The sequence below is a fragment of the Crocodylus siamensis genome, chromosome 3 (genome assembly GCF_052110815.1).
Source record: "Crocodylus siamensis isolate JL-2025a chromosome 3, ASM5211081v1, whole genome shotgun sequence".
In the NCBI taxonomy this organism is placed as follows: domain Eukaryota; kingdom Metazoa; phylum Chordata; order Crocodylia; family Crocodylidae; genus Crocodylus; species Crocodylus siamensis.
The window spans coordinates 224,504,810-224,647,437 of NC_143397.1; the positions used below are offsets into that span (position 1 = coordinate 224,504,810).

General features: G+C 46.2%; 4 protein-coding genes across 6 annotated transcripts in view; 3 read left to right on the forward strand and 1 right to left on the reverse strand.

Annotated features, from left to right (window-relative positions):
- The first annotated feature begins 8,901 nt into the window (after positions 1-8,901).
- Positions 8,902-92,199, forward strand: FZD6 (frizzled class receptor 6). Of its 3 annotated transcripts, XR_016441488.1 has the most exons (7): positions 8,999-9,269; positions 77,600-77,796; positions 78,163-79,180; positions 83,175-83,323; positions 84,276-84,734; positions 85,814-88,593; positions 89,448-92,199. XR_016441488.1 is itself a non-coding variant. In XM_090040473.1 (6 exons), exons 2-6 carry the CDS (start codon positions 77,750-77,752, stop codon positions 85,980-85,982), a joined length of 1,842 nt encoding a protein of 613 aa, XP_089896599.1. In that variant the 5' UTR covers positions 8,902-8,985; positions 77,600-77,749; the 3' UTR covers positions 85,983-92,199. The 3 variants fall into 3 exon arrangements, 2 of the variants coding, with proteins under 2 accessions (XP_089896599.1, XP_089896598.1); XM_090040473.1 differs by lacking the exon at positions 8,999-9,269 and adding an exon at positions 8,902-8,985 and having other exon boundaries at positions 85,814-92,199; XM_090040472.1 differs by having other exon boundaries at positions 85,814-92,199.
- Positions 92,200-110,728: 18,529 nt separating this feature from the next.
- CTHRC1 (collagen triple helix repeat containing 1) lies at positions 110,729-122,524 on the forward strand. Its single transcript, XM_090040477.1, has 4 exons — positions 110,729-111,091; positions 116,201-116,422; positions 117,744-117,960; positions 122,079-122,524. The coding sequence occupies exons 1-4, from the start codon at positions 110,957-110,959 to the stop codon at positions 122,219-122,221; spliced, it is 717 nt and encodes a 238-aa protein (XP_089896603.1). The 5' UTR covers positions 110,729-110,956; the 3' UTR covers positions 122,222-122,524.
- On the reverse strand, positions 122,512-136,105 carry SLC25A32 (solute carrier family 25 member 32). The gene is made up of 7 exons (XM_090040475.1): positions 135,853-136,105; positions 133,957-134,107; positions 132,799-132,884; positions 131,403-131,563; positions 127,692-127,805; positions 126,958-127,103; positions 122,512-126,013 (listed from the first exon to the last, which is right to left on the reverse strand). The coding sequence occupies exons 1-7, from the start codon at positions 136,031-136,033 to the stop codon at positions 125,878-125,880; spliced, it is 975 nt and encodes a 324-aa protein (XP_089896601.1). The 5' UTR covers positions 136,034-136,105; the 3' UTR covers positions 122,512-125,877.
- A 4-nt stretch (positions 136,106-136,109) lies between these two features.
- Positions 136,110-142,628, forward strand: part of DCAF13 (DDB1 and CUL4 associated factor 13) — a 42,992-nt gene continuing 36,473 nt past the window's right edge. Inside the window, exons 1-4 of the mRNA XM_090040474.1 lie at positions 136,110-136,266; positions 136,730-136,929; positions 138,228-138,335; positions 140,396-140,485. Coding sequence (XP_089896600.1) covers positions 136,197-136,266; positions 136,730-136,929; positions 138,228-138,335; positions 140,396-140,485 — 468 coding nt within the window. The 5' untranslated portion in view covers positions 136,110-136,196. The remainder of the gene's footprint in view (positions 136,267-136,729; positions 136,930-138,227; positions 138,336-140,395; positions 140,486-142,628) is intronic.

Below are 142,628 nucleotides of genomic sequence, written 5' to 3' on the forward strand. Positions count from 1 at the left end.
ACCCCAGCCTCGGATCAACTCCAAGAGGCTCCAAGATCTGCTGGTGGATCGAGATCCACTGGTTGGTGACCACCGGCCTAGGACAGCAGGAGACAGGGCTAGGGGCCTGGAGAAGGCAACAGACCTGGGGCCTGGAGAGTGAAGGAAAGGGGAGGGCTGGGGCTGCAAAAGCTAGGTCCAAACACGTGGGCCAGGGCAACAAGCCTGTAGCCAGAATAAAGTGTGTGGGGAGGTGGGGAAGGCAGGGGCGGGAACTAGGCCAAGGCCAGGATGACTAAGATGACCACAGCAAGATGGAGGCCATAGCAGGGGTAAGCCAGGAGGGCCTTGCCAGGGCCAGGGGTGTGGCAGGCTGACTGGTTGACAGGCAGGCCAGAGGGCCCAGTGGATACCTCCTGGATGTTACTTTGAAGTTATTGGTGTGACTGGATAGGGGAAGGCAGAGGCCACAAATTCAGCCCTTGAGGCAATTAGGGCCAGGTGGGGTTGGAGCCCCAGGGTGAGAGAAATTGTGTGCAGTGGGGTCAAAATCCCAAGTCATGCACGCCACATTGAGCCCAAGGAGGAGTGGAGAACCAGAAGGAGCACCCACCAGAGCTTATCAGCCTCTGAGGGCTGCCTCCCCCTGCTGTTACCTTTAACATCCAGGTGTGGCAGGAGCAGAAGCAGGGTGAAATCCTGAGAGGCTGAAGTGGGTGATCTGGGCGGGATTAAGGCTGGCACCAGGGAGTGTCTGGGCTGCCTTTGGGGTGCATTCTGCTACACAGCCCCATCTGGCTCCTGCCTTAACTCTATTTCTTACTTTTCTAGTCCCAGGTATTGTTTTACAGTCTCCACGCATGTTTACTGCACATTTAAATTCAGTATCATATTAAATTATTAATCATTTGCTAGCAATAGAGGTTTATGCCCTTTTATGGAGCTTCAGTAAAAACATACTAGTAAAATTGAGCCAGGTCTAACAGTAGCATGCAAAGCAATCACTGGACACCTTCCTAGCTAAGTGGATTGTAATTTTTTTTATCCTTTTGTTCACTGTCCTTCAGGCAGTTTGCAATTTCAGTGACATTGCTCATCTCAAAGCCAGTTTGCATAATGTAATGAGTAACATTTCTGAAGACATTCAATCAAATGGCTTACTAAATACAGATTAGCACACCTGCCAGGTAGCTGGGCTTGGTCCCAGCAAACTAGACCTCCAGGCTTTTTTAAAGCTTCCCTTGATCAGTGCAGGCTCTGGCAGTTTCTTTTCTTGGCCTTCCTGGCACAACTCCCTGGGCACAATCTCTCTGTCTGCTAAGCCTTCATGGAAATAGGACCCTGTAGCCCAGCAGGCCTGAGACCAATGTTGGCACCTCTACCCCTGGGCTCCCAGTAGCTTACACAATTTTTCCCAGAGCTCTGAACTTGTGGGCTCTGAGTTTACAGTTTGCATATTTAAACACATGCAGTAGTGGCAGGAAACAGACCCCTACACTACACTTTTAAATGTAGAATCACTTTTGTTTGCTTTAGGTGAAAAAAGAAATATACAGATCTAGACAAAGCAATAAAGGCTTACAAGCAGTTCTCTGTCTCCGTTTTTTCTTCACTTTGGAGCATTCTTTGGGCTTACATTGTAGTCCTCTAGTCTAAGGATCCCTGATAGCACAACTCTATAGCTGCTCAGAAGAATCACACAAACTTAAACTTCTTGATTGTTATATTAAACATGCTAATAGAACACAAAATATTGAAACTACTTTTAAAACCATGTGACTATGTTGATTTTTGCAGCTTGATTAAAGTAATGAAGTTTCAACTCATTATCAGACCTGGTAGAAAAAATGTTGTTTTCTGTTACTGAAATGCTTTCTTCCATGACTATTTTAATATCTTAATTAACCCACAATATTTTGTCCAGGTCTTCCATTTTTTAAAAAGTATTTGAGGAAAAATATAAGGATTACTAGTTTTATGTCGTACCGCAGGATTTACTGGTACCATCTCCTGGCTAATCTACACCACCTGCTTTTTTAACAAAATTATGACTGGTGTCTATTAATAACCACAAGAACAGGAACATTATGAGCCTTAAGACTTAGTTAGTGAACTTCAAATTGTTATAGGTAAATCTATAATATATAAATTAAATTCTCCAAGAGTTTAGTGCAGTACTGCAGTACAAAGATAATTATTCAGTTTTTTACTTGTGCTAAGTGAAGAAATTCAAGCCCAGGATTAAATTGATCTTGTTCAGGAGACCAACATAAGACCTGTGTATCACTTAAACTTCACCTAAGCTCCATTTTGAGAATTTAAATTTGAGTTTACATTAGTGGACTTTGAACAGGTCCCTCAAAGAGAATGATCTTTTTTTATCCACTCTACTCCGTGCATCAAATGCATGTCAGGTGCTACATTACTTAAGCTCTATATGGTATAGATTTAGTGTCATTGTGTGAAGTACTGCCAGGGCTAAATTAAAAAAAAATACCATTACCTTGGGCCCCAGTTCAGCAAAGAACTTAAGTTCTTGTGGTTAAAAGGTTAGCCTAAAACTTAAGTGCTTCGCAGAATAGGGATGGAAATAGTCACACATTTAACTTTGCATAATAGAGCCTTCAGAACCCAAATCATTTAAATCATAGCTCTGAGGCTCTCCATGCTTTGGATTCTTTGGATAGTTTGCTTAGGAATTAGACTGTGATGAAAACAAAATGTTCAGGGTGGTAATGCCAATATTCCTTTCCCTTATGTAACACATTTAACATTTTTTACCCCAGCTGTATTCAAATGCTTATTAACACTTTGATTTTTCAGTGGCAACCTCTAAGAATTCTGCAGTGTCTGGTTAGGATAGTTACAGCACAGCAATACATAAACTACAGTAAGTTACTGAATAACTTACTGAATATCAGTATTCAATACTGAATAACTAATTCACTGAATATCAATATATTTATACTAAAATTAGAGCATGCACTTTATATACAGTTTTGATTATCTGTAATGTTTATTATCACCCTAGGAGTCAACAGGTCTGTACAAACAAAGCTAAAGCCTCTCTAGCTACACTGGAGACTCTGAACAAGTGTAATGAATTTCAATATCAAAGCTGAAGTCTGAGGCCCTTCACTAGCCTGTTGAGAAGATGAGAGATGTTAAACACAATTGACCATTTAATAGTGGAAGCAACTATAAACAAATTCAAATGAAAATAATGACAACATCAGCACAAAAATAAAAGACAGCACCATGTTGAAGGATATAGGGTTTTATCAACTTTAATTCTAAACTAAGCAACAGCATTAGGACTTCAGAACAAACAACATATTATAAATGTCAGTCTGAGCCTTTATAAAAACTATAAAGACCTTTCAAGCCAATGGATTTTTGATTCATAATATAAAGAATACACTTCCTAACACATAGGAAGATGTCATTTTTAATATAATGTATATTACAGAAAGCAATGGTAGTTTATTGCTTCATACTTTTTGTTTATGACCTGTGTACAGTTGCTTATAAATTTACCAAACTTTTACTTTCCATGCCTCGGGCTGATTTTTTTTGTTTGTTTTAGTAAAAATCCCTCCCCAAAAGTTCAGCTGTTTCAGAGATGAATGTGAAGGAAAATATGCTATTTTGATCAAATTAAAAACCCATAATGACTGTTTTATTGAGGTTCTCTAACATCTCCATACTCTGTCACTCCAACCTGTACCACAGGTACCACAAGGGGTGATAAGCAACAGACTGGGAAGGAGACAGACAACCCGGTGACAGATAGGACAGGGAGCAGAAAGTAGATCATCAGGCAGGGACCACAGAGCAGTAAGCAGAGCAGTAGTTTGGTTGTGGGACACAGGGCAGGGACCCAAAAGCTGAGCTGAAGACTGAGCAAGGGAAAGGAATCTGAGTGGTATTCATGAAGGTGCAGGACTACTCTGTGGCACACCTGCCAAAAATGTTCATCTAAGATTTAATGTGCACTGAGAATGATTGACTTCCCATGCACCCCAGGTCATATATGCTGAACAGGAATGCAAAGGAGTGAGGATCTTTGACGTGCATGTTTAAAGACTGGGACAGAAGTCAGTTAGATGAAGACATGGGATAGAGACAGGTTGGTAACAGAGGTAGAGTCTCTGAAACCTACCTCTCCAGGTCACATCCTCTAGAATTTGGAATTGAACTACATTCCACTCCTGAGAGGGAAGAAGAATGGCTCAGTGGCATCCGGGAGACTCAAGTTCAAGCCCCATACAGTCTAACCTTGAACACATTGCTTAGTCTCCCTCTGTGAAACCCTTAGAGGAAATATGTTCATTGTGAGGTCCATGAGATTTCTTGTGATTTGTGATTCTTCTAACACTGTTGATATCAGCATCAGACTGATATGACAGACATGAAATGGATTCTGCCCCTGTCACTAGTGAAACCCACTAGCAAAATGAGTTTCCTCCTCATGTAATGGTTAGTCCACACTGAAGATGACATTGGGCAATGTACTTACTGCTGCATGTTACATCATCACACATAACTCATACGGGGAATCAGTATAGATACACACAAGGGAATTTTGGATTTTTGGCTTTTTTTAAAATCTTGGAAATTGTAATTTTAAAAAAGTTACAGTAAGAGGTCATTAAGGTTCCGAAGTCAAACACTCCTTAGAAATACTGGAACTAAGGTCTCGCTAAAGGGCTTCTTTGAAAAGTATCTGACAACCATCTAGCAATCCCTTATGTGTGTGAGTACCTTTTGTATCCTTGAAATAAGTCATTTTATGGGAATACTTGCTTACGTGTGTGGAGTTACCCACGTGCAAGTGTTTGCATGATTGAACTAATCCACAGTTAGGATCTAGTCAGAGAATTTCTGGAGGGACTGGACACATTTAAGTCAGCTGGTCCTGACGATCTCCACCCCAGCGTGCTGAGGAAATTAGCTGAGGTCATTGCGGGACCCCTGGCACGGCTTTATGAGCACTCGTGGTGCTCTGGTGTGGTGCCAGAGGACTGGAAGAGGGCCAGCGTGGTTCCCATCTTCAAAAAAGAGAGGAAGGAGGACCCAGGAAACTATAGGCCAGGTAGTCTTACCTCGATCCTGGGTAAGCTTTTGAGAGAATTATCCTGGCGCATGTCCACAAGAGGCCAGCTGGGGACATTATGCTTAGGGGCAACCAACACGGGTTCATGAGAGGCAGGTCCTGTCAAACCAGCCCGGTGGCCTTCTATGACCAGGTCACAAAATCCTTAGACACAGGGATAGCAGTGGACGTAGTCTTTCTGGACTTTAGGAAGGCCTTCGACACTCTCTCTCACCCCATTCTCATTATAAAACTAGGAGACTGTGGTGTCGACACCTACACAGTCAAATGGGTCACTAACTGGCTGGAGGGCCACATGCAGAGAGTGGTGGTGGACGGGTCATTTTCGACCCGGAGGGATGTGGGCAGTGGGGTTCCCCAGGGCTGTCCTTGGGACCGCACTGTTCAACATCTTCATCAGTGACTTGGACAAGGGGGTAAAAAGCACCCTGTTCCAATTTGCTGATGACACTAAGATGTGGGGGGATGTGGGCACCCTAGAAGGGAGGAATAGGCTGCAATCGGACCTAGACAGGTTACAGGGGTGGGCAGATGAGAACACGATGGGTTTCAACACTGACAAGTACAAGGTATTGCACCTGGGGAGCAGCACCATACCTACAGACTGGGGAACTCCCTTCTCGTCAGGGCAGAGGCAGAAGAAGATCTTGGAGTCATTATTGATGCCAAAATGAACATGGGCCAGCAGTGTGGGGATGCAGTCAGGAAGACCAACCATCTCAAGCAGGTCCAAGGAGGTGACACTCCCCCTGTACGTGGTACTGGTCAGGCCGCAGTTGGAGTAGCGTGTCCAGTTCTGGGCGCCACACTTCAGGAGGGATGTGGACAACATGGAGAGGGTCCAGAGGAGGGCCACTTGCATGATCAGGGGGCAGTGGGGCAGGCCCTATGAGGAGAGGCCACGAACCTGTTCAGCCTCCACAAGAGAAGGCTGAGGAGGGACCTAGTGGCCTGTTACAAACTAGTCAGGGGGGATGAGCAGACATTGTGCGAGTCCCTGTTCCCCCGAGCACTACCAGGAGTGACTAGAAATAACAGTCACAAGCTGGCAGAGGGTAGATTCAGATATGACACCAGGAGGCACTACTTCACGGTCAGGGAGGCTAGGATCTGGAACCAACTTCCAAGAGAATTGGTGCTGGCTCCTACCCTGGGGGTCTTCAAGAGCAGGCTAGACGAACACCTTGCTGGGGTCGTTTGACCCCAGTACTTTTTCCTGCCATGTCAGGGGGTCGGACTTGATGATCTGCTCAGGTCCCTTCTGACCCTACCAACTATGAAACTTCTAACTGGCTACTAAAATGCTGTGGTTCAGTGGTCCAAAAATACAGACTGCACCGCAAGTAGAAGATACTAAGCCATATGTACATCAGTCACACCAGTTCCCAGTACACCAACCAAATTCCCTTGCCTATTTACATCCACATAGCCTCTAATGGTTACCTTCTTCCCTATCCTGCCTGTGTCACTTTGTGCATGACAGTCATCTGTTTATTTTGTATTAATCTAAAATAAACAGTTGGTTAGGAAGAAACTCTCTGATAGTTAAGGCAATTACAATGCTTTCAGTAATAATATAGATTGAATAAATCTGTTCTCATGACATGGTAGACAGGGATGCTCCAGTTTTGCCTTCTGGAAACTGCTGAGGGAGCAGCTTTGCTCATGGTAGCAGCATGGGTCACTGGCAGAGCTGGAACCTAGGGCTAAAAGCAGACTACTTGTTTAATGTGACCCTGATAAGGCCAGGACATGGGTAGATCAGGGGTTTTGAAAAAGAGCTGCACGTGCTGTTGTTCATTATCATCATCTAAAAACAATACACATTTTCTCCAGCTAAAAAGAAACTAGCTTTACTAATACGCTAAGGGCCTAGGGTTGTATTATTCAGTTTAAAATTGAAGCAAACATAAATAGAGCTTTATTGGAATGTGCATTTCATAGATTTCATAGACATTAGGGCTGGAAGGGACCTCGGGAGATCATCGAGTCCAGCCCCCTGCCCAAAGGGCAGGAAGTCAGCTGGGGTCATAGGATCCCAGCAAGATAAGCATCCAATTTACTCTTGAAGGTGTTCAGTGTAGGTGCTTGAACCACCTCCCCTGGCAGACTGTTCCAGACCTTGGGGGCTTGGACAGTAAAGAAATTCTTCCTTGTGTCCAGCCTGAAACGGTCTTGAAGGAGTTTGTGACCGTTCGACCTCATCATCCCTTGGGGCGCTCTGGTGAACAGACGTTCCCCCAGATCCTGGTGGTCACCCCTGATAAACTTATAGATGGCCATCAGATCACCCCTGAGCCTGTGCTTTTCCAGGCTAAAGAGTCCCATGGCTCTCAGCCTGTCATCGTAAGATCTGTTTTCCTGACCTCTGATCATGCGCGTGGCTCTCCTCTGGACTCTCTCAAGCTTCTCCACATCCTTTTTGAATTGTGGAGCCCAAAACTGGACGCAGTACTCCAGCTGCGGCCTCACCAAGGCTGAGTCCAAGGGGAGAATGACGTCCCGGGATTTGCTCGAGAAGCATCTATGGATGCACGCCAGCATTTTGGTCACTTTACTAGCCGCAGCATCGCATTGCAGGCTCATGTTCATCTTGTGGTCAATGATGACCCCCAAGTCTCTTTCTTCTGTAGTGCTAACCAACGTAGCACTGCCGAGCCTATAAGGGTGCTGCAGGTTTTTCCTCCCAAGGTGGAAAACCTTGCATTTTTCGGTGTTAAACACCATGAGGTTCTCTGCCCATTTGCTGAGCTTGTCCAGGTCAGCCTGGATCACCCGCCTATCTTCTGGCGTGGATGCTTTGCCCCAAAGTTTGGTGTCATCAGCAAACTTGGCCAGTCCACTCCTAACTCCAATGTCCACATCGTTAATGAAGATGTTGAACAGTATGGGTCCCAGGACAGAGCCTTGAGGGACCCCACTGGTTACAGGGCACCATGATGAGTGACTGCCATCAATCACAACCCTCTGGGTCCGACCATGAAGACAATTTCCCAGCCAGCGGATAGTGGTGGAGCCAAGGCCGCAACCGGCCAGTTTGGCCAAGAGGTGATCCCTACAACATATATTATGTATCATTCCCTACAACATATATTATGTATTATTCAAAGGGAAATAGGCAAAAAAATACTCCATCGCTCCTTTACATTGCGGTCATTACAATTAGACATACATTTCATCAGGATTCATAAAACATGATTCTCTTGAGCGTCTTCATAACACTTCACAAACAGTTAATTTACACCTGAGGTAATGTCTGTAGCTACAGTTAAAAACAGTCTGCAGGGCTGCACAAAAGGAACTGCATGGCTAATGGACAGCAGACTTGCAAAAGAAAGGCAGCTTAATTAGTCAAACATTAAAACTATTTTTCAAAAGGCGAAAGAGTCGTTAATGTATGTGAAGAGTTTAAAAAGAAATCCGGCGGATGATAGCGAGCTGTGAAGTCCAGGAACTCACTGGGGCTGCCCGACTAGACGCACACACTGCTGGTTTGACGCTGGCTGGGGCGGGAACGCAGCACTGCCCCCCACTCCGCTCCGAGCACGAGGCTCAGCCCTTTGCACGCCGAATTTAAACGGCCACGAGCTCAAACGAAGCGAGGCTGTTTCAAGGCAAACCGTTAATTCGAATCGGCCGTCCGCCCACGCAGGCCGGGGTCTGTCGCAGACACCGCACCACGGACCACCTCCTAGCCCCTGGTTCCACGCCCCAGCCCAGCCGCTCCCTAGTCCCGCTCCCTCCCACCTGCTTTCAACTATCGCGAGATTCCTCGCGACTTTTCTCTTCACTCCCCCTCGCGCCCACCCGCCCTGACACCACTTCCGGTGCGGAGCTGTGCTGCGGATGGGTGGCGGAACGATCCCTCCCCCCCTTCCTGCGTCACGCAGGTGAGGAATAACGGCCACGCCCTTAAAGGGTCCGCCCAGCCCTGACGAGGAGCCTCGGTGTCATGCGCGCGGGGCAGCGGCAGCGGCGCTGAGGCGGCGGCGGGATGGGCGCGCTGGCGGCGGTGCTGGCCTGCGGCTGCATGTGGGCGCTGGCGCACGGCCATAGCCTCTTCACCTGCGAGCCTGTCACGGCGCCGCGGTGTATGGCCATGCCGTACAACATGACGTTCTTCCCCAACCTCCTGGACCACTATGACCAGGACACGGCCGCCGTCCGCATGGAGGTGAGCGCGGGTCAGCCCGGCTGTACGGCGCGGGGTGCGGGGCCGGGGCTGTGGTTAGGCCCCGCCTGCCCCCTGGCTCCGTACTCCCGCGTGGCGGCAGGCCAGGACAGGCTTCTCGTGCTGCTTCAACGGGGATAAGCTGCAGTTAACCTCGAGTCGGCTTCGACTCCGAGCCAAGCAAGGCATTAACTTTGCAGGGAAGAGCTGCAGGGCATCTGCCACAGGTCCTGCTTTTTCCCACTGCTGGCTACTGCTGTTCATGGTGAGCATGCCCCACTCTGCATCTTCCCCTTCCCTCCCAGCAGCCCTACACCTATGGGACATGGCATGTGTGCCAGGTCCTGCCCATGCACTGGAGGCAGCCCCAGGTGGGTACTGGCATCTGCTGTGGATGTAGCCAGCAGAAGGATGGGCTGGAGGCTGAACCTGTGTCAACGTCCACTGCAGTTCTGTCCCTCCCCAGCTCCCTGCCTTGCTCTGTCCCACACAGGGAGGTTTAGTGACCTGTTGCCAGTGGTGAGAGGCGCTGATGCGGCGTATGAAAGCTTCCCAAAACTTCGTATGTGGCCCATGGGCTCAAATAAGTGCCCACCCCTGAATCCTGAAAGGGATTCAAATGCAGTTCCTAGAAAAGGGCTGTAGTTACTTTCACATAGAATAGTTTAGCTGGGTGTACTCTTCATCCCTCTTGTTGAAGGCCTGGGCACTGTAGGGAGGAATAAAAGTCATGGGGCCAGAAGGAATAAAAGAGAGAGCCCACTGATGAGGCACTTCCCTGGAAGGCAGAGTCTTGGGTTTCAGTCTTAAGAACATAAGAGCTGTGGTATACTAGGTCAGGCCATAAGTCCATCTAGACCAGCGGTCTGTTATGTAGTGGCAGAGAGTGGATACCGAAAGGGAGAGTGAACTGAGTCTGGCTGCATTTTTTTTTTTTCCCCCCCCCCACTCCTGTTCTTCTCGCAGCCTCCAGCATTTCAGATTTAGGAAGTTCTGATTCAGAGGCTGTATTTAACTCTTGTGTTCAATAGCAACTGGTGACCTTTTCCTTTTGGCATAAACACCATTGCTCTCTGTAGGCTGCAGAGCTGCTCATAGATGGCCAGGGCAGCATTCTTGCTGTTAAAGGCTTTATAGGCAAAGTCATGGGGTCAGGTAAGACTCTGACCAGCCCACAAGTCAGGGGGTGGAAAAATTGACCAAGTCTGCCTTTAGCTTTTTCTCCTCTCTTCCCACACTAGTCTGTGTGCAGTACCTGTAGGTGCAGGGACCCACAATCTTGCCTTTCTTTCCATTCATTATTCTTTATCTGCCTAAACTATTTTCTTCAGGAAAAATTAGATTTGCCTCTTGGTTGCATGAAAGTTCACACAACAGAAGGACTGCTAAATGTTTTCAATATGCTCAGCTTGTCCTTTCTGGTGCTTGCTTTCTTCTTGAAAAGTACTGTTAATTATGATAGTTGCTGTGAGCGTTCTGGGTAAGAGGCTTGTAAAACAAGTTTCAAACCTGTTTTGAGTAATGATTTAACAGTTGGAGGGAGGAAACCCTCCTTATACAGGTCTAATATGGACACATTCAACATTGTAGCTAGAGGCTGATGCAGAAAGATGGAGATTGAAGGCAGATGCAAAAACATCCCCCAAATATATTTAAATAAGAACTCAAAATCTGCTGGAAACAATATCCTAGGTGCCTGCACTTATCCGAAAACATCCTTTGTCACTATCGCTGGTTTGTAGGCAGTAGGATTTCCTTCAAGCCCCAATATTCATATATATTTTTTTTTAAAAGGCTTTACTTATTTTTACATGGTGCAATTTTGAAGAGTGGGTAGGGCCTTGTGCTGAAGGTAGTGGGCTGGAACTTATGAAGCTTATGATTTGGCCTTTAATGTCTTGTGGGACCTTGGGCAAGTTCCTTGATTGCTCTATTACAAGTTATAGCTAAAAGAGATTCTTCACATGAATTTTACCACCTTGTCCATAGTGGCATGTTTGAAGTGGTTTCTTTACTCCTGCTGGAGAGGAAGGTGGGATCTGTGGTAACTTGGTTCACAACCAGTAAATTATGTTAATACTTTCCTGGGTAATACTTTTCTGCCAAGGCATATAGTTGACAATCCAGAGGTTGCAAGTTCAACAGTAGAACCGCTCACCATGTGGCCCTGTCAGATTCCAGTGAATCTGTGATTTCTCCTAAATACTTTGTCAGAAGGACATAAAAAAGGTTTGTAGGCGAGTTGAGGCAAAGTTTGCTAATGCATGCAAGAGGACTGTTTGGTCTAAGTGGCGTTGTGTGGCTAGATGGGGTGGGGTGTGGACTGCATATGCACCATACCACAGACTATGCAAGGAGCCCCTATCTCTACTCCCATCCTTGGCTGGCTCCTGGGACCTAGCTCAAGGGCAGTCCCCCTGTCCCCTACCCCCCCCCCCACACATGCACAATATACAAGAGTAGGACTGTATTTTGAGCTGTTATGTAATATATACACTAATTAAGAAAAAAATGAGAACAAAAATTTAATTTTTGAAATAAAAATTGTAGATATTTGATGTTTCAGTATACGATTTTTTTTTTTTTTAAACTTACAATTTGTTAAAATATTGTCTGAAAGATTTTGTGTGCAACCCTCAACAGCTCCCCAAAACTTGTTAAGTGGCCCACCAGCCAAAATAATTGCCCCTAGGCTAGGAGCAGGGGTTAGTGGGAGCAGTGCTGCACTGGCCTCTTCATGGTGGGGGGCTGCACTTGGGGTGGGTGGTGGTATTGGTAGTGCTATTTTTGGAGTGGCTGTAGCCCTCCCAGTACTGCAGCTGCTGCCTGCTGTGAGCTTATCCTTGGCCCAACTGCCCCCCTGGGAAGAGGCCTGTGCAGCCCCCAGCCCTGAGTCTGCGTCCGGGAGCCTGCCCTTGCCCTATGCACAAATCTGGGGCAGGGGCATGTGCCCCCCACAAGCCTACCCCTGGAGATGCGCTCAACAGTGGGAGCTGCCGTGCCACTTGCTCCCGGACAAGCTGCTTGTGGCTCCATCCTGCTCCCCACCTTGCCCTGGCTGGGTAGTGCCTGCTCCTGCCCCACTACCTCCCTCACAGTGGGGGGCCTTGATCTGCTCCCCCTTCCCTCCCCTATGCCCCCCTCCCCCTTGACTTACTGACTGGATGCTGCTCTCCAAGCTGCAGTATCTGCTGATATGGCTGGTTAATAATCAGCCATCAGTATCGGCCAAAAAAATCTTTATTGGTGCACACCTAGTTTTTCAGATTACTGTTAATTATGGGTATGTGAAATGGGCGTTATTCAATCTGGATTTGGCCCAAATCGGGGACAGCGATTCAATTAGTTGATTTGGATCACTGTCCCCAATTCAGTTTGGCTGAATCTGAAGATTCAATGCTGATTCCGACATGGACATGTATAGAAAAAACACTTAAAAGTTATCTCAAGGTACCAGGTATGACTCATGGATGCTGGGGTGGATGGAGCGTCCCACAGGAGCCTGTGGGGGGGCCCAGTGGCCAGCTGCAGGGGGACCCTGGGTGCCCCCCCCCCCCCCGGACCCAAGAGGCATCAGTTGCTGAGCCGGGGGGATGTGTGGTGGCCCTGTAGCGCACTCTCTGGCAGACCCGCAAGTGGACTGGAAGTGCTTCTGGTCCACTTCTGGGTCTGCTGCCAAGTGTGCTGGGGACCCCCCAGTTTCTGTAGGACACTCCATGTGCCCCAGCATCGCAACATTCATGAGCCGCCTGCTACCTAGAGGTATGTAAAAAAAACTTTTAAAGCTGTGCCTATGTGTGAATTGCTGAAATCTCTCTGAATTGATTCAGAGTGTTCCAGTTCAATTTGGAGAGATTAAAGGGTTCTCTATTTTGATTCAGAGATTTGACCGCTGAATTGGGCCAAGTCTCTGTTGAATTGAATCAGGGACCAAAGCTTCGCACAGCCCTATTATTAATAATACGAAGTTCTAAGGCTTACCTATAGTAAGGGGAAAAGCCTATTCTACAGCCGTGTGGGAACTTGTTTGTATGCACCCTCTTTGGGCATGGAAACGCAAGTGGATAGATATGCAAGCATGTTAAACCAGTTCAGATCTGCCTGGATCAGTTCAAAAGTGTGCCTGGAAAATAAAGCTTACTGTTATGTGGACAGCAAGCATTCTGTAATATAGGTCTGGTTAGTCCTCCAAGCATTCCGCACTGCTTTGCTCTTCTTCCTCTCCGCACACCCACACACTGCCACAATGGGTTGGTTCTCTGGTACACAGCCAAGAACTCTGCTGTCCTTTTTTGGGACTTTTTATCAAAGTAGTAGTGCTCTTGTACTGCTTGGTCAATAAAACCTACCTGACAGCCAGCTGTGTCCTCACTTCCTAGTTGACCACAGCCATTCCTCCTCCCCTCCTCATCCCTTGGGAACTGGAAGTGTGGCCTCAATCACTTTTTCCTGGTGGGGGCTGACACTTGAGTCAGGCATGCACACTGAAGACTTCAGTCATTTGCCAACTACTTACATTTATTGCACTCATGTTTAGGAGCAAAAGGAAAGCAGGAAAGTAAAAATGCTCTCACCTCTAGGTTATCTACCCCCTGGACTCCCAAAGCATTGGTGGAAGTGCTCCCTTTTGGCCCCCCTCTCACCCACTGGGACGTGTGCTGGGCTGGGTGCTAACTCCCACCCTCTGTTGTTGGAGCCACAGTACTTCACATAATTGTGAACCAGTTTCCAATCAGTAATGCTTGGGGATGGTTCAGTTGCTATGTATCCACACTATATTAGTGTATAGAAGCTATTTATTCTGCAGCAATTATTCCACTAATTGTTGTCATCATATTTATTCTTATAATAGTTCTTGTTTATGTTTATAATCTGTTTTAGCTGTGAGAGTGAATTTGTACCTTGTATATATATGGCCATAGTCTGAGTACCCAGAAATCTTCCTTCCAGTGAGATCTGTCCAACTATATAAAAGTCTTACAAAGGAATGATGGAGGGGCCTTTGCCAGTGACTACATAAAACAATGGAAAATAGCCCATGGAAAGCAATCTTGTAGTGCTGAAGGACTGAAAAAATAATCCAATAGCAGATTTTTCCATTTGTTTAGGTCTGTTACTGTGTGATAACGTCACACGTGTGTGTTTATAGTAGAGAGCTAAATTAATCAAACTGAAGCTACAGGAGAAATTCAAGCAATTTTTAATTTTTCTAGCCCAAAGTAAGGTGACTTGTTGAAGGAGAGGCCAGTAGAACCAACCTATGGGCCCTCCCCCCCCTCAAGTTTCAAAGTTTGTTTTTTTTGGGTTTTTTTCTTGTGTAAGTTAAGTCCGTATAATTTCTCCTTTGAGAGAGATTTATTTCTTCTTTCTTCTCCATTTGTAAAATTTTAGATTTGGCCAATACTAAGACACCTATGAAAATAAAAGTATTGACATCTGTTTTTAAGCTTAAATAGTTAAACTATGTCTACAACATATGGAAAGGATTGGAAGTAGAAAAGGAATGCAGTGTCTCCAAACTAGGGAGTGGGAAAGTCCCTGATTATGGTTGCAGACTCCTCTGCAGATGCTTTTAAAACCTTAAGTGAAAACTGTCTGGGAACAGCGGCCCCAAAGGTCACAGTGGGCCGAGGGTGGTATCGGATACGAACAGGCGGGAGTAGTGGCGAGGAGTTCTGAGCGGTACGTGGATTCGTTCGGTTTCAAAGTAGATTAGATTTATTGACTTGTGCTTTGGCGTGTAGGCAGAGACGCTTGCTTCGGTTACAGTTGCATCGAATTGAACGAACAACAGAGGAAACTGTTGGCCCATGGGGTTCCCAAGTGAGCCCTTGCTTTCTACCCCAAAGAATAGGTGCGGCTGCCCACTCGATAGCCCCAGGGCTGGTCAACAGCTCGTAGGTGGGGTAACGAACAACGAGAACTGTAACGCGCTGTGACGCCAGTCCAAGGTGGACAAACGGATGATCGTTGCCGAGGTCGAAGAAGAACGATGCTGAAGTCAGTGCCGGGTATGGTGAAACGAAGCCGTAGTCGAAGTGAGTCGGGTTGATAATCGTGGTCAGGATCGGTGCCAAAATCAGTAGCCAGGAGATCAATATGAGAACGAAGAAGAATCAAATAGCCAATTCACAATGAGAAGGAGACCGGTGGGCCTGAAGCCCTCCAGAAGAGCAGTCCCTGCAGCTGCAGCCTCTGCTCTCTGGATCGATCTCTCCCTGTCTTACAGTCCCTACCAAGGCAGCCTCTGCTTACAGGTCGAGCACAGTCTCCCCTCACATGCCCATACCACGCACTGACAGAGAGAACCCCAAGGTGGGGGCTCACAAGCCCTTTATAGCAACCAAGTGGCCAATCAGGTTGCTTGCTCTGAATTTTCTAGTTCTATGAAGTCATGCTCTTGGCCAAACTGAGCATGCCTCTGATTAGATTCCGTATATGACTGAGCATGCGCATGGAAAAATAGGTCATGCTTGATTGACAAGCCAACAGGTCACCCAGGGGGCACATGTTGGGCACGCTGTAGAATTTTCCACAGGCCTCATCTGCTTGTCTGCGCATGATCAAACTTAACTTGTGTTACCAGCATACATTCAAAATTTGGTCTGGACAAAAGCGATCACATAGGGGTGTCCAAAAAATAGCTTGACAGCTGGATCTGGCCCGTTGAGGCAGGTCACCTGGACTGCGGTTCTTCTTGTGGCTGGGAAGGCTCATCTCTGAATTCAGCCTCTGGGGCCAGATATTTGGTGGCAGGGGCGTGGGTGACCATGATATTAACACAAGCAGCTGCCAGAGCTGCTGTTTTGGTGGTATTTGCACCTAAGGTGGTTAGTGCTTTTGCCATAATCTTTCTTGCTAGAAAAGCTACAGAGAAGGGCAGCCAAAATGATCCGGGTCCTGATGCAGTTGCCATATCAACAGAGATTTAAAAAGGCTAGGACTCTTCAGTTTGGAAGGCAGAAGGCTGAGGAGGGAAATGATCAAGATCTATAAAATCATGAAGGATGTAGATCAAGCCAACAGGAAAATGTTGTTTAGCAAATGCCATACTAGGCAGCAAAATTAGTAGGTATAAAACTAGCAAGAGAGAGTAGTTTTCATGCTATGTGGAATGCATTACCTCAGGAAAGGGTGGAAGCATAGCATAGCCAGGTTAAAAAATGATAGATCTGTTAATGGCTGTTGGTTGGAGGTTTCCTCTGGCATCTCTAAACCAATAAATGGTGGATGCCAGGAAGGGTATTGAATAGGGTAGAAGTTCCCAACCTCTGGGCTGCAGCCTGGTACTGGGCTGTGAAGGGTTGGCTGCTGCACTGGAAGTCCAGAAGTAACCAGCATACCGTGGGCTGGCAGTCAACCCTTTTTTATACAGGTTTCCCTTGCCAACCATGGTTTTGACTCTCTGTGGTTAATATTCTGTATACCATTTTGCCTACCACAGTATACAGCTTTGAGTAAGCACGGTTTTCTGTGGGTGGGGGAGGGCTGTGTCAGTGAGGCATGGACTTGGGGAGCCAAGGCTGAGCCCAGCTGCAGCCCACCTATGCTCTGTGCAAAGATCGAGGGCGTGTGGGGGGGCCCTCCCCCTCCACTCCTTTCATCACCGCACTGCCTTTGGAGGAGCCGCCGGGCTCCGATTGTCCCACGACCCAGCCCAGCCAGGGCCTCGTTCATGATGAATTGGGCCCTGGCCAGGCCAGCTTGGTTTAAAATAAAATATTTTTACCATATTGTAGCATAATATATCTTTTTTTTTTTTTTTTTAAAGTGTAATGCTTCAAAACAATAGCACACTGGTCGGGAACGAAGATCTAGGGCATACTATATATTTTAGTATAGCTTGAATTAAAGACTATAACAAAAATGAAACTTTAGTTGGGAAATGAGAAAATGTGAATTCTGAATAAAAGACTGACAGGGAAATTATATAATCATATGATCCTTACAAGGACTATGTAGGATAATTTAAAGACTGTATTTTGACTGCTGGATGGCAGAAATTTGCTTTCTCCAAGGACAAGTAGTTGCCTGACTTCTGTCTCCACAGTGATTTAAAAAAAAACAACCAAAAACCCACATTTCCTTCTGAGAGAGATTCTTAAATTAAAAAAAAAAAAATCCTCAGTAATGCATCAGTCCCTTGGTAAAGGACTTGTTTAGGCAATAAATGGCCTGGTTTCCTGGTCACAAGAAGTTCAAACCCACATCTCCCAGGCATTAGTCTTCCTAACCATGAGACTAGCAACTAAGCTTTGTTGGGGCATTTGTTATCTCCTACTAAAGCTGTGCCCCTGCAGGTAGGAAGAGCATATTCATGGGACCAGAAGAAATAACAAAAGAGGGAGTCTGACAGTAATGGCTAGGATAGGGGTTGGTAACATTTTTGGACAGAGTGCCAAAACACCTGCAACCTTGACTTGTAAGATGCTGGCATGCCAGGGGTGGATGGCAGGGGAAATGTGAGGGTCCCAATCCTTGTTATGGCAGTGCAGCCCCAGTCCCCCTCCCTGAGACATGCCTGTCAAGCAAAATGCCTTTGTGTATCATGTTCTGGCGCACATGCTGGGTGTGGGGAGGGTTGCCTACCCTTTGGGTAGGGCATTTGCCCAAACTACATTACATTACATGTCTGTTATCCAATTCTTCCTCCAAAAAGCATAAATAAAATTGTAGCTCTTGGTGAGTTGGGTGGTGGAGGGGGGGAAAAGAAGCATTTTAAGTGGTTTAGAAGTATTAAAAATGAACTCTTTATATAGATGATATCTTGTATACTTATCAAATTATTTGGACTAAGCAGCAGCATTTTCCTTGGTGAATGTATTCATTAACTGTTCTAATCTTACAGTAATTTTTCCATACTGTGTTTTGCAAGGTTATTAACCACTTGCCTTGTAACATCTGCTTGGCAGAGTTGTGCTCCCAACAAACATAGTAGAGTGAGAACTCAAGTGCTGGATAAATCTCTTGAATGACCACATGGGCACTGTTTGTGGTGGTAGACTAAATTTTTTCTTGTGAAGTGTAAAGTGTCTCTCTCTTCCCCAAGCCACTCCTGCATAAGAATGCTTAATGGTTTGATCTTTAACTAGCGTAATGGGTTTGGTTTTTGGGTTGTGTGTGGGTTTTTTTTGTTTTTTTTGTTTTTTTTGTTTTTAGTATGTATGTATAATAGGAATGTGTGGAAGTCTAGATAAGAGTTGAACTACTTGAGAATCTTAACTGGCCTTGTGGTCTCATTCAGTTTGTTCAAAGAAATCTCTAAACTCAAGCTAATACCTGTAAAAACTTGACTAAAATAATTAAAACCATTTTGCATATAAGGTTCCAAAAGAATTAGTGAAACTTAAATACCACTGAACTAGAATGTTAACCTTTACCCAAGGGCAGGGTCCAGCTTATGGGGTCATGTTATCTAACCCCTGGGTTCTCTTCCCTTCGAGTCTGGAAATCTGGTAGTGGGGAAACTCAGCATTAATTGCTGCTCCCATGCTGTCAAATTTCTGCACCCAGAGCTGGCCTTAAGGAAAATGGCATCCTGGGCAAATTTGCATTTTGGTGTGTGGGCACTTCCCACCCTCCACTTCCCCCTTTTAAGGGGCCAGTCTGGTGGAGAGGAAGAACAGCATGGTGCTCCAGGCAGGCAGGTGGACAGGCATCCCTGCTATTGCCTGTACTGCCTGGCCCTGCTTCTCATGAACAGCTGCCAGAGGCAGGGATGGGCATGTTCCCCCTGCCTGGAGTAGGGATTGGCTGGGGAAGAGGGAGAGCATTGCTGTGAATGTGTTGCCACACATGCATGCATGTGGTGTCCCAGTGACCATGGCACCCTGAGTAGCTGCTTATATTGCCCACCTTTAAGTCTGGCTCTGTCTGCAACCATAGGGAGCCTTATGGGCTGGATCATGCTGGCTTGCAGCTAGATCTGGCATGGAGGGTGAGTTAGCATGCTTGATCATGCCTGCAGACCAACACTATGACAGCATTGGGCTCTCAGACTGGCCCTGAAGCATTCATTTGGCCCGCTGGTCTAGAAAGTTGAATACCACTGTTCTAGTTGGATAATTCTGGTCCATACTAGAAAGTACTGAAATAGGACCCGTATAACACAGAATGAAGAGTTATCAAAAAATGCAACTTATAAGCATAAAACAGTTAAGTAAATTTCATGCAGCTAAAGCTTGAGCCCCTGTCCACACATGCTATCTCTTAACAGCCTGTGAAAGTTGGACTTTTATTTATTATCTGTCGACTATTAAAAATGCGTGGTTGTTTGAGTGTCCCAGTGCATATAGCATGTAAGAGTGCATGCAGCATGTGTGAGAGCTTGGGCTTTTGGAAGGGCTCTATATGCTTCAGGTTGCAGATGCTCTTTGCACCTCATCAGCTCTTGCCTAAAAACACAAAGATTGAAGCACCTGTGCTTTTCCCTCTCATCCTCCTCCTGCCAAGGGTAGGGGTTTCAACCTTTTTAACAAGTGTACCCCTTCTATCTCAGAGTTTCACCTCATGTACCCCTTTTATATTAAGAGGGGATCTTGTGGCCATCTACAAATTCATCAGGGGAGGGGGCGGAAAGGAATGTTTACTAGGGTGCCCGGGGGGTTACTAGGAACAATGGTCATAAACTGATGGAGAGCAAATTTAGATTAGACATTAGGAAAAATTTATTTATGATGAGGATTGCCAAAATTTGGAATGGGCTTCCAAGGGAGATGGTGCTTTCCCTTACCTTGGGGGTCTTTAAAAGGAGATTTAGACAAGCACCTAGCTGGGGTAATCTTAACCCAGCACTCTTTCCTGCCCAGGACAGAGGGTCAGACTCGATCTACTAAAGTAGATCTGACCTGACCCTAAAGATCTATGATATCTATAAATTATTTGTGGGGGCTGACCATGTGTGTGCATGCATGTACACCCCTGGCACTTGTAGCAGGTAAGTCTGGCCTAGGGCAACAAGATGGGTGTCTGTGTCCAGTAGTTTTGACACTTGTACAAGCTCATCAGCTATTTGTGTGAGGAAATGCTTTGCTGCTTATTGCTTTCTCCTCCCCTGTTCTCCTTCTCTCATTGCTTCTCTTGGCAAAACCTGGCTCACTGGGGAGGGACAACTGAGGGAGGTCAACGGAGGTTACACCTTCTGGAAAGGGAAACCAGAATGCGACCCCTGTATCCATGGATTTGGTTTCGCTGTCAGGAACAAGATCATTGTGTTCCTGAACTCCCTTCAGGTTTCAATGAAAGGCTGATGACCTTTCACCTGCACCTCAGCTGAAACTAACACGCCACTGTCATTGGTGCATATGCTCTGACTGGATTCTGATGAGGAAGTTGAGGAAAGGTTCTACTCTGATCTCAACAACGTCCTTGCCTCCGTCCCCTGGACAGTGGGAGGAGTTCCAGGCTTAGTTGTATAGTGCGCTGGAGCAAGTCCCTGCTGCTGCTGCTATCTCTCTATCCAGGTACACTGGGAGCAATTCAGTCTGCTGTCCAAGACTCCTGCACCCAGACTGTTGGGTTTGTATCGCAATGGAACCAGGACTGGTTTGGTGCCAATAACGCTCGGATTTGGGATCTCCTCAAGCGGCAGTATGTGACCTTCACTTGGCAAAGCCATCCACAAACTTGGTGAAAGATGGCAGTGTACCACCAACTGAAGGCTGAGGTCCAGTGGTGTCTATGACATGAAGAACAACTGGTGGGTAGAAAAGATGTGCATGATTCTGGGCTACACTGACCAGCATGATGTGTAACTTCTTCCAGGCTACCAAAACAGCCTACTGACCCTGCTCCATTGGACAAAACCCCCTCTGATCACAGGACAAGTCCTGGCTCCTCGAGGAAGATAATGCCATCCATCTGCATTGGAAGGAGCATTTCAAACTCCTCCTTAACCGGAAGTCCACAGTATCGGAGGAGACTCTCCAAGCCATCCTGCAACACCCTGTTGTGGATTCCCTTGATGATCCACCAACCATCGAAGAGCTGAAGCAGGCCATCCAACAGATGAAAACCAACAAAGCCTGCGGGCCAGGTGGTATACCCACAGAGGTCTACCAAGCTGATGGCTTCTGGCTCACATTGCAACTCCGCCAGCTTATCCTCTGCCTTTGTGATGAAGAGAACATTCCCGGGGATCTCAAGAACATGACCATTTACAGGAAGGGGAACAAATCTGACTGTGGGAACTACAGGGGGATTTGCCTCCTGTCCATTGCGGGTAAGGTCCTGGCCCGGATCCTCCTGAACCACCTTAGTTCTGTTGCTGAGGAGATACTTCTGGAAACCTAGTGTGGCTTCTGACCAGCCCGGGGCTCTGTGGACATGGTTTTTATTGCCAGGCAGATGCAAGAAAAATGTTGGGAGCAAAATGAAGAACTGTTCCTTGCTTTTATTGACCTGACTAAGACGTTTGATTCCTTCAGTTGTGAAGCTCTGTGGACCATCCTCCAATGCCTTGGCTGCCTGCTGAAGTTTGTCAACATGCTGAGACTCCATGACAATATGACCATCACCCTCCTGAGTGGAAGATCTGAAACCAATGCCTTCACGCAACACTATTTGACCCCAGTCCGGATGCGGATCACCCCCACCCTGTTCACAATCTACCTGACTGTCATGGATGATTCATAGATGCTAGGGTCAGAAGTGATCTCAACAGATCATTGAGTCTGACCCCTTATCTAGGCAGGAAAGAGTGCTGGGGTCACATGACCCCAGCCAGGTGCTTGTCCAGTCTCTTCTAGAAGACCCCCATGGTAGGGGAGAGCACCACATCCCTTGGAAGCCCATTCCAGATTCTAGCAACCCTACCCATGAAGAAGTTCTTTATGATGTCCAATGTAAATCTACTCTCTATCAGCTTGTGGCCATTGTTCTTGGTTATTCCAAGGTGTGCTCTGGAGAACAGAGCATTTCATATTTCCTGGTGCCCCCCGGGTGAGTTTGTATACTGCCGCAAGATCTCCCCCAGCCTTCTTTTGCAGTGGCTGAAAAGGTCCAGATTCCTCAGCCTTTCCTCCATAGGGCCTTCCCTGTAGGCCTCTAACCATACGAGTGGCCCTCCTCTGGACCCTCTCAAGGTTGTTCACATCCCTCTTGAATTATGGCGCCCAGAATTGGCCTGATCAGTGCTGCATAGAGGGGAAACATCATCTCCCTGGATCTGTTTGTGATGTTCCTACTAATGCATGACAAAGTGCAGTTAGCTCTGCTAATTACTTCATTACATTGACTCATGTTCATTTTGGAGTCAACAGTGACTCCAAGATCTCTTTTGCACCACTGTGCTGCTGAGAGTCATCCCCTAGCCTGTAAGTGTGGTGGTGATTCCCTTTTCCTAGATGCAGGACCTTGCACTTGTCCTTGTTGAACTGCATCCTTTTGTTCTCTGGCCACTTCTGTAATATGTCCAGGTCTGCCTGGGTTCAATTTCTTCCCATCAGTGTGTTTACTTTGCCCCATAGTTTGGTGTCATCTGCTAATTTGGACAGAGTGCTTTCCACACCCTCATCCAGGGTGCTGATGAAGGTATTGAACAGTACCGGCCCAAGGACCGAGCCTTGGGGGACCCCAGTGCCCATACCTTTCCAGGTCAATACCAATCTGTCCACCACCACTCACTGGGCATGACCCCTTGTGTGACTGTAATTGTCTATGGCACAGCCATTCAGTTTGTTTATGAGAACAGGATGGGATACTATGTCAAAGGCCTTCTTAAAGTCCAAGTAGATGACAACATCTACCTCGACTCCTCCTGTGTCTCTAAGCATTTAGTGACCTGGTCATAGAAAGGAACAAGGTTAGTTGGGCAGGATCTACCTGCTCTGAACCTGTGCTGGTTGCCCTTCAGCATTACGTTACCCACTGGACTGCTACAAATGTGATCCTTGATAATTTTTTCAAGAGTTTTTTCCCAGGGATAGAGGTGAGACCTCCCTTACTGTCCATCTCAGGGCTTGGACCAAGATGGCGAAGGGCCCCAAGGCCCCTGCCCCGCTGGAGCTTCACAACAGGTACAAACCTTTTGCAGCCCCAGCAGAGCCTGCTGAGTTGCCAGCTCCCACAGACAACACAGACCACACTGCAGCTACTGCCCTCGCTCTCCCTAAGACTAAATGCAAAGTGTTCGTCATGGGAGATTCCATCTTGGGGGGGGGGGAGGGACTGAGAGGGGGAATCTGCTGCCCCAACCCCTTAGCTTGGGAAGTTTGCTTATTCCTGGGAACCTGCATCAGAGACCTTGTGGAGAAGATCCCTAAGCCCCTCCAACCCACTGACCACTATCCCATGCTCCTCATCCATGTGGGCACCAATGATGCGGCTTGGAGCACTTTCAGCCGGGTCATGAGGTGCTACAGGAATTTGGGAGCAGGGCTAAAAGGTCAGGGGGCACAGGTGGTGTTTTCTTCAATCCTCCCAGTCTTGGGCTATGGGCTGAGGAGGGAGAGGAGGATCCAGGTAGTTAACCAAAAACTGTGGTGCTGGTGTCATCGGGAAGGCTTTGGCTTCCATGACCACAGCCCATGCTTTGACGAGAGAGGCAGCGAGCTGCTGGGAAGGGATAGTCTCCACCTCTCTCCCCTGGGGAGGAGGCTCTTCTCAGCCAGACTGGCTGACCTGCTCCACCGGTCTTTAAACTAAGCCTGCTGGTGGGGGGACTACTGCCACTGCTGGCCCACTGAGCAACCCTTGCAAAGCCAACAGGGCAAGGGCCCCCAAGGGGACACTTGCGTGTCTATACACAAATGCCAGGAGCTTGAGGAATAAACAGGAGGAACTTGTTCTCTTGCTAAATGCATATAACTATGATGTCATTGGGATAGCAGAAACCTGGTGGGACTCCACCCATGACTGGACCACAGGTATAGATGGCTATACCCTGTACCAGGAGGTATAGAGTGGACAATAGGGGCGGGGGCATAGCTCTCTGTCAAGGAAAGCTACGTGTCCCTTCGAGCCAACGTTGGTACCCATGGTGGACGACTTGAGACCCTCCGGATTAAATTCCGTGGGGAACACAGCACAGGGGATACTATGGTGGAGGTCTACTACAGACCCCTTACCCAGGGCCAAGACCTGGACCAGGAATTCACCAGGGAATTGGCTGAAGCTGCATGCTTCCAGTGTATGGTTGTTATGGGAGACTTTAACTACCCTGACATCTTGTGGGAGGAGTGCTCAGCCAAATCCAAGTGGTTGTAAAGCTTTCTCTCGTGTGGATGACCTCCATCTGATGCAAGAAGTCTCTGGGCTGACAAGAGGTAAAGTGCTGCTTGACCTCGTGCTGGTGACTGGGGACAACCTAATCAGTGACATAATGATAGATGGGTAGCTGGGTGACAGTGACCATGAGCTGATCACCTTCACCATCTGCCACAAAGCTGGAAAGTTGATCAGTAATACAGAAGTCCTTGACTTCAGGAAAGCTGACTTTGACAAGCTAAGGAGGCTTGTCAGAGAGGCCCTAAAAGGCCACAACCTGATGGAGGGGAGTTCAGGATGAGTGGTTGCTTCTCCAGGGAGCAATCCTGGATGTGCAAACAAAGTCTATCCCATCTCAGAGAAAAGGCAGCAAAAGGGCACAGCAGCCCCCTTGGCTCTTCAGGGACCTGGAGGACCTCCTGTGTCATAAAAGGAAGACCTACAAAGGATGGAGCACTAGAACCACCACCAAGGAGGAATACTCTGCTCTGGTCCGGAACTGCAGAGAGCAAACCAGGAAAGCCAAGGCTGTGATGGAACTCTAGCTAGCTACAAATATCATGGACAATAAAATGTCCTTTTTTTAGATGTGGGGAGCCAGAGGAAAAGCAAGGGCAACACTGGACCCCTGCTAAACCAGATGGGGCAACTGACAGCCAATGTCTAGGAAAAAGTGAACTCGCTAAATGGGTACTTTGCATCAGTTTTTCACCAGTCCCATGGGACATCCCTGCCCGCTGTGGGTCAGGGAGGTCCAGGTGAGGGAGATTCTTTGCCCTCCATTGAAGCTGACCTGTGAAGGAACACCTTGACAGGCTGAATATCTTCAAGTTAGCCAGCCCTGATGGGTTACACCCAGGAGTACTCAGGGAGCTGGCGAGCATCATATGCTCAGCCCCTGGCATGGATCTTTGAGAGTTCTTGGCGCTCTGGTGAAGTGCTGGATGATTGGAAGAGGGCTAATATCTGTCTATTTTCAAGAAAGGGTGGAAAGTAGATCTGGCAAACTACAGGCCCACCAGCTTGACTTCTATCCTGGGGAAGGTCTTGGAAAAGATTATCAAAGAGGCCATCCTTAACAGACTTCCTGAAGGCTATCTGTCAGGATATTGCCAGCATGGGTTTGTTTTGGGTAGGGCTTGCTTGACCAATCTCATTTCCCTTTATGATTAGGTGACCTATCACCTGGACAAGCGGGGAGAGATTGATGTATATCTTGACTTTAAAAAAGCTTAGGGGTGTTTTGTTGTTTTTGGTATCCCCAGGATCACCTCTTGGCTAAACTGGCTAACTGCGGCCACAACCTCACCGCTATCTGCTGGCTGGGGAATTTGGCTCTGCGGTAGGACCCAGAGGGTGGTGGTCGATGGGAGCTGATCATCTTCGTGCACTGTGACCAGTGGGGTCCCTCAAGGCTCTGTCCTAGGGCCTATCTTCTTCAGTGATGTGGACATTGGTGTCAGAAGCGGACTGGCCAAGTTTGCCAACAACACCAAACTCTGGGGTAAAGCGTCCACACCTGAGGACAGGAGCATAATCCTGGCAGGCCTTGAGAGGCTCATTAAATGAGCAGATGAGAAGCTGATAGTGTTCAACACCGAAAAATGCAAGGTTCTCCACCTTGGGAGGAAAAATCCGCACCATGCTTATAGACTTGGTAGTGCTACACTGGTTAGCACTACAGATAAAAGGGACTTGGGGGTCATGATTGACCACAAGGTGAACATGAGCCTTCAGTGTGATGCTGCAGCTAGTAAAGTGAGTAAAATGCTGGCTTGCATCCATAGATGCTTCTCAACCAAATCCCGGGATGTCATTCCCCCGTTGTACTCGACTTTGAGCCTGCAGCTGGAGTACTGTGTCCAGCTTTGGGCTCCACAATTCAAAAAGGATGTGGAGAAGCCTGAAAGGGTGCAGAGGGGAGCCATGCACATGATCAGAGGTCAGGAAAACAGACCTTATAATGAGAGGCTGAGAGCCATGGGGCTCTTTAGCCTGGAAAAGTACAGGCTCAGGGATGATCTGGTGGCCACCTATAAGTTTATCAGGGTGCTCATCAGGATCTGGAGGAACGTCTGTTCACCAGAGCGCCCTAAAGGATGACAAAGATCAAGCGGTCACAAACTCCATCACGACCGATTTTTTTTTTTTCAGGCTGGACATGAGGAAGACCTTTACTGTCTGAGCCCCCAAGGTTTGGAATAGATTGCTGCCAGAGGCAGTTTAAGCACCCACTTTGAATGCCTTCAAGACACATTTGGATGCTTATCTTGCTGGGATCCTATGATTCCTACTGACTTCCTGGCCCTGGGGCAGGGGGCTAGACTCGATCTTCCAGGGTCCCTTCCAGCCCGAATGTCTATGAAATCTATGAGACTAACAGGTGTGTAGTTACCTGGGTCCTCCTTTCTCCCTTCTTGAAAATAGGAACCACATTGGCCCTTTTCCAGTCCTCTGGGACCTCACCTGAGCACCATGAGTGCTCAAACAGTCATGCCAGTGGCTTTACTGTGACATTTGGCTAATTCTTTCAGCACCCTTGGTTGGAGCTCATCCAGTCCTACTGACTTAAACACATCCAGCCCCTCCCAGTGTCTGTTAGGTTCGGCGCTGACAATTGGTAGGCTGGTGTTCCCCCTGCTTCTGTCAGTAATGCATTTGGGAGTCTTGTCTAGATCCATGTTCAATGAGTTTGCCTCTGTTCTTGAAGAGCTCTGCTTTTGTCCCTCCTATCTGTCACCAACTGTCCTAGTCTATACTATAGGGGTCCTATGCTGCCTGGTGCCTTCTTTTTGCTCCCTGTATACCTGACAAAGTACTTTTTTTCTTGTCCTTTAATTTTTATCACCAGCCTAAGTTCTAATGCTGCTTTTGGCCTTCCTAACAGATTCCCTGCAAGTGTGAGCCAAGGAGGCATACACTCCTCCTTGGTAGCTACCCCCTGCTTCCACAACCTGTATGCCCCCTTTTTTGCCCTTAGACTTTCCTGGATTTTCCTGTCTAGCCAAGAGGGCTTCTTGGCCCCTTTTGCCCTCCTCTCTATGCAGTAGGATTACCTCCTTCTGTACCCGAAGGATCACTTCCTTGAGTAACAGCTACCCTTCCTGGACCCCCATTTTGTCAATGTTTTTGAACTTTAAGGCCCCACTACCTAATCTAAGCCTGCTGAAGTCATCCTTTCTGAAGTCTAGCACTTCTGCCCTGCTAGTTACTTTTTTCCCATCCTTCACTGGATAATGAATTCAGTCAATTGATGGTCACTATCCCCTAGGTTACCTTATACCTGCAGATCCCCTGCCAGCTCATCCCCCATAGCAAATGCCTGGCTGGACTTGGTGCTGCTTTTCCCCCCCCCCCTCCCCTTCCCCCCCAATAGTGAGATTGCATACCTCCTGCATTAGGTGGTGGTACTGCATGCAGGTTGAGAACCTATGTGAGTGGTTAGTTTTGGCTGACTGATCCTCCGAGCAGATGCCAGGGTAGTTTAGGTCACCCATGACAACCATATCTCCTGACTGTGCAACCGCTGAGAGCTGCCTGGAGAATTCTGGGTCTAACTTGTCCTCCTGGTGTGGCAGTCTGTAGTAGACCCCCACTACCAAGTCCCTTTTCCCCCGCAACTCCCATGTGTCCTAACACACAGTACCTCAGTTTGGCCCTCCTCTGATCCCATCTTGAAGATGTATATTGCTCCTTAACCCAACCAGGTCCAAGTTCTTGCTTGCAAGCAGGAGTTCAAGTTCCTCCTGCTTGTTCCCCATGTTCCTAGCATTAATGTAGAGACATTTAAGGCCCCCAGTGGATGCCCTTGGTACTCCCCTGTCCTGATGTCGTCATCCACCTCATCCAAGATGATCCACCATCTGGTGTCAGTATCCAGTATCGACTGGATGGGAGCTTTTCAATCTTGGGTGCTTCCGGGCAAAAATGAAACTCACCACCAAGGACATCCATGACCTTCAGTTTGTAGGCGATTTGCAGCATGATGACTCACTCTGCAAAGGATGTGCAAGCAACCCTAGATCTCTTCAGTGCTTTGTATAGGAGACTTGGCCTGTCCTTGAATGTTGCCAAGACAAAGATTCTTCACCAACCCCCCACTTCTCCACTGCAGGCCAGCTGAACATCCCTCATGCTACCTGTGTAGACGGGGGGGGGGGGGGCCTCTAGAGTATGTGGAGCACTTTCCGTATCTTGGCAGCCACCTCTCTCAATGGACTACCATCGTTTTTTTTTTTTGTTTTTTTTTTTTGTTTTTTTTTTTTTTGAAGAAGTCCAGCACTGGGTCAACTGCATCAGTATCGCTGTCTTCAAGTTGTGACAATGGACCTTTGAAAATGGAGATCTTTAGAAATCGGCAGAGATCATGGTTTATAAGGCTGTCATGCTGACAACCCTTCTTTTTACTGCAGCGAAGTCCAGATCGTCTACTGATGCCACATTAACACTCTTGAAAGCTTTCACCAGCAGTATTTGCCTCGAATCCTGTGGATCAAATGGTGGGGGAGGACTGTTGGACAAGCGTGAGCGTCCTCCATGAAGTTGCATCCACCAGCATTGAAGCCTTGCTTTTGAGAAATCAACTCTGATGGACAGGCCACTGCGTTTGGATGTCCAAGAACCACCTCCCTCACCGGATTCTCTTTTCCCAGCCCTCCATTGGCCAAAGCTCAAAAAGCGGCCAAAGGAAATGGTACAAAGACATGCTTAAGGTCACCCTCAAGCATGGAGACATAGACACCAACAGCAGGGCGGAGCAAGCTGCTGATGGTTTGGCATGGTACCATGTGGTCTACCAAGGCATGCACCACTTTTGAGGCCCAGTGACCTGATATCAAGGTGGAACGGTGGCGGTGGAGGAAGTAAAAGGAGACCCAGCCTGGGGCTGAGAATCCCACACCTCCATGCAACAACGTGTCCCCATTGTCAAAGAATGTGTGCATCCAGAATCAGGCTTCTCAGTCATCTGAGGACCCATCAAGCCTGACGGGTGTCCTCCTCAACTTTGAGGGACTGCCGATGATGTTGGGAGGGTGGGGAAGTGACTGACTAAGAAAAGTGTGCAGGAAGAGTGCTTCTTGCAGAGTGAGAAAAAACCTCATGACTGTCATGAAACTGGTGGATTCTCAAGTTCTTCAGGCTTAAAACCTATCCCCTGTGGGGTCAGTTGATGTCCTTGAGAGAGAGACCACAGATATCACTTCTGTCTCAGGAAAGACTGTATTTCTGAAAAGTTCTGTTATTAACTTCTCCTCCAATATTTCAAAGCTGTGAGATGCAAGATTCAGTATGTAACTCTTTAAAAAAAATCTAATCTATCTAATCTATCTTATAAACCCATGGAAGAGATCCTGTATCATTTGGAACATGAAAGACTATTGTCTGTGAGCCTCCCATGTGCTGGGCTCATCTCTGATTCTAGTCTAGGGAAGAGACCAAGGAAATATGCTGAGCTAGTTAGCATCAGCACTGGAACACTTTGGTACCAACAAGTTTATCCTTAATATGGAAGTCATTGGCACCTCTTCATAGGCAGCACTACTTTAACCTCAGCTGGTGCATGCTGTCTGTGTCTATGCAACTTCTGGTGCACAGCACACTCAGATTTAGGGATAGACTACATAATTAATCCTCTTCTTGGACAGTATCTAGGTATATTAACGTCTAAGAAAGCAGAAAAAAATTTACTGGTATCAGCAAACGGAGAGGACAGCTCCAATAACTGCATCAATTGAATAACCCCTCTCGATACAGAATTTCAGATTCATGAACCCATCTTGTATTATTATTTGGTAAATTCGATATCTTTTATTAGACTAACTCAAAGAACATTGTCTGCCTAGGTATTGACATTTGACACTAGCAGTATCAAAAGTGTACTAGATGATGCTGTGACTTCCAGAGGCCCTCTTCTCCATCAACAAGGTTGTTCCTCCTTTGGTAGAATCTGACATTTTGGGTTGCACTTAAAACACCTGATGGAGTATTCTAGGAGTATGGAAAAACCTTCTAAATGAGTGTTCATAGGAGCGTACAATACTCAGATTGCCCCCAAGACTTGGAAATGGCCAAGACCAATGTTTTCTCCAAGCTATGCATGTGTGCAGCTGCACAGGATTTAAAACCATGCCACGCACAAACTTATTAAGGCCACACATCTGCCTGGAGAGGAGCTAGGCCATGGCAACAAGCTGGGCACAGAGAATGGTGGACACACTGGGGCCACGTGGGATACTTACCAAAGGTAAACTCAGACAGCAGCTGGTGCCGGAGAACCACTCCGCTCCCCAGCCCCAATGCTGTGTGTCCCTTGCTCCTAGAGGTGGGGGCTGGGGCTGAGTCCTGATGCCATGTGCCTCCTTGCTCCTAGAGGTGAAGTGGGGGCTGGGGCTTATGCCAGGGAACTTTTTCTGCTCCCTAGCCCCTCCAGCTGCATGCATCACCTGGGCAGCTCCTCTCTTCCCTTCCCTTCACCCCTCCTACAGTATAGGCTGGCTCCCCTCCACTGTGTAAGCAACACTTTCCCTCCCCCTCCCTCCCTTCAAACCAACCACACCCTATTCTAGTTTAGTACTGGCTGTTAGTTTTACTCAAAATCCATTACGTGAGGATACTTGTCTATGGGCTGAGTGTAGTCCAGATCCATGTAATGGATTTTGTACCTTTGGGTATATTAGCTGTTTAGGAAGAGGCTGTGGTCTTCTCCAGGGCAGTGTTGCAGGGGGAGGCAGGACCAATTTGGGAACAGACTGAAGTGGTGCGCTCGTGGATCACTACACCGTTAGAGGGAACATTGGCCAAGACACCATCAATTAAATAAGTTTCCTTGACCATACTGGGCAGAGCATCCCAGGGTGGTCAGTTACTCCATAAGTAACATTACTGTTTTCTGGTGGTAATGTAAAATAGAGCATCAGTCTGAGACTGGCGAATAGTGAGCCTCCATAGGGCTAGTATGGCTAGGACAATGCATCTTACTGATGCTGGTTGGGTTGAAAAGGTTTTGCCCACTTTAAACTTGGTAGCAGTTCTGGAGGCTGTGTACTCCTAGAGCACGGGTGTCAAACTCAAATGAGTTGGTGGGCCAAAATTGGCCTGGGGCTTTTTGCTGCACTTGCCAGAGCAGCTGTGTTAGCACTGCTAACACCCAGAGGCTTATTGCTTTTTGTTATTGATTTGTACCTGAAGCAGCAGTCAAAAACTAGAAATTTTTGATTCTAGTAATGGGGGAGAGGCAGCCTTATCTCCCTGAGTGCTGGCCATGCTGGTAAAGGTGGCTTTGGGAGCTATGCTGAGAAGGGATGACCCACCTTTGTGGGCTGGATGTTTGACACCCTTCTCTGGAATGTTTATGGGACTCTTTATTTTCCCTTGTGATCCTAAAATTCTCCATGAGTGTGCCTGAATCTGGGGAAGGCATTTTCTTTGAGGAAACTAACTTATTTGGCACAAAAAGGCTACCTTCTCTTAACGAGTCTATGGCCATTCTTGGGTTTCTAGGAATCTGTACTCTGGTGATGTATCGGCGATTGGACAGGTATCTGTCTCCTCAGAAACAAGGAACTCTGTCGTGTTTCTGGTCCTGGTAAATATCTACCCAAGAAACAACCCTGCTGTTCTACAAGGTAGACTATTCCTTGTAGGCCATCCTCATTGTCATCTGTCACCTGCAAGTCTTCATCTTGAGGGAACAAGTTGATTTTTATAATAGTCCAGAGCTTTTATAAAAATTGGTACACTCCTCTTTTTAAGAAATTGCTTTACATCTTTCCATTTAGCCTGGCACCTAATTTGAGAAATGAGTACTGAACTATCTATCCTTTTTTTAATTTATTTTTTTTTATTTTATTTTTTTAAAAACAGTAGTCCTACTTGCTTTCCTTCCCTCCCTCCCCCCCCCCCCCCCCCCCCCCCCCCCCCCCCCCCCCCGGGCTTGTTCCTTCTCTCCCCTCAGGACCCTTGTCATAAGAACTTTACACAAAACGAAATGGCCTCGATCTTCCTCCTGGCAATGGCAGAAGTAGTCCTATGAGAATTTGGAAGCAAAGGTTTCTGTACTTGGTATTTCCTTGTTCAGAAAAGAAAGGGAGTCTGTCTTATTCTGAAACTGAATAAATAGATACATTTTTTTTTCTCAGTGTCAGAAGAGTAATTCTTGTTTCTGTCATTCTATCTCTTGTATATCTCACACTTCTTCTGTATCGCTGTTCATTTGTCCTGCATGATAAATCTCTGATTCACAGTAGGGCTGAATTACTGTTACTAGAAATGACTGCTCTTTGAATTCTGTTACATAACCAAGGCTCTTCACGAAGTACCTCACAGCCACTGAAGTGGCTCACAGCTAAAAAAGAAAGAAAGCGAATATTCAGGTTAGTTTTTGCCTTTTAAATGACTGGTTGATCAGACAAAATCTTACCAGGAGACCCTGATAAACCTGGATTATGTGCTGACCTTATCATAGAATCATAGAAGTAGGGTCGGAAGGGACCTTGTAGATCTTCAAGTCTGACACCCCCCCCCCCCCCCCCCCCGCCTGAGCTTGAGAAAAGACTGGACTCAGATGAGTCCAGCCAGGTAGTCATCAAGCCTCTTCTTAAAGATCCCCAGGGTAGGAGCCAGCACCACTTCCCCAGGAAGTTGGTTCCAGCTCCTAGCCGCCCTAACTGTGAAGTAGTTCTTGTGGATGTCTAATCTAAATCTACTCTCTAATAATTTGTGTCCATTGTTCCCTGTCATGCCAGGGGGCACTAGGGAAAACAGTGTCTCCCCTAAACCCTTCTGGTTGTGTTTCCTTCTCCCCCCCCGCCCCCCCCGTGAATTTATAGACAGTCACCAGGTCCCCCCTCAGCCTTTTCTTGTGAAGGCTGAACAGGTTTAGGTCCCACAGTCATTCAATGTAGGGTCTGCCCTGTTGTCCCTGGATCATGCGGGTGGCCCTCCTCTGGACCCTTTCAATGTTGTCCACATCCCTCCTGAAATGGGGCGCACAGAACAGGACGCAATACTCCAGCTGTGGCCTGACCAGCGTCACATAGAGGGGGAGGATCACCTCCCTGGCTCTACTTGAGATGCACCTGTGGATGCGCGACAAGGTCCGGTTAGCCCTGCCAACTGTGACCTTGCATTGTCAGCCCATGTTCACCTTGGAGTCAACAATGACTCCAAGATCCCTTTCTGTCTCCGTGCTCTCAAGAAGAGAGCTTCCCATTCTATAAGTGTGCTGCTGGTTTCTACTGCTTAAGTGCAGCACCCTGCACTTGTCAGTATTGAAATGCATCTTGTTTATGTCAGCCCACTCCTGTAACCTATCCAGGTCTTGTTGCAGTCTTTCCTTCCCTACTAGCGTGCTCACCTCACCCCAAATTTTGGTATCATCAGTGAATTTAAACAGGTTGCTTTTCACCCCATCGTCCAAATCGCTGATGAAAAAGTTGAACCGCGCAGGCCCCAGGACTGAGTCCTGGGGGACTCCGCTGCCCACTTCTCCCCAGGTCGAATATGACCCATCCACCACCACCCTCTGAGTATGACCCTTGAGCCAATTTGCAATCCATCTGACTGTGTAGGCATCAATGCCACAGTCACCTAGTTTTTTAATGAGGATGGGGTGGGAGACGGTGTCAAAGGCCTTGCTGAAGTCTAGAAAGACTACATCCACGGTGATACCTGCATCCATTGCCTTTGTGACCTGATCATAAAAGGCAATCAGGTTGGTCTGACATGACCTGCCCCTAATGAAACTGTGCTGGTTGCCCTTGAGCATCATCACTGAAACCAGCCCATCACAGATGCGCTCCTTGAGGATCTTCTCAAAGAGTTTCCCAAGGATAGAGGTAAGACTGACGGGCCTATAATTGCCTGGGTCCTCTCTCTTCCCTTTTTTGAAGATGGAGACCATGTTGGCTATCTTCCAGTCATCCAGCACCTGGCCGGAGCACCACGAGCACTTGTAAAGCCATGCCAAGGGCCCCAGGATAACCCCAGGTATCTCCCTCAACACCCTGGGACGGAGAGCATCTGACCCGCTGACTTGAACAGGTCCAGCCCCTCCAGAAGCTCTCTAACCCGGTCCTCCCCCACCTGAAGGTCTGGAGGCGTTCCCCTCGAGTCCATCTGGCATCACAGCGGGGAAATCCTGGTCCCTGCACAAGAAAACGGAGGTGAAGAATTGGTTGAAGAGTACCCAGTGCCTTCTTCATCCTCCCTATGTATTTGAAAAAGGACTTTTTATTATCCTTGATCTTGGACGCTATTCCTAGCTCTATGTCCGCCTTAGCTTTCCTGACAGCCCCCCTACAGGCCCGAGCATTGGAGGTATACTCCTCTTTGGAGATAGAACCCGCCTTCCACTGGGTGTACGCCGCCTTTTTGGCAAGCAGGCATTCCTGGACATCCTTGGTGAGCCAGGGGGCTTTTGGGCACTCTTGCCCCCCTTGTATCTTTTTGGGATGGACTCCCCTTGGGCCCTGAGTATCGTTTTCTTAAGGAATGACCACTCATCCTGGACACTGAGTTCCCCTGCCCTCAAGGACCCCAGAGCCTCCCCCACTAGTCTCCTCAACTTGTTGAAGTTGGTCCTCCTAAAGTCTAGGGCTACGGTTTTGCTGCAGGCCCTTGACATCTTGCGCTGGATGGTGAATTCCAGCAAGCAATGATCGCTATCGCTTAGGTGGTCAAGAACCTGGAGGCCCCTTACCATTGCCTGTGGCCAGGGCCAGGTCCAACAGGGCCTTTCCTCTGGTGGGACTGTGCACCTCCTGGATTAAGTGGAGGTCCTGTATCTCAGCTAGGAACCTCCTGGAACGGTCCGTCCTGGCTGACTGTTCCTCCCAGCAGATGTCCAGGTAATTAAAATCACCCATGACAACTACATCCCTTGCCTCTGCAAGTTGGCCTGAAAATTCCCGGTCCAGCTCCTCCCCTTGGTTGGGGGGTCTGTAGTAGACCCCCACTGTCAAATTGCTCTCCCCACGGTCCCCTTGAATCTTAACCCAGAGCGCTTCAGCCTGCCCTTCCTTTGACCCCATTCTGCTGGCAGAGGATGTGTATTGCTCCTTGACATAGTGCCACACCCCCACCTTTCCTTCCTTCTCTATCCCGCCTGTAAAGCCTATAGCCCATAATGCTAATTGCCCAGTCATGGGACGAATCCCACCACGTTTCTGTTAGCCCTATGACATCTGGGTTTGATCTAGCTATTCTGAGGGTGAGTTCCTCCTGTTTTATTCCCCATACTGCGAGCATTGGTATATAGGCATTTAAGGCCTTGCAAGACTGTGTGTGCCACCCCCTGTTTAGGGAGACTGTCTGGACCCCCGTTTCTTACCTTAGCACTCCTTGCCTTTGTCACCTGTCCTGCTCGGACGGCGTCTCCTCATCTTCCTGCAGCCCCCTCCCCCGGCGAGGCTCGTTCACTCATCCAGGCTTCCTGTTGAACTGGGAGAAATTCTCACTGCCTCCAGGCACAGAGTTCATGCTGAATAAATCTGTCTGAATCAGAACCTAGGAACTTGCCATTTTTGGTAAGTGTCTTGGCTGCTAACAGAACTGCTGTATGGAGGATCATAACCACTCTTTGCTGTTTCTTGGGATTTTTTGCGGGTTTTTTCCCCCATTTCATCCTCCATGAATCTTGCACTTATGTCTACACAGTGGAACAGCTTCAACAAGTAGGATGAAAAATGTTCTGTTGGGGCATTTCTGGGAGGTGAGAGCTTCTGGTGAGGATGAAGAGGGTTTGCTTGACTGCAATGATAAGAATTTACCTTTATGTTATTGGATGGGGTGGGCAAAATACGGCCTGTGGGCTAGATCCGGCCTGCCAGGAACTTCCACCCAGCCCACGGAAACCCTTCAAAACCCAGGTAATGATGGCTGCCTGCCTGAAAGACTCCAGGGGCGGCTGTTGGCATGAGCCACTAGCTGCAGGTACCTTGGGCTGTTAGGGTTAGCTACCTCTCAACTGGAACCCAGACCCCAGCCTGACCCAGCTGGCCTTGCTCCACCCCTAGCTCAGACCAGGTCTACTGCTTGAGATGGCTTGGAGGGGCTGAGCCAGTGCTGAGGGGAAGGGGTGCCTGGGCCAGCTCCTGCCTTGCTGTGTTGGAACTGTTGAAGATCCTGCCACGCAGGTAAGGGAAAGTGGCAGCTGGGCAGGCTTCCGCTGCACTGTGCAACTCGGGCTGGGGTGGCACCAGAGAAGGGAAGTGGCGGCTGGGCTGACTTTGCCATGTGCCGCTGGACTGGCTGAACTGTGTGCTGCTTAGGATGGACCGGTGCAGATACTGGGAAGTCACGGCTTTGCTATGTGCCACTCAGGCCGGGCTGACACTGGGGAGGGAAAGCTGTGGCGGGGCTGCTTTGGCCATGTGCCACTCTGCCATGTGCCACCTGGGACTAGATGTGCCTGGCTGGGTCAGCACTGACTAGAAGAAGCAGCAGCTGAGCCATGTGCTGCTTGGGACCAGCCAGGCCGGGATGGTGCAGATAAGGGGAAGGTGCAACTGAGCCATGTGCTGCTCTGGCCAGACTGAGCTGGTTCTGAGCAGCAAACGTGGCTCAGCTGCTGCTTTTCCTCACCAGTGCCAACCCAGCCAGGCTGCCTTTCCTGAGGAAAAGCAGCAGCTGAGCCACGCTTGCTGCTCAGAACCAGCTCAGTCTGGCCAGAGCAGAACATGGCTCGGCTGCACCTTTCCCCCCACCAGTGCCAACCCAGCCAGGCCTGTCCCATCCTGAGTGGCGCACAGGAAAGCAGTGGCTGGGCCAGCTTCGCTGTGTGCTGCTCAGGACAGGACAGGCCCAGCTGGGCCAGCACCAGCAAGGATAAGTGGCTGCCGAGCTGTATGCTGCTCAGGACTGGCCACGATGGGCCGGTGGAGGTAAGGGGAAACCACGGCTTTGCTGCATGTTGCTTAGGATAGGCCAGGCTGGCACCAAGGAGGGAAAGCTGCGGCTGTGCTGCAAGCCTCTTGGGTCGGGCTGGTGCAAGTAAAGGGAAGTCATGGCTGGGCCAGCTTTGGCCATGTGCTGCTTGGGACAGGCTGGGCTGGCACCGGGGAGGGGAAGCCATGGCTGAGCTGGCTTCACCATGAGCCACTTGGAACAGGACAGGTTCTGCAGCAGTGAACAGGCCAAGCCAGCACCAGTGAGAGGAACCTGAGCCTGAACTGGCTTGTGCTGTGCTGTGTGGGGCAGATTGGCATGGACTTGGTCATACTGGCACTGGTGAGAAGGGGCGGGGTTGGCCTGATTTTGCTGTGGCACGGGGCCAGATGGGGTGAAGTGGGTCCTGCTGTGTGGAACGGATCTGGTGCCCAGTGCTGGTTAGGGGAAGGGAGGCTGGGCTGGCTTCTGCAGGGAAGGAGGGGCTGAGCTGGATCCTGCCACGCAGGTGAGGGAAGGGGAGGCTGGGCTGTTTTCTGCTGGTTGGCGGGGTCCCAGCCCTTGCCCTGCAGCTGGGAACCCTGTGCTGCTGGGAGGGGATGGACCTGGCTGTGACTTTGATTTTTCTAGTTAATGCACATCAGGCTTCATTCCTCACACTGAATTTCTTTGTTTGTCTTTAAGTTAATCATTTTAGTTAATCACTAATCAAATAATTATTTCCTTAATAAAATTAAAATCTGTGTTAGTAGATGTTTGATTTTTGTTTTTGTTTTTGTTTCCCTATATGATACTTTATACTTTTTGTTAAAATGACTTGTTCTGAAAGGTTTTTGTGTACAGTCCTTGACTCAGTTGGTTTGGCTCCGTTCTAGGGGAGGTCTGATGGCCCTGAAACCATCTTGCCCAATCAGTGGGTTAGAGGGGTCACAGCCCCTTGCTATCTGATAAGTTCTGCCCTCTAGGCCATGAGTACAGGCACAACTCTTGGGGGCCCCAGGAGCAGGCCATGCACTGTGAGGGAAGAGCAGTATTTCCCAGTCAAAGGGTAGACCTTCTGATGTCAGGGATCATGTGATGAGGGCAGGGGATTCTGGGACAGATGTGGCAAATGGGGCAAGTTGGTGTTGGGTGGGTGGGTCTTATGACACAGGTGACTACCCCTCACCCCACAAAGGAGTACTTCCAGGGGCAAAAGTTAGGGGGTGGGACCTCTGGTCCCAAGATGGCAACCAGAGGGTGGGGCAACTGTCAAGGGGCAGGGCTACTCATGCAGCCCTTGACACTTCACCAAAACTTGCGAAATGGCCCCTCAGCTGAAATAATTGCCTGCCCTGTTGTTGGATCCTATGTTTGGGTGCACATATGTGATGTTACTTGCTAAATTTTGTCTGAGGCACCTACAGCTCTGGCTTTGATCGGTCTGCTCACCCACAAAACGTCTAAATAGAATAAGGGCATCTTATATTCTCAGAAGTCTGATCGGGTGGCTGTGCCCTGACAAAAGAAAAAAGCTCCTTTTGAAACTGTCATCATCCAAGAGTGCTAATCACGGATGCATCCAGAACAGGAAGGGGGTGCCCATCTGGACCATTTAAAATAAAGATGTCCTCATTAGAGGATATAAAACATCTTAAGTACAGTGGTGTGTGTGTCATTTCTCTTGGTTCTGAAGCGAATGCTGACAAAGTATCTGTAATGTACGTTGTAAACAAGCACTGGGGCAAGTGCCGTCAGACTGTGGAACTAGAGCTGGCTTTATAATTTTTCCTCAAATAAGAACATTCTACAAACTAGAAATGAATTGCTTGGGAAGTCTGCCAACTATGCTATACCAAATGATGAGCAGGCTCTGTGGAATTACCACCGCGTACTTTTTTTTTGCTGCTGGGGGGGCAGACCTCTGCCACTAGGGACAGTGCCATGTGCCTCACTTTCTGTTATGGGCTTTCTTTGGCTTCTGTGACCCTGCTAATTTCAAGCATGATTGGCAATGCTGGAGTCCTTCTGGCTTCTTACTGGCAAACACAATAGATCCATGAACCAGAATTACCTGTAATTGTGTGACCTCCAATAAAGCTGTAGCCTCCTAGAACTGTTATCCCTGATTCTGTGATAAGTACCTCATCCAGACCTAGTTTTGGGTTGGCTGAATACCATAGAAAGGGACAACATGTCATATGCAGGGGCTCGCTATAGGGGATGTCCTGCCCTAACTCGGGGGTTTTCAACCTTTTTAAAAATAAGTGTACCCCTTCTGACTCAGTTTCAATTCCTGTACCCCTTATATTTTTTTTTCTTGTTTTTAAGGGTGGGAGGACAGATTGAGGGAGGGAATGGGCTGGTGCAGGTGCTGTACAGCTGGGGAGGGGCAGGTGCAGAATCGAGCTGTGAGCAGCTTGTCCTGGGAGGACATGGGGGAGGGGAGGGGTGCATACTCCTGTATCTGCATTTGGGGCAGGCTGTGGCCAGGGCATCATCAGACTCCTTTCCAATAGGGGGCTGGGCTGTGCTTGGGGCAGGCAGAGGCAGTGCTGGGAGTGGGGCTACAGGAGGGGCTGCAGCCACTCCAGAATTTGCCATACCCCTCCCAGTGCTGCTGCCACTTGGCCCGAGTGCAGCATAGCCCAATGTGGCCTCCCCCCTGCACTCCAGGAAGAGCCTAGTGGCAGCCCATGCATGTGCCCACCATTCCTTCCCAGGGGTGTGTGTAGCAGCAGCACTGGGAGCAGGGGCTGAATAAGGGTGGGGGGCTCGCACATGGTAGCTGCCACTGTCATTGCCACCCACTGCCCCACGCTGCTGTCACTGCCCATTGCCACTGCTCATGCCGCGTTCTTCTGCGAACTGCTGATGGGCCTAATGCCCTTACTGAAAAAGATTTTTTTTTTCTGTATGTCTAATATGGCTTACTATATGAGTAGGCTGGAACTGTGCTTAGTGCCCCAGGCTACAACAGGGACAGAACCTGCTGGGTTAAGGGAAGAGGAAGTAAGGAGCAGAGGCTGGGGGAGGAAGGGGACGAAAGGGAGCAGAGGTGGTAGGGGACAAGTTGCTTGAGCTTTCCATATCACCTGCCCTGCCTCTTGCTATGCCCTTGCAGTAGCAGGGGATGAATTTAAGATGATCCTCCAATAATTAGATTCTATACATGGAAGATTATAAGAAATGTTTGTTTTCTATGTATACAATCTAGTTATTGGGATGTTGTCTTGCATTCAGGTAAATATGGTAGCTATTCAAAGGGTTCAGGCTTGTAATTCAGGTATACATATGCGTAGAGTTGGAGCCAAGCTGATTACAACATTTGAAAAATCACACTTGCTACAAAACAGCAGTTGTCATCCTTTTTAAAGTCATGGAGTCCTTTTGTCTTGCTTCTTCTGTGGAACCCGTACCTCTACATCTACAGGCTGTGTAAACCAATGCAGAGCCAGGCAACTTGGCCTGGCAGTGGCAGTGAACTGCCTTCTGACCCGCTCCACCATTACCCCCAATTTCTTAATGGAATGTCTCAATGAAGTATCATACAACCCCAGGGCTCCACAGTGGGGCAGGTGGAGCCCAAGGGGGGTGGTTGTGTGTGTGTGTGTGGCAAATGGGGTGGAAAGATTGATGGGCAGCAGGAAGAAAGTTGCCTGTTCCCTTGCTGCCTACCACTCCCACCTAATGCCTATTTCCAACTATAACCGCCCCCCCCCCACACCCACCAGCTGCCTCCTACCATTGCTTTCCCTGCTGCAGTGGTAGTGGGGGATGAAGTCAAGATGATCCTCTAGGTTCTATAGATGGAAAAGTATAACATCTATAACTTTCCCACTTATGGAATGTAATTATTGCAGCAGGGGTCATTTTAAGAATTCAGGGACGGGTGGGTTGGTTGGTTGGAGTTTTTATTTTTATTTTTTTCAAACCAACTTTTTTTTTTCTCCTTATTGAAGTAATTTAATGGTAGTAGTTTTTAAAAATGGGCAATTATATATTTAACACTTTGAAAACATGTTTATGTAAGAGGGTCACTCACCCAGCTTCCTTATCAGGGCCAGTCAGCTCTGAGTTCAGGTTTCCAGTTGGTTCATTTTTAATGGGACAGCCCTGTTCCCACAACAGACTAAGCAAACAAAATAAGCAAGTGTGTAAATGACAAGCAAAACCAAGACCTGCCGTCTTTCTTCAGACCTGGAAAGTGTCTGATGCCCTGTGCTTCTCCTTCTGCATGCCGGCCTCTTCCCTTCTCTCCCCCTTGCTCTTTGCCCGTAGAGCTCTTAACTCTTTCTGTAGCTTCACCCTCATGAACTGGTCCTCAGATGCAGCCTGTTCCCAGCCATGGAGACTCTTCCCTGGGCATATTAATGTGATACAATAAGCTCTGGTGCCTATCATGCCAGACTGCATTGCTCCTGGGTGCTGTGTTTATGTGCCCCTGGGATTGCAGTAAATTGGGTCGGGTCAGAGCAGCCCCAGATGGTAGGATGTCTAGGGGGTTATCCTGCCAGCTTGGGACTGTTCTGCCCAGGTCAGTGTGCTGCGGGGGGGCTGGCTGGGGCACAAGGGTGCTCCAGTGTAGATCTAGCAGGCAGGCAGTCCTTGAACTGAAGCATCCTCCTGTTCCAGCCAGCCCCATCAGCATCTACACGTGCAATGCTGTGGAGTTAATTGATTTACTCCAGCCTGATAGCCCTGCACATGTAAATGATGAGACATTTATTGCGAAGCTAATTAGTCTGCTGTAAATGTCTTGTTTAGATGGACCTACTGCTGACTACCTCTAGCTAGGTCTTAAGCCTGTAGGCTGATCACTTCCTTAAAGTTCTTTATAAAGAAAGTATCTTTTAAACAGAGGAAAGGCTATGTTTTTATTATTATTTTGTGCTTATAAGCTGTTTGGTAAACTGATTGCAGAAACGCTATTCACCAGAAAATTACTTCGGATCCAAATTTTAGGTTGGGTGGTACATCCTAAATGTATGTGAAGGAGTTCATCGTAGACAGTCTGTCGCACAATACAAATCAAAACAGTCCTCTGCTTTTGTTGTTCTTTCTAGCTGTTTCTAGTGCAGGAATTGGCATTGCTTTGGGCAGAGTATCAAAAACACCCGCAACCTCAACTTTTAAAATGTTTGGCATGCCAGAGGCAGATGGCAGGGTAGCCACTAGGGGGCCCGATTGTTTGTTAGTGTAGCCCCAGTCCTTCCTCACCATCTACCCAGAGGCATGTATGCCAAGCAAAATGCCTTTGCATGCCACACTGGCACCTGTGCCAGAGGTTGTCTACCTCTGGTCTAGTGTGTGCATCATAGAGGGGCATGCTGCATAGTTTTTAGTTTGATATGCTCTTACGCTGTTAAGAATCAAGAGGGGAGATGTTTCTAATAGAGATAGGAAATTTGATACAGTTGTCTGAAGCACTGGTGAGACTGTTGGAAATGCTATGAGCAATTCTAGTTGCTTCAATTCAAGGAAGTTGAATTGAGACTGGAAAAATGAGGGGAAGAACAAGTCTAGCAGAAAAGCCGTTAGGATGATCAGGGAAATGGCTGTCTTATCTGAAGGGAGGAGACTGAAAGTTCTTGGCTTTATTATCTTAACAACATGAAGGCTGAGAGGGGCTATAATTATTCACTATAAATATAACAAAGGGAAGAAAGGGCTGGGGAGGGAAAATAACTATGTAACAGACAGTGTTGGCACAAAAGCAAATGGGTATAGACTGGTCACAAATCAATTTAGGCTGAAAATGAGGTTTCTAACCATCAAAGGGATGTGTTTCTGGAACAGTTTTTTTTCCCATGAGGACTGGGGGAACAAGAAACCTCTAGCAGCTTTTAGGGTCAAGTTGGATCAGTTTATAGGAAGGATTAAAGTGATGATGTTGCCTTTAATAATAGGGAACTTGGATTAGTGACCCAAGAGCTTTTTTCTAGTCCTGTTTCTAAATTTGTCCACTGTATCTTAAATTAAGAATTACTGGATTTCATGTTGTCAAAAAGGATCTGTAGACTAAAAATTTGTTAGGGTGGATAATAGTTTTGCTTGCTGTCATCTTCAGGTAATATCAAACTAAATTTACTTTTCCTATAATTTATTTTCAAACTATACTGAGGGTCACTTATTTGTTTGTTTTATTGGAGACTCCTCTGTTGCCATTTTAAAGTTTGGAGTTGATCTTAAGACTCTATTTTATATGATGTAACTAGACCTCTATTGCATAGGTGAATGGAAAGCATACAGACCTCTGGAACATGGATGGATCGAAGGATGGATGTCTTTTATTAACAGAAACAGCAAATTTGCCTTATTAAGTAGATCACCAATTTGGGATGTTTTTCCTTGCACATCAAGTGGGCCTCAGTTTTGCCTCTCTTTTTGAAAGGTGATTGAGAGGACATTTCTCTTTTACATAATTGGGATATATTTTTGAGTTAGAAAATTTGAAGCTTTTGATTAGGTAATATTTCTCTGTACATTTTTTGAGTATCGCTTTGCTAAAATATTTATATTCATAGGAACTGTTGCATTAATCTTCGTTTTGAACTCTAAAACCTAATATTGATTATTTCAATGCCAACATTCATTATTTAATGAGTTTCAGAAAAACTATCAACAGTGGAATTTGTTTCGAGTGTAACTAGATTGCTGAAAGCCTAGTTCCATGCTTCTAGTTACTTCATAGCTCCTTTGGTTAAAAAAAAAAGTTACCATTTCTGGTTAAATTTATTAAATACATTCTATTAAATTTAGTTAGACTCTATTAAATTTACCTACTACTTTTATTGTGAACTTCTGGTCAGGCTGCTGTCTTTATTTTTAAAAAATAACACTTTTGTTTAAGTAACTGTTACTACCCATTTCTGCACTTGGGCAGTAGTAACCAGCAGCACACTTATAAGATAGAAAACGCCCTTCTTGAGAGCGTGGAGGCAGAAAGGATCTTGGAGTTGTTATTGACTCCAAGATGAACATGGGCTGACCGTGTGAGGTCATGGTTGGCAGGGCTAACCAGACCTTGTCGTGCATCTCAGGTAGGGCCAAGGAGGTGATCCTCCCCCTCTATGCAACACTGGTCAGGCCACAGCTGGAGTACTGTGTCCAGTTCTGTGCGCCCCATTTCAGGAGGGATGTGGACAACATTGAAAAACATTGAGAGGGTCCAGAGGAGGGCCACCCGCATGATCCGGGGACAACAGGGCAGACCCTACAATGAGAGCCTGTGGAACCTGAACTTGTTCAGCCTTGACAAGCAAAGGCTGAGAGGGGACTTGGTGAGCATCTATAAACTCACTAGGGGGAACCAGAAGGGTTTGGGGGAGACCTTATTTCCCCTAGCCCCCGCTGGCATAACAAGGAATAACGGCCAGAGGTTGTTGGAGAGTAGGTTTAGATTAGACATCCGTAAGAACTGCTTCACAGTCAGGGCGCCTAGGATCTGGAACCAACTTCCAAGGGAAGTGGTGCTGGCTCCTACCCTGGGGGTCTTTAAGAGGAGGCTTGATGTCTACCTAGCTGGGATCATTTGAGCCCAGTTTTTTTTCTCCTGCCCAGGCAGGGGGTTGGACTTGAAGATCTACAAGGTCTCTTCCAACCCTACCTCTATGATTCTATGAATTAGTGCAGGAGCAGCCCCTCCCAGAAACTGTGCGCTGGCTGGACCAGGCCCATCTGCTCATGAGGCTGGGAGTGAGGTGTGTGGGTTGGGTAGGATGCAATTAGTTGGTGGGTGCCTGTGGGCTAAATGAATTTGTATTTGCCTGGTGGGCCGGATCCAGCTTGCAGGCTATATTTTTGCCCACCCCGAGCTAGAATTTGAGATCTTGTGCTTGCTCTCCTATGTGAATTTTTTTCTGATGCAGGATAGAGTCAGATTCCTGTGCCCGAGCCAGTAGAAGAATCTCAGAAAATCACTCAATATAATAGTATCCAGTGCCCTTCACAGCCATGCCTTTATCTGTTCTCACCTCCCCCTCATCTGGGTAGCACTGGAGGTGAATACTCTGTGTTTCTGGTTTTAATGTAAGTTTTTAATACTAGCTGGTTTGGTGAGGAGGATGGAGGGACTTTGCTATGCTACTGGATGCAGCTATCTCTCTGAGAGAAATTCATGAAGGGAATAATGGCTGCTTACAGATATAAAAAGATAAAACCAAAATGGCACCTTAGTGTAACCTGTGCATGCCCCTGTGCTGAGTCCAGGACATGCCCAGAAGATGCATAGTGTTAGTTGGACCCAGCTCACCCAACATCTGTATAGATCAGGTGCTTTAGTGGGGCTTTTTTGATGCTTTTATCTAATAGCTGATTGAATCAGCTTTGGATAAAAGTGCCAAAAAATCCTGCTGAAGTGCCTGATCTATACAGACACCACAGAGCTGGGTCAAACTAATACAGTACTTCTCTTGGTAAAGTATGTTCTTCCTCTCTCCCCTCCCACGCCCAGATGTAGCAGTCTAGTCTCTAGCATACTTATGCCGAATGTAGGAGATTCAGTGCCCCCTTCCCTGTCTCATTCAAAGTGGGGACCTGAACCTAGTTGAGTGCTATAACTATTAGGCTACAGGATATCCTGGAGGAGATCTCTCCATCTCAGTGGTTCTCAGCATCTGTAGACTTGTGGCATCCCATGGAAAATGCTATGTCTTAGCTTTCTCCTTTTTTATTACAAAAAAAATAAAAAAATACAGCAATTCTGTTGCAAAGAACTTAAAAAGACCAGAGCAGATCAAGAATCCACGGTGTTAAAAACATTGTTTCAAATTTGTGATTATCTTGTGAATAGTGTTGATGTTTCCAACTGGTGGTACCCTATAAAGGATCTTATGACACCCCAGGATGCTGGGATACCCTTCTTGAGAATCACTACTCTGTTTCCTTTTGAAAGTATTCTACTTCTTTAGAAACACTTTTTAAAGTATTCATTAGCCCAGAGAGAAACAATGAGACTCTATAATATGGTTGTTCGGGCACTCATTGGGGAGACTTTATTTAAAAAAAAAAAAAAACTGTTTTAACTCCCTGTTTGAGTGAGTATTTTTTAAGTATTTTATGCCAAGTGGAAAACTTCGGTAAGAGTGATTGAGAGAAATCCACCACAGAATGGTAGTCTGATAATTGGGAAAGTTATCTGGTATATGGGTTTGAGTCTGCTCCGTGGTCACCAAAGAAATCTGCCACCACTCAGGTTAGTGATGTATCCCTGAGGCTATTAACTATAAAAGTGATAGTGGCCTTGCTACCAGCATCTTTGCGTCCTCTGGTGCCTGACGCCAGGAGATGTTTCTTAGGTAAATTGTGAATGGGAGAGGTTACCTTCTTGCAGCCTGGAGTTAGGTAAAAGGATGGGGAGGGAGAGGGAGCAGGCTTAGGTTCTTGGCATTCCCTACTAACTAGTTTAGGTGGCACCATCTGAGATGCCTCTTGCTCTCCATGCATTGTATAAGGAGCTTGGTGACTAATTCAGCTGGAAGATTCCATTAGTTAACAGAGGAAGGTTTTTTTGTTTTTGTTTTGTTTTTTAAAGGCAAACTTCCCAATGGTCACTGTAGTGAAACCGATTTTTTTTTTTTGTGGATTTAGCCCTTGGTTCTTTCACCTGCTGGCCCAGAAGACAAGGAAGGTCTTCTCTGCAGAACTTTGGTGTGCATCGGTCTGTGTCTGTGGGAAGGGGTGGAGAATGTGCTATACATATGATACTCATCTTTCCTGAACTTGTTCTATGCCATTCTGCTTACAGAAAAAAGGGAAGATTGTATGGCTCTTCAGTGTCTTAGGACTAGAAAGCTAACTACTAGCATAGCAAGCCACGAGTAGATGAAACTTTGTAAACAAAAACTGCTTTGTTATCTGTATTAGTAATAATTACATATAGATTCATGCCGCATAATGAAAACATTAAGTAATCCAATTCATCTAGTTAATTTGTTGTATAGTAAACAGCAAATATATGAAGAAGGAAATTAAATTAATTCAGGGTTGTGGGGCTACCACTAGTTAGTCCAGTTGTACAGTACAGCTCACGTGTTATTTCACGCCTCATGGTATGTGATACAGTTATTTGAAGGCTCATGGTGTGTATTTGTTTTCATGACCTGCAGTTGTTTGTTGTTTATGTGCTATATAAGTTAAAGCCATATATAATTGAAGGCTTGAAGGTACAAAAATTTCAGTTTCATACTGCTCAGAGTTGAAGCATTGTGTTGCAATTGCTTTAAATTGCAAATGGTATCATATGATCTGTAATTTAGGTTAGGACCACAAAATACTGTGGATTTTTCTAGTAAGCCATTTGAGAAGGCTTACTTGTATTTGAATTATTATATTTCACTTTGCTCCACAAAATCTTGTTAGGATTTATGTGACTAGATACACCATTTCTAACCTGAGATAGGTAGGTAGATAGTCACACAAATCCTAACAAGATTTTATATATTTTAAGTACCTGTTTTATTCTGTGCTTGCTGGAGGTATGTGGGAGGCATCATTGCAATAAAAACTAAATTAAAGTTCCTAGTGTTATAACTGTACAACGATGTTGCTATGGTACAGTGTTGTAGTACTTCCTTTTGGATGTATTAAAGCACAGTGCAGTACAGGCGGTTACAGTGCCGTGCTTGTGGTGCACAGTTAGATTTTGCTGCTACGTTGCCACAGTGGTGTGCTGTACCAGGGAAGTGCACTTCTACGGTGATGTAGCTGCTGATTGTGTGATTGCTACATCGCTGTAGCCCATCGCTACCTCACCATAGGGCGACATGTAGACACACCCTTGGTGTACAATAGCTAGTAGCAAACTAAAGACTAGAGCTGTGGTCCTCAACCCTGTTAGACTTGAGGTGCCTCTTGGAAAATGCAAGCTCTTAGTTTTCACTTTCTTTTTTCCTATAGTCAAAAAAAATTTAAGGAGCAGTTTTCTGCTGCAGAGAACTCAAAGACCACAACTGTGGATTTCTATTTGAAATCTGAGTTTACCTTGTGAACTATGTTGGGAAACCTAACAATGCTAACATTGTGTGGTACCCTGTTACACCCTTGAAAGAATCTCAAGGAACCGCAGGGTGCTCTGGCACCTTGGTTGAGAATCATTGACTTGGAGAAAGAAAGAGTGTGAGAGTGTGTTCAAAGGTAAAATGATGGTTGGATTTTTCTTTGAGTTAGGTTCTTAACTACCCTTGTAGCCTTTGAAAATTTCCTCTCTTTGTGTTCAGTCTCTTCCGCCTCATTCAAGTAAGGAAAGCTAATGCTGTATTTACTTGAATACAAGGCAAATTTGCACCCTGCCCACCCCCCTCCCCCAATCAGCAGGGGGTGGGGGTGAAAGCCCCTCATCTTATTCATATACAAGGAAACCACATTTAAATACATTAGCTATCATTAAACTGCTGACAAAAACAGCATATGTTCAGTAACAGAAACCAACTAGGAAGTTGCTTAAATACAGCCAACACTGAGCCTGACTCTGAAATACATGGCCCTATCGGGCAAACATACTATTAGGAAACTATCACAAGGATAGGTTAGTGCAGCCCATGTTAGTGCCCATTGCAGCCTATGTTAGTGCCCATTGCACACAGTTCCTCTTCAGCACCAGCTCTTTCAAGTCATGGTGAGCAGGGTGCATCTGAATACATTTCAACTTCCTCTTTGCTCCCACAGCTTAACTGTGCCTTTCTTTCCCATTTCTGATTTATTCCTATTTCTTCACGAGCTGTGAATGTCTGGCAAACATCACTAAATGGGGCTCCAAACAGTTCACCCAGAATCTTTCTCCCCCTCTCTCAGCCTGCCGCACACTAGTGTGGCCCCTTCTTCCATGAGAGAGCCAGACCACCTTGCTCTGTGCCTCATCTGCACATAAAATTGTGGAGAATCTCAAGCCTTGTGATGAGAACATCTGGTTCCAGTCATGAGCAGGGGGGTTATTTAGTACATGGATTCTTTGTGGGGTGGGGAGTATACCTGGAGTACACACACAAATTGAGCAGTGCTGATCTGTTTGGCTACCATGGCTTGAAATGTTCTTGACTCTGCAGGGGCGCAGCCCAGTGAATTATGTCGTAAGTCATGAGCCTTTTGGCTTTGGACTAACATGATGCATTGTTTGTACTATGTATAAGTAGGTACCAAAGGGATATTCAGAAAGGTCTTTATAGAGTACCTGTGCTGAAACTTGCAGCAGTTTGAAAAGAAGGTAAAATGTATTAATTCTGGATGAGCTAAGTCTGAGTTCCTATAGTAATTTGCTTATATGTTAATTAGGGGTGCACTGATAAAGGTTTTCTTGGCCGATTACCAATAGCCAGTGATTAACTAACCATATCAGGTGATGCTAATCTGATAACCAATATTTAGTAATAGTACAAGTTCATAGCCCTAGCTATCAAAAGTGTTTTGTAAACTCCCTTTGAGGATCAGGACTGAGAGATTGGAGAGGATGGTTTTCTTATGAGAAATGTGCCCCCACGGTATTCTTGTCTGTAACAGATTTCAGGTGTGCATTCGTTCTGTGTTGGGTGTCTCCTTTTGTATTTTCCATCAGGGCATTTGGTGCACTGGATGAGAGAGGTAACGTTTCTCAGAGATAATGTTGCCTACATAAAATCCAGGAATGATGATGGTTCTGTTGCGGGGTATTCTATGGAACTGGAGTAACTATGGCAGTACTGGAGATATGTTGGCAGGTTTTGCACTTCTTGTCATAGCATGGTGTGGATCCATTTGGTGTATTTTGGGCTGTACGAAGTTGGCTTGTGGTGATGAGGTTAGGGAGGTTTGGTGCTTGTTTGAATTTACAAACTACTTTTCACAGATGGGCCTATGAACTTTACTTCATCAACCTCCTAGATACAGAAACTCATGGACTCAATATAGACATTGGATTTATGACCCGCTATAACCTGCCCAACATCTGACTCCCTCGATACCTCTCCACTTTTACCTGCTACATTCCTCTTTTCCCTGCTGCCCTCACCCCACCCCAGGCTGTCTTTTACTCCATCATGCCTCAATTTATATTTTCACTGACTGGCTTTCTTGCCTGCATGCCAGCCTTTGGCTTCTTTACTATGTCTTCCATCCAGGAGAGGTGCACACCCTAACTACAGATGCTTCCTCAGCCTGAGGAAGGGTTTTGAAACCCCAAAGCTTGTGAAGAACAATTTTCCAAATATTTAGTCGGTCTAATAAAAGACGTCACGTTTACCCAAAGAACCTTGTCTGCCCATGTCCTTAGACCAGGGGCGAGCAATTATTTCAGGCGAAGGGCTACTTAGTTTTGGCAAGCTGTTGTGGGCTGCATGGGTAGTTCTGCCCCCTGGTCAGCATCTCAGGACCAATGTCCCAGGGCCAGCACCGGTGTGGCCCAAAGTGGGTCACAGGCTGGCAGGGGTCTGTGAAGCCAGGCTGGGCTGCACCAGCAGGGAGAGGTGGGAGCTGGCTTGGCTCCGTAGAGCTCCTGCTGAGTGGGACCCTGTGTTCCTGCCACCCTGCTCTGGGCCCTGCTGGCACTGGCCCTGGGAAACCAGTGCAGACCCTGTGCTCCTGCACCTGACCACTCCCAGTATCCTCCAGTCCCATGGTACAGGTGGGGGCAGCACACAACCCTGACCCCCTGCTTACCGGCAGGGAAGAAGCTGGTGTTGCATGTAGGGAAAAGCGGCCCCTCGCCTGCCCTGTGCCCAGTGCTTCATGCTGCAGCCTCTTGCAGCCTGCAGGGCTGTCTGGAGCAGGCACAGGCAGCCCCATGTGGGTTGTGAGCGGCTGCAGCACAGGGCGTTGGCCAGGGGGCAGGCGCGGAGCTTCCCCCACCTCCCTTCCCACCGCCCGTGCTCAGTTCTTCCCTGGGCCACTTTTTCCCCAGGTCCTCCTGTGCCCTTCCCCCTTACCTGCAGTTCTGGTGCCGGGGCAGCCATGTGATCCCAAGCCAGAAGCCCCAGCTGGGGCTTTGGGGATTGGGCGGGCCCTGCTGTTGTGGGAGTCGGCCGGGCTTCCCCTGGGTCCTATTGCCCTTGGTTCCTTTCACTTTTGACAGGAATCAAAGCAGATAAAGATTAATTTTCAAAGATTTTTACAGGCCCTGCAGGCCAGATGTGGCCCATGGGCTGTATTTTGCCTACCCCTGCCTTAGACTAACATGGCTATAACCTACACCCCTTACTTAGCATCATAATTTATTTTCCAGTGTGGATCTGTTCTTGCTCACTGTCTGTGATACGTGTTTCCGTAGTTGCCATCTCCATTATGATAGTGCCCTGTGCTTGTGTGTACTGTCTGTTGGTGTGTACCAAAATTGTTTTGTAAAAGTGGTAGAAATGGGTCTGGGGGTAAGTATAGTCAAGATGTTGGAACATATCCCTATTTGTTTCATTGTAAAGTGGGTTCCCTGTATGTGAATTTGAGTTATGCACCATTTTTCAGGAACATGTGTACAGCATAAAATGAGGGAAACCTGTATCTGTTTTAGAGGGGTAAGTTCTCAAGCTGGTTTTAAAGGAAGTTCGGGTTAAGTGGTAATAGTAGGGGCCTCTCTTCATTAAATTCCTTAGAGGACATTATTTTTTTACTTCCACACTTCTTGTTCACTTCTGTGAACTCTGAACTGACAAACTTCAAGGACAGGTTTCATATAGGTGAATAGGACTTCCTCCACAAAAGGAAAACTGCTCAAATGGGAATTTAGAGCTAATATCTTTACCTCTTCAAAAATTGGCTCAAAAGGATTCATGTGACCACAAGATAGCAAGTTGACTTTTGCCACTTTATCCTAAAAAACAGCATTTTCAGCAGTACGGAGTTCTCCAAACTTCAAGCATAGATATAAATTAATTACTGATGAGTAGGAGATGTGCCTGCTGATGCATTATTAATGCCATTATTGTTAATCATGGTTTCCCCTGTTCACCCACCCATCCATGTTCACCCACGCATCAGGGCCAGGGAGTGCAGCACTGCCCCGGAGTCCGCACCAGCCCCCCCGTCCCAGCTTCCATCCCTGCCTTACCGCACCTTGGGGAGGAGCTGCTGCCTGCCCCAGTGAGGCTCCACCGGCTCTGGGACACTGCTCCACTCCCCAGCCCTGATGCCATGTGCCTCCTCGCTCCCCGGGGCAATGCGGGGGAGCAGAGCAGTGTCCTGGAGCCGGCAGAGCCTCACTGGGGTAGGCAGCAGCTCCTCCCCAAGGTGAAGCAAGGCAAGGATGGAGGCTGGGGCAGGGGGCTGAAGTGGGCTCCACCAGCTCCCAGGGAGGTGCTCCACTCCCTGGCCCTGATGCAGGGGAATGGAGCAGTTCCCCAGAACCGGCAGAGCTCCCGTCTGGCTCCCGCCCCCACCTCACCTAGGAGCTGACCTTTTAGCTCCTCTCCTGGTACGCGGCCTTGAAAAGGCTGTGCACGGCCACACTTAGCTGTGTATAGCCACGCATGTGCGCACCTTAGAGGGAACCTTGAAGCATAACCTCAAATCTGGAGTTCTCAGAAATCCGGCACTTCAGTGGCTGGTCCTGGAGCTGTGGCTATCTGCGGAGTGGTGGCACAGAGTGGTGGATGCAGTGGCACCTATCACTTGCAAGCTTCCCTCTCTGCATCTGCTACCCCTCCACCTTCCTGCCCTCCTTAGTGCCACCCCCATCCCCTGCCACTCCACGTTCCTTTACTTATGTTTCAGAAATCTGGAATTTTCAAATATCTGGCAGATGCTCAGTCCTGAGCATGCTGGATTTCTGAGGTTATACTGTATCCTTAAATATGAGCTCTCTTTATGAATTAAACATTTTTGGAAGATGCTGTCAAATGAGACTTTTTTTTTCCCCCCCCCCATTTGTAGGTTCTGTTTCAATGGGGTGTTTTGTGTGGTCTGCCTCCTTTCTTCTTGTTACTGGTTTGTTTTTTGTTTTTCTTTGTACTTTTCACCATTTAATCTTTGCTACTTTCTCTTTGATTGCTGATTTGCTGTCTCATCATTGTTACCTCATCATTCTTTTACATATTTCTAGGGTAACTATATGGGAGAATGGAAATGGGAAATCTGGGACACCCCTCTCCCAAGTCAGCCACACTGCTACAGGCAGAGGCAGGGGTGGGGTGGGATGTCCTCATGCACTGGGCAGACAGAAGCAGCGGTGCCTGCTTGGTGCATCATGCCACTCAGCCTCCCCAACAGATTGCACCCTTTGCCTCTGCATTTCTGGGATGTTCATATTCATTCTCATGAACCGGCCAGGACTGGCCTCTGAAATCTGGGACTATCACGGCTAAACTGGGACATATAGTCATGCTACATATTTCTCTCTTACTTTGCTGATTTTCTGCTTTTTGGGTATTTAATACTGTGATATTTTTTTTTTCAGCCAGGGTGTTGCAGCAGCCTGGAGTGTGGAGATCTTTTTAAAGGCACCACTCAATATTAACACTGTTTGGTGTGTAAATATCTGCACACTGTATCTGCAAGATAAACCCAGAGACTTCAAATAGGAGCCCATAGTGTCAGAAACATGCCAACTCATTATGGTCTTTCTGAGTTCTTTGCAAAAAGAAGAATTGCTCTGTTATTTTTCTGTAGTCAAGAATTGAGTGAGCACCAAAAGCTAGCCTTTTCTGAGAGGTGCCTTGTGAGTCTAAACAAAATGCAGTACAGTCTATCATCATGGTAAATAAAGAATTATCTGTAGAGCAACTTTGGTCTTATTTGGCAGCCAGCATGTGACCTCATTAGAGTAGTGGGGGGAAATGAGCAAGTCATTGCATATGATGAGAATTTAAAAATCCACTACCTTGTCTGTGGGCAAAGGTAATTAAACACAAGCTATGAAAGTGACCTTTATTTTGGTATCTTTTGTAGACTTTTAAAGTACAAACTTAAGAACCAAGTTTTTACTTTAACTTGGCCAAAGTTTGTATCTAAAAGACTTCTCCTTTAGTGCCTGATTATAAACCTTGATAATCAACCCAGGCATATTTCTTGGCTGGGTGAAGCAAGGACCTATACTTGACCTAAAGCCACAATAACATTTAAATGCCATATCAGATCAATCAATCTTTGGGGCAGAAGGCATTTATTTCAGTGGCTGCGCTCTTGCTTCTACCACATTGCTTTGGGCACCTCCCGCCCAGTGTATAGAGTTCCAGCTTTAGCTTCTGGCTGCCTTCCACCCATTCTGCATGCCTGTCACTATGAGCAACCAACTGCAAGCGGGTGGAAGGCATCCTGGAGCTGGAGCTCCATGTGCTGGGCAGGAGCTGCCTGGCTGAAGCTTCCCCTCCCCATTCAGAGTGGCATGGTAGGGGCAGGAGCAGTAACCAGAGGCAAGGGGAGCAGAACAACCCTGTCACCCTGGGCCCTGGCCACTGCAGAGCTTCTGGTGGGGCTGTTCCTGGTGCAGCTGCAGCTGTCCGGGTGCTGCTGTGCTCCCTTCATCTTCCAGTGACAATACAAGCCCGGTCAGCTGCAGCTGTACTGGGAACAGCCCTTATAGAAGCTGTGCACTGGCTGGTCTGGGGCAGCTGCGGGGGCAGGCCACTGACTGGGTGAGCTCTGCTGCATTTCCCCCTGGCTGGGTCCCAGCCAGCCTCCCCCCACACTAAACACACATGCCCCTTCCATACATCCTCCACCACCCATCTGTCCCCCAGTGGCAGTGCATGCAGGGAAGGATCACGCCTGTCTCACTCCTGAACACTGCTCCCCACTTGCCAAGCCTCATAGGGAGTTTTGGTGAGTTGTTGCATGGCAGGTGCTGACCTGGCCTACACTGACTTATCAATACTGCCTGTGTGGCCCTCTGGTCCAAATTATTGCCTACTCCTGCCCTGCATGTTTGCAGGTGCCCAGAGGGAAATGCCTTTGTAGGCTTGTGAAGAAATCCTTCCACACAGGATTTCCCCACACTCATGGTCTCTTCTGCTCCCCACTTGCAGCCTGTGCTCTGTACCTGTTGATTCCCCTTGCAGAGTGCATGTAGGAACTCCTGCTTGTAGGCATGCACCCTGAAGCCCTGAGTTTTTTCCTGCTTCCCCAGACACATGGCCTGGATGGAGGTGCTTCCAGGGGTTGAGGAGGATGAATCTGCCCCTCAAGCCCCTTGCCCCTGAAGGCTGGAGAGTCCAAGCAGCTTCACATAGCCTGAGCTCTTCCATAATAAGGAAACAAATGTGGTCTGCAATAAAGAGGTTCGATTTTAATACTACCTTCAGTCATCATAGTCACAAATTTGAGCATTTGCAGTGCATCTTTGCTTTCACTTTATGTTGCTGTAAAATTTATGATGGCACAATGGTGATGTCTGTTTCCACCCTTTGAGGTCCTGCCTGAAGTTCTTGGTTTGAAAACATCAAGCCTGGCAAAAATTGAAGGGCTCCAGGCTGACCTTTGGCAAAACTGAAGTATAAATACTGCTCCTACTGAAGTCGAGGATGACCTGGTCCCTCTACCAGTTTATGCTCAGTCACATTGACTACAGTGGCTAGCTCAGCATATTGTGCACTTTGACCATCTCCCCCCAAGGGTGAGTTGCTTACCATCTCAGATTCATATGGCAGCCCCCCTCTAAGTATGACCTTTGGCTGAGCCATCGGTAAACCAGACCTCTATGTCCTCTGACATTTCCATGTTGAGTGAAAAGGGTGGTGCTTCCTTGATGGGAGACGGCTTGTCCGGGCTGGCTGTGTCTGGGTATACGTTAATTGTGCTCTCTGCGACCTTTTCTACTAATGCTGGATGTCCCTTTGGGGTCACCTGCTGAGCTTGACTTAAGATATAATAGACCCATTTTTGCACTGTAGTTTCTTGGGCTTGTCCCCCTGGCGGGAGGCATCTGTTGGACAATACCTTTCCTAGGATGGACACCGGAGTAGTTATGACAGCAGGAAGCTCCCTTCTGAGGGCCTCTGTGGCTGCTGCACACAGCATTTGTTCCAGCAGGGTGTATCGGGCTTCAGCCCCTTTCCAGCCTCTGCTCCAGAACCCAAGGGGTTTTCCCTCTGTCTCAGGTGTGTCCCTTTGCCACAAGCGCCAATGGGGCCCCACTTTGGACACGTTTACGTGGAGCCAGAGCTCCCCTTCTGGGTACTGTGCTGCTAGGGAGGTGTGGGTGATCACTGCCTCCTTGAGAGCCCACATAGCATGTTGGTGCTTGGAGCCCCATTCCCACTGTTTTTTTTCTTGCATAGATTATAGTCCCCACTTTCCTGGACTTGTGGGGTCCTGCTGGGTTATCTTTCTTAGGGGCCACTGCCACGGCCTTGGCAGTTTTTATTAATTAGTTTGGAAAGCCCCGGCTTCTGCGAGATGGCCAGAAGTTAAACGCACCCTGCTGGGCTTGTAGCTCTTTTACATTGTTGGGGGCAGGGGTATCTACCAGACTCTGCAGCTCTTTGGCCAGTATGGTAGTTCTACCTTGCTGCCATTGGATTCCCAGGAATTCATCCTGGGGCCCGACTAATTGGATCTTTTTGCTGGACAGCATGAACCCAAATGCTTGCACCTTCTCCTTTAGGGACTCAAAAGCAGAAATGATTAATTCCCAGCCTTGACCTCCCACCATGACATTGATGTACTGCCAGACACGTACCTCTGGATGACTCAATTGGACTTTATGGACTACTGCAGCTAGCACTCTGTGGGGCTGTGCACCCAGCCCCAGGGTAGAACTGTGTGTGTGTATACTGCTGTTCCAGCCACGTGGAGGCAAACAAAGGCCAGTGATTTTCATGGATGGGGATAGCAAAGAATGTGTCCTTAATGTCTACGGATCCCATCAACTGGGAGCCATAGCACCTAATGCTTTCAGTCAGTGCAGGCATGGATGGGACCATGGCCATCAGGTGGTCAGTGTTGGCATTCAGAGCCCTAAAATCAACCATCAGTTGCCAGTCCCCACTTGGTTTACGTACTGGCCGCACTGAGTTGTTGTATGGGGAATGAGTTCAAATGATGGTTCCATCCTCCAGCTGTCAGTTGATAATGTCTTGAATGGGTTGCATTGCCTTGGGGGGTGTGCGGTATTGAGGTCAGTGTACCCCCTTCATGGCTGGCAGGGCGAGTGGGGTCATGGAATATCGGGCTACCGCCGTCATTCGTTCCTGCTGCTCACCTTCCTGAACCATGGCACATCCAAACTGCTAGGTTTCCTGCTTAAGGATAAACCACTGCCCCTGCAACATATATTTAGTTCCAGTAGGTTCGGCCCTCCCCAGAGCACGACAGCGGCTGCTGTTACTATGTAGCCATTAGACAAGGTGAAAGTGGGCCGGACCAAATGTCCTGGTCATCTGGCACCTCCAACTCCTACTACCTGGTAGGAAGTTCCCCGTGCCCCTTTCCATTCTGCTCAATCCAAAATGTATAGCTGGGCACCAGTGTCTAGTAGCATATTAATTGACTTTTTCCTTCCATTTAGACAAATCTTTACAGGTACTTGAATTAAGGGGCCAATATTATTCCGTGTTACCGGTCCCCGATCCTCTGCTGCCCCCACAATGGCCCCTTGCATGGAGGCTGGGTCGGCCAGGTCTCCTACTGCTGGAGGTCGGGGGGTGCCAAGGGCTGTATCTTCTTCTCTTTCCCGTCCTCACAGTGTTTGGCCCATAACCCTTGCAGGACTGGGATGGGCAGCCCGTCAATTTGCCCTTTATTGAACCCTGCTGCCAGTAACTCCCTCCACATCTGTGCCCACACGGGTTTAGATTTTCCATTCCTCACTTTCCCGGACTTGTGGGGTCCTGCTGGGTTATCTTTCTCGGGGGCCGCTGTCATGGCCTTGGCAGTTTTTATTAATTAGTTGGAAAGCCCCTGCTTCTGCAAGATGGGCAGAAGCTGTACCAACCACCAGATCGCATTTCTTACTGGGTGAGTTACTAACTCTTGTTGTAAGGCCAGCAGGGCTGAGGTGCATTCCATCCGTGCTCGCCGGCAGAACTTCCTCCACATGGCCTCTGCCACTAGTTCTTCATCTAGAGTGTGCCTCCAGGTCCCTGCTCGAATGATTTCAGTTAAGGCTAGTTGATATAGACTGTGAATAGCTTCCTCTAAGTTAGCCCATGCCCGTGGGGGAGGGTTAAGCTCTTCTTCCATGTTACCATAACCAGCAGTGGCCGCCTGTGTTACAGCAGAAAACAGTAATGTTGTGGTCCTGCCTGACCCACTGACCTAACTGGATTTTGGGGCGGAGAACCAATTGTGCTGCCTTGGTGCAACTCACAGATAGCAGAGGCCCCTTCACCATACATTCAAACTAACCAGTCTATTATTTGCTCTCCCAGTTTCGCCTTACATTGTTTTTGTAATTCGTGGATTTCTGTGCGAGTAAAGGAATGTGTCTGTCTGGAGATTTCCCCCTTGTGGCCCTGCATGGGTCACCACTACTGGGAAGGTTTGCGCTAACTCTCCTCCTAAATTCTCTTGGGCCAGTGCGGTGTAAGGAGGCAGGAACTATCAGGCTTCTTCTGTAAGCCTCACATACTCATCATCTCCTGGCTTAGTTATTGCAATTTCATCATACAGATCCTCGCTCTCTGGGTCATCCCACAGCTCAGTTTTGGAATTCCATCATAAAGACACTGCCGGACCTCTTCAGGGGAAGGTTTGACTGATCATGCCACTTGCACTTTCTGCTCAAGGGAGGCGATTGCCCATGTGACTAGTATCTTTCCCTCCCAGTGCTCTAGTATCTCTAGTCGGTCTTGAGCTGCTCTGGCAGTCGCACACGCCACGGTGCTAGAATCCTTTTCTTCCCTTAATTCCCTCTCGAGCTGGGACACTTGGTCTTTTAGGGATTGGTTCTCTTGATGAAGCTGAGTGCTTTCATCTGCTTCCAGTCTTGGGCAGGTTGCCAGTAGCCAAGACAGGCATCCTTTCTTAGGTCTGCCCTTCTGCATGGCAGTGAACAGAGCCCACTGACGGTACTGTGGTGGGATCACTCCAGGCAGGTCTCAACCTCTCTTTATCCCACCCCAGATTCTTAATACTTGTAACCTTGTCTATTAAAGCAATCATTGGGGTCCGCCCCTCTGCACTATTCTTCCCCTCCAAACTCTCGATCCTGTTCGTGATGCCAATTTTGTCATAGGCCAGCTGGGCACTGTGAGTGTATCGATTCTGTCACAGCCCAGTTGGGCTCTTAGGTTCAGTTTTGGATCAAGGAGGCAAAGTTGGGAGTGAAGTAAAGGCAAATTTATTATAGCTTACACACACACAACAGTTAACAGAAAGATAAATGTGATAAGAAGATAATGCAGTATTAAAGAGCTAGTAGTAAATAATAACAGAGAGATCAATTCTGTCACAGGCCAAATGGGCACTGTGAAGGTATTAGACACTGGGCTGTTCAAAACAACAGATAGACAGACATGGGTTGGCAACTTACTGATAGTCCCTCAATGCCTAGGTACGCTTCAAGTGATTCCAGCAAAGTCAGAGGCGATCGATGCTGTCAGGGATTACTGGGTAAGGTCCCTTGATCAGGATCTGATCCTCACTCACGCCGGGGTCTGGGCGTGGAACAGAAATGACTGTTCTGTTCCCTCCTTCCTGCTGGTCACCTGATGTACATGCTTTTTATATCTAGTCTTATGCTTAAGCACTTAAGGGAGCCCATCCTTGCCCCAGCCCTGGTACAATCTGTGGGCAAGGAAAGAGCCTCCAATTACCCGGACATCAAAATCGGAGTGGTCGCAAAGCTTCCTCTCATGCGTGGATGACCTCTACCTGACTCAAGAAGTCTATGGGCCAAAGAGAGGCAAAGTGCTGCTTGACCTGGTACTGGCTACAGGGGATGACCTAATCGGTGACCTAGCGATTGATGGGAAGTTGGGTGACAGCAACCACAAGCTGATCACCTTCACCATCCTCCGTAAAGCTGGCAAGTCAGTCAGCAACACAGAAGTCCTTGACTTCAGAAAAGCCGACTTTGACAAGCTCAGGAGACTTGTCAGTCCGGCCCTAAGGGACCATGACCCCAGGGAGATGGGAGTTCAAGAAGAGTGGTTGCTTCTCAAGGCAGCAATCCTCAATGCACAAGCTAAGTCTGTTCCATCTCGGAGGAAAGGCAGCAAGAAGGCACAGCAGCCCCCCTGGCTTTCCAGGGACCTAGCAGACTTCCTAAGGCTAAAAAGAAAAGCCTACAAAGGATGGAGGACGGGATTCACCTCCAAGGAGAATTATTCTGCACTGGTCCAGTCCTGCAGGGAGCAAACCAGGAAAGCCAAGGCTGCAACTGAACTCCAACTAGCTTTGAGCATCAAGGACAATAAAAAGTCCTTTTTCAGATATGTGGGGAGCCAGAGAAAAAGCAAGGGCAATATTGGCCCCCTGCTGAATCAGATGGGGCAACTGACAACTGATGCCCAGGAAAAAGCCAACCTATTAAATGGGTACTTTGCATTGGCCTTTCATCAGTCCCCTGGCATGCCTGCTATGGGACAGGGAGGTCCAGGTGAGGAAGTTCCCCTGCTCTCCATCAATGCTGACTTCTTGAAAGAACACCTTGAGAGGCTGGATACCTTCAAGTCAGCCGGCCCTGACAATCTACAACCCAGGGTACTCAAGGAGCTGGCGAGCGTCATAGCCCAGCCCCTGACACGGATCTTTGAAAACTCCTGGCACTCTGGTGTAGTGACCAAAGACTGGAGGAAGGCCAATGTGGTGCCTATCTTCAAGAAAGGGAGGAAAGTGGATCCGGCTAACTAGGCCCATCAGCTTGACTTCTGTCCTGGGGAAGATCTTAGAAAAGTTTATTAAAGAAGCCATCCTTAACGGACTGGCCAATGCCAACATCCTAAGGGATAGCCAGCATGGGTGTGTTGAGGGTAGGTCTTGCTTGACCAATCTTATTTCCTTCTATGACCAGGTCACCTGGACAAGGGAGAAGAGATTGATGTCATATATCTTGTCTTCAAAAATGCCTTCAATCTGGTGTCCCATGATCACCTCTTGTTGAAAGAGGTCCCTGTCGATCTCCCAAGGTCCCTTCCAGCCCTAATGTCTATGTCTATGAAACTGGTCAGTTGTGGTCTTGGGTCCACCACGATCTGCTGGCTGGGAAATTGGGTCTGTGGCCAGACCCAGAGGGTAGTAATTGGAAGTCACTCATCATGGTGTCCTGTAACCAGTGGGGTCCCCCAAGGCTCTGTCCTTGGACCCATATTGTTCAACATCTTCATTAATGATGTGGACATTGGAGTCAGGAGAAAACTGGCCAAGTTCACTGGTGACACCAAACTTTGGGGCAAAGCATCCACCCCAGAAGACAGGTGGGTGATCCAGGCTGACCTGGACAGGCTCAGCAAATGGGCGAATGAAAACCTGATGGTGTTTAACACTGAGAAATGCAAGGTTCTCCACCTTGGGAAGAAAAACCTTCAGCAGCCTTATAGGATCAGCAGTGCTACGCTGGCTAGCTCTATGGAAGAAAGAGACTTGGGGGTCATCATTTATCACAAGATGAACAGGAGCCTGCAATGCGATGCTGTGGCTAGTAAAGTGAGCAAAACGCTGGCTTGCATCCATAGATGCTTCTCAAGCAAATCCCGGGACATCATTCTCCCCTTGTACTCAGCCTTGGTGAGGCCACAGCTGGAGTACTGCATCCAGTTTTGGGCTCCACAATTCAAAAAAGATGTGGAGAAGCTTGAGAGAGTCCAGAGGAGAGCCACACGCAAGATCAGAGGTCAGGAAAACCGACCTTACGACAATAGGCTGAGAGCCATGGGGCTCTTTAGCCTGGAAAAGTGCAGGCTCAAGAGTGATCTGATGGCTACCTATAAGTTTATCAGGGTGACCACCAGTATCTGGGGGAATGTTTGTTCACCAGAGCGCCCCAAGGGATGACTAGGTTGAATGGTCATAAACTACTGCGAGACTGTTTCAGGCTGGACATAAGGAAGAATTTCTTTAGTGTTCAATCCCCAAGGTCTGGAACAGCCTGCCATCGGAGGTGGTTCAAGCACCTACATTGAACACCTTCAACAGTAGACTGGATGCTTATCTTGCTGGGGTCCTATGACCCCAGCTGACTTCCTGCCCTTTGGGTGGGGGGCTGGACTCAATGATCTCCCGAGGTCCCTTCCAGCCCTAATGTCTATGAAATCTATGAAATAATCTGTTGGCTTTAGAGCCACTCACAATCTTGCTCTATAGCAGTTACCCTATGGGATTGAAAAATGGTAAAAATGATCATAAAAGGTTACTACCTAGACTCGGGTTCATCCAATAAGCAAATTACAGTGCAACACCTTTAGGTTTGAAACTGACTTTGCCCCAACCCCTTTTAGTTTTTTGTTTTTTTGTTTTGTTTTGTTTTTTTTGTATATGCCTTCTTGGGATGTGCTTTCCTGGAATGTGTTGGGTGTGCCAGGCAGTTAGATCCCGTTTTATCATCAAGGCTGAACCCTGAGCAAAAAAAGGTTAGGTCACCTAATCTTACAGCTATAGCTTTGCCTATGGGGCCCAGTCAGTTCCATGAACAGTTAATTTTATCATTTTGGTTAAATTTATGACAGACAAGTTACATTTGCGGTTTACAAACTTACAAGCTTTATATTAACTAATATTACCTGTTAAGGCAAAATACCAAATGCCTCTAAGAAGCACATATTTATTGCTTATTAATCCCTCTGGTTCTGGCTGTCACAGACTGACTTGCAAGGGAATGTGGATATGAAAAGCCTTTGAAGGAAAAAAGAAATTGCATATCTGTAAACAGAGTTCCTTGAGATGCATTGTCTGTATGCACAATCTCTTCCTTGGAGTCTCATCCCTTGTAGGGTTCTGAAGAAACTGCAGCCTATCCTATGGGTAGAGTGTCTAGAGCTTTAGGCAGAGCAGGGTTGCCAACCTGTGGCTTAGTTATTAGCCTTTGTGTGTGGCATGCAACAGATCAGGGAAGGGATAGGTAGCACAGCAGGAGCTAGGGCAAGATGCAGAAGATGAAGCAGGGTGTACAGGACAGGAAGCAGAACACATGAGAGAGCACAGAGTAGGGAGCAGAAAGCAGGGCAGCAGATTGGGCAGAGGAAGGGAATCAAAGTGGCGCTTTGGGGAGAAGTAGGATAATTTGTGGCATGCCTGCTGAGAAAGTTGATCCTTGTGGTATAGAGCAGGGTGCATGTTACTTGATGGGTACTGATAAAGCAAACATCTGCGGTAACATATTTTAATTTTATTTTTAAAATATATATATTTTTGTCCCAATTTGTGTGCGTTTACATAGTGTACATAGAGGTGATTTGCATAATCACTCAAAATGAAGTCTCTCTTGTATATTGTGTGTGTGTGGCGGGGTGTACTGGGGTGGGGTATGGGGTTTGTAGGGGACAGCGGGTGTATGTATGAGGAGCCCTCCACTACAAACAGCAACCCCCTGTTGCACACAGCCCCTATTGTGAGCGGCAGCATGCAGTGGGCCTTTAGGGCATTCATGGACCATGGTAGACGAAGTCCCTTGGAGACATCTGGTCCTGGTGAACCCCAGGACTGTGAGTGGCCAGGCTGGCAGTTCCATTGTGCAGTGCTCACATGTTTGAGCCCTGCGCAGTGAAACTGGTGGTGTAGGTTGTAGGGCTTGGTCACAGTGCCAGGGAGATGGGTGGTCCTGGCCCAGATTCACAGTATGGAGCTCCCTGTTGTTCCCTATGACCTGTGCATGGCAGTGAGTGGTTCCAGGCCATCTGTTCCATTGCGTGAGGCTATGGAGGTGTGCAGCTCAGGTGGAGAACCTAGGAACTGCATGCAAGCCCTGGGGAACCCTGCACAAGGGACCCCAGTGGACCCTGTGCCTGTGCTAGCCCAGGCTGCACACTGATGCTGCCTCACCCTGGGCCCCCACCAGCTCCAGCTCTGGGGTGGGCCCTATACTCCTGCCCAGCTGTTGCTTTGCTCCTATCCACTGCTGCCACTCCAGCTGCTTTCCTACCTTTCTGCCCACCTGCCCTCTCCCTCCCCCCCCCCCCCATTTTGCTGCTGTTATTGCTACCACTTTTGCCTCCTTTCTCAACCCCCTGCTGCTTCCCTGCCTGCGGGGCTGGGGCCAGGGCCATCCTGTGAGCAAGGGTAGGAACGCAGCATGCACACTGCCCCGCCAGGAGTGAGTGGGACTTGGCCCCATGAGAGCACTGTATCCGGTTTGGCCCTGGGCTGCCCCTACTGTGAATTGGTAGGCACCTGTCCGCTGGCCAGATGTGGCCTGTGGGCTGTATTTTGCCCACCCAGATATAGACAATGCAGCACAAAGAACTCCAGTTACCGTAACTTTTTTCCTCTTACTGGGAAAGTCTAGGAAGTCTGAATGCATAAGAAGCAGAAGTATAGTTGGTTTATCATGGAATCATAGGGTCAGAAGACTCTGCAGGGTCCCTCTACTCCAGTCTCCTGAACTGAATATAGGATGCACTATTCCTAACCTGTTTTACCAGTTAGCTTACAAGGTGCAACTCTACCCTGCCTTCATTTTACCAGTGATATATTTGGAATGAATACAAATCTGGGATTAGACTGCCGAAACAGTTAAACCCTGTTACATGGATTGGGATAGTAATGTCTTGGTTTTATATTTCTTTCTTCACAAGGCTCATTGTTGAGTTTTTGTTTAAATGGCCCTCCAGGAAATGCAGAGGTCTTATTTTCTGTAATGAAACATTTCTAAATTGGTTAACTGGAAATAAAACCCACACTGTAGGATGTATAGTTAAAAACAGAGGTCAAGGCACATTCTGTTTATCTTTTTGCTGCTTCTCATTCAGTAAAAGAAAATAGCCAAGTTTCTAAAATCTTTAGATTATAGGGGTATGTTATGTGAATCTGCCCCCAGCATGGGAAAATAAATGGCATAAAGATGACTATGGAGAACATCGAAACCTGTTGCTCTTTATGCTTTAGGCAAATTCATCAGAAACTATTACTCTGAATTAGGTCAGCTCCTGGAATCCTACTATTAGGACCTTATTCCCTTCTCATTTCCACAAAATACCAAGTTGTGAAGTGTGTTGGGGGGGAGAACCTCTTTAAAACAACTGTGTAGAATAACACAGTAGTTCTAATGAATCTTTCAATGATTTACTCTGATTTTAAATTTCCTCAGTTGTCAGCATCTACTGGATATACCTTACAGATTTTTTATTAGTATAATGATTACGTAGTGATTTAATACTTTTTTTTTACCAAGAACAAGTTTTTGTTAAGAGATTTTCCTAGAACCCACTGTAGCAGGACCAAGTCTCAGGAACAGCCATGAAAACAACTTCTTCCCCCCTCCTTGCAGTTTCTGCTCTATTCCATATCCTCTCTCTTCTGCCTGCCACACCTTGATGAATTACTGATTCTTGAAAAGGAAGGCTGCCCCAGGATCCCAAAGCAAGCCCTAGTTCACTGTTAGTAGATTTCATAGACATTAGGGATGGAAGGGACCCCAGAAGATCAAGTCCAGCCCCCAGCCCGAAGGGCAGGAAGTCAGCTGGGGTCATAGGACCCCAGCAAGATTAGCATCCAGTCTACTCTTGAAGGTGTTCAATGTAGGTGCTTGAACCACCTCCGATGGGAGGCTGTTCCAGACCTTGGGGGCTCGGACAGTAAAGAAATTCTTCCTTATGTCCAGCCTGAAATGGTCTTGCAGTAGTTTATGACAGCTCGACCTAGTCATCCTTTGGGGTGCTTTGGTGAACAAACGTTCCCCAGATACTGGTAGTCACCCCTGATTAAACTTAAGGGTGGCCATAAGGTCACCCCTGAGCCTGCACTTTTCCAGGCTAAGGAGCCCCATGGCTCTTGGCCAGTCATCATAAGGTCTGTTTTCCTGACCTCTGATCATGCTTGTGGCTCTTCTATGGACTCTCTCAAGCTTCTCCACATCCTTTTTGAATTGTGGAGCCCAAAACTGGATGCAGTACTCCAGCTGTGGCCTCACCATGGCTGAATACAAGGGGAGACTGACGTTCTGGGATTTGCTTGAGAAGCATCTATGGATGCAAGCCAGCATTTTGCTCGCTTTTACTAGCTGCAGCATCGCATTGCAGGCTCATGTTCATCTTGTGGTCAATGATGACCCCAAAGTCTCTATCTTCCGTAGTGCTAGCCAGCGTAGCACTGCCAAGCCTATAAGCATGCTGCAGATTTTCCTCTCAAGGTGGAGAACATTGCATTTTTTAGTATTAAACCATCAGGTTCTCATCTGCCCATTTGCTGAGCCTGTCCAGGTCAGCCTGGATTGCCCTCCTGTCTTGTGGTGTGGATGCTTTGCCCCAAAGTTTGGTGTCATTGGCAAACTTGGCCAGTCTGCTTTTGACTCCAGTGTCCACATCATTAATGAAGATGTTGAACAATATGGGTCCAAGGACAGAGCCTTGGGGGACCCCACTGGTTACAGGACACCATGATGAGTGACTTCCATCAATTACTACCCTCTGGGTCTGGCCACGGAGCCAGTTTCCCAGCCAATAGATCATGGTGGACCCAAGGCCACAACTGGCCAGTTTCGCCAAGAGGTGATCATGGGACACCAGATCGAAGGCATTTTTTTTTAAGTCAAGATATATGACATCAATCTCTTCTCCCTTGTCCAGGTGATAGGTCACCTGGTCATAGAAGTAAATGAGATTTGGTCAAGCAAGACCTAACTGCAACAAACCCGTGCTGGCTATCCTTCAGGATGTTGGCATTGGCCAGTCCATTAAGGATGACCTCTTTTTAATAAACTTTTCTAAGATCTTGCTTGGGATAGGGTTAGGGTTAGTCAAGCTGATGGGCCTGTAGTTAGCCAGATCCACTCTCCTCCCTTTCTTGAAGATAGATATCACATTGGCCTTCTTCCAGTCATCGGGCACTACACCAGAGCGCCAGGAGTTTTCAAAGATCCGTGTCAGGGGCTGGGCTATGATGCTCGCCAGCTCCTTGAGTACTCTGGGTTGTAGATTGTCAGGGCCGGCTGACTTGAAGGTATCCAGCCTCTCAAGGTGTTCCTTCACAAGGTCAGCATTGATGGAGGACGGGGGATGTCCCTCACCTGGACCTCCCTGTCCCGTAGCGGGCATGGGCGTCCCATGGGACAGATGAAAGATGGATACAATGCACCCATTTAATAGGTTGGCTTTTTCCTGGGTGTCAGTTGTCCCATCCTGTTCAGCAGGGGTCCAACGTTGCCCTTGCGTTTTCTTTGGCTCCCCACGTATCTGAAAAAGGACTTTTTTTATTTTCGAAGCTAGTTGGAGTTCAGTTGCAGCTTTGGCTTTCCTGGTTTGCTCCCTGCAGGACTGGACCAGTGCAGAATAATCCTCCTTGGATGTGAATCCCATCCTCCATCCTTTGTAGGCTTTTCTTTTTAGCCTTAGGAAGGTCTGCTAGGTCCCTGGAGAGCCAGGGGGGCTGCTGTGCCCTCTTGCTGCCTTTCCTCCGAGATGGAATAGACTTAGCTTGTGCATCGAGGCTCACTCCCTTGAGGAGCATCCACTCTTCCTGAACTTCCCTCTCCCTGGGGTCATGGTCCTTTAGGGCCTGACTGACAAGCCTCCTGAGCTTGTCAGAGTCGGCTTTTCTGAAGTCAAGGACTTCCGTGTTGCTGACTGACTTACCAGCTTTACGGCGGATGGTGAAGGTGATCAGCTTGTAGTTACTGTCACCCAGCTTCCCATTGATCGCTAGGTCGCCGATTAGGTCATTATGTAGCCAGTAACAGGTTGAGCAGCGCTTTACCTCTCATTGGCCCGTAGACTTCTCGAGTCAGGTAGAGGTCTTCCATGCACTAGAGGAAGCTTTGCGGCTGCTCAGGTTTTGCTGAGTGATCCTCCCACGAGATGTCCAGGTAATTGAAGTCACCCATGACAACCATGGTCCTGGAGCATGGGGGTTCAGCCAGTTTTCGGGTGAACTCCTGGTCAAGCTCTTGACTTTGGGTGGGAGGTCTGTTTGTAGACTCTCACCGTTGTGTCCCCTGTGCTGTGTTCCCCACAGATTTTAACCCAGAGAGTCTCCAGTTGTACACCCTGGTCACCAACCTCAGCTTGCAGGGATGCGTAGCTTTCCTTAACAGAGAGCGCTCCACCCCCGCACCCCTTTTATCTACTCGATCCCTCCTGTACAGGGTATAGCCATCTACACCTATGGTCCAGTCACGAGTGGTGACCCACCAGGTCTCCATTATCCCTATGACATCATAATTATTTGCGTTAAGCAGGAGGACGAGTTCCTCCTGCTTATTCCCCAAGCTCCTGGCATTTGTGTACAGGCAGGTAAGTGTGCCCTTGGGGGCTCTTGTCTTGCTCACAGATTGTACCAGGGATGGGGCAGGAGTGGACTTCCTTAAGTACCTTGGCCAGCTAGCTTTGCCAGGGTTGCTCCGTGGGCCAGCAGTGGCAGTAGTCGTCATGTCCCCGTCCCTTCCCCCCCTCCCCCCATCCCCTGGCACGCTTCATTTAAAGCCTGGTAGAGCAGGTCAGCCAGTCTGGCTGAGAAGAGCCTCCTCCCCAGGGGAGAGAGGTGGAGGCCATCTCTTCCCAGCAGCTCGCTGCCTCTCTTGCCAAAGAGTGGGCTGTGGTCATGGAAGCCAAAGCCTTCCTGATGACACCAGCGCTGCAGTCTTTGGTTAACTACCTGGATCCTCCTCTCCCTCCTCAGCCCATAGCCCAAGACTGGGAGGATTGAAGAAAACACTACCTGTGTCTCCAGACCCTTTAGCCCTGCTCCCAAATTCCTGTAGTGGCTCAAGACCCGGCTGGGAGCACTCCAAGCCATGTCATTGGTGCCCACATGAATAAGGAGCATGGGATAGTGGTCAGTGGGCTGGAGGAGCTTAGGGATCTTCTCTGCAATGTCTCGGATGCAAGCCCCTGGGAAGCAGCAGACTTCCCGGGCTAAGTGGTCAGGGTGGCAGATTATTCCCTCAGTCCCCCTCAGGGTGGAGTCTCCCACAACAAACACTTTACGTTTTGTCTTGGGGAGAACGGGGGCGGTAGATGCAGTTGAGCCTGTGTTGCCTGTGGGAGCTGCAAGAGGTTCATACCTGTTGCTGAGCTCTGGCAGGGCAGGGGCCTTGGTGCGGTGGGCCTTAGGGCCCTTGATCACCTTGGTCCATGCCCCTGACTGGACAGAATGAGAGGTCCCGGAGTCCTCCCTTGTCCTGGAGGGAGACTGTAGTCTACCCTCCGGCTCCTGGGGGAGAAGGGCCTGGCAGTAGGAGTCTAGCTCCTGCTCGCAGTCCCTGCTGGCACACAGTCTCTGGACTGTGGCCTGGAGCTCCTCTACCTGGTGTGCCAGAGACCCCAAAAGGGAGCAGACCCCACAACAGGAGGTGGCCATGCTCCCGAGCCCCAGAGCCTGAAAAAGGGACAGGCAGCCCCTGCAGCTGAGAGCCATGGGCTCCGTCTGGGTGGCCATGTCTGAGGCGCCAGAGCAAGGGGCCGCAGAGCCCAAGGGGACCTTTGGGGTGCAGTGAGTGCCCATCTGTGGCATGTTGCTGGTAGGCAGGCCGGGCCTGAGTCTGTCTACCTTAGGGGGCTTGCAGGCAGGTCCTCGGGCCCTCCCGCACACCCTCTGCACTAACTCATGCACCGGTAGACAAGCGTGCCTGTTTGCACAGCTTGTTCGAGTGGCTCCCTGGGGGGCTGGGGGAAGTAGGGGCCTGGGCAGGGCGAGACCCAGCTTGGCTCCACTCAGCTGCCTCCTCCCACTCACTAAGAGTTAACCCCCTCCCACCACGCGCCCTGCTTACCTCCTGTGCTGGGGGATGGTGGGGGGCTTCATGGCTGCTGGGGGGTCAGTGGGGGACTTTGGGGGAGTGGGGGTGCAGAGGGCTTTCACCCATGCATCTCTTGCCGCTCCGGAGCCTAACTGGTTCCTCTCAAACCCCACTGATCCCTGTCCAGTCCTCAGGCACTGTGGCCCGCCTGGTCTATCTGTGCCCCTGGGGCAGTAATTGCCTTAAGGGTTAATTTCATGGTCCCTGACCTCCCCTACAGCCTTGCAGGTATTAAGTCATCTCATCACTTAAGTGGGGCACTTTGCCCCAAATCAGTGACAGGCCACCTCTGGCTTCTACTCCCTTGTTTTGGTTCAGCATTCTGCTTTTGCCCCTCTGCTCTAGCTGGCCCCTTATCCTAGGCCCTGGACATGGCTTCTAGACTCTAGCCTAGGTCTCACCCTCTTGGGCTATGGTTTTGTCCCCCAGTTTTATGTCTCTGGCTCTAGTTCTTACCCCTCTTGGGCTAAGGTATCACCCCCTCTCTCCTCCTGTTGGGCTTTGGGCTCCTGGCCCTTGTCCTTTGTCCTTACCCTTCTTGGGCTGAGGTTTTGCCTCTCTCAGGCTTTGGGCCCTTGGCTCTGGTTCTCACCCTCTTGGGTTATGCCTTAGCCAGCTTAGGCTTCAACTCACCCCAGCTGCCATCTGTTAGTGCCTTGAGCTTGGCTCCTGGCAGGGCTCAAAGCAGTCACATGCCCCTGAGGTACCACCAGGACCTCCTTTACCTCTGATGGTCCCAACTCAGACTGATTGTTTAACTTAAATGCAAATGGTGAGCAACTGCTTAATGCAAACTTTCCCTTCTGGGAAAACAAACATCATAAAAGAAAAATGCATGCTACCACTTTAAAAGGAAATCTCCTCCCCTGGGGTAGATAAACACCAGCATAGCCCTCACGCTGGGCTTTTACTGCCCTCTGTGCCACGCTGGTTCAGGGTCCTTCAGGTGGCTGTGGCTCCAGCTCCCTCCTGGGAACTCTTCACCAGGGCCCTGAGCTTCTATGCCTCTTAAACTGTTCCTGTCAGTCAGGTGGCAATCATCAAGCCTGATTGGAAACCTACAGGGATTTTCAATTAGGCTTGGTGATTGACCTCAAAGACAGTTTGCCTGTACTGGGCTAGTTGCTGCAGCAGTATTTCCTGCTGCACAAGCAGGGCTCTGCCCTACTTGACCTGTTACAGAGGAGCTAGCCCTGCAGGAGGCACTCATAGCCTCTACCCCCTGGCTACCCATTCCCCTGTAGCCAGCTCAAGGGCACTGTTTCCCTCCATCTGGGGAACTCTGCTGCTGTTTTTCCCTTAAAGTAATGGGGAGCCGCTCCGCTGTTACACCCACCAAAATCTAAACATGTTCAACTGGTAGCCCAAAAAGAAGCACATACCTTTTCATAAAAAGAACCAGAAATGAAAACAATTTCTGCAGAAAGCCTTTTCATAAATTGAATTTCCAAATTTTCATTGAAATTCTCTCCAGAAACACCCGCCCTCATTAGCTTTGATAGCAGCACCTGGAGGCGCTGACCCCAAGAAGACCCATTGTTTGCACTATAGAAGTCTATTTTAACATTTACAATTAAGCTAGGTTAATGATAAGATGTAGCTGAAGAATGAGGCATCAATACCAACATACTTTTGCATAAACTAACTGTATGACTAGTGTAGATCTGTATCGATTTTTGGACATTCTTAAGGCTTTATCTGTCATTTGAAGCTTTTACACTTCATCTAGAGAAAGTCTTACCTATTTGAACTGCATGCATTTTGTAAGTGAAATAATACTGTAAATATTTTAGTGGAAGTCATTTAAAAAGTAATTCAGTTTTTCTTGAGTTACATACTACTTCTATTGTTTATCTTCTGGGCCAGAACAAAAATTTGCTAACAAACAGGAAAATTAGGAAATCCAAAACTTAATTAAACAGAATAAGAGAGTTAATAAATGTGGCATATTTCTAAACCTGTGCATCTTGGGTACAAAGCAAAATAAATATGATTACAGAAAGGAAATAAATTTTTGGGGTGAAATCCCGTTTTCCTTGAAGCCAGTATTTAGCATTTAAAAGGTGATCCACATCAAGGAATTGAAGCCATTTACCTTTTTATCCATCAAAGTGCTTGAAGGTTGGCTTCTAGCGAGGATAACTGAAAAGCAGGCTTTTCGACAAGTGAACATACTTTCACGTAACTTTACAAATCCTGGCTTTCTGTAATGGAATCTATAGGTACTGCACACAACCATAGTTCTATAGTTTATTTTTTTCTTGTTACTCTGTCTTTCTTTTTCATCTCCTCCCCCCCACCCCCACTTCTAAATGCTATAACATATGTCCTTAAAAAATTGGTGGATTGCAGTTTTGTCAGAGAAGAAACATAAATTTATCACATTCTTTTTCAAATTGCATGTTCCTTGATCAGACTTGCGCTTATGGGATCTTTGTTTCAAAAAAGACCTTTAATATTAAAAAGCTTCTGTTGTAGATTCAAATTTGGTTCTTTCTTATGCCAATTACTAAATGACTGCTTTGGACTCATTGATAGCTGCCTAAATTATAAGAAAGATCATCAAAAAGTAAAAGTAAAGAGGTCATTTAGTCCAGCAGCCTGCTAGAATTAGGATCATGTCTGACTAATCCATTCTAGCCAAGTGTCTGTCCAGCGTGCTCTTGAACTTTTCCAGGGATGGAGATTCCAGTTTCTCCAGGTAGCCTGTTACAGTGCTTGACCACCACCTTAGTCAGAGAGTTCCTCCTAACCTCCAACCTAAATTTCCTCTCCTGGAGCCTGAAGGCATTGCTGTCCCCTACAGCCCAAGAAAAGCCCATCTCTATCCTCTCTTTAATTAACCTCCAGACATTTGAAGACTTATCCAGTCCCCCCACCCCTCAGTCTTGTCTTCTCTTCTCCAGGCTAAATGTCCTCAGCCTTTCCTCATAAGTTATGTTTTGGAGGCCTCTAATAATTTTTATCACTGTGCTGGACTCTTTCCAATTCTGCCCATGTCCTTCCTGAAGTGTAGGGCCCAAAACTGGACATGGACTCCAGGTGAGGCTCTCAGGAGCACTGACTAGAACAGAAGAATCAGTTCCTTTGATTTGAAAGTGACACTCTTGTTAATACAACCCAGTATGCTGTTGAGTCTTTTTACAACAAGAACACACTGTTAATTTATATTCAGGTCATGGTCTACTGTAGGGGTGGGCAAAATACAGCCTGCAGGCTGGATACAGCCCATGGAGGGATTTTGTCCAGCCTGCATCAGGTCCCTTGGTCTTGCCTGGCCCAGATATTTGGCATGGTGATTCCTGCCTCAGGCTGTGCAGTGGGGCTAGGGCAACTTTGCAGCTGTACTCCATTTCCTGGCAGTGGTGGCTCCTTCTGGCTGCTGCTGCTGCTGGCCCCAGCCCCATGGAGACCAGCCAGAACCTGTGCAGGCAGGGCCCAAGCTAAGTGGACAGCCCCAGTCCATGCAGGGGTTGGAGTCCCACCTGCCACAGTGGTGGTGGAGGAAAAAGCGGTACCCAGAGCCTTTTGGCTCCCCCCTGCTGCCTTGCTGGGTGCAGAAGCCCAGCACAGCCTGGTGGTGGCACTGGTGGCAGCAGCAGGGAGGAGCCACAAGGCAGCCTTGGCGTGGACTCCAGGTTCTGTTTTGTTTTTTCCTCCACCGCTGGTGCCTCTCATTGTGGCTGGGGCAGGCGAGTCTGGAGTGGGCTCTGCAGGAACTCCCTACCCTCTGTGCAGAGTAGGCCAGGGCTGGGCCTGTGTGCTCAGCCTGGGGCTCAGGCTTTGCCCACACAGATTCCAGCATGTCTCTGTGGAGCTGGGGCTAGCGGCAGCAGCAGCTGGAAGAAGCCATCGCTGAAGCCAGGCTGAGTGCACAGCCTTGGCTCAGGGTCCCTGCACCACCCGCTCCATACCTATCTACCCCCAGCCATGATGAGCAGTGGCAGTGGGGAAAAAGCGGGACCCAGAGCCTGTGCCAGGGCAGCCCTGCCTGTGCCTACCCACCACTGCCACCATCAGTGCCCATGCCAGCTCATCTGTGCCCATACCAATCACCCACATACTCCCCCATCCCACATAGGGAGGTTTGGTGAACTGTGGCCGAGGTCAGCACCCCCCATGCAACAACAGCTCCCTAAAACTCCCGATGTGGCCTGCAGGCCCAAATAGTTGCCTACCCTTGGCCTATTGTAACCACCAGGTCTTTCTCGACAGTATTGTAGCCTCGCCAGTCATTCTCCAGTCCCTATTTGTGCGTGCAATTATTCCATCCCAAATATAGGGTTTTTCACTTGTCCTTGTTGAATTTCATTTGGTTGACTGTGAACCACTACTTTTTTTTTCCTCCTCCAGTCTATCCAGGTCATTCTGAATCTTGACTATCCAGAATGTCTGCAACTTCACCCATATGGGTGTTGTTCACATATTTGCCAAACATGCACTCAATCCCATCAACCACATCCTTGATGAAGTGATTTAAGCAATACTGGACCCAGATCAGACGCTTGGGGAACTTGATACCTGTTCCCAACTAGATATTGAGCCATTGATGATTACTTGTTGTGTACGACTGTTCAATCAGTTACGTTTCTGACTTGCAGTACTTCCAAGTAGCCTGTATTTCCTTAGCTTGTTAACAAGAATGTTGTGGGTGTCAAAAGCCTTGCTAAAGTTCAGGTATGTTGCATCCACTGCTCTCCTTCCATCTAGTCTGTCACCTTATCCTAAAAGAAAATCAGGTTGACCGAGAATGATTTGGTTTTGATGAATCCATATTGACTGTCCCTAATCACTTTTTTCCTCCTCTAGGTGCTTCATAATACATTCTCTGAGGACCCACTTCATAATCTTTCCAGATATTGATGCCAGGCTGATCAGTCTGTAATTTCCTGGATCCTCCTTCTCTTTTTGAGAGAGAGGCACTATTTGCCCCTCAGTCATCTGGGACCTCACCTGCCCTTCACAAGCCCTCAAAAGAGGATAGCTAGTATCTCTGAAATTAACTCAGCCAATTTCTTTGGTCTCTTATATGTCCTTTTAATTGGAAAGAAATAGCTAAATAAAGCCTTTTTATTTTCTGATTACATTGTTATATCACACATTCTGCTCTGCTGTAAGAATTTTGCCCATTATCCCTGGGTATCTGCAGATTTTTAAATGGGTCACTTCACCTTTCTGTTCCTGGTAGTACAGAAAATTTTAGTACAAGCAATAACTAAGTGCTTTATATTTATGCTAAGAGATTTATATTTCTGTAAAAATTGTGAAACATGTTTTCTCAAATAGATCTCTTGATCTAAGTTTATTATTGCTTGCATTCCTATCATGTGCTGCAACTGTGGTTGCATACACACATTCAAATTATCCAGGACAACTTTTTCAGGTTTGTTTTCTGAGAGAAAAACTGGCCTGTACAGAAGTTGAGAAGGAAATAAAGAGCCTGCAGTGCAGATTCTGGGCTGCTAGGGATCCCTAGCACACAGCCCAGGGACCTTTACAGGCTTTTTTTTAGTGAAGGGAAGCAGGGATTGTGGGAGTGGGGTCTGTGCCATTTATAGAAGAGTCCTCCAACCTTCCCCGAGCCCAGCTAAGGCTGGAGAGGGTGTATGCTTGTATACTTCCCTGCACCCAAATACAGAAGTTCTCTATCCTGAGAGCGATTCTCCAGGGAGCCACTTCACTCAGGCTTTTCCCAAGTTATTTATCTCCCAGGGTGGCCATTTTTTTACTCTAGGAGAAAAATTATGAACTTCTGTACACTTGTAGCTCTCCAGAGAGAGCAGAGACTGGAGAAACTGAATGTCTGTCCATGCCCAAAGATGGGAAACTAATAAAAAAAAAATTAATAATCAGTGCATTGCATATCAGTTTCTGCGCGTTAATGGCCAAGATACTTGCATCTTTACCTAGTAATCAATTTGTTGTGATACAAATAAACATTTTTCTTCAGTAAGCCTGTGTGATAAAGTAGTGGACTGAACTTGTACTAAAATGCTGTTAAATGTTATGCTGGAGGTTTGGTCACCAGCTATTCAGTCTTGTTCTAAATTTTCAAATCCTATAGAAAACACTTTAGGCACATCTATATATGTTAATTTGCAGAAGGCTTACTTTCCTGGGAACACGTCTATATATGCTCCCTGTTGGGAACATATTTGCTCCAAATGGGAGCAGCCTGGTACAGGGTTGCTTCTGCCTAGCTCTGCTCCCCAACAGCAGCCAAGGGAACTCCAGGCTCCCTTGAAGGGCTGGCAAGGGGAAGAGGGCTGGTTGGAGTGGACACAGGGCCAGGAGAGGTCTGCTGGCTGCAGCAGCAGCTGTCCCCTGACCCTCTACATATCAGGAGGGGAGACCTCATGTATGCTGAGCCGAGACAGCTACTCCTGCAGTTGGCAGAGCTTTCCTGGCCCCGTGGCTGTCAGGACACACAGGTGCTCATCAGGACACAGCTGCCAGCAAGCCCCCTACTGGGCAGGGCTTTCCTGCCTGGCAGGGAGTTTGCTGGGAGCTGTCCCAGGTATGTACTTCTGCTGGGCAGGGGTCCAGAGGCTTGCTGGCAGCTGCCTTGCTTGGTCTGGAGGTGGCTGCTGTGGGGAGTGGGCAGGGGCTGGGCACCACACAGTTCTGGACCACACTGAATTGCTCCAGGAGATGGGCAGGGGCTGGATTTCCAGCCCCCACTTGCCCTCAAGCTGCCAGCTCCATGGTGGGAGCCAGGACGGGGCAGAGAACTTCCCAGTCCTGGTGCTAATGGGCTTCCAGCTCCTGCGGGGAGCCAGGAGCTGAGGTGTTCCAGGACTAGGGACAGAGGTCCCTGTTCCCTGTGGCTCCCTGCTGCTTAGGCTGACCAGGAACAAATTTGCTCCCAGTCAGTGTCTAGAAGAGTGTTACTGCGCTGTAGCTACTACCCACTTAATCTAGTACCTGTATTTGCAGGTACTAGCTAACTGCACAATCAATGGTGCGCATGTGTAGATGGTGATACTTTACTGCACAGTAAAGCTTCTCATGTAGATGTGCCCTTTGAGGAATTGTAGATTGCGCTGAGTTTTTGAAATGGTATGTAGAAAATGTATTAATGGTAAGCTACATTATAGGTAAACACACATTCTTTCAGATACCCCAACAATCAGTGTAAGAATACTGTTTGAGGTGAGGATTTTCAAGTCAGTCAGAACTACTAGAGAGTTAACCCTTTTTAAAAACAAGTTTATTCAGGATCCAGTTTTAAGCACCCATATTTCAAAATCTTGGTCATAGATTACCTCTATCTATCTATCAGTACCGCTCCCATTATGCAAATAGGGGAAATGAAATTCGGGAGGTTGCAGCTGAATCAGCAGCCCAGAGTGCAGTTTGTTAGAGGTACTAATAGAACCCAGAACCTTCTTTCCAGTCGTTCAGTCCACTAGATAGCATCCTCCTTTATAACTATTAGAAAAGTGAAAGTTTTTCCTGCCTTTGAAAACAAGCCTGAACCATAGTAACTAAAATTAATTCTGCTTGCTAACCAAAATCTTTCTCTTTATTTTTTTTCTCCACAAAGCCTTTTCTTCCTCTTGTGAATCTCCATTGTTCACCAAATGTGCACACATTTCTGTGCAAAGCATTTGTGCCTGCCTGTGTGGAGCCAGTTCATGTGATTCACCCTTGTCGAAGCCTTTGTGAGAGAGTGTATTCTGATTGTAAACAATTGATGGACACATTTGGGATCATCTGGCCTGAGGAACTTGAATGTGACAGGTATAGTTTCTTTATCTGATGGATAATAAGGATGACATTTTTCATACCCACCACATCTGACACAGCTGAGCTGAAAATCCAGGATGGAAAATGTGTTAGGTATACATTTTGGTCTAATTTCCACAGCAGTGAGGACTCGGGGGGAGGGGGCTTGTATGAGCAGGGCAAAATTTTATTGAGAAACTTTATGCAATTATTTTTTCTAGATTTCCTGCTGAATTGTCCTTCACAGGAGATATTTGGATCTTCTGTACAGTATTATTACTCAGACAGGGTTGTTGTTGGGGTCTTTTTTTAATTCAAAGAATAACAGTAAAGATAACACTTTTGTAGAAAACTATTAAGATTGATTTTATTTATCTGTAGACTGGTGGATTGTGATGAAACTGCTCCTGTCACTGCTCCTGTAACCACAAAGGTCCATGGAACGCAGAAGACCCTAGGACAAACTCGAAGGGACTATGGATTTTGGTGTCCGCGACACCTGCAGACCTCTAGTGGCCAAGGTTACAAGTTTTTAGGCATTGATCGATGTGCACCGCCATGCCCCAATATGTACTTCAAAAATTATGAATTGGATGTTGCCAAAAGCTTCACTGGAATAGTTTCCATCTTTTGCCTGTGTGCTACTCTGTTTACATTCCTGACTTTTCTGATTGATGTTAAAAGATTCAGGTATCCAGAGAGACCAATCATATATTATTCAGTCTGTTACAGCATAGTGTCTCTAATGTATTTTATTGGATTTTTGCTTGGAAATAGAACTGCCTGTAACAAGGCAGATAAAAAGTTAGAAATTGGTGAAACGGTTGTTCTTGGTTCTCAAAACAAAGCCTGCACTGTCCTCTTCATGGTTTTGTATTTTTTCACTATGGCAGGAACTGTATGGTGGGTCATTCTAACAGTCACATGGTTCCTAGCAGCAGGAAGAAAATGGAGCTGTGAAGCTATTGAACAAAAGGCAATGTGGTTCCATGCAGTGGCGTGGGGCATACCTGGTTTTCTTACTGTTATGCTTCTTGCAATGAACAAAGTTGAAGGTGATAATATTAGTGGCGTATGCTTTGTTGGACTCTATGACCTGGATGCATCTCTCTATTTTGTTCTTTTGCCTTTGTGCCTTTGTGTTTTTCTTGGTCTCTCTCTCCTTTTAGCAGGCATTATTTCTTTAAATCATGTGCGACAAGTCATACAGCATGATGGTAGGAACCAGGAGAAACTTAAGAAATTTATGATTCGAATTGGAGTCTTTAGTGGCTTATATTTAGTTCCACTGGTGGCACTTCTTGGATGTTATGTCTATGAGCTAGTATACAGAAGGATCTGGGAGACTACTTGGGTCTTTGACCACTGTGATCAGTACCATATTCCATGTCCTTATCAGGTAAGGAATAATGTTCTGTAGATTTCCTGTTTTGTATTATGATGAATTTTTTGTGGTGTGGTTCTGCTTCCCCCCTCTAATCAGGTTGATAGCACTTGCAACCAACTCCTGGTTCTAAATTTTTAGGGTGTTTTACTTTTTTAATTTATTTGACTATAATGATGATTAAAAAAATCTTGGTGGTGCTTTTATATACCTTATCTGTTCCTAAAAATACTGAGGCCAAATTGCTTCAGTTGGGTTGTTGAAGTGAGGCATCAAAAGCCCTGTACAGATAACATCTGAAGTTCTCTGAAGTATAATCAGACAGATGGATATACCCTAGGAAACATCCCAATATGGCTGAACCACTCCCAAATGCCAGTACTTTCTTCAGGTTTTTTCTAAGTGCTTCATTTTTGGGGAGGTTACCTGGTCCTCTACAGTACTCCCTCCGGCCTTCCACAAGGGGTGGAAGGTGGATAGCTAATGAATACCTTCCTTTGTACTGGACAGTATCTAGGACTGGAGAGCAGAAATCCCTGCATGCCTGTCTGTCTCCACATATCTGGTTTCATCCTTAGTAATCTTGTAAACAACTCTGCCTCCAGGCTGAGCACACAGAAGAATGCTTATTGGTCGTCATCGACACTGCTGTCTCCTCTCTTTCCTCCCCAGCAGAGCCACAAGATTGAGCAGCCTTTTCTAGATGCCCTGGCTGGACAGCATACCATTGTGTGCTATCATGTTTCCCTTGCCAACTGCTGGGGTTAGATTCCTGAAAGTTCCCGTGGTTGGCAAAACCATGCTTGGCAAGACAAAAGGCTTATGGGAAAAATGGCAGGTGGCGGGCTGATGTGTGGCCATGGAAAACCATGCTTACTTAAAACTATACTGTGGTTGCCAAAATGGTATATAGAATATTAAGTGTGGATACTCAAAACTGTGGTTGGTGAAGGAAACCTGTATTTTCTTTTTTTTTTAAAGAGCACTGGTGGAGGCTACACATTAGAAAATATAGCTCATAACCACATTACAATAAATTTTGTCTCTTTCTAAATTGTGCAAATGCAAAACAATGGAAACCACAATATATATATTTTTTACTCATTTTTTCAACTGTAACTGCCATTTTGCAAGATGATTATATATAATAGGGACTAATGTTGTGGGGAAACCTGAAAAAAAAACCCCTCACTTCTTTTTTTCATTGGACTTTTTTCAAAAATTCTTCAGAAAGGGTCTTGCTGTGCTCACCACTTGTATACATGCAGTATTTTGTGCTTTACATTTCATCCCTTAATACATAAAGAGCTTGTCTATGCTGTGGTATCTGCTAGGACACTACCAAACATGCCCAGCTCACCTGTTTTCAAAAGCATGCTCCAGACCTGAGAGTACACCAGGAAGCATGCTCTGTGGTGTCCTTCTATTGCTGCACTTCAGACTTCCAGGGGCTCCAGCTGGGGTGACCCTGGAGCAAGCAGCCTCAAACATGCCTCCTTGTTCTTCCAGGTTTGGAACATGCCTGCAGGCATGGGTCTCTAAGGTGTACTCAAGCTGTGACATGTTGATGGCTTGGTATAGACAAGTCCAAAATTTCCTGCAGTCTCAAGCAATTTGTGTATTATTTCCTCCTTATTTAAAATGATGTTTAATAGAAAATGCTAAGTGAATTGTTAGTTTTGCATGTCAGTTTTAGTTAATATTGCAGCTAGTTTGCCTCTAAAACAAAGAAAATAAACACAGAATTATTAGAAACATTTTGAATGCATCTTCTGTCATTGAAATGAGTGAGAAATGAAGAGAACACCACCTCATAGAACAGGGTTCTTAATGTTTGCTCTTGATTCCATTAAAGTCTGTGACAAAATGTCTGCTGACTTAAATGGCCAAAGCATTCCTTGAGCTGTACAGCTGAAAGTAAGGTGAGGCTTCTATTTTTTCTTTAACACACTTGTCTTTCCATATTTAAGTAGAGCAGTAAAGGTAATAAGAAATCAGTGATGTGGGGTTCTTCTAGTGGAGCGGGTACATACCAACAGAACAATATGGTATTAAACAAATATTATACCAAGAAAAATTATAATTGCCTCTCCTTCCCTTCCCCCGCCCCCCCCGTGCTCCATTCAAAGTTTGTAATCGCAACATACTGGGTATGTCTACATATGCATTTGATCTGGGAGCAGTTTACTTGTGAGTAAACACTCCTGGGCAAGCATCTACACATGTAAGGAAGCAGGAGTAGATTTGCTTCTAATGGCAGCAAACTGCTTCTGCTTCCTGGGGCCCTGAAACGGGTCCCTGCTGCCGCCAGAGGGAGGTCTAAGTTCCCCCTGGGTGCTATCCCATGGGCTGGCAGGGAGTACCAGTCTCCTGGCTGGGGCTGAGACATTGCACCCTTCTCCCTGGGTGGGCTGCCTGCTGCGGGGGGGGGGCAATGTCCCCCTGCCCCAGCAGCAGGTAGCTCCTGGCCCTGGCTCCTCAATCTGGGACAGGGGACTTGGAAAAAGCTGCAGTGAAGGGGGCAAGTCCCAGCCCTCTGCCCTGATCTGCTGGTGGGGATCACCCAATCAGGGGACGGGGCTGGGACCTGCCTCTGGCCAGGACAGTTTCCAGCCCCCACTCCATAATGATGGGCCAGGGGCTGGAGAGTCTATTCCCTGCTCAGCTCTGCAAGGCTCCCCAGCCTGTTCTCTGCCCTTTGCGGAGCTGAGCAGGAAACAGGCTCCCCAGCCCCTGCCAGTAGGGAGCTCCCAGTGCCAGCTCTGTGGTCAAAGGGCTGGTGTTGGGAGATCCTTTATTTGGCAGCTAGCAGAAACCATCTCCCAGCACTGGCCCCATGGTCACAGACCTGAAGCTTGGAAATAAGCTTCTTCCAGGCCCCACTCCCCAGTCGCCATCTCAGAGCAGGGGGCTTGGAGTTCCCTGCTGCTGGGGCAGGGGGACGTAGTCCCTGCCTGGGTTCTGGTGGCAGAACCCACCTGGCAGCAGGCAGCTCCCAGGGGTAGGGGGCAGTCTCCCACCCCCTGGTGGCCGGAAGCAGGTTTGCTCCCATTCAGGCATCTACACAAGCGCTACTGTGCAGTAAGTAATTGCAAGTAAATTTGTTCCTTGCATTTGGAGATAGCAAGGTTTTCTGTGCAGTAAGTGTGTGCGAGTGTAGATGCACACGCTTACTGCATAGTAAACTATGCTACTGTGCAGTAAAGCATCTCATGTAGATGTACCCACTGACTCAGTGTTGTAATCACCATTGGTTTCTCTGAGTTGGCTTCCCTGCTGCTGCTGCTGCTTTTCAAATAACTGGTTAATTCAAAGCAAAACAAATACAACCTTTGCAGAATCATAAATTAGGGCTGAAAGGCATGTTAGGAGGTCACTTCACCTACAGAAGCTAGTAATACATAGCTAACAAAAATAGTAGCTAACTTATATCAAGTCCAGGATACAGAAAAAAGATATAGCAACAGCATGAATTAAATTTGGAGTATAGAGGTAATATAATAACTTCTTACTGAGTTGCATGCCTTGGCTCTTGTGATCCTGTTCAGCTAATGAGTAGATCAGTTTCAGAAGAAACAGCAGAAATACTAGTATACTGTCTTGAGGCTCTCTGAGAATTTTGCCTACTATGAGTTAAATCATATTTATCCATTCGTATCTTGTCTATACCCAGATGAAGCTCCGGATGATGTGTCGCTGGATTAGAGGGGAAACTGGTTAATGACTGCTTCCCCTCCTAATCAACCATTTCAATTTTTAAAAATTCTTTCCTTCTACATAACCTGTCAAGGTCTTCAGCTACATTCTTGCAAGCACAGACTGACCACATCTGACTTGACTGTGCATGTCTTAATTCAGTCCAGAGTTCATGCTTGAATAATGTACAATTACTGTAAAGAAGAAAGTGCCTAATTGCCCCTTCATGTGATATATATTCTTTTTCTGCCCTTCAAAAAGAGAAACATTAAGTGTTTTCTTGTGTGTCTTTATAACCTTTATTGTCTTCCAGGCAAAGGTGCTAGCAAGACCAGAAATATTTTTGTTTCTCATGAAATACCTGTTGACATTAATCGTTGGCATCTCTCCAGTCTTCTGGGTGGGAAGTAAAAAGACCTGTTCAGAATGGGCCAATTTCTTCAACAGAAATCGAAAGAGAGAGTAAGAGCAACTTTTGTATACTCTACTGCCCTTTTTGTCTTGCTTCCCCCGTCCCTCCAATATCCTCCCATTTTTGTTGTTGGTTCAGACTACTGCTCCTTGTTTTGTTTTCTTCTGTGACAGTAATTTCATTCCATCATTTAAACTTCATGAGTTCTGCTTTTCAGGAGATGTATTAACAGTTCTTTGGGTAGTCACAAACTGTAAATTTGGGTATGTTTCTTCTCTTTACCATCGATTTAGGTTTTCTTTAGATTTTTCTATGTTGTTCCTGGGCTAGAGACATATTTTTAAAGCTTTTTACTTCTCTGAACTTCCCAAGCCAGCATTACTTTACCTCTTTATTTTAACTCTGCATTCCTTAATGGTGAGCTTATAGCTTCCTTTCCCTCTCCTCTCTTTTCCATTTCCTGTATATTTTTCTTACGCTTCAGCTGTTGATTTACTTTAAGCTAAGTGAGATGTATAAAAGTGGTAGGCCATGTAAAACTGCCTACATTAAATATATATATATATATATTATTTTTAAATGTAGGCAGTTTTACATGCCCTACCACTTTTTCTACTTCTACCTAGTTTTACTACATGAAAACTTAATTTGCCTGTGTAGTTATTTATGAACTATTACTATGGGGGTTTTTTTCTCTTATTCATCCTGTTGAAGTAATTTAATTGCAAGAGTTGAGCATGTAAGATTTGGCCGTTTTCCACAAAATGTATTTACTTGACATGTGTAACTACACAGTGGCTACTATCACTAAGTACAGTACACTGCATGAAGTACCACAGACAGTTTTCACTCTACAGTGCTGTTAACAACTCAGGTTTTCATCACCCCTTGTTACTTGCGTCACATTTTGAAAGATTGCTTTGAATTCCATTAAATCTGAAAATGTCTTTGGAGTAGACATTATATTTGTGTGTCTTTTTTTTTAATTCTTCTTTTTCCTAGTCCAATCAGTGAGAGTCGAAGAGTGCTGCAAGAATCATGTGAATTTTTCTTGAAACACAATTCTAAGGTTAAGCATAAAAAGAAGCACTACAAATCCAGTTCTCACAAACTGAAGGTCATTTCTAAGTCTATGGGGACTAGTACTGGTGCTGCAACAAATCATGGAACTTCAGCAGTGGCAATTGCTAACCATGATTACTTAAGCCAAGAGACCTTTACAGAAATCAAAACTTCTCCAGAAATGTCTGAGAAAGAGATGGAGGCAGATAGAATATCCACCCAGAAAGTGGAGACCACCCAGAAAGTGGAGGAGGGGGAAAATGTTAATACTGAAAATGCATTACAGATATCATCTATTTCTAAATTGGCTGTGGAGCAGATGGAAAAGAGAAGCAAAGTAGAGAATATGTGTGCTAAGATTAGCTTATCTGAAAGTGTCAAGAGAATGGGTGAAGAAAGGTAAGACTCATTTTTTTTTCCCTAATTGTGGTCTTTGTGTGTTTTTATTTTATCAGTACTATGGTATATTTTCTGTTTTTTTTTAATCCTACTGAAGAATCATTGTAGCATAACTAATAATAGCTGAAGAGAGAATCTTTTTTTTAAACTATTTTCCACATGGCCACACAGATTATGTGGTTTTCGGGATGTAAATGTATATTTCTTTGGGATATTTTGGCTTTCCAGGCTTAGTCCAAACTTTTGACTCTTGCAGTAGGGTGTATTTTGCATGGCCAAGCAGTGACCTCTGGGACTAATTTTAAGTAAAACCATGATGAGCTAGGCGTACTGTCCAATGCTTGTCAAAAAATCTGTGGTGGCAATACAGCATATTTGGAGGGGTGACCAGTACAGAAAAAAGGGGTTGCCCTTTGGCTTGAGGAAAAAATGTTGAGCATTTATACTCTCTCAAGAGAATTGAATTTAGTTTAACATACCATATTTACTCTCATGCCACACCCCTAAAATTTAGCCCTCCAAAATTGGTGTGTTTTCTTAGGTGAGGGAACTGATTTCTACAAAAGAACAGAAGCAGGGGGATGTTGGAATAACTGCCTGAGGCCATACGCCTTGAGCTGCATGCATGAAGGAGTCCAGTCCCCTGCTCAGTGTCACATGCATCCTCTTGCTGCAGCTACACAGCTAGAGACTACATCTTCTCTTAGCCACTGCTGAATTGGCACAGCCACTCTAACAAAAGCTACTGCCAATTGGGCAGTAGCTGTTAGAGGGTTAAACCTCTTAGCTGTGGAGCTTTGGCAGGAGGATAAATAATGCTGAGTGGACTCTGTCTTTTCTGCAGGTAGCTAGGAGCATTCAGCCTTGGTGAGTCCATGTTGTGGTAGGGAAGACTACAAAGATTTGTTTTCTTTGTTCTGTCTTCCCAAGGCAAGTTGCACATCTTACTTAGGGATATGATCTGAGAATAAATGTGGTAGGTTACTATTTTCTGTTAAATGTATATTTTAGCTTTTCAGTGGACAATATCATGCTTAATTGTCTGTGTTTTTTTTATTTGTTTTTTTGTTTACATGTAGGATAACGCCTAAAAGTGATTTAACAGAAAGTCATCCATCACAAGGCAGTAGTTCACAGCTACCTGAAGTTTCACAACCAGGCAGTGCCCAAGATGCCCTATCACTGCCTGCCAATTCAGTCTCAGACACTAGAAAAGACAAGGATTTTGCTAACAGTTCAAATCCTTGAAAGAGAAGTTTTTGTATGAATGTGCTCAGTTTATAAAACTGCAGTGAATTCTATGTTACACTGGAAAAAATGATGCTTTGTGCCTTATTAAATGACCTAGATATAACTCTTGTTTTGCACTTAAAACAAAAGTTCTACTGCATAGTAGGGACATCTAGCAATAATTTACTGTATTTAAAGCCCATCAGAATAATGGAAGCTGAGGGCAGAATTCTACTTCACTGCTAAGATGAGTAAGTGCTACCAATGTAGTGTTTAAGTGTCCAAATCTCCCACAATCTTTGCCTTGTATATAAGTTTGACTGAAGCATACATCTCAAATGCCTTTTATGCAGCTACAGCATTGCCCTGCTTGATTAGATGTGTCCCTGTATCTCAGAACATGTTCAGAAACAATTCAGTGCCATCCTAATAGCGTCTTTTTACTGTCCATTGTGATTAAACTTCACTATGAAGTTTAGGAAATTTGGTCGTCACACCAGACGACAAAGCCAACATGTTTAACGATTTCTTTGCCGCCATCTTCCTAAGCAGGGACCGAAACAGTCACCCCCCAGCTGGGCCCCCCTCAAGCCCCAAGGGAGGCACACCTAGGCCAAGGGTTAGTGAGGAACTAGTTAGGGAGCTTCTGGAGGGACTGGACGTATTCAAGTCAGCCGGTCCAGATGATCTCCACCCTAGAGTACTAAGGGAATTGGCTGAGGTCATGGCACAGCTTTATGAGCACCTGCGGTGCTCTGGTGTGGTGCCAGAGGACTGGAAGAAGGCCAGCGTGGTTCCCATCTTCAAAAAGGGGAAGAAAGAGGACCCAGGAAACTATAGGCCAGTTAGTCTTACCTCGATCCTGGTTAAGGTCTTTGAGACAATTATTCTGGCACACATCCACGAGGGGCCAGCAGGGGATTTCATGCTTAGGGGCAACCAACACAGATTCATTAGTGGCAGGTCCTGTCAGACCAACCTGGTGGCCTTCTATGATCAGATAACCAAATCATTAGATGCAGGGGTAGCAGTGGACATAGTCTTCCTGGACTTTCGGAAAGCCTTCGATACTGTCTCTCACCCTGTTCTCATTAAGAAACTGGGGGACTGTGGAGTCGACGCCCACACAGTCAATTGGCTCTCCAGCTGGCTGGAGGGCCGCACCCAGAGAGTGGTGGTGGATGGGTCATTCTCGACCCACAGGGATGTGGGCAGTGGGGTTCCGCAGGGCTCAGTCCTCAGGCCTGCACTGTTCAACATCTTCATCAGTGACTTGGACGAGGGGGTAAAAAGCACCCTGTTCCAATTTGCTGATGACACTAAGATGTGGGGGGACGTGGGCACGCTAGAAGGGAGGAATAGGCTACAATTGGACCTAGACAGGTTACAAGGGTGGGCGGATGAGAATAGGATGGGATTCAACACCAGCAAGTGCAAAGTGATGTACCTGGGGAGGAACAACCGGCACCATACCTACAGGCTGGGGAACTCCCTTTTTGTCAGTACAGAGGCAGAAAAGGATCTTGGAGTCATCATTGACTCCAAGATGAACATGGGCCAGCAGTGTGGGGATGCAGTCAGGAAGGCCAACCGTATCTTGTCATGCATCCACAGATGCATCTCGAGCAGGTCCAAGGAGGTGATCCTCCCCCTCTATGTGGCACTGGTCAGGCTGCAGCTGGAGTACTGCATCCAGTTCTGGGCACCGCACTTCAAGAGGGATGTGGACAGCATGGAGAGGGTCCAGAGGAGGGCCACTCGCATGATCAGGGACAGCAGGGCAGGTCTTATGAGGAGAGGCTACAGGACCTGAACCTGTTCAGCCTCCAGAAGAGAAGGCTGAGAGGGGACCTCATGGCCTGTTACAAGCTAGTCAGAGAGGACCAGCAGGCACTGGGGAAGTCCCTGTTCCCCCGAGCACTGCCAGGAGCGACCAGGAATAACGGTCACAAGGTGGCAGAGGGTAGATTTAGGCTAGACATCAGAAGGTGCTACTTCACGGTCAGGGTGGCTAGGATCTGGAACCAACTTCCAAGAGAAGTAGTGCTGGCTCCTACCCTGGGGGTCTTTAAGAGGAGGTTAGATGAACACCTTGCTGGGGTCGTTTGACCCCAGTACTCTTTCCTGCCATGGCAGGGGGTCGGACTTGATGATCTGCTCAGGTCCCTTCTGACCCTAGAAACTATGAAACTATAATTGCACAACAGTGCTGTGTTTTAAACTAATTTAAGACTATGTTGATGGTGCCTTCCTATTGCCAAGTAGCTAAGGCACATACCAAGATGGCGACCTGGTGGGGCCCATGAGGGGTTTTGAATCCTGACCTCCCATATCACGAGACAGCAACCTAATTACCTGGCCCAGGTCAGGTAGTACTAAGACCTCTTTCTGATTGAAGCCAGATTACTGGGCAGCCAAGAGGAAAAACATCCTGAGAACAGAAGAACTAGAAGAAAGGAAGGAGCCTGACTCTGGCTTGGGGATGTGGCTGCTGTCCTAGCAGGGTTGGAAGCGAGAGGGGGCGTGCGACCTTGCTTTTCAGTATTTTGTGTATTTTCCATTACAGAGCCATTGGGAAAGCTTCACAAGCAACATGGGGGGGCACCATACATGCAACTTGCACAGTAAGGTAAATTGGGCATACTAATAGTTGGTGAGACCACCACTTGTATTGACGCAGCTTGATGGGGCCAGAATAGTGGCATGATTTACAGTAGTACTACTCCAGGTGTAAATCAATTAGAACACTGACTCTAATGCCAGATTTATTGTTTGGGGAAGGCCCCTGGCATATGTAATTTCCAGCATGATTAATGTGTTAATAGTATGAGTGAAAGTGATATGCCACACATTGGTCAGATTTATGACACCATAACGTGGCAAATCCAGCCACAAAGATATTACTCAAAATGTGTAACAACTTTGTGGCTGGTTTGCTTGGCATCATAAATGGAACATATGGCATCATGTTATTGTCAGAATCAGGATACAGCTGCACTGTGGGGGTGCTCAGTGAGGCCAGCACTAGGGAACCTCTATATTATCAGGTTTACAGTGTCCAGAGAACTCAAAAGAAGTGCTTCCAGCTGCAGGCCTGTTTTGTTTCTAAACACCTATGAAACCAGCACCTAAGGAGTGGGAAGCTCCTGCCCTGGCAGCAGGGAGTCACCCTGCTCCTACTTCCATGTAAGTAGGGAGATTTGCCCAGCTGACAGTTGGATGGTTTGGGCTTTCAGGAATTTTATACCCTGTTGCCAAAATTGCTCAAACTGCTATGTGCATCTAGCATAGCAGGTCATTTGATTCGGGGAAGAGGAAAATTCCTTAGACCTTAATCATGTGACTACCTTAATGTCTGCCTGCAGCATAAAATGCTGAAACAGTGTTGGGAGTAGGGTCAGACCCCAGAGTTCGCACCCTCTAGGGCAATGAACACCTATATGGGCCACAGAGTTAGACTGCCTCTTGCTTGTTGTCCTTCAGAATCCCTGACGCTCTTGGATGCAGAGTGATCCAGCTTCAGGAGGAAGGGCTAGAAAATGCTGACGGCCATATCTACCTCCTCACTTGGGAGCTAGGAGCTTTTGTGATATAGACTGCCAATCACCATAACTAGCAATTTTTGATGTTTGATACCTTTTGCCTTTGGTGGGTACGTTTTGCCTTCTAGTCTCATGGTTAAGGTACCTGGGATATAGGTGCTGGTTCAGGCTGATACTGAGGGGGACCTGGGTATCTTTGGGCAGATACTGTAACCATGAGGCTGTTTTATAGAGAAGGGAGGAGGACCTTCATCTCCACACATCTGTCTGCTAAGTCCTGCTAAGCCACACATGCCTTATGTGGTCGGGGGTAGTCAAATTCTGAATAGAAGAAGGGTGCTTAGTACAGCTTAAAATTCACCACTGGAAAAAACTGCCACATCTCCTGGGTAACTGAGAATTCATCCAAGTGAAACAAATTTGAAATGAATAGATGAACTGTGTAGTTTTGCAGCATGAAGGAGGATGCATTTCGGGAAGGACACAAACTGCACATAGCTCCCCATTCAAAGTATGGGAGAACTGTGCATCTACACAGGCAAGGAATAATTCCTTCCGATGTTGGTAGTCTAAGCTAAGACTTTGCTGATAGCTAGACATTATCTGGCTAATGGGTGAAATAATTTACCCCTGTATATCTAAAAGCACACAACTGGGCTGGCTATCAATAAATGAATAGAAAGATGAGAGAGAAATCTTTCTCTTCCAATTTATAAGCAGTTTGTCAAACTGTGTTAAAATTATGCATGGAAAGCAGTGTTATTTTGAAAAAGAAAAGAAAGTTTAATTTGTGTCTTATGTCTTTATTTTTATGCTAACATTTCTTTTTGTTTTTAAAGTTATTGCATCTTAAACGGCTATGTCATTTAGCATAGTTAGGAGTTACTCAAACACTTTCAATGTATGAAAGTGTCCTTATGTACTAACCTTAGCACTGTTTTTGGTAGTTTGTACACTGAATCTGGAATTTACTCCTTTTTTTACTTTTAAAAAGAACCTTGTAAATAATTGGTATAACATTACTTTGACTGAAGGTTAAGAAGCACTGTTTTCTGTGTGATGCACAAGCTTAGCTTGTTTTATTGTGATTTCTTTAAGTACAAATGTCAACAATCTTGTGCTGATTACATGACATGATTTCCTTCTGAGTAACAGTTATTACAACGTGATGAAAACACTAGCCTTTGTGTTTAATGCAGTGTTGGTGTAACACCTGTGCCCTGTGTAAGAATGATGCATGAGAAGAGGTCAGGCTTCAGAAAGGAGAGTTCCAGAGCTCGCACTGGGTTCATGTTCCATTTAGTCATCCCCAGGAAGAGCCACAACAGAACCCAAAGTACAGGAGAACAAGATTGGTTCCAAGGTCATTTTTCTGGCTTAAGTGAAATCCAGCAGTCTGTGCTATTTGTTTACAATTAGATCAGTGATTCCCAACCAGCATGCTATGGCACCCTGGGGTGCCTTGAGAGATCCTTTCAAGCATACTGTAGGGTGCCACCCAATGTTAACACTGTGAGGTGTGCTAACAGATTCTTAAAACAAACCCAGAAATATCAAAGAGGAATTCATGGTGTTAAAACATTCTGACTTCTTGTAATCTGCGAGTTCTTTGCCACAGAAAACCACCTTAATATTTTTCCATAGTCAGAAAACTATTGAAAATTGAGCTAGCGTTGAGTCTAATGCGGATTACCTGAAGTCAGAAAAAAGCTTGAAAACCACTGAATAAGATAAATGACTTGTTTGTTTTAAAATTCATATAAGAAATATGATTTAGTGAAAAAACAGCTCTGGAAATATTCATATGCAGGTTAGTTGGATGAGGTTTTCACTTCCAGCAAAATAATGCATCTTCTGCATGGTATTACTTTCTACATGCTGTACCAGTATGCTTTCTGTAGATGTATTGATATTAGGGTCCAATTCAGAATAATTCTTTGTAATACAGGGAGTCTCACTGTTGTCAATTGAACAGTTCCCATGAGTAAGGATTAGTGCCATGGACCCAGGGTTCAGGTCTGGACCCTGAATTGGAGAGACTTTGACTCCACTAACATTGGTTGGAGTCTTGTTGAGTTCTGTGGAGTCAGAATTTCACCCTAACACTAAAGTTGATGCAATTTATAGAACGCTTCTGCTTTTTTGCCTGTTCATTACTGATAATAGGATCTTTTATAATGGTTACATCCATTTTGATATGATGCAGAAAAGCTACTACATATTTTTAAATAGTGTTTTGGGTGGCAGTTTACATTAACCCCCCCCTCCCAAATAGAAAGGTCATGGAAATACTGACTAAATAAAAAATACAATCTAAGTCAAATCTATTTGTTTTATTCGTCATATATTCACATTTGAATGTAGTTATTTTATTTTGTCTTTTGCATTTAATGTTTGTAATTTATTGCCTCGAACATAAACATGGCTTGGTAGAATTGGTATACTGGATCTTAGCCAAAAGGCCAATTGTGCTATCTTTTTATTGTTTCCTTTCTGTTTTGAGCACATGGTATTCTTACTGCAGAGATGGAAGATGAGATGCAAATGGGAAGGAGGGAACACACACACACAAACACACACACACACACACACACGAACACACCATTCTCCTGTCATGTTTGTAACCTGAACATATGTACTTTAAATCTGGTTTTACTATCTTTGTTCTTAATAAAATATTTTATTGTAAAACAGGTGCTACTTAGTCCGATTTAGTTGGACAGATGTATCAAACAGAATCTTATCTTATAACCTTTAATGTCTGCCCTTTAAAACATTTCTCTTTGGGATAGGCAAGCACTGTTCCCATTTTACAGGTGGGGACCTGTAGATATGGAGTAACTGGCCCAAATGGCTCAGGAAATTAATGGTGGAGCAGGGAATCGAACAGTCTGTTATCCAAACCATTGGGCCATTGTGACAGGACGCTCTAGGGGTGCCATGACCTCCCCTGGCACCCTTGCCTACTATGCCAAGTCTGGGTCCTGAATGCACCCTCTGTCTCGCCCGCCACGTCTTTGATCTTATATTATCAACGGGAGGCTGCCTTCTTGGCACAGGGCCGGTCTTGCTATACCACGATTCCAGGGCTACTCCCTGTGCTGGCCCTCGCCAGCCTGTCTCTGTGACTGTTCTAAGTAGCCCGCTCTCTCTTCGGGCTTCCTAGTAGACTCGCCCTTCTCTCTGGGGCCTTCCCCTGGGCTTGCCCCCTTCTGGGGCTTCCCTCTCACAGGCAGTGCCCCACTGGGCCTGCCCAATGTCCAATATACACGCCCTCTCCCGGGGCCTGCTCCAATATAACTGCGCCTCACACGCTCCCCTGCCCCCACTGGGCCCTTGCTCGTGCTTCTCACGCTCTCCGCCCCCACCGGGGCCCTTGCTCACACCTCCCGCGCCGCCTGCACTGGCACCTGCCCGCACTGGGGCCCTGCTAGGAACCCCCCCTTCTACTGGGGAGCTCCCTTGAGGCCTCCTCCACCCCTACAGCCTTGCCCAGTCCTCCAGTGTAATAATCACAACAACCAACCAAAACAGAAACGCAAAGCCCCTAGGCCATAACACAAATCTTAGGCCAACCTGGCTATCCTTCTCTCATCCCTGTCAGGGTCCTCTCCACCCTGTAGCCACACGCTGGTGCACAACACCGCCCTGCTCGCTCTAGTAGAGCTCTTACTCCTTAAGTTGCCAGAGGGGAACTGCCTCTGGCCTCAGCCTTCTCTGTTTATGAAGGCCAGGCCCTGCCCCCTGGCGGTCAGCTGACCCAATTAGTTGCTTTGGCAACTCACAGCTGTGCTGCCCTATTGAGTGGCAGCTAAGCCTATATCACCATTATCAGCAGCAGGCTCCTTAGTGCCCTGCTACACCATTATCTAGTAGCAGGCACCCTGGTGCCCTGCTACAGCCATCCTTTGTCTGTCTGTAGTCAAAGACCACCTTTAGCTTACCTTAACTATTTCCTAAAATGTCATCTTTTATAACCTTCTGTCAGCATACTAGTGAGTATGCATAATTTCTTTGACTTGATTTTTTTTTTTGCTTACTCAGAATTAGAAGAGGTGTATAGGAAGAGGAAAAAATAACTATGGTTATAGTTAAAAGTTAAATAATGGTTTTCACAGTACTGTACAAATGTTAAGCAATTAAGAGTCATCGTTACCTTATTGAAGCATGTAATAGTACTCTCCTACAAATGAGAACAGATCCAAAAGGTAAGCTCCTTACTCAAAGCTATGCAGCAAGTCAATATTAGGGGAAAATTTTAGGGTATTCATATTTTAGTGCCCACATACCATATACCTCAAATCACTGAATATGAGCCAATGGGACAGTGTTTTGTCTCAGAAGGTGAAAATTATTCTTGGGTACATAAGCAGTTCAACATAAGGTAGGAGTAGAGAAGCTAGACAATTGCTGGAATACTTTGTTTATTTCTGGTGTTATCATTTCCCATTTTCAACCTTTTTTGAAAGGGTTTAGGAGAGAGCTGCAAGAACGATTCAGGGTCTGGGAAACCTGCTTTATCAAGAGAGAGAAAAGAAACTCAGTATACTATATTTAGCTTGTCCAAGATAAGTTTAAGAGATTACTTGATCATAGTCTAAAAGTTTTAGCATAGGAAGAGACTTCTGATAGCTCTTTATATAGGAGAAAATATCAATCCAATAGGTGAAGCTAGATATTCAAACTAGAAACAAGGGAGCAGATTTATAATTGTAAATGTATTTTTAAATTTCCAATTTATCTTGGATTATTTTACCTAAGGATGATGATTTTTCATCGTTGGGAATGTTTAAATCAATATTGAATATACTTCTGTAGTTCAAATAACAGTTCATGGAGTTGATGGGTGAGTTCTAAGGCCTGTATTTGGTAGAAGGACATACAGAAGATAATGATTCTTTCTGGACTTCTTAAATCTATGGAATATCTGTACCACACTGCTGCTTCTTTGTCTTCTCCTTGTCCTTCTCCTTATTTTATGCAAAGTGGATCTCTAAATGGCTATTTAAGTTGATTCTTAGATTAAACATGAAATATGTTTCAAAGATCAAAATATATGTTTATTACAGTACACTTTTTGTGCTGAAACCCATTGGCTAGAATTACCAGTCTACCCGTTATTTTGCAGTATTTTCTGTGTAATGTATTATATATAATTTATAAGCTGTAGTTATTTTTTATCAGATAGCATTCTGATGTGGTTTTCCTAGAAGATGCAATATAAAAGAGCGGTAGGATGTATAAACTGAATATAAACCAGTCCAGTTTTGCAGTTAACTTACTAGTGACATGGGGGCTGGGCGTGGAAAAGTAAATTACTTTAGAGGTATTACAACTGAAAAAAATTAATGTGGAAATAATAAATGTTATAAGGAAAGCAATTGAATATGATTTATCCCTTTTAAACTAAAAAAGCTTAGCCTCTGAGATAACACAAGACCTGAGTTGCACAAACCAATTGACTAATCCTCCCCTCCCCCCCACCCACTTTGAGGTTTGGCCAGCTACTTCACAAATGGAGGTCCTTTCTTTTGGTTGGACACAGACCTCACCAGTGCTTCAAAGGCAGCCAGGTTGCATCTATGTTAAATTTAAGAAACTAAATCAGGAATTGTTTAAACATTCCAATAAAGTAGCTGAACTTGGAAAAATTTAGCCAATCTAATGTTTTACAAAGCACTGAAGAGTTCAGTGGCTGAATGGGCTAAGGAATCCTTTTTTCCCTTTGAAGTTTGACCACCCACTGTTACAGGCTATCAGAAAACCACACAGCAGCACAGGAAAATGCTGCATCTGTCAACTGCCACTGAACTGCTGTGTTCAGTAGCACTTTGAAGATCTCTGATTGCTTTGTTTGGCTATGTTTATTAGTAAAAGTCTTTGCCAATATTAGCAAAACCTTAGACGATTGGCACCAAAGGCGATTCATGGTTTAGAGTCTCTCAGGAATAAATATTCCTCCTGCGTCTAGCTCTTTTACACTTTTGCTTGCTTTCTTTCATTACCCCTTTATCATGTTCACCCTCTTCCTTATTTATTTTTTTCAGATAGATTAAAAAACTCATACAAGCCTCAAACTCTTTAATATAAACATTTTTATTTAAAAACCAGAGACCCAGTTTCCTGTACCTCGTGTCTGTGAGTTGTCTGATCTGTACCCAGGCTGAATTAGGAATCTGTTTCTGATGTACCTCTACAAAAGCATGCAATCCTAAATTGCCCAAATGACACCTTGCTATTAAATGCAGGAGAAATCTGCATGCTCCAGATACATCAGTGAATCAGTCCAATTTTATTTTCTGTCACTGGTAGTTTGTGATTATCACACTTATGATATTTGGAATGTTTTTGTTGAACCGTTCTGGATATCATCACGGGGTGAAAAGCAGCCTGTTTAAATTTGCTGATGATACCAAGATTTGGGGTGAGGTCAGCATGCTAGTAGGGAAGGACAGATTACAGCAGGACCTGAACAGGTTACGGGGTGAGCTAACGAAAACAGGATGGGTTTCAACACTGACAAGTGCAGGGTGCTGCACTTGGGCAGTAGGAACCAGGAGCACACTTACAAGCTGGGAAACTCCCTTCTTGAGAGCACAGTGGCAGAAAGAGATCTTGGAGTCATTATTGACTCCAAGATGAACATGGGCTGACAATGCGAGGTCACAGTCAGTAGCGCTAACTGTACCTTGTCATGCATCCACAGATGTATCTCAAGCAGGTGATCCTCCCCCTCTATGCGACGCTGGTCAGGCTGCAGCTGGAGTACTGCGTCCAGTTCTGGGAGCTGCACTTCAGGAAGGATATGGACAGCATTGAGAGGGTCCAGAGGAGGGCCACCCTTATGATCTGGGGACAGCAGGGCAGACCCTACGTAGAGAGGCTACGGGATCTTAACCTGTTCAGCCTTTGCAAGAGAAAGCTGAGGGGGGGACCAGCAGGGTTTGGGAGAGACCTTGTTCCCCCTAGCGCTCCCCAGGGTAACAAGGAATAACGGCCACAAATTGTTAAAGGGTGGGTTTAGAATAGACATCTGAAGGCACTACTTCATAGTCAGGGTGACTAGGATCTGGAACCAACTTCCAAGGGAAGTGGTGATGGCTCCTACCCTGGGGGTCTTTAAGAGGAGGCTTGACGTCTACCTGGCTGGGGTCATTTGGGCCCAGTTTTTCTCTCTTGCCCAGGGCAGGGGGTCGGACCTGATGATCTACAAGGTCCCTTTCGACTCTACTTCTATGAATCTATGAATACCATTTGTTTTCTGCAGTTCAGTTTTATTCATCAAGAAACGAGAAAGTTAAGGTGCATTGCTTGTAAAAGGGACTACAGACATGAGGACAACCAGTAGTTGCTTTTAATTTTAAAGCTGATGTGACATGTATACATACATATAAGAGGATATTCTGATCTCTCTCTATTCTTTAATGAAGCCTAAGTATCGAATTTCATTTTATTATCTTAATGCTGAAAGGCCCCAAACAAGGCCGGTGCATTTTTAGTTTTGGTACTGGTAGAAACCAGATACAGGTCCCACTTTGTCTTATCTGAGATCACGTGAAGCAAATTAACATGAAAATAGAAAGAAATGGAGAGGGAAAATCAAGATAAAAATAAAGATAAAAAGATTGCATATAGGTTAAGTGTCAGAGACTTAAATGTGTATCTTTTATTAGACCAACTAAATAGTTGGGAAATATTTTCTTAGCAAGCTTTTGGGTTTAAAAACCCTTTGTAAGGCTGAGGAAGCATCTGCAGTTGGTGTGTGCTTTTCCTGGATGAAATGAATAGTAAAGAAGCCGGAGGCTGGTATGCATGCAAGGAACCAGTCAGTGAAGATGAAAATTGAGAAGTCAGTGGGTGACACAGGCTCGGGGGGTGGGGAGAAGGGGGATGTAGCAGGTAAAAGTGGAGAGGTACCGGGGGAGTTGGATGTGAAGCAGTTTATAATGTGTCATAATACAGACATCCAATGTCCATATAGATATCCAAAGTGTATATTTAGTCCATGATTTTTTTGTATCCAGGAGGTTGATGCAGTTCATAGGCTCATCTGTGAAAAGTGTTTTGTAAATTTCCTTTGAGGATTAGAACTGAGAGACTGAAGAGAGAGTAGTTTTCTTGTGAGAAATGTGCCCCCACAGGTAATTGGGTATTCTTGTCTATAATAAATTTCCAGTGTGCATTCATTCTGGTGCACAGTTGTTTGGTACATATTTTCCACCAGGGGATATGGTGCATTGGAGTTGATATATTACATTTCTGGAGGTGCACCTGTAAGATCCAGGAATGCTGATGGTTCTATTGTGGGGGTGGTGGGGATATGTTGGCAGGTTTTGCATTTCTTGTCATGGCATGGTCTGGATCCATTTGGTGTGTTTTGGGCCATAGGAAATTTGCTTCTGGTGATGAGGTTAGCGAGGTTCAGTACTTGTTTGAAGACTAGGATGGGTGGTTCTGGGAAAACCTCTTTAAGAATTGGGTCTCCTAATATGGGTTGCAGTTGTTTGAGGATTTTCCATACAGGTTCAAGGGAGGGGTGATATGTCATAATGAGTGATGTGTAATTCATGGGGGTTTTCCTTCTGTACTGTAGCAAGTCTTCACTTGGTATCCAGGTGGCTCTTTCAAACATGCGATCTATCTTTCTGGAGGAATGTCTTTGTTGAGTGATGAAAGCCTTTTTAAGATTTGTGAGGTAGCAATCCCAAGTGTTCTCAGTGCAAATTCAGTATTATCTGAGGGCTTGGCTGTATATATCACAGCTTTCTTGGTGTGTTTAGGGTGATTGGTGGTTCTGTGCCAGATATGTATGTTGGTTCATGGGTTTCTTGTATATTGTGGTCTGTATTTTACCATTCTGGATAGTGATCATTGTGTCTAAAGAGATGTTGGTGCTGGAGTATTCAAGAGAGTTTGATGGAGGGGTGATGATTGTTGACTTTCTGACAGAACTCAATCAGATTGCATATTTTCAGTCTAAATGATGAAGATGTCATCGATATATCTTAAGTATAGCAAGGGTTTGGTGGTGCAGTCCTTGACAGATTTTTCTTCCAGGTGGCTTATAAAAAGGTTGGCATACTGTTAGCATTGGATTTATGATACAACATGCCTGACATCTGACTCCCAGGTACCTCTCCACTGTTTACGTGTTAAATTCATCCCCCTTCCTCCCCCTGCCCCTCCTCCACCTGCCACCCCCAGCCTGTCTCTCACCCACTGGCTCCTCAATTTACATCTTCGCTGACTGGCTTTCTTGCATGCATAATGGCCTGTGGCTTTTTTATGATTCATTCCATCTAGAAAGAGCACACATCAACTGCAGATGCTTGCTCAGCCTGATGAAGGGTTTTTAAACCTGAAAGTTTGCTAAGAATTTTTTTCCAACTATTTAGTTTGTCTAATAAAAGATACCAGATTTACTCCAAGAACCTTGTCTGCCTATGTCCTTAGACTAAGACAGCTACAACCTACACCCGAGAGACTTAAATGGAATCTGATGATTCCAAATGATCTTAATTAAAGAAAAGACATGACTTGCCTTAACTGCCCCATTCCCAAGGAATGATACTGTAGGCATTATAGTACAAAAGGGTGCTGCGGAGGGATAGGAAGTTAAAGTCTAGTATTTAAAACCAAACAACTACGTACCAAAATGAATGCACACCAAAAATCTATCAAAGACAAGAATCCTCAATTACCTTGTGGGCACATTTCTCACAAGAAAATCACTCTCTCTCCAATCTCTCAGTTTTAATCCTTAAAGGCAATTTACAAAAGACCTTTCACGGACCAGCCTACAAACTTCACTTAATCAACGTACTGGATACAAAAAATCATGGACTAAATATAGACATTGGATTTATGAGACACAATCTGCCTAACATCAGACTCCCCGGGTAAACTCTCCACTTTTTACCAGCTATGTTCTTTCCCTTCTCCCCACCCCATCCTTTGTATACAGCTGACTCATTCCCCTTCTCACCCTCCCCACCTGTCTCTCACCTATTGACCAACCCAATATATGTTTTAACTGACCAGCTTTCTTGCATACATACTGGCCTATGTCTGCTTTACTACTCCATCCAGGAAGAGGACAGGCCATTTGCACATACTTCCTCTGCCTGACAAAGGATATTTGTACCTGAAAGCTTGCAAAGAAGAATGTTTCCAACTAGGAGTTGGTCTAATAAAAGATACTGGATTTACCCAAGGAACCTTGTCTGCTTGTATTTAACTTCATTCATTCATCCATTAATCTGCTTCAGAGAGGTTGTAGAAGAAAGTGGAAAGCAGTGGGAGAAGCAGTCAAGTGGACATCCAAAAAGGCTTTGGTGGAGTAGAGCAACTGGTGGTGATACAAGACATGAGGAGATAAGGAGGTGCAAAGATCTGCAGAACCTCTAAAATGTGCACAAGTAGTTGAAATGGAGAGGGAGCCTAAGCAGCGATACAGAGAGAAGGGTAACAATATAAACATTACAGGCAAGAAAGGGATGATCTGGGTATCTGTGTATTGAAGGGATTGGAGGGAGCATTACGTATGTTTTGGGTTCTTTCAAAGGGGAAAGTTGCAAGATGAATTGAGTTCTAGCAATGTGAACAGAAAGTAATGTTGAAAGGAGAAATGAAAGGGTGAGCTTTGTTGCAGGCCTGAGTAAGAGAAGATGCTTGTCTTCAGAAGTGATGACAGTGGTGGTGATAGGTAGCTGAATGAAAAATAATTGTGGTCAATGTATCTCTTTTTATTAGCATCTGCATTTTAGTTTCTGCTTGGTATTACTGTGCTTGACTACACAGTGATAAATTAAGAGGCTGTTAGGAAGGAAAGCAAGCTGAACATGAAACCATATGGCCATGTACAAACATTGAGTTCTAGTGGTGGAAAATTTCCACTGCTAGTCTGGGAGAAGGAGCAATTCAGATGATCAGTGTGCAACTGCCCATGTTTCCCCACCCCCCCAATACCTTTCCCAGGCCAAGGCAATCCCAGTCTGTGGATGGTGTGGACTGCTCCAGTCCTGCCATTTCAGATTACTGGAACAGCAAGGCAAAGGTGAGAGAAGCAGATAGGGAGCTCACAGCAGAAGCTAAGCAAACTGAGCCCCACAGCAAAACCCCTGCTTACCCCACACAACTGGTTCTCTGATGTTAGGGGTAAGCAGGGCTTTGCCTAGCTACCTAGAATAGAGACTCCCTGAGCCTGGTGGTTCCCTGGCTGGCTGGCTGGCTGGCTTCTGAGTAGCAGGAGGGTTGGCAAAGGGAAGCAGTCTGGTTCAGGAACTGGGCTCGGAGGCTTGCTCTGAGCCTGGGCCCTGGCTCTGCCAGCTTTTAAGTAGCTGCCCAGCTGAGCAGCAGGGTTCAAAGGGAAGCAGGCAGGGGGGCAGTGCTCCTTCCTGTGCTCATCATCTGGTGCCCAGAAGCTGAACAGATGGAGGAAGGCAAAACTCTGCCTGCTTCCTTTGCTCAGCCCCTGGTGCCTAGCACTTGAGTGGAAGGAGCAATGTAGCAAAGCCCCTGTTCACTTCACCAGAAACTCAGGTGTGAAAAGCATATGGGGAACAGCTGGTGGCTGCTCTTCTTGGCCCTCCCAGTTGAGGAGGAGCACCTGCCCCTGCACTTTTCCATATCAGGGTAACAGGTCTCTGGAAAGCATGGGATCCTCCCCTCCACTCCTTGTTCCCAAGACAAATTGTTCTGGGAATGATTTCTACCGTGTTTTTTGGTGATTCCCCACCCCGCCTCGGAAGAGCCATTTTTGCTGCAGGAGATAAAGCTTGAATATCTGTGCACCTTGTTTTTTCCCAGAATGGCAATTCTCTCAGTAGAAACGGACCATCTGTACATGGCCTGCGATATAAAGACAAGGTGCCATCAAGTTCACTAGGAATATGCTAATAAGGTGATGTCCACCCACCCAGACTAGAAATATTCATTTATGTTATGTCCAAATGTAACATCAGAGGGACTATGTAAACCTTAAAGGGCTGGCCTATGGTAGAAGAGAAGTTGAGCGAGCATACATTAGCCTTCTGTTGCTTTATCCCTTTTTGCTGCTTGCTGTATATTCCTGGATGAATAAATGATACTTTTGTTTTGAAGCAGCTGTGATTCAAAATGGTTTTAACCAATTGCTGGTCAGAGTCCCATAGAGGAAAAGGGCTCACAGGTGCCAGGAACAGTTGGGAATTGGGGTTGCCAGCCAGAAATCCTGTTCATGAATAGAGGTTAAATCTGATGGATTAGAAGGGGTCTAAAGTGCATCATGTCCTATAATTTAAGGGGAAAAAGTAAATTGCCAATAAGACATTCATGAGATGTTTTCACCTGACTGACTTCATACCTTGGCCTCTTACAGACGAGTCTGAAATAGAAAGAGTAATTATTTTGTAATCCTTTATCCTAAACAGGTGGTTTTAGGTAAGTTTGTTCAGATCAGGGGAACAGTTAGAGAGACCCTGGGTGAGCTTGGTAAGATTCCAATGGATAGTGGAAAGAGGGAAGGAGCATCACTAACTGAAAGAAAGCCAAGGAAGCAGTAGGAGAACCAAGAAATTACTGCATAATAAAATTTCATGAAGGACTTATCCTTTTAAATTAAAATAGACCCTGTGGCCATCAAGTTTATATAAGCTGTATGTATTCAAAGCTATTGCACCTGGCAATGGGAAATAAGACATGGCATTTATAATACCTCTAGTTATTTAATCACTCCATACGAAGTACTGTATCAGTAATTCCAGTGCAATATCCCTTAGGTAGGGACAGGAGTCAGGAAACAAAATTTGAAATAAAATATTGCAATAGGGGTAGCTAGATGAGCAGTTTAAAAAAAAAAAAAAAAAAAAGTCTGATTAAATGTGATCTTTCCAAAAGTCTTGCATTTCAAAGGGAAGGCCTCTATCTGTCAGCATTCCCAGAAGATTGTTTTGCCTCCACATGGGGCTAGTGAGTCAGTGTTGCTGTGTTCAAAACAATTTCTAGATTAATTATTCCAGTCAGATTTAGCTGCAAGTGCTTAGGCCCCTGGAAGTCAAACAGTATGATTTAGGGTCACTGCTTTGTTTGTGTTGCTTTAAAAATGTGCTTTTGTGGTGGTGGGTTTTTTTTTTTTTTTTTGCTAAGTATGCTACCCATGACTTATTTATAACCACATACACAAAAGAAGGCTAGCCCCCCATTCTGGTACCAGTTGCCGTTGCTTCTCCCTTACCCAGATCCTGCAGATTTGTTTGTGATTTGACTTGGAGGACGCATGTTTCCATTCCTCAGTCCCATGGGAGTCATTACCCATGGTTCATAGTGAAAGACTCCTTACCAGTTCAGTGTTACTCTTCAGTTTGCTATAATTCGAAAGATCTGTTAAATGACTAATGGTTATCGCAGTTCACCTTTGCAGTCAGGCATATTTATCCTTGCCCTGACAATTGGTTATTGTAGCAGGTCACCAAATGCTGTCTCTTCTCCTTACTATGACTCAACTCAGTCATTAGAATTAATTTGAGAAATCCTGTTTGAGGTCAGCAAAGGCACATCATCTTTATGACAGTCACTATGACTCATACTGGGGTTTCAGACTCACCGAGGACATTTGATGAAGGTCTGTCTCAGTCGGCTGGATCATATGATATCTTACCAAAATGTACCAAACAGAAACAACATGAATGTGTAAACATTTTCTCCCAGGAATTTCCTTTTTCACTGCTCTATTGGAAAGATCCTTAGAACATCTGAGAGGGAGAGAGGTTTGTCTCAACACTTGGTAACAAGGTCTCCAAAGAGGGCTAGGGAACACTTGCAAATAATTTGAAGACCCAAGGTTGTAGTCCCTAATGGAATCTCATTTATGTAGAAATATACCAGAATCATAAATGCATCCCTCTAGCTTGCAAGGCATTTTTACTTATTCAGGGTGCCATTGTCCAAGCTCTGAAAGACAAATCTATAGAAATATACTACATAACGGCAGAGAGGGTCAAAATCCTGATCAATATAAACTCCTCACCTTGGACATTTTAAGAGCTGTCTTGTTTTATTCGAGTAGAACAAAACTGTTCCACAAATTGCCAAGGCAAAAAGTGCAGAAAATTGGCTCTTTCAATAGCTTGTCAAAATGGGTGTTGACACATTTAAGATTTCTTTTGAACTGAATAAGATAATCCTTCCATTTCATAAAACGTGACTTGGAGCTCCACACATACCTTTATAAACTACTACTCTCTAGTTGCAATTTACAGATACAGATTTGCAGGGTAGCATTTTACCACTTCATTTAAATAGAACTAACTCTAACAGCTTGCTAGTCAGCAAGGGTGGGATCCATGTAGACAAATATTCAAAGAGGGAAGGATGGTTATTTCCCTAACTATAAAAGTTTATATGGTGACAGTGGCAGCATAGTGTTGAGACCTGCTGTGATGATTCTGCAGGTTCAACAGGTTCCATCCTGGACATAATGCAGCTGTAATAGCATGGGACTGTGCACAGGCCAATAAGCTGCTGAGCAGTTGGTTGAACTTACTGCCTTCATGAAATGCCTTGCTCACACACCTAATACTTCCTTCCCCATTAATGCAGAGTTCTTTAGCTTTGGGGATCCTAGGTAAGTGAAGGAGTTGCTGCAGTTGGGGATGGCTCACCAGTTTCATAGATTCATAGTTGGTAGGGTCGGAAGGGACCTAAGTAGATCATCAAGTCCAAGCCCTGGGCAGGACAGAATACTGGGCTTATATGACCCCAGCTAGGTAATTGTCAAGCCTCCTCTTATAAGTTCTTTTTGTTGTTGTTTGCCCTATGAGGGAGGCTTGAGGGTATGTAAAAGGCATGGGTGGTGCCAGTGAAACCTAGTGACCAGAAGAACCTGATTGTGCATGCATAGGCACAACTACAGTAGGAATCACATGGACAAAATGTCTTAGTGACCATTCTTTCTCGTGAGTTAAGCATCAACACGTGCCAAAAGAAGGGTAGATCTTAGGAACAGTAAAGTTCTCCAAAGTTTGGTAAATTTACTAGCAAAATAACTTTTCTGGCACTGTACTTATCTGATCTTTTGAATTATTGGAGAACCTTTTGGGTTCGGGATTAGGTGCAGTGCTGTTTTGGAACTCTTGGGATGATCAGTATTTGGATACCTGAAGTAGCAGACACTGATGGTTCATAGTTCAGGACTGTAGATGTTTCTTCTGCTTTTGTTTCACTGCTATGAGGCAAATTTCATTTACATTAGATAAGAAATTCCCAGGAATTTTGAATTGTTGCACATTTCACATATATCTCACTCTCAAGATTCCCTTCTAGTAGTTTACTGTCCTCAGACATGTTATCAGTCTCCTACTGTTCTGAGCGAAAAAAGAACGTTTGGAATTCAGGTTGGTGAAATTCATCCCTCTGCAGAGATCCTGCACTATGTAATTATGCTCAAGTAGTGCATAATTTCTGAGCCAGATTTTTTGTCTGGGGATGAGTTCTACCCAATGTGCATTTCAACTCTTGCTTTGCTGTTCAAAGAGAAAAATCAGACCAGGGAGCATCATGAACAGACTTTATTGTAAAACAATAATAATAATAGTAATTAATGTCTCTGAAAAGCACCACTTTTCCAGTCAAGTTGTTAAAAAAGAAAAAAAAAGTTAGTTACTGTATCTGCTGATCCCCCAAATGTGAAACTGTCATTTTTAGCTTGTATATCAGGAGAAACAAACTGTCAAATACAAGTAATAGAACAGAAGGAGAAATGTTCTAGTTTACCTCAAAATATTGCCCTTTTATACAAATGGAACTTATTTAATTAAAAGTTCACATCTAGCTATTTTAAAGGTTTAACCAATTAAGGGCAAAATCATTTTGGATGTCTTGAGAGTTTCTGTAAGAAAAATGTTTTTCTTAAACCTACAGTAAGTTTTAGTTTCTAAGAGCTCACATTTTGGCTTGCCTCTCCTGTAGTACAGACTGTCCTTTGTTTCTTAAATCAGCCACACAGCCTGCACAGAATCTTTTGAAATAGCCAGTAGCTTTCTCTGATCCCAACCTTTTGAATCTTTGACATATTTTCACATACTACTCTATAGATATATAAAATACTCTCAAACTCCGACTGTCCAACGTATACCATATCCTATATTACCAGCAAAAAAGTTAACAGGAATTAAAAAGCATGATTGCTGAAATGTAAAAGCACATAAGGATAGAACCACAAAAAATACATGATTTGAAATCCTGAGTGTTGCAGCACCTAACTCGGGCTCTAACTCTCCCTATACATAAAATCATCAAAATTAAGGGCTGGAAGGGACCTTGAAAGATAGAGTCCAACCTTCCCCCTGCTCTGGGCAGGAATACTGCTGAAACCAAATGATCCCAGCCAGGTCCAGTCTCCTCTTGAATACTTCCAAGGCTAGGGACTGCACCACCTCCTTGGGAAGTCCATTCCAGATTCTGGTCACCCTTACCATAAAAAAGTTTTTCCTTGCATCCTACCTGAAACCATCCTCTAACAGTTTATGGCCATTGTTCCTTGTCCTCCCCTGGGGCACCCCAGTGAACAGGTTGGGTTTTTTTCTCCCAGATCCCGATATTCACCCCTTACATACTTATAGACGGCCACCAAATCCCGTCCTGTCATCCCTCCCCTCCCCCCCAGTCTTCTCTTCCCCAGGCTGAACAGTCCTAGATCCCATAGTCTTTCCTCATAAGGTTTGTCCTCCAGGCCTTTAATCATTCTTGTGGCCCTTATCTGGACCCTTTCAAAATTCTCTGCACCCTTTTTGAAGTGCAGTGCCTAGAACTGGACACAGTATGTTGAATAATGAAAGGGTGCTCAGAAACCAATTGAGCAGAGAACTAAAATAGCCAACAGGTTAAAGCAAAAGCAAATGAGGTTTCAGCACTTGTCCTGAGAGTAGCCATGAGTCTTTTCTTGGTGCCAGGCACCTAAGTCTTGTTTTCCTACTTTCAGAGAGACCCAGAATAGCCAAAAAGTGCAATGGTTAAAGTGTTCCCCTATGATGTGCAGACCCAGGTTCCACCTTCCTCTTGCAACAAATCAGGTAGAACTTTTGACTCATTCCTGGGGACTGCCCAGCCACCAAGCTCCTGGGCATTTGTAATCTCTCCTGTAGGAACTATGCTATTTTGTGTAGGTCCTTATGCATGCCCATTGGCAGAAGCAAGGCACCTTCAGGGTTAGGTGACAGCTGAATGGTAGTTTTGAGGATTTTTACAATATCTATTAGACCGAAACTAAGGCTTAGCTCCTCAAAGGTACTGAAGGGTGTCAAACACATTTGGTCCCACAGACTGGATCCAGACTGCTGCTTGTGGACCAGATAGCCCACCTCTGGCAGTGGGCCAAGAAGCAGTGGCATTAATCCCCTGGGTGCTGGCCCTACAGCACCTCTGACAGCAGTGGGGGGTAACACTACCATAGCTCATTCTGCTGCTGACTTTATGGCTCTATAGGCCAGATCCAGAGATGGATCTTCTGGACCACTAGAAACCCCTGAAGTTGGGTGTGATCCTGCCCATAGGTCTTATGTTTAACAGCCCTGCTCTAGCCCAATTAGATAGGCTTAATTGATGAGTTGCTAGGTAACATTTATAGTTTGCGTTATGAAAAATGTCTATTCATGATAGGAAAACAAATTCATCCATTTGATTACACTGGGTGCAAGCTGAGTACCATACCTATGAGGTATGTCTATGAGAAATGACACTACATTTGAGTGCACACATGCACGTGGTTGGCATGCAGCCAGGCAGGGTGGTTGGAGCAGCCTGGGCAGCTGGATGCAGGTAAGTCTATAGGGGGTTGGGGCTAGAGGGCCAGGGCTTGGGGATTGTCCATGGAGACCTGTGTGTGTAGCAGGGGTGTGTGAGGGGGAGGGGGTGCCTGCCAGCACTGGGGAAAGGTGGCCAGGTACTTGGCGGGAGGGGGAGAGGCATCTGCACCTCCAGTAAAGGAGGGGGGCGAGTGCCTTTTGGGGGCAGTGGGGAGCTGTGTGGCTAGGCCAGTGGTGCCAGGGCTGGTGCCTGAACTCAGAGGAATGGGGCAGCCAAGAGACACTGTCTGGGGGGGACTGTGGCCAAGCCTCCTGGCATAGCACTGGAGCCCCAGCCCAGGATGGCGGGGTGCCACAGGCCTCTCCTCCTCCCCTCCAGTCTATGCTGAGGCCAGACTCATTTCACTGCTGCCGGCATGAGCCGGAGCTGCCGCAACTGCCAATCTCGGGCCTGGGCAGGATGGGGTGGCCGGGGGCCCCCCTCTGGCAGGGCTGGGAAGCGGGGGTTGGGGGCTGCAGGTCAGGGGTGAGGGCACCAGCAGGGTGAGGGGGCTGCTTTCTGCTTAAATTATTTACTGGGTTGGGACTGGCCATTGATGGTTACAAATGGGTCCTGGTACAAAAAAGGTTGAGAACCACTACTTTATACCACTCTGGCAGTGTAAATGGACCTAAAAGAGGGTGTAAATCTAAACCTGCATAGGCAGAACAATGTGAAGGGAGCCTGGTTTAAATAAAAATGGGCCTTGCATTTTTCTAAAAGGGAAAGGTTCTGTTAGTAGTACAACTAGGGTGGGGTGAGAGGGGCACTATCCCTGATGTCAACTATGAGGGGGCACCTGCATGGTTGCCTTTTCCCAGGAGCCTTTCCACAGCAGCTGATGCCATGCCCAGCAGTGTATGTAGCTGGCAGGGCATGGAATGATGCCCCTTCCACCTAGCAGGGGCTTTGTCATGGGGAGGTCAGTGCTGCCCCATGGGCTGGGGCATGAATGGGGTACCAGAAGGGACCTCTGGCACTGCAGCTGACTTCTGTGGCAGCAGCAGTAGTAGTAGCAGTTACCATTCAAGTGAGGAGAGCCTGGGCAGATGAGATTCCTTTCCCTCCTTTTCCTCCCCGGCACTTTCAGAGGTCAGTATAATTTCTCCTTTACCCTTCCCACTGGCACTGAAAAAGCTTGGTATGCCTCTGGTCCGTATCTACTAACCTGTGCAATCTTGCATTTGAAAAATAAGTTGAGAAATATGTGGTATTGCTTAATGCTTTAGAAAAGACACTGAAGAGTATTTTGTTCTGCTGTAAATTTTACAAGCTTGCTGCTTGCGCTGCTTATTTTTCATATCGGCCATTTCCAGTCGATGTGTGGCAATATTTAAGATACTTTATTTGATGTATCATCTCTAACATGCTTTCATCATAAAATATTTTAATTAAATGCCGCATGAGATGTCTTGTGCTGGGTTATAGTTTTAATATTCAGTGACACTGATGTACTTGGATCAAAAATACCCAGTGGGAGGTAGTTTAATGTCATCTCATAAAAGTCTAATTTTCTGCTCTTGGGCAGAAGGATTTTGTGTCCCTTCTCCTCCACTCCTGTTAAAAATAAATAGATCCTGTCATCTAAACATTTGTACTTAAATACTGTTTTAGAAGTAATTATGCTCATAGTCCCTTATGCCTCTAATGGGAAATTATACTGTGACATCATGCTGCCTTTGTAGACTTTTGTACTGCACAGTCCTAGAGAAACAGCTCTTTAATCAGAGGGGGATTCTCTATAAACAGGGTCTTGAAGGTTTAAAATGAGATACTGAGGGATCATTAAGGCAGTAACAAGAATAATGGAAAAATAGATCAGCTATAAAGCTACTTCCTGTAATGATCTGTTTTCTGCACTGTGGCCACATGACTTACTGGATATTGCTGCAGAAATGTATTTTTAAAATAGCATCTGAACATGATGCGGAAAACTTAGGGTCCAGAGGCAGGCAACAAAGGTGGTCAAGGGCTTAGAAGGCAAGTCACAAGGAGAGGCAGAAGAAGCTGGGCATGTTCAGAATGCTGAAAGGTGCTTTCGTGGGGAGGTGATAGCAGTTGTCAAATTTTTGAAGGGCTGCTATGAAGAAGAGGGAAAGCATCTTTCCTCTTCCTGCAGAGAGGAGAATGTGGACAAATGGCTTGAAATTGCAGCAAAGTAAGTTTAGACTGAATATCCAGAAAAGCTTCTTCAGTTGGGACAGTGCAGCTGTGGAACAGATGCCTAGGGAAGTTGGGGACTCTCCATCACTGGGTGTTCAAGAAGAGGTTGGACAACCACGGGTTGAAAATGATCTAGGCATAGCTATACCCATGTTCTACTATGGGTGCTTCCCATGCTTCTGGCCCTTGCAGGTTGCCTGTGCCCCCCTTGCCCCTTGCTTTCTAATATATGCCAAGGTATTTTTAAGCCTTCCCTGAGGTGCTGTGTGCTGATTACAGCCAAGGCTGAGGACTTTGACTTGGGTGTGTCAGTGCTCCTGCGGGGACCAAACCCAGAGGTTTCTGGCTAGAAGGTCTTGCTCCTCCACTCAGGGTTAGGCCAATTGTCATATTTAGGTTCAGGAAGGGATTTTCCCACATGGTCAGACTGGGACGAACTTTGCGGGTGTTTGGCTTCCTCTATAATGGAGGGCATAGCCCTCTACCCTGTGTTTCAAGTGTATATTGACGTTTTGTAGAAGCAGGATGTTGGCTGCCAGGTTGTCCTGCTTGACCTGTGGCGGGTTAGGGTGTCAGGTCTGTGCTGTGTCAGGGTTGAGGATGGCCTCATGAAGTTTTGAGTATGGATTGTATGGGGTGGTCTGGATAGGGATGATTCTGCCTCGGGCAAGACAGGGTTGGACTAGATGACCTACCTCTGGGGGTCCTTGCCACCCTGTGTCTCTGTTGTTCTGCCATTCAGCTCAAGGTTTTTGGCGGCTCCTTGGGTGAGTGCTACGATGTTCGCAGTCAATGGCGGTGCAGCGGAGGCAGTAATGTGCAGCCAGGCACGGGAGTGGAAGGGCAGGCATGGAGTGCCTTTGGGGTGCAGGCATGGAGTTAGCGTGTCTGCCTCGGGGGATAGCAGGGCTGCAAGCAGACAACGAGCTTGGTGCAAAGCCTCGTCTCCCTCTGTGACTGGTATCACAGCTCGGGAGCAGCAAGTCCCTCATGCCTGAGGCTTAGCGCAATTAGCTGGCGCTAGCTGGGATTGTTCAGGGGCAACGTGTCGCCGCGGAGCAGGGCTGTAAGGCGAGCAGCAGCGGTGGCCCAGCGGAGCGGGTCAGCCGGCCTTGCAGGGTCGCCCCTGGGCCCAGCTCGACGGTGCGGGACGCGGGGCCCCGGGCGCCCCCGCCCCGCTCTCCCTTCGCGGCGGCGGCGCCGAGGGGCCCTGGCGGGCGCGGCCCGTGTGGCGGTGGCGCGGGGGAGGCTGGGGCCGGGCGCCCGCACCTGAGCCTAGCGGGGCCGTGCAAGGCTCCGCGGGGGCGGCGGGGCCGTGCCTGTGCCCGGGGCGGGGCCGCGTCCACACGGGACGCTCCTGTGGCGCGGCGAGGGCTGAGAGGCTCGTGTGTCCGCCCCGCCTCGCCTCGCCTCGCCTCGCCTCGCCTCGGCCCGGCCCGGCCCGGCGGCAGCTCCTCGCCCCGCACCATGCGGTCTCCTCCGGCCGCCGCCTCCCGCCTGCTCCCGGCCGCGCTGCTGCTGCTGCTGCTGGCGGCGCCCGGCGGCTCGGACAGCGCCAAGGCCAAGCAGAAGGCGCCGCGGCAGCGCGAGGTGCTGGACGTGGTGAGTCTCGGCGGCCCGGCCCTGCCCCCCCGCGCCGGGCGCTGCTCCCCCGGGGCCCGCCTGGCGCTCCGCGCCGGCCCCGGCCCCGGCCCCACCACGGGCGTCTCGGCTCCGGGGCACCCCGCGGTCCTCGTGTGGCCCCGGCCCCCGCGGAGAGCGGGGAGACCGAGCGCAGCCCAGTCCTTGCGCGGCGCCGGGGCCGTCCTGCCGGCGGGCCGGAGGAGCCGGGAGCCGGCTCAGTCAGTCGGGCCTGCCCCCTGCTGGGCCGCCAGTCGGACGTCCAGGTGGGCTGCAGGCAGACAAGGCTCTTTGGGTGAATGGGAGCTCTTTCCCAACACTTCGAGAACTTGTTCTTTGCAAGGTTTCGGGCACAATTAATCACCCGTCTTGAGGCAGAGGCTGTCCGTGTTTTGTGCTGTCCCGGCTGGGATGCAAGCCAACCCGCTGCGCGCACAAGTGCAAACGCGTGGCCGGACAGGCTGCTCCTTGCGGGACGGCTGCTCCTCCGGCACCCGAGCCCGATGCTCCGCCGACCTCAGCCTGCCGTGGGGGGACCCGTTGCATGACAAAGCGGAACCGGACAACAGTGCAACGGGACTACGTAGGAAAGGAAAGAACTGGCTGAGCACAACCGGGCTGTAAAGGTAGCAAACAGCATCAGGGAGCTCTCGCCCGGGTTGAAGGCGGCTCCCAGCTTCACTGCGCCTCCATAAGGACCGTGAACAAAGGTGTCATTGTCACTTCCTATTACTATTTGCCACCAGGGCGTTCACTGAGCCTGTGCTCCTTGAGTATAGCTGGCCTGTGGCAAAATTCTTTTTTCTGAGTCTCTGCTGCCTCAGGAGGACTTTATAGGTAATTTATGGCAAAGGGGAAGTTGAGGGATTTGTAGGGACTCATTATTTACTCTCTCTCCTGATGTAAGAACTAGGGGACACAAAATGAAGCTAGTAGGTAGTACGTTTAAAACTAACAAAAGGAAGTTTTTTCACATGGTGTGTGATTGAAGCATGGAATTCGTTGCCCCTAGATGTTGCCTGCAGTTTAGCTAACAGTTTAGCCAGGTTCAGAACGGGATTGGACAAATTCCTGGAGGAAAGGGGCATTACTACTAGGCGGGGCCAGAGTAACCCTTGAGTGGACCCTAGGCAAACAAACTCATGGGCTCCCAGTTGAAGATGAAATTTTTATGTTACTTTTTTCACTCAATAATTATAATATGTAAAATAAGCACAACTGGGCCCCTTCTTCACTTAGGGCCCTAGGCATGTGCCTAGTTTGCCTGCGCGTTAATCCGGCTCTGGTACTAAGTATTGAGCCTGGGAGTTAGGGATACAGCCTCTGACTCAAAACTTCCTAGACCTTAAATGCTGGAGATTGCTAGTGGGAGAGGAACAGTGGAGAAAAACCCTGGTCATACCCAGTTCACTCCCCCTTTCAATATCCACTCTCTGCCACTGTGACACAGGATACTGGGGGACATGGACCATGATCTGACCCAGTAAATGGCAATTCTTCTGCTCTTATTTATTATTTCTGTTACAGTAGACTCTCCCACTCCTTCCCTCCCTCCCTTTGTCTTGGTCCTGTTCATGCTAAGCAAGAGAGCCCTTGCCCTGAAAAACTTAGACACCACATAGACAGCAGGACTATAGTAACAAGTAGGCTGACTCATGTGATGTTTTGTGGGTGTTGTCAGAGTGTGACCATTCTTTTTTGATTTTGCAAGAGGGTTTTTTGGGTGCAGTTTTGTTAGTTGGGGATTAACAAAATGAGGAAGATAAGGGAGGTACGTGAGGAAGCGAGGAAAACAGAAGCGCCAAATATGGAGGGCGGTAGGAGTTGGCTGATATGAAGAGAGATGGTGGAGGGGTGAGGACTGGAACAAGCAGCCAGTTAACAGAAGGGGAAAGAATGCTAAAAATTAAAACTGTAGTTGAGTATCCTGACCTCATCTGTCTCTGAAGTTTCCTATTGCAGCTGCTTCTGTCTCTGCTCTGCTAGTTTTGTCCAGCTCAGCTCCTCCCTGGACTGACTCACCAGAACTCGCATGCCTAGGGTGAGTTGGAATTGCATGAGTCTGCACTGCACAGTTCAGGGTCCAGAGATGGAGCAGGACACAAGAAGAGGTAGTCCTAGCCAAATTGTACTTTCCTTTCTCCCAAGCATTCTGTTTATGCTGTTAAATGCCATATTTTCCCATATACAACATGCATCTTTCCCCCCCAAAACAAACTGCTGCAAATTGCAGTGTGCATTTATATGTGAAAAATATAGTAAAGAGCAGTTTCTGACTCACCAGGCAAAAAGCAATATTAAAATTTGAAGGAGAATCATTGGGAGCAGAACAATTGCCAAGCTCAGCTCCCTAACAGCTGCAACTGTGGCCCCTGGTAGAAGTTACACTTAAGACATGATGAACTTGTTAATCATGCCTTAAGTGGTAGCCTGGCCACACATTCAAGTAATTAATGGCAAGATAGGGAAAATAAGATACAAAATTATTATCCATCATTAGGGATCTACTCAATTTGCAGTTTTGTAGTTCTTGTGGAGACTGCAACTATGATCACTGCAAAGACTGGTGTTTCCTGCAATTTTCATAGATTTCATAGACATTTGGGCTGGAAGGGACCCCGGAGGATCATTGAGTCCAGCCCCCTGCCCAGGGGCAGGAAGTCAGCAGGGATCATAGGATCCCAGCAAGATAAACATCCAAAAGTGTCTTGAAGCTGTTCAAAGTAGGTGCTTGAACTGCCTCTGGCGGCAGTCTATTCCAGACCTTGGGGGCTCAGACAGTAAAGAGGTTCTCCCTTATGTCCAGCCTGAAATAGTCGCAGAGGAGTTTGTGACCATTCAATATTGTCATCTCTTGGGGCGCTCTGGTAAGCAGACGTTCCCCCAGATCCTGGTGAACACCCCTAATAAATTTATAGGTGGCCACTAGATTGCCCCTGAGCCTGCGCTTTTCCAGGCTGAAGAGTCCCATTGCTCTCAGCCTGTCATTATAAGGTCTGTTTTCCTGACCTCTGATCATGCATGTGGCTCTTCTCTGGACTCTCTCAAGCTTCTCCACATCTTTTTTGAATTGTGGAGCCCAAAACTGGACTCAGTACTCCAGCTGCAGCCTCACCAAGGCCGAGTACAATGGGAGAATGATGTCCCAGGATTTGCTTGAGAAGCATCTATGGATGCAAGCCAGCATTTTGCTCACTTTACTAGCCTCAGCATCACAGTGATGGCTTATGTTCATCTTGTGGTCAACGATGACCCCTAAGTCCCTTTCATCTGTAGTGCTAACCAGCGTAGCACTGCTGAGCCTATAAGCATGCTGCAGGTTTTTCCTCCCAAGGTGGAGAACCTTGCATTTTTTGGTGTTGAATACCATCAAGTTCTCATCCACCCATTTCATGAGCCTGTCAAGCTCTGCCTGGATTGCCCTCTGTCCTCAGGTATGGATGCTTTACCCCAGAGTTTGGTGTTGTCAGTGAACTTGGCCAGCCCACTGCTGACATCAATGTCCACATCATTGATGAAGATGTTAAAAAGTAAAGTAGACTTTCCTTGCGAATCCAGGATCGCTCCCTTGAATAGCAACCACTCGTCCTGAACTCCCTCCCCTTTGGGTGGATTCCATTTTGCATGAAATCACCAGAAAAAAACACTTATTAAAAATGAAATGCTTAAATTAAACTTAAAAAAAAAAAAGGTTGACGGTTTTTACTTACCCTGTGTGCCCTCTGTGTACTCTAAGTAGATCCCTACCCATAATATGCATAATGCATGTAATTTTGTTGTTGGTTACCATCATACCTTAATTTAACATGTGGTTGGTAGGCTTCTGGAACAAGGAATGCCAGTCAGCTGATTGTCATTCCCAGACCTGGGAGCGCACCAGAGCTTTTCAAGACTGGTGTACTTTCAGTGCTGGGAGCACTGGGCACCCACCTTGCTACTTGCCAGTGCAGGGGGTGCCTGGGATTATGATCTCGGGCTCCGTCTGCCCTGGCGAAAGGTATGATTGGGGTCTGATTCCCAATCCCACAGTCACATCTTCTGCCATGCATGTATAGCATAGCAGGAGGTGTGATGGTTGGGATCAAGGATCAGACCCAATCGCACCTTCAAGTAAATATTTGTCAGTGGCCCGAGTTTCATAGTTGTTAGGGGCTGGAAGGGACCTTACAGATCATTGGGTCCAGCCCCCTTGCACGTGGGCAGGAAAGACTGCTGGGATCAAATGATCCCAGCAAGATGGGTGTCAAGTTACTTTCTATAAAAGGAAAGATCTTTTTTTTTTTCATTCTGCCTTTCAAAAATGACGTTTACACTGTATTCCAGGGAGCATATGAGAGAAAATATGGTATTTTTGTTTAAAAGAAATTGTTACTTTGTGAAAGCAAAACTTGCTATGAAATAATTTGGGGTGAATATTGGACCCAAACTGATGTTGCATTCCTAAAGGCTCTGAGGTATTACTGTACAGTTTTGTACACTTAACTCCTGCAGGTGTGAGACAGCATCCTGCATTCAGGTTCATTGCAGATTATGGTTGTCAAATCCACATCACTCAATTTTTCTTTAAACCTGCCATTTAGTACTTAACCTCCAGTACCTATGTTTGAGCACTATGTTGTGGTCTGCCTTGCTCTAGGCAACTGTGAGATTCTGCCCCATAAAAAGAGTGTGTTGACTATAGCTCCACAAGAAAAGTTTGCTAATTTATAAGGAAAAATGTTTCTACATGAGTATTACAAACACTGGAAGGAAAAGTGAAAATTAACTAATTTTAAGCTGTCTAAAAAGTAGTCTTTTATATTTTTCTTGTCTCCTTACTCTTGGGTTCTGAAAACTTCCACTAACTGCACAAGAAGATTCTATATGGTTTTTTTCTATTAACAAAATAACCATTGCTTTGGACCCATCTCTGGTACTTCATTTACAGCAAATGCAACTGCCAGTGCTAATATATTCACTTAAGTGTTTGAGGGGTATGTGACACTGCAGTTTCTTTATAAACAATTGTTTGCTTGGGCAAAGCAAGCAGTCTTGCTTTCTTAGGCATCAGAATTAGTAAGCAAGTTATGAAACAAATGTTGTGTTTTTCAGTACAACGGGATGTGTTTACAAGGACCTGGTGGTGTTCCTGGACGGGACGGGAGCCCTGGAATCAATGGAATCCCGGGGACACCAGGAATCCCTGGTCGAGATGGGCTCAAAGGTGAAAAAGGAGAATGTATGCGAGAGAGCATTGAGGAGTCTTGGACGCCCAACTTCAAACAGTGTTCATGGAGCGCATTGAACTATGGCATAGACCTTGGGAAGATAGCAGTAAGTTAGTCCCATAAGGAACCTTAGGTTCTTACATTCAGGAGCACCACAGCACATGGTGAAGATGCATGTGTATAGAGATGCATTTAAAATGCACATTTCCAGTGAGAACTTCCTTTTGTTCTTGTGAGTGGTCCTATTTAGAGATTTAGTTTAGGCTCATTCCTACTATACTTAATAGATGACTGTATTACTCATTTCTGTGATAGTTTCAGGTGAAAGACTGAGGTGGTCTGATGGTACACGCAGCAGACCTTGGGTGAGGTGGTCTCATGGTATATGCAGCAGATGGTAGGGTCAGCACCCCCTTCTGAAGCAGGAGGCTGGAAGCTGTGCTATGGCAAAGCAGTATGTAAACAGGCTGAGGTTTTCAGCCTGCGCTACAGAGCTGACCCATGGGAGAGGTTTGAGGTTGAAATTATGAAACAGATAAATAAAACTGGGAAGAACAAAATGACTTTGTTAGTGTAGTCTTTGAGGCAACTTAGCTGTTGGGCATTACTTCAGAAAGAGTCAACTAGACGTGGCCTATTTTGCCAATTTCTCAGACTGGAAATGGGTGCAAGCCTTTAATGATGGAATTTTAAAATAAGAAAACACAAAAGTTTGATGTAGCGAGAGTGCCCAACAAGCAAACAAAAATCCTAGCCTCAGAACGACTAGGTGAAACTGCTGCTATGTTACAAGAACCACCCCTAGAGTAACAAGTAGCATTTTCTTCAGAATGGCCCATAGGTTGAAGCTCTTTAGCACTTTATGGGAAAAGCAACTTATTTTAGGAAAGAAAAAAGTTTCTTGCCCAACTTTGTAACCTGCATCAGAATTAAGAGAACTTTATGTTTTTTTACTGATTTTGTGATTGCTAAACCCAGGGTGCCTACTAAGGAGAACTCATAACAATGTTATATCAGGACTTAGAAGTCAGGTTTGGATATACTTACCTTGCTTAGAACCACAGTAATATAGAACAGCATCTTTCCACCAACTTTTCCTGGCTGCTATTTGGTGTGGCCTGTGGACTGGCTTGAGGGAGCTGATAACATCATTAATGTTTGCAAGGAAGGGAAGGTGCTTCTGAGGTCCAGAAAACATAGAAAGATATTTAGATACTTAACCTTCCAGCATGCTCCTTACCCTTTTTGGTGTGTTTGAAATACAGTTGAGAATTTTGTTGTGGCATGCCTCCCCTCCCCACTTTTTATTTTTTTTTTCCAGTGAATGGGGGAGAGGGTGGTTAGTATATTCCCAAACTAGTTAGTAGAAATAGGTTCAGAAATTAATGCATTGCAGTAGCCAACAATTTTCCTTTCTCTTCTATTAGGAATGCACGTTCACAAAGATGCGTTCTAACAGCGCACTGAGAGTTCTCTTCAGTGGCTCACTTCGACTCAAATGTAAAAGTGCCTGCTGCCAGCGCTGGTATTTTACGTTTAATGGCGCTGAATGCTCTGGGCCACTTCCTATTGAAGCTATAATTTATTTAGATCAAGGAAGCCCCGAGCTGAATTCTACTATTAATATACATCGTACTTCTTCAGGTATGTATGTCAAGGCTATGTGAGTAGGGATAGATTGAAAAGAGTCTCTGAGCAGAGTGGGAATCTTATAGAAAGGTGCACATTAGAAACCTGGAGGCCCCTGAAGGGGAAGCAGAGGTTCCTGGATTACTAAACACAGCACTTGCATTAATTCTGTTGCTGGTTTGGGTTTACAGTTGAGTTCCATTTTTACTGTGGTACTTGCTTTAGTCAGACTTCATATCCTAGTACAGGGGTGTCCAACCTTTTTGAATGTGGGGCCGGATCACAAACTTTTTAGTGGGCTGGCAAGCCATATTCAAAGACCTCACAGGAAGTGGTATCACATCAGGAAGTGATGTCACGTGACCTTTGACACCAATGAAGGTTTCAAGAATATATGAAAGGGTCACGAGCAGACTTTAAAAGCAGGCTGTCCTTTAAAGGAGACAAACATATAACTGTGGCTTTTCTCTTATGGGCTGGCAGAGTTCCAGCCTGCAAGGGGCTACGTGGGGCCCCGCATACATTAGGGCACTGGGGTCTGGAGGTTGGAGCAGTGAGGGACACTGGGTTGAGACTGTGAAAAGCAGGGAGTCCCCCCCTGCCACATGCACACAGGTAACGGGAGCCCACAGTGACTGGCCTAGCCCCGGGGAAGGCACAGTCTTCCCGCCCTGGCCCTACCTGCGGCGCCCTGGCCAGGCAGGAGGCAGCAGAGGCAAGATGATGAGGGCGAGCCCAGCTGCCACACCGCCTCCGCGGGTCTGCATCGCTGTGCTGCGCTGGGCTGCAGGGAGCTGGAGGCGGGTGGCACCTTGGGGTGCAGTGAGTGCTGGCTCCGCCCCGCACAGCGCGGCCAATGCCAACAGCCTGGCGGGAGGAGGCACCTGCCTGCGCCGCTCCGCCTCCACCAGGGACCTGGGGCTGGGCGGTCAAGCTGGGCTGCCTCTCACCTGCAGGCAGGGAGTGGCAGCTTCCCCACATGGTGCTGGGAGGAGACAGGCCTGGTTTGCACTCTTCTTCCCACACGCACCGTGTCGGCAACATCAAGCTGACATGGTGCGTGTGGGAACTTTGTCCCTTTCCCAGCCCTTCAGCAGCCATTAGGAAGCTGCTGAGGGGCTGGGGGAGGGACAAGGGGTGGGAATGATTCGTTTCCCGTTGCAGCACCGTGGGCCATAGAAAAGGCCTTGGCGTGCCACATGTTGGACAAGCCTGTCCTAGAAGTTATAAACCTAGAAGGTAATCCCAATGAGGATCAAAGGGAGCAGGAGAGCACACAAGCCTCCATGGCTCACCAAAAGCATCCGGGAATGTCTCCTTGCTAAAAAGCAGGCATATACCCAACGGAAAGAAGGGGTCAGCACCAGGGATGACTATTCTGCAGTTGCTCGGGGATGTAGGGGGGCAGTTAGGAAGGCCAAGGCAGAGATTTGGACCTGCTCGAGATGGAATTAGGACTAGCTTCTCAGATTAAGGACAATAAGAAGTCCTTTTTTAAATACATAGGGGACAAAAAGAAGGTCCCAGGTAATGTGGGGCCCTTGCAGGACGTATTGGGAAATTTGGTCATCACACCAGATGACAAAGCTAACGTGTTTAACGATTTCTTTGCCTCTGTCTTCCTAAGTAGGGACCAGAACAGCCACCTCCCTGCTGGGCCCCTCTCGGGCCCCGGGGGAGGCACACCTGGGCCAAAGGTTAGCAAGGAACTAGTTAGGGAGCTTCTGGAGGGGCTGGATGTATTCAAGTCAGCCAGCCTGGACGATCTCCTCCCTAGAGTTCTAAAGGAATTGGCCGAGGTCGTTGCAGGACCCCTGGCACGGCTTTATGAGCACTCGTGGTTCTCTGGTGTGGTGCCTAAGGACTGGAAGAGGGCCAGTGTGGTTCCCATCTTCAAAAAGGGGAAGAAGGAGGACCCAGGAAACTATAGGCCAATTAGCCTTATCTCGATCCTAGGCAAGCTGTTTGAGAAAGTTATGCTGGCATACATCCAGGAGGGGCCAGCAGGGGACTGCATGCTTAGGGGCAACCAACACGGGTTCATCAGTGGCAGGTCCTGTCAGACCAACCTGGTGGCCTTCTATGATCAGATCACTAGATCATTAGATGCAGGGGTAGCAGTGGACATAGTCTTCCTGGACTTCCGGAAGGCATTCGACACTGTCTCTCACCCCGTTCTCATTAAGAACTGGGGGACTGTGGTGTGGTCACCAACTGGCTGGAGGACTGCACCCAGAGGGTGGTAGTGGATGGGTCCTTCTCAGCCTGGAGGGATGCGGGAAGTGGGGTCCCCCAGGGCTCGGTCCTTGGGCCCACGCTGTTCAACATCTTCATCAGCAATTTGGATGAGGGGGTAAAAAGCACCCTGTTCCAATTTGCTGATGACACTAAGATGTAGGGGGATGTGGGCACACTAGAAGGAAGCATCAGGCTACAATCAGACCTAGACGGGTTACAGGGGTGGGCATATGTGAATAGGATGGGATTCAACACAGACAAGTGCAAGGTGATGCACCTGGGGAAGAACAACTGGCACCATACCTACAGGTTGGGGAACTCCCCTCTTGTCAGCACAGAGGCAGAAAAGGATCTTGGAATCATAATGGACTCCAAGATGAACATGGGCCGGCAGTGTAGGGAAGCAGTCAGGAAGGCCAACTGCACCTTGTCATGCATCCACAGATGTATCTCGAGCAGGTCCAAAGAGGTGATCCTCCCCCTCCATGCGGCGCTGGTTAGGCTGCAGCTGGAGTACTGCGTCCAGTTCTGGGCACCGCACTTCAGGAGGGATGTGGACAACATGGAGAGGGTCCAGAGGAGGGCCACTCACATGATCAGGGGGCAGCAGGGCAGGCCCTATGAGGAGAGGCTACGGGACCTGAACTCCACAAGAGAAGGCTGAGGGGGGATCTAGTGGCCTGTTATAAACTAGTCAGGGGGGATCAGCAGGCATTGGGGGAGTCACTGTTCCCCCAAGCACCACCAGGAGTGACTAGAAATAACGGTCACAAGCTGGCAGAGGGTAGATTTAGGCTAGATATCAGGAGGCGCTACTTCACGGTCAGGGCAGCTAGGGTCTGGAACCAACTTCCAAGAGAAGTGGTGCTAGCTCCTACCCTGGGGGTTTTTAAGAGGAGGTGGGATGAGCATCTTGCTGGGGTCATTTGACCCCAGTATTATTTCCTGCCATGGCAGGGGGTCAGACTAGATGATCTACTCAGGTCCCTTCTGACCCTAGAAACTATGAAACATAAGAGAATGACCTCTAATCAAATCGACTGACCTTTGACATAATACCCGCAACTGTTTTAAATTACTGTAAAGGGGCATACTGTATGAAGCCAGCAGCTCAGCTTTTTGTAGAGGGAGACATTGCTTTCCTCTAAACAGTACAGCTGCTTGCATACGTTTAAAGAAAATTTAAAAAAAGCAGCAGCAGAAAACATGCTTTACCATAAGCAACAATGTTACTTTGACCTGGTTCTGTAGCATAGGTATAGATTGGGTGCATTAAAAAGTATCAAAAACCCTGCTATCTAAAGGTAGGTCAGTTGGCTGTTAGATAAAAGCACCAAAATGCCCTCCTCAAGCTCCTGATCTGTGTAGACACTGGGCAACCTAGGTCTGTGGTAATGGACCCCTTTCTTTAAATTTAAGTGTAGGTTTTTTTGTGTTTAACATCTGCAAGCACTGTATTTCTTTAGTAACAAAAATGGTGAGACCCTCTCTGTATAACCACCATGGACTGTTTTGAAAGGGGTCCATTACCACTATTTAGTCATCTCTGATTACTGCTGCCAATGTAGTGGAGACTGACAAAAGTGGAATGATCATGCATGATTCAAAAGCCTAATTCCTACAGCAATATCATTAAAAGATTAAAAGACACTTTGGCTAGTTTTAGACTACTTTGCTACATCTATTTTCTACTGAGGCCAAGATATACTGTGATGGGCTTTTACGTTTTTAGAGAATTATCCAGTTAAACATAAAAGTGAATAAAATTTTAACACTAGCAATATGGGCACCACTAACTTCAGATAGCTATGGTAAACTGCTGTTCTTTGGTTTAAAAGTTAAGGGAATATTAGGCAATATTATGTTGACTGAAATAATGCTTTCTCTTTAAACAGTGGAAGGATTATGTGAAGGAATCAATGCTGGGTTGGTGGATGTTGCTATCTGGGTTGGTACTTGTTCAGATTATCCAAGAGGAGATGCTTCTACAGGATGGAATTCAGTCTCTCGTATCATAATAGAAGAGATGCCAAAATAGATTTTTTTCCAACACCTATTTTAACACATCATCTCCAAGACTGTATCAAATTTTTAGCATACATTGCATACAATTTACTTTGAAAATTATTATTTCTATAATTTTGATAACTGGAACAGAAGGCACAGGTTTGCTTAAGTTTAACACAAGTTCTTATGTGTTTTAGCACACAAATATCCGAAACAAGCTTATTAAAGTCTTTTTATTCATCAGTCAAATTTAGTTATGGATATGTATCACCTTTTTGTAATAGCTGAAATTACAGCTTTTTATATCTTAAATAAACACACTTCTACAAAACAAGCAGGATATTTTATTGTCAGTAGGATGCAAAGAGTTTTTCAATGGCTATGATGACAAGTGCATCAGTATGTACAATTTTTGATATTCAGCATTTTACAGGAAGATCTGGACAAAACACTAAACTTTAGCCTTCATTTCAGATTTCAAGTGCATTACTTATCCTAGATTATATTATCTACAACCTTACTATACTTCTGAGCCAATGTCCATTGACTTCAGTGAGAACTTGCTCAGGGACAATTTTAACAGAACAAGTTTGGCAGACTTTCAAACTCTTTTCCTGCTCAATTCAGTAAGTTGTTAAGAGGTTTTTGGCACCCCCTGTTTTCAGTATAGTATTTGAGAATAATGAAATGTGCTGACAGTAGTAGTAAACAATTTTACTGCTATAAACTAGTAAGTTATTTTAGTGTTATTTCAGTTTATCAACTAACTTGGATAAGAGACACAAAATTATTAAATGAATACTTGCATTGCAAGGAAAGAAGACAATAACTATTTAAGGATAGGCTCAAATGCTTTGAGCTTTATGGCCTTCAGGAAGGTGTGCAAATAATGATTAAAAACTAAATCTCTTTAAAAAAAAACACTATGCAGTCAGTCTCTTAACACTAGATAATAAATGATCATACCGACCATTCAACAACTCACAGCTATGTAAAACATGCTAAACAGTCACTTCAACAGTGCAATATATCCAATGATCGTACCAAATAAATAGGTTTTGTTTTAATTATTACAAAATATTTAGGAAGGAAAATTGCTTGGAACATGAAAGCCAGTTCTGTACTAAAGACATAAGAAATCAAAGGAAATTACAAAAGCATGTATAACATGCAAAAATGTAACAGCTGCATCTCTCAGATCTTTTTAAAATGCCCATGTCAGTCTGTCAAGTTATACAATATTTGCTTTTCAGACTGCCCCTGCATCTCTTCAATTCCCAGCTCCTACTTTCAGTTTTATTCCTGTAGGACTAACCCACTTCAAAATCAAGGGCAGCCAAGTTTTAATTCTTGGAAGCAATGGATGCGATGCTGCTGAGCACTAGCAAGGTATGAAGCTGGCATTTGTCTCCCAAGAAGTCTGTCCTTTGCCCATTTTCACTGTTATGACTGGTAGACTTCAGAGTAGTTCTAAGCCTTGCACTGAATGGTTAATAGCTCAATGCCCTATTCAGTCAGTTCTACATGCTAGCATATAGCTTTTTAAAAAAAAAAACAACCCACCTTCATAAGGCACAAGTTAACACCCATTAAAGAGTAATTAGTTAATATAGTAATTCACCTGGTGACCTTTAAAGTACACATGAAAGCGAGTAGACCCCATCTTTCATCATTTTCAAAATGAAGAAGTTCAGTTAAGAGTTAGTGTGTGTATAAAAGAAATAAACACTACTGAAGAAAATATTCCCCTTCTATTGCAAAGGAGCTCTTTGGATGGCTCACTTAGGAAACAAAAATTAATTTAAAATACTTAAGTTCCAGTCTTGTAAGCTAAAACTAGTTCTGTATGTGTACACTAAATCTTACTCAGATCAGTCATGGGTTCCTCATAGATTCTCTCATAATTGCATAGCAAACTTGCCAAGTTTCCTCAGGAACAGAGACTGCAGGTCAGCCATCTGGCTTGCAGAGATTATCTAACCTGCATTCTGCATAAGTGTTGCTCAGAGATTTATTAGTTCCTGTCTCCCTCAGTTAACTGATATTTTACACAATTCCACTGAATGTCTTATGCCACTAGTTAGAAGCCTGATTATTACCACTGATAGTTTTTCCAGATGCAGAATTAAGAAAAACAGACCACTGAAAAGCACTTCCCTTGAAGAGTGTGTTCCCTTGCTATTTTTACAAATGAATTTCTATGAAACGTACTTTCATCCGCTTACTGCGCAAAGGGCTGCAACAGATTAGAAAAGGGATACGTGACACCTGGTCTGTGCAGCTTGTGACCCTGCCCAGTTCCAGGAGGTGAGGAGCTGTACCTGTGCTGCTTCTCCTTGCCTTCTCAGCTCTACTCAGATGTGGGCCAAATGGTTTCAGCAGCCTGTTTGCAGCTGGGGACTTTGCCTGCAAAGGGGGCTATGCAGCTGGGAGCTGCACCTGCGCTGCCACTTCCCATGGCCTCCTGCTCCCTGGCATGGGTGCAGCTCCTAACTTTCTGGCCTTGGTTCAGGGAAAGCCCCGTCCCCAAAGGCAGCCCCAAAAGCCACTTAGCCCGTGCCAGACTGGGGGCTAGTTGTTCTGGCACACAGCTTACAGAAGGTTGCTGGCTCCTGGGTGAGAACAATCATTCCCTTAAATTATAAAAGAGAAAGCATCTGTTTTTTTCTTCTTCAATTAAAAAAAGCCTTCTCCTGTTCAAGCTAGTTTTGAGACCACATAGGGACATGTACACTCTGCTAAGCTGTCAGACCATAATGCTCAAAAGAAAGAAAGATCATCTGCACTGAAAAAGCCATACTCCGTATTAGAAAAATGCAGTTTACAAAAATAAGCACCAAGTTTTGTTTTTTAAAAATTAAGTCCATCTAAACATCCATTTATTACATTATCCCAGAGTTCGACTGTAAAGCCATTAACAAAGATAAGAAGAAAAAGTGGAGTACGTGGCCAGTGACAGATTAAAATTACTTTGGTTTGATGCAGCAAAAATGCCCCATTTTGCAAGATGCCGTGGGTGTTATCCTAAAACTGGGACTTCAGCAGATTATGAAACATGCAGAGTAGACAGCATGCCCCTCCCACTATGCTGTACTGGAGCAAACAGAACCTCTGCCTTTTTATACTGTACCCAGCTGCCTCATCTCATGCAACCCTTGCTGCAGTGGAGAACACCGGCTTGGGACATTCTGAGCAATGAAACTTATCTGCAATTTGTCAGGATTTAGGAGATCCTGAATGTCACTGAGAAGTGTATATACAATTTCACAAGGAGACAGCAGAGGACCTGCATTAGCAGATTTGAAAGCCATCAACATTTTGACACTACACTGTGGACACCAGGTGCAGCTTTATTAGAGAGAAGTAGAAGTTAGCTCCCTTTCCTTTTCTGAGGGATCAGTTCAAAGGACTAAGATAATCAGAGCTGTTCCAAGACTGTTTTTACCCAGCCACCATGTTACTTCAGTTCCATGCAGAGGTTGATTCACAGAGAAAAGGTAAATGGAGTGATCTGGGGACATTACCGCACAAGATAAGGAAGCCAGAGTTGCTGTCTCCAAATTCTCTCATCAAATCACTAGATCAATCCACAATCAAGACAGATTTGTGTACACTATTTGTCCTAGATGAAAAAAATACTTTAAAACAAAGGATGATAATTTTTTCTTGATGCAAATATGCCTACCTTTAATTACTCTCCTTTTTTAAACCAAGCAAAAAACTAGATACATTTTCATACATTGCAAAGGTAATACAACAGGCAGGAGTCACTCTGATCACATTGGGAATGATTCCTTTATAAAATCCTTGAACTCCTTCTTTCCTTTAAAGACAAAAAAGTATATTTACTTTTACCATAAAAAAGAATAGTAAAACAAATACAGAACCCTCAGGATGTCTTTGCTTTATGCATTTTAGTCACTTTAGATTAAAGCTATATTTCCAGATCTATGGATCTTTATATTCTTTAAGGTGAAAGAATGACATTTGAAAAACCTCACTCTTTTCATTGACCTGTAAAACTTTCTGTGCAGATGTCATTTATTGCACTCGTCTCTTCCTGTATTTTTAGATTCTTGCCTGCTTTTACAGCATGATACAAAGAATGTATGCAGATCTGAATCCACACAACATCCTTATTCTAGAGAATTTAATACATGCTAACTCCCATCCTAAACTGATAAAGCTTAAGGGCTTTGCTGAACTGAGGCATTAACAGCTGCAAGGAGACTGAGGGGCAACAGTTCTGTTTAGTGAGCTGTAGTTGATAATCTTTCATAGTGGGGGAAAGAAAGCATCACCCTCCAGACCTTTCTGGTCTTACTGGCCAATAACCAAGGACCTCCAGCCATTCCCATCTGCAGATACCTATGTTAATGCTGTGGAAATTCAGAGAGCCCATTTAATGCAAGAGGCACTTTTGTGCCTAATTCTGAGACAGATTTTACATTAGAGTATATGGGGCTCAGTTTCTCACCTTTTTATGTAATTCAAGTCAATAACAGGTTTGTTGAGCTAAATTATGTGCTCACTTATCCCTGTCTTTTGTCTTCACATGTAACCCTCAAATGACACCCATAAAACTCCAGACTTGAGTAGCTTTGTATAGCTGTAATCTAATTTAGTTCTAGCTGGGTTGGTTCTGCAGGACTAAGAAAAACGTAGTACCAGGAAACCCCTCATCACTAGAAGCCGGCAGATACAGCTTTGACTACACAGGGTGGTTTCATTTACAGTGGGACTGTGCTTTTAGTTCTACAAGCCTACCTCCATGTCCTGCAGATAACATCAACCACTCCAGAGTACATATTGTGCTGATCCTGAAGACGAGCTCGGACTACTTGATATGGATATGTTGCTGACACAGCAAACATTTTGGATAGTGCAGCCATTGTAATGTATTCTGCAGTGTTCTAAAATAAAAATTACTAAATTTAGGTTAAATCAAGTTACAGACAACAAAATAAGATGCTGGGAAATATCAAACTGCTTTTGGAAGTCTAAGCTAAACAATACCCTGTTTTTTCCTCCCTAAGGTACATATATACACTGTAACAAAATTTACTTATTAAACATTAATACATACCACTTCAGGTACCAACACAAATTTCACTTGTAAACAAAAGTGTACATAAAAAAATATCTGCACAGATTTTACCTTTTTCTGTTTGTAACTGTGAAATTACAGGTGTTCCAAAAGGAAAACAAATTTTTAAAATTCCAAATTTTCAGTCATAAAATACTCAGCAAAATTGAAATGGATTTCCCCAATGCTAACTGGCTAGCAAGGAAATAATTACTTTTACCAAGTAAGTCGAAAGTGAAAAAATATCAGTATTTTCCTTTTTTTGTGCTTTATAATCTGCTACAAATTCTGTCAAAACCTACTAAAATGACAACTGTAGAAACAACAATCATATCCAACCCCTGTTCTAGACATATAGCTCTAGCATCCAAATGCTCCCAAACCATAAGAGATGTTTTCTTTTCAGCCTTCTTACCAATTTTGTATCTGACGGTCTGCTTTTATATTTATTGTATCTTGTTTTCAAATCCTCATATGCCATGAATTGAAGTGCACCATGTGACGTTCCAAACAGACCAGGCACAAATCCCTAAAACATATAGACAAAGAAAAATCACACAGGTTAAACTGCAGCCCCAGAAAGACAGGCACCCTGTTAGATCAGCTAATGCTAACATATAGCCCCTACCATAAAATATGTACCAAAAAATACATTTACAACATAGTAAGAGTTATAGTCTACAGCAGCCCGAGGGCTGGATGCGGCCCACCAGACCCTTTTATCTGGCCCACAGGGCCCCTAAAAAAATTTAGAAAATTAAAATTTATCTGCCCCTGGCTGCCTATCATGCGGCCCTTGATGGCTTGCCAAAACTCAGTAAGCAGCCCTCCACCCAAACTAATCACCCTCCCCTGGTCTACAGCCACATTTAGGTCTGTTGTCCAGACACTAGAACATGCACATACAGCCAACCAAGACGAGCAATTATGGTCTTTCAAACAATGTTCTTCTATGATCCAGGGTACAGGTGATGGGAGTCAGGGTAACAAGCTAATGGGATGTATACAAATCTCAGCTACCCAGTACAATCACTAATGTGCCAGTTTTCCAAAAGGGCAGGCTGGTTTAGTCATCAGCAGGGATTGTGGTTTTCTGTTTAAAAATCCCAAATTCTCACTTCCAACCTATAGCTCCATCAGCCCCGCCCCCCCCACTCCCAGTAGTGCCCGAGCCCCAGCATCCTGTTTGCCCACTGCCAATCTTATCTGAATGTCAACCTTATCTGTATTTTCTAGTCCCAAGCAAAATAGTACAGAAAGCTAACACAGAATCCCACCAGCTGGGAAGGGGGGAGCTGGCCTGGCTCAATAGAGCCCCTGCTGACTGAAACCATGTGCTCCTGCCACCCTGCTCTTGGCCCCGTCAGCACTGGCCCTGGGACACCCATGCAGGCCCCCAGCCTCTGCTGGCTCCCCGCCCACTCATTCCCAGTGCCTCCCAGCTCTGCAGTATAGGCGGAGGGTAGCCCACAGCCCTGATCCCCTGCTTGCCGGCAGGGAAGAAGCTGGTGCTGAGCACAGGGAAAAGCAGCCCCTCACCCGCCCCATGGCCAGCACTCCCTTCTGCAGGCGCTCGCAGCCCATGCAGGGCTGTCCTGAGCAGGCACAGGCAGCCTCATGTGGGCTGCAAGCAGCTGCAGCATGGGGCACCGGCCACAGGGCGAGCTAGGGGCTGCTTTTTCCTGCGCTCAGCACTAGCTTGTAACCTGACCCCACTGCCAGCCTGGGCCCTTTGCTGACTCTGGGCTCGCCCGTTGGGGCTGCGTGTGGCAGCAGCAGCTGTGCTGGGCAGTGTTTGCTGCTGCCCACCTGGAGCTCACGTGCTCGGCAGCACAGAGGCTGCGATGGCAAACACTGCCCGATGTGGCAAATGGGGGGCTGGGTTACAAGGTGATGCTGAGCGTGGTGGGGAGGGGGGGAAGCAGCCCCTTGCCTGCCCCATGGCTAGCACCCCACGCTGCAGCCACTCGCAGCCTGCCTAGGGCTGTCTGTGCTTGCTCTGGACAGGCCTGTGCAGGCTGTGGGCAGCTGCAGAAGGGAGCGCTGGCCACGGGGCAGGGAAGGGCCGCTTTTCTCCATGCCAGGAAGGAGCAGGGAAGGACCCTGGGGAAAAGCTGAGCACGGGGGGGGGGGGGAAAAAAAGTGGCCAGCATTCCCTGCTGCAGCTGCTTGCAGCCTGTGTGGGGCTCTCTGGAGCAGGCACAGGCAGCCCCAGGCAGGCTGCAAGTGGATGCAGCGTGGGGCACCAACCACGGGGCAAGGGAGGGGCTGCTTCTCCCACTACGCTCAGCTTTTCCCCAGGCTCCTTCCCTGCCCTTCCCACCACCTCGTCCTTATCTGTTGGTTCCGGCAGGGGGCAGCCAGGTGCTCCCAGGCCAGAAGCCCCCACTGGGGCTTCCAGCTGGTGGGGCGGGGCCAGGTGGGCCCTGCTGTTGCAGAACCCTGCTGAGGCTTCCCCTGGGTCCTACTGCCCTTGGTTCCTGTCATTTCTGACAGGAACAAAGGGCAGAGAAATATTAATTTTCTAAATTTTTAAGGGTCCCCGCAGGCCTGATAGAATGACTTCACAGGCCAGATGTGGCCCGCAGGCCATATTTTGCCCACCCCTGACCTAGATACTGGCATATTAGCATTCTCCCAATCTTTGGGAATTTTCCTAGCATTCCAGCATTGATTAAATCAACACCAGTGGCCCTGTGGTCTCCTTGACCAACTTATACCAACTCCTCCATATATGAAGGTGAACAGTCAGGGGGAAAGCCTAACTATAGCCTATGGTGTAGTCTGTTTATTATAGCCAGACACCTGGAGAGTCCCAGCCTGGACTAGAATGAGTTGAAGCAACCATAATCTGAAGATAAAGTTGCTTTGAGTAGATTGTTACATGGGGTACCAGGAATCTACAAAGGTCACTTCCTGTACAGAACAGCTATTGCAGGCAAGTCATTTGTTCTGGCCAAGAAAATACTTTACTTAGATTCCCCAACTGCAGATCAGTGAGTGAGAGAACTACTTGGTGTCAAAGCAACGCTTATTAAACCACATGAAAAGTCTTAATGGTCATTCGTTGGAGAGAGTTTAAGTAGGTCCAATAAGCGCAAGAAATAAAAACTTGTGTTCATAGGACAGAACATGAAGCCAGGCAAACAAAAAGAATCTCTATCAATTCTGGGTTAGGAACAAGGTATTTCACTTACTCCTAAATCTGCCAAAGCCGGCATTCATAAGCATCTGCTTTCAGAATAATGGGATTAGATTTCCCTCAGCAAACAGAAGAGGCGAATGCTCAGTAATGTAACCATTACTCCCCATGCAAGAGATCATGTTTCTTTACATTAGCGCCAACTGAATCCAAAAGGCCCAGAGTTTTTCAGGCCCCTCTAGAACTGGTAATTACCCTAATGTTAGAGCTTTGGGGAAAGACATGCACTATGGAAGTCTAAACTAGCTACTGTTTCCCTAAATTCTCCCGGGAGTGCAGGGGGGCAAATAGGCATTTCTGTCTAGCCATATTTAAAATCCTATAAAGCATGTGGGTTGCAAGCTGACAAAACCCAAAATGAAGATTACGGAGTGGTGTGTGACTGCAGAACTATCCATTGTCATGGAGAAGGAAGGGGAAAAATTAATAACTGTTTTAGCTGAACTGTGTCTAAACTGATGATTTACAAGAGGAAAAAAAATCAGACAGGCAGAGACAGAGGACAGCTACTTTCCATCTAATTCAGTCAGCAAGAGCAGCAAGTTGCAGCCCAATGTGTTCCACCCTATCTTTTAGAAAACAAATTGTTAAATTGTTAAAATGCAGTTCTTGGTCCTCCTTTCCATTTCAGTCACTTTCCTCTCAAATGAGTGCCAGCCCACAATGCAAGTGTCCATACATATACTTGCAGTCTTCTCTTCATTGATTTCACTACACTTCAGCAGTCTGCTGGCTTTACTTTCCATTAAGCTTTTTTGCTGAAATCTTGAGGTGGGGAAAAGATTAGACAGAAGAGAGGACAGCTAAACCGGGACACATAACTTCCCAGATGATAATATGTTTAGTAAGTCACCAAACCCACAGTGCCATGACATCCATGATAAATTCCAGAACTACTACCCATTAGATCTCAAATATTATTACCTTGTATAAACCACGTATGCCCTCCTTCTTGTATATCTTTGCAAGAGCATCAAACATTCCTTTGTATTGACGCTTTGATGGATTAACACCAGCCTCATACTGTAACACAAGCCGTGTCTTTGTTACCCATATTGGGTTTGTAATGCAAAGGGTCATGACTCCTGAGAACAGATGGAAGTTAGATTATTATGCCAGCTTTGAAAGTTTCTACCTGCTTGTTTAGTTCAGTACAGCACAGGCTTCTGTGACAACAAAAGCTACTCATTTTAGAGGATTACTCGTGTTACTTACAACAAACAGAGTTTAAGTTTAAACACATTCCACTACCTCCCTTTTCCTCAGCCCTCAAGGTTAAGCGCCACAACTAGCAAGTAAATAGCATTATGGCAGGCTAATCCTAAACTGGGACACACTTTTGCTAAAGCAGAAGCAACAGCTGATAGAATTTGAGGAGTCCATGCAGATGGCACATGCTGCAGAAGCCAGGGGTCTCTGTCCATCTCTTCCAGAGGTGGTAGAGAAGATACCCCCTCCTTTGCTCCATCTTTGCACAATCCATAGTGGAACCTAAACAAATTAGTCATTTCATGTGCTTCCAGATTTTCTGAGTTTGGTCTTCCAAGTGCATGCATTTTCAAAATTGCTTAGTCCTGTAGCACAGCTGTTCAGCTATGAACCACAGATTTATTGCAATGACTGACCTGATATAATGTTTTCCACTAATGTATAAACCCATATTTCAACAGTCAAACTACTCGTATAATTTGAAGTTTACATCCTAGTTTAATACATGGCTATCAACAAAATACAGAAATTTGATTTCTTGTCTGTGGTTATTCATTTTTCATTCCTAACACATGGTACAAGTTTCTCCACTTGAGAGGTCAGTCTAAGGAGCTCTGGAAAACCACTCTAAGTAGTGCTGCACCATACATTCCTCTTCAATATTAGAGTGGCTACATGTCCAGTCCAGTGCCTATTGAAGACATTCTATTCCAATGCTGCATTTCAATGGGTGCTGAATTAGGCCTTGGGTTGTCTTTTTTAAGGGGAAAGTGTTCAAGGTAAACTTTAACATTATAGCAAAAATTGACAACAGTTCTGCTTTTTATGCACAGCCGCCTGGTCTGGAATTTGCAATTTTAATGTATATAAATTAGCTCATTCATGCACAGGGCTGCAAAAAGTTTTAACTGTTGCTACTCATGAATACACGCAAGGAGTTCAGCCAGCCATCCCAACATCATTAATTTATTTACATGCATTAAGCAAGTGCAGTTGAACCGAAACACTTATACTTGCCACCTGGACAAAAGACAGTACTGACAGACAAACACAAAAAACAGCATATGGACAGGCTAGAAGTAAATGTCAATCTTATCTGCATTTTCCTCACCAGCCTCTGCAGCTGACACTAGGTGTTCAGTTGCACTAAGACTTTCTAGCTTCTCCTCCTTCTTGTAGGCTTTGATGGCATTATAGCTGGAAGAAATGAAACAAATTTAGGTAGAGATGAGAAAAATCCAGATTGCTTAGATTCAACATTAAGCAATGCCCTTAGAGCAGAGCTAGAGGTGAACAATCTCAGATGCAATACAAATTACTGAATTAGTTTCAGGCTACTTAAAGCATACAGTTGTAGTAGACAGCTAGGTGATAAAATATTATTATTGATAAAAAATAAGACTGCCTCATCACATTTAAAATTGAAGAATTAGTTTGGATGAAATGCTAACAAGACAGAGGCCTCCTAGCAAGGTTTTATGAAAAGGCAGTCTATAATGTAATCAGCTTTATCTGCTGAACTGGTCCCCTGTCCTCTGGGTTAAGTAAGCCATTGAGAGGTGAGCAATATGCAGTGAGATGAGAAGTGGAAATCTGAAAAGAATGAGGACTAGAAAACCAGTAGGATAACTTTACATAAACTGGTTTCTTTGATTTCCTGTTGTCATTGAGTTGAGCAATTTACATTTTAGTAAATATAAAATGCAAGTGATATAACATGGAAGAGACCCTGAGGACCAAACAAAAACCCAAGAATTGCCTCAAAAAAATAAGCTAACTTGCAAAAACAGATTTGTCCAAGTACTAAATGCTTCCAACTTTAGCAGACTAAATCACTTCAGGAGCCAGATTAATTCCCCCAGATCAGTCTAAGGCTAAGTTCTTTTATCCCCACAAGGTTCATTTATATAGTGCAGCTTCTAGGCAAGATTCTTAGTGGATGAAACCATACAAACTACCAGTGCAGCTAGTTAACATTTCTGCAGCACCTTGTGCAGGCATTACACTTTACAAGTGTGTCATATTGCTTTCCCCAAAAGTTTATATTACATATAAAGATATGAAACAGCAAGTGATGAGTGAGGGTAAATTATTCAGAAGTGATTTAGGTGCCTTTGAAAGTTTTGCCTATAAATGACATAGTTTGTAAAGCTGCATGAATCTTTCATAAAATGTACTTTTATCTATTTACCTCCCTCAAAATGAAAGTGCCACCTACAGTCCACAATCACTTTGCATAAAACACCAAAGGTTTTCTGGTTCTACTTACAAGAAAAAGTACAGGCCCCAGGAAGCACCTGCCCCCCACATGTTTGGAGTAACCCCCTGGTACAGGCCACGTAGTCCTTCATGCTTCCAGACAGTGGTCAAACAGTGCAGGATCCCATTGTACTTTGGTCTTAATTCCAATCCATCACTCACTGAATAAAAGAGAGATTACACTGGAAAAACAATGTTCTAGAAAGAGTGAAGCCAAGTGGCATAAAACTACGATGCAAATACACCTCCCTGTTTATCTTGAAGATAACATGCAGAGTTGAGGAAAATCACAGAGAATAAGCAAGCCTGGCTAGCTGTATTCTGAAGGCACAGAAGAGTTATGGGCTAAGAGCTCATTAGGAGAGTGCCTTACCCTGGGCTGAAGGAGAAGTCTGGCTGACCTGTTCCAGGTAAGCAGTCCTTTCCCACCAATCCAAGATGAACTCTACTGCTGTGTGCTGCAGGCAAGTAGCAGCATTGGCTTAAAACTGCCTCCCTTTTTTTAGTGCCCTACAGCTCTGTGCAATCTCTAGCCTATAACCTTTAATTTTTTTGCAGGGGGACCACAACAATGTTATTTCAAAAGAACGGTTTTTTTGTTCCTTGTTCTTTGCAGGAAACCCCCAGTTATATGCACCATGTGTCGGAGGTATAATTCTCAAAGCATCATGACCCAGTACATTCAAAGTCAGGGTCTGTAAGTGCATTCAGGTGGTCTTATCCCCTCACACTGTCACTGACTGGGTCACACAAGTGATTTAAAAAAAAAAAAGAGATGCATCAAATTACTTCAATAAAGGGAAAAAGTAAATCCTGTCCCCTTCCTACCCCACAGATGAATCCACTTTTCTCCTATTTGAGCAGAACTACCACAAGCAACTGGTAGGGAGGGCATGGAGGGACCCCCACCCTCCCTGACAGGGCCCGGGAACCCAGAGTGTCAAAGAGTGCTTGCTCGGCCAACCAGAGCACCGCCCCACCCCCACGTGGCCCCTCCCTCCCCCTTCCTACTGGCCCAATCTGGACCAGCGAGGAATGGGGGGGCCAGGGGACTTTTGGCCCACCCCCAGACCTGCTCATGGGTCTGCCCACAAATTGTGCTGCCCCCCCACCCCACCCCACCCCCATGACTGAGGAGGCACCAATTACCCATGTGAACTATGTTACCCAGGTTTTCTGAGGCAGGCACATAAGGTGCCTATACTGGAGCAGGGAGGCTGCACCACCACACTGGAATTCCAGTGCATAGGAGCAGGCTCGATTAATTAAGTCTGCTGGAGCGTGGCAACTACTGCACTCCAGCAGTTTCATGGATCAGCGTCCCCATGCTTCAGATAGCGTGGAACGAGCTTTAGATAAAGCACCCCTGCCACTGGTTTTGAAGCATGGGGACGCTGATACACAAGATGCTCCCAGCCCTTTAATCAGAGTGGCTCTTGGAGCTGCTCAAATTGAAGTGCCCCCCCAGCGTGTGTATAAACACCCTTAAAGTTTCAGCCCAATAAGGTTCAGTTAGAACAGAAGTCCTGGTGCACCCCGAGCTGTGGCAGTCGCTGCTATGATACAAGACCTAAGACTGCTGCCTACGCCATTTGTGATCCCACAGCGGGAGTTTCTCGGGTCTGACACGAAAGGGAAACAGAAGAGGAGGTTCAGCAGGGCCTGAACCGTGAAGGTGCGGCATCTCTACCCACCGCGACGGGGCAGGTCTACAACACGTGCACACGAGTGACTGGAGCACAGCGCAGTCCCCGAGATAGCGACCGACGGGCCGTGGCGCTGCACCCGTCTGTGTGGCGGGCCGTGTCAACCGGCGGTCCCGGTCCAGCCCCGAGCGGCTCTGCAGGGGAAGGGGACACGGCCCAGCCCCAGCCGCGCAGAGGGAGGAGGCGCGACCGGGGCTCACCTGCGAAGCGGATCTTGACCAGGTCAAGCGGGTGCAGCACGAGCGTGGAGACGACGCCGCCGCTGAGCCCCGCCACCAGGCTCTCGTAGCGCACGTGCCGCAGCGGGGACTGCGCGGGCGGGGCGGACACCGCGCACGCGGGACCCCGCGGCCTCTCCGCCGCCGCCGGCTCCTCGCTCATAGCGCCGCTGCCCGCAGCCCACGCCGGCCCCGCGCCCCGGAGGCGGAACAGGAACGTCCACAGCGGCTTCTTCCGCCCGCTACAGGTCCGCGTCGGCTTCCGGTCACGTGGCTCCTGCGCTCTGGAAGTGCGGGGGGCCGGGGCCGCGTGCGCTGGGGCGAGGATGCGAGTGAAGGTGCTGAGCCGGAACCCGGACGACTACGTGCGCGAGACCAAGCTCGACCTGCAACGCGGTGAGCGCCCGGCGGGACGGCCCCCCACCCCGGCCTGATCGCGCCCGCGCGCGGGCTGTCGGGGCGGGCCGGGCCGGGGCCGGGGTCGGCTTGGGAGTTAGGCTGGAGCCGAGAAGAAGCGGGAGAGACTCGCACCTCGCCTGCCTCTGTTTCGGGTTGTGTGCGTGTGTCCCTTTGATAGATGGACAGCGTGGGGACAGATTTTAGTCTTGGAAAAAAAATTAAATAGGAACAAGTAATCTGATAAGTAATTTAAAAAAATTGACAGTGTCCTTTATAATTTCTGAATCTCTGAAATGCTAATGGGGCAAATTCTAAATACAAACAAACAGTACCCTAACAAAGGAGCCAACAGATCAGTTTTGAAGAAGAACCAAAAGAACACAAAAAATCTGTTGTATTGTTCTCATCCTGACAGAGAACATCAAGTAATTCATATAAATTTGTATCTGTTTTGTTCCAGTTCCAAGAAACTATGATCCTGCATTACACCCTTTTGAAGTTCCACGAGAGTACGTGCGGGCACTGAATGCAACTAAACTAGAACGTGTGTTTGCAAAACCTTTTCTTGCTTCGTTGGATGGCCACAGGGATGGGGTTAACTGCATGGCCAAGCATCCAAAAAGCTTGTCTACAGTGCTTTCAGGGGCTTGTGATGGAGAGGCAAGTGCAAATTCATAAACAAATGGAATCCTGGGAAATGTTTGTGCCTTATCTTGTTGCTCTTTCTTTTGAATGGAAGGCCTTTTTTCAGTAACTAGAATTATATTTTTACTTATACACAGAAAAAGTGGGTAATTAACTGTTAATTTAGCATGGTATGATAACTATAAGTCAGTCTGACAGTTTGGTATCATTGTTACTGTAATGGCAAATAAAAGTGTTATAATAGGAAGCGATTACAGAACAAACACCATACCATTCACCTGTGCTTTTGGTTTTTATACTTTTTATGTAATCAGCTGCTTCCAATATGTGTATTTTCACACAGCAATACCGGGGGAAAAAAACTTGTCTTAAAATACAGTAAATATTCATCTGGGTATATTGCTAATGCAGATAGAGTGGAAGAGATATTGGGCATTGACACAGAATGTAACAGACTCAAAATCTGAAGAGGAAAAGAAAGTTAGGCTTTTTTGTGATTTAATGAACCACAGAAAAGCTAACATAAATATTTATCAGCAGTAAATCAGTGTTGGAGAAGTTATTTGGAAAATGCCAACCTAATACATTCACTATGAAACTGTAAAATTGCAAAACTTTAAATTAACTGTTAGAATGAAGATTGTTTGTTGGTTCTAAAGATTTTTCCAGCTTTCTTCTTCATAAGCTGATTTGACTTTTTTTCAGAACAGATTCGTGGTTTTTTTCCCCATTGTATATTTTTAATTTTTTCAAGAAAAGTGAAAAAATTACTAGAGGTAGCTGAATGGATTTAAGTCACAACTGCTGTGGTGAGGATAAGGTTATATATGGTGAATAGTTTGATTGTTGGTGGCACACAGAAGTTTCTAACTGGTTAAACTGACATCTAATTAGGGTGCTCTTTCATAAATATTTTGAAACGCAACTATATGCAAAACAGTCCTTTTCATTGTACTCCATATGGTCCTTACACTACAAGCCAATCCAACTTTTTGCAGCAGTTGAGAGGATTGGGACATAAGCAGAATCAAATTCTTGCTAGCATGGCATCAATACTCATTTCAACAGATAGTTGAGGTTTTTTGGGTTTCTTTAAGGAAGTATGATTTAGAAAACCAAAAAACGCAGCAAATCGATGGGTAGGTTTTGGTTCACACTGTCTGGAATTAACTTTCTTAAAATCAATGAACCTTCAAGCAAATGGTGTCGATTTGACATGACTTGCTGTGACATTTTACAGTTTTAGTATGAAAAGAAATAGGGAGCTAGGAAACTATCATGTAAAGAAAATAATTCTGGTATATATTTTACAGGTTAAAATTTGGAACTTGACCAAGCGACAGTGCATCCGTACCATACAAGCACATGAAGGCTTTGTGCGAGGGATGTGTGCCCGCTTCTGTGGTACTTCTTTCTTTACTGTATGTATAAATTTAGCATGATTTTTCCAGTGGGAAGCCTATTGCGTTGTGTTATGTTAATAGTTCACCACAGGGAATACAATACATCTGTAGTGTTTAGGGCTAGAGTCCTAACTCAGGGTTTGTATTCTGTAGAGGTGCGCTGATACATCGTTCCATATATCAATACTGATGAAAGGAAAATTGACGTTACTGGCAACTGACTTTTTTTTGGCCCATGTGGCTGATAATGCCACCAGTAAATGCCTCATGCACAGCCAGGAATGCATCCTAGCAGCTTGGAGAGCAGCATCTGGCTGGGGTAAGTCTGTTGAGGGGGAAGGGGTGTGTGGGGGGGGCCGATCAAGGGTCCCATGGTGAGGGAAGGAGTGGGGCTGGGCTGGGGAAGGGACAGGTGCTGCCCAGCTGGGATAAGACACTGAGACAGCTGCGGGCTGCTCCTCTTGGGGGGCTCCTGCTCCCGTTGTTGCACACAACCCCAGGAGAGGCATGGGGGAGCGTGTGCTCTGTGGGTCTGTGCATGGGGCAAGGGTGGGTTGCGCCAGCATTTTCCCCAGCAGTGGGGGAGCTGCAGTAGGAGTGGGTAGTGGCAACGCTACAGGGAGGCTGTGGTGAATTTTGGGGTGGCTGTACCCTCCTCATAGCCAACCCTCCCAGTGTGGTTGCCACCCCAGTGCAGCCCTGGCCCTTCCCCACCCTGCCCCCGGAAGAAGCTGGCCCAGTCCCTAGCCCCAAACCCTCAGCAGGCAGCCTGCGCTTGCTCCATGCACAAATGTGGAGGGGGGCCATGCCCCCCATATCTCCCCTGGGGTGCGCACAACAGCGGGAGCTGTCCATGTCCTCCCAGGCAAGCTGCTTGCAGCTCTGTGCTGTGTCCCACCCCACCCCAGCTGTGCAGCCCCAGCCACATTTCCTCCCTCACCATGGAAGCTGTGATCTGCCCCCCATGCATCTTTCCCCACCCAACAGACTTACCAGTCGGATGCTGCTCTCCAAGCTGCTGGGCTGCATATTGGCAATTGGATTGGTATTGGCCGATATAGATGGTTAATAATTGGTATCAACCCAAAAAATGTTTATTCGTATATCCCAAATATTGTAAACCTACTTTTTTTTGTTTCTGTACAGAAAAGTTTGGTGATACAATGCATATGTTATTCAAGACTAGCAATTTTCTGGTGTTTACCTTTTCATAAGTGCAGCACAGTTAATTAATTAAAGTAAGCTAGTTCACCATATTAAACAAATAGGTAAAATGCATTCATTGAAAGACATGTGAATACTTACATTTCTGGGTGTTTGATTAAAGACAAGTTGCACTATGATTAATTTAAGCTGGTTCTAGCTGAGTAACTAGGTTCAATAAAGTTCTGTCAGTAAAACTTCCTTTTGTTGTCACTTTATCAAGTATAATGGGCTCAGGTGCATGCTAACTGATTGTCATGAAATACCCTAATTTGGCTGTCAGATGAAAACAGGACTAAGATGATACAGTGAAATGAACAATGAATAGAGAATAGACGACATTGACAGCTGCACTTGTTGCTAGCTGGACATACAAGGGTTCTCTTAACCATTGTATTTTTTTATCCACTGCTGTGAAGCAGGCATCAGAGAGGTGTTGTGAGGACAGTGGTTGCCATTCAAGAACTGATCTAATTTAGAGAGACTCTCAACTGAAGTTTGTTGTAAGATGAGTAAGACTTTGACACAGTGGGGAAAGATGACAAAATATAAAAGCCTAAGCTCAAAGGAGTACCTTTTCCTGTGTAGAGTCTTGCCTTCTCTCATGATTTTGCTCCATTTATTTTTAGTATAGTTTGCAGAGTACAGGGTTAACCCACTGTAAACAAGTGTTGGAGAAACTAGTTTAAAATAAGTTTCCCCTTCTCTTTGTGGGTCTTTTTGAAACTTGGAAAGTATTTACTGGATACAGTAGTTTCATGGAACTTCTTATATTATCTGGAACTCCTCCAGTGTGCAACAGGCAGTTGCATAAAATGGAAATGTGTGCAAACTGAATAATTTTGTGTTTATACATGCTTTCTCTGAACTTTTAGGTGGGTGATGATAAAACTGTAAAACACTGGAAAATGGATGGTCCAGGATATGGGGAAGAAGAAGAACCAATACATACAATTCTTGGAAAGGTATATAGTTTTAACTTCACTTTCACACTTGTATTCTCCTGAAGGATTTGTTGATGGAGTAGTGAGTAGAAGAAGCAGGGAGATCATTTCAAGTACTGCTTCTGAATACAGTGCTGGTGATGTCAGTACCAGGGTACTGTAGCCAGTTCTGGTGTCTGTATTTGAAAAAGATATTGCACAGTTGGAGAGGGATAAGAGGTGTCACAACAGTGATTCAGGGGCTTGGGTTGAGGGTGAGAGACTGGCTTATTTTCACAGTAGCTCAGGTTCACTTCTTGGGTGATGTTATATTACAAAACAATAGTTGGGCAGTACAGCATGTGTATTAGCAGCACAGCATGAATAGGTTGAGTGTCAGCAGTAGGGGTGTTAGTATCTTTTTAAAACATATTTGTTTAACCTCCTCTAATTATACTCCTTAAAGATTAACCAGTAACACAGCAGATGCTGCTGGGAGCTGCTTCAGGCTCCAGTAGGCCCTTTGACTCTGGGGAGGGGGGAGGAGGCAACCCCAGCCAGACAACACATCCTACCTGAAGCACTGCACTGGGAGGAGGGAGCACCTGTGAGTGAGTAACTAATTGCAGTCATTAGGCTGCTTGCTGTTTTCTTCTTAGGCTATGGGTACCACTCCCCCTTACCCTTCCCCCTCTGCTCCCCTTCTCCTTGCTCCTCCCTCTCCCCCCCCTTCCTCCTGCTTGCCCTGCTGCCTGCCTTCTGATTCCTGTTGTGGCGTCCCATGGCTTCCCTTCCCCCCTGCCAGACTGCCCCTCACCCCAGCTAAAGGATAACCAGTAAACTAACCGGTTATCCCTGCACTTATTGGTTAAATGATTAAGCATTTAAAGGTTAAATGATTAAGCATTTAACCTTTCATATCCTTAGTCAGTAGCTCTCTAGCTTTAACCCTCCAACAGGTCAGCACTCTCATTCGTTATCCCTGCAAATAAAAATAATTACTTTCGTGCTTAGAGGAGTTAAAGTGGTGGATCAGGGCCCCTTTAAAGCACAGATGCCCCTTAGAGAGCACAGCTTAAACTGGAGATTTTTGTGAGGAAGAGGGGGTCAGGTAGGGGCAACAAACATGTTATATATATTATAAGCTAGGCCTGCCGTAGAACGTGGATACTTCATCTTTGCAGCGGGATTAGGAACCTAATCTTACGAAGGTTGCCAGTTAGCTGGGATTCACATACAGCCACCAGAAAAGCATGTGGGACTTTTCGGGTGCTGCAGCTATTGGCTGCAGGTTTTATTTCAAAGGATACCAAGTCTGTGATCACTTATGGGTGGGGACAGCTGCTGTGTTCTAGCTGACTGGAACAGTGATGTCTTTTGAAGACATCATTGCAAACATCTGAATAGTTTGTCTTTAATTAAGCAACCTCCTGCAAATGAAATGGATTGTGACCCATGCTGGATACAAATGATCCAAATTTTGTTGTATTGGAAAGTTCAGTCTGCTCAGTTTCTTAGCAGGAAAATAGAGAAATTACCAGTTGGAAGAAGGACACAACAAGAACCAGTGGTTGGGATTTTAAGCCAGGCTATTTTGAAATTAGTAATAAAACTCAATTTTTTAACAGAGTGCTGTAAATGCTACTGGAACAAGCTGCTAAAATGTGGTGAGTGTTTTGTCCCCTGATGTCTTCAAGACTCACTGCTTTTTTTGTTTTAGCATAATATGTGTTTGTTTTTATCAGACTCGAGTTACTGAGCACAGCGTAGGGGTAACCAGATGATATGTCATGGCCTTTTCCGTGTACAGGAGAGTAGGTTAGATGACCAGAACTTCTCTTTCGGTCTTATATTTGTAAATCTGTGAAGTGTTGCCACAGTTTTACTCAGTGTAACTAGGGGAAAGTAATATAAAAAATACAACCTGTTTTTAAAGCAGTTGTCCAGCATAGCCAAGTTGACTTGTGTGTGATGTATGATAACTATTAAAGTATTCTGAGCGGGAGAGAGAGTTTACACTTAGCTTCAACCATGCAGAAAATTATTAACAGAAGGTTTAACAACTACATATTTGCATAATGGTATGGAGCCTGTTTCATTGCTACTCTGAAAAGGTTTTTTTCAAGTTTTAAAGATAAATTTTTTTTATTTCTCCTACTTTGTAGTCTGTAATACTGCAATCTTT

What these genes read in the sequence shown, in the direction of transcription:
- FZD6 (XM_090040472.1), top strand. Translation starts at nt 9,090, where the DNA reads ATGGGCGCGCTGGCGGCGGTGCTGGCCTGCGGCTGCATGTGGGCGCTG. An exon ending in CGGCCGCCGTCCGCATGGAG is followed by an intron (nt 9,270 to 77,599) that starts GTGAGCGCGGGT and finishes TTCTCCACAAAG; the next exon opens with CCTTTTCTTCCTCTTGTGAA. An exon ending in ATATTCCATGTCCTTATCAG is followed by an intron (nt 79,181 to 83,174) that starts GTAAGGAATAAT and finishes ATTGTCTTCCAG; the next exon opens with GCAAAGGTGCTAGCAAGACC.
- CTHRC1 (XM_090040477.1), top strand. Translation starts at nt 110,957, where the DNA reads ATGCGGTCTCCTCCGGCCGCCGCCTCCCGCCTGCTCCCGGCCGCGCTG. An exon ending in AGCGCGAGGTGCTGGACGTG is followed by an intron (nt 111,092 to 116,200) that starts GTGAGTCTCGGC and finishes TGTGTTTTTCAG; the next exon opens with TACAACGGGATGTGTTTACA. An exon ending in TAGACCTTGGGAAGATAGCA is followed by an intron (nt 116,423 to 117,743) that starts GTAAGTTAGTCC and finishes CTCTTCTATTAG; the next exon opens with GAATGCACGTTCACAAAGAT.
- SLC25A32 (XM_090040475.1), bottom strand. Translation starts at nt 136,033, where the DNA reads ATGAGCGAGGAGCCGGCGGCGGCGGAGAGGCCGCGGGGTCCCGCGTGC. An exon ending in TGGGGCCTGTACTTTTTCTT is followed by an intron (nt 132,885 to 133,956) that starts GTAAGTAGAACC and finishes CATTTCTTCCAG; the next exon opens with CTATAATGCCATCAAAGCCT. An exon ending in GACCGTCAGATACAAAATTG is followed by an intron (nt 127,104 to 127,691) that starts GTAAGAAGGCTG and finishes TTTTTATTTTAG; the next exon opens with AACACTGCAGAATACATTAC.